The 129,944-nt window shown below is 37.2% G+C and overlaps 10 protein-coding genes across 18 annotated transcripts in view; 2 read left to right on the forward strand and 8 right to left on the reverse strand.

The window, feature by feature from the left end:
- egln3 (egl-9 family hypoxia inducible factor 3) overlaps positions 1 to 5,254 on the reverse strand; it is a 12,750-nt gene extending 7,496 nt beyond the window's left edge. The window contains exon 1 of one of the 2 annotated variants that reach the window (XM_039674060.2): positions 4,742 to 5,254. In XM_039674060.2, the coding sequence (XP_039529994.2) occupies positions 4,742 to 5,239 (498 nt within the window). In that variant the 5' untranslated portion in view covers positions 5,240 to 5,254. Of the gene's footprint in view, positions 1 to 2,089; positions 2,683 to 4,741 lie in introns of those variants that run through there. The other variant, XM_039674070.2, reaches the window with a different exon arrangement.
- Positions 5,255 to 10,229: 4,975 nt separating this feature from the next.
- sptssa (serine palmitoyltransferase, small subunit A) lies at positions 10,230 to 12,183 on the reverse strand. The gene is made up of 2 exons (XM_089120163.1): positions 12,052 to 12,183; positions 10,230 to 10,563 (listed from the first exon to the last, which is right to left on the reverse strand). Exons 1-2 carry the CDS (start codon positions 12,152 to 12,154, stop codon positions 10,460 to 10,462), a joined length of 207 nt encoding a protein of 68 aa, XP_088976289.1. The 5' UTR covers positions 12,155 to 12,183; the 3' UTR covers positions 10,230 to 10,459.
- A 208-nt stretch (positions 12,184 to 12,391) lies between these two features.
- On the reverse strand, positions 12,392 to 16,440 carry eapp (e2f associated phosphoprotein). 2 transcript variants are annotated; one of them, XM_039674048.2, is made up of 6 exons: positions 16,278 to 16,440; positions 15,900 to 16,084; positions 15,698 to 15,805; positions 13,249 to 13,363; positions 13,050 to 13,175; positions 12,392 to 12,961 (listed from the first exon to the last, which is right to left on the reverse strand). In XM_039674048.2, the coding sequence occupies exons 1-6, from the start codon at positions 16,346 to 16,348 to the stop codon at positions 12,643 to 12,645; spliced, it is 924 nt and encodes a 307-aa protein (XP_039529982.2). In that variant the 5' UTR covers positions 16,349 to 16,440; the 3' UTR covers positions 12,392 to 12,642. The 2 variants fall into 2 exon arrangements, with proteins under 2 accessions (XP_039529982.2, XP_088976288.1); XM_089120162.1 differs by having other exon boundaries at positions 15,698 to 15,811.
- A 652-nt stretch (positions 16,441 to 17,092) lies between these two features.
- snx6 (sorting nexin 6) lies at positions 17,093 to 30,079 on the reverse strand. The gene is made up of 14 exons (XM_039674026.2): positions 29,993 to 30,079; positions 29,809 to 29,859; positions 27,169 to 27,273; positions 26,940 to 27,050; positions 25,457 to 25,578; positions 25,112 to 25,235; positions 24,477 to 24,572; positions 23,852 to 23,957; positions 22,676 to 22,751; positions 22,549 to 22,588; positions 21,644 to 21,730; positions 20,984 to 21,143; positions 17,675 to 17,760; positions 17,093 to 17,589 (listed from the first exon to the last, which is right to left on the reverse strand). The coding sequence occupies exons 1-14, from the start codon at positions 29,996 to 29,998 to the stop codon at positions 17,536 to 17,538; spliced, it is 1,224 nt and encodes a 407-aa protein (XP_039529960.1). The 5' UTR covers positions 29,999 to 30,079; the 3' UTR covers positions 17,093 to 17,535.
- A 9,043-nt stretch (positions 30,080 to 39,122) lies between these two features.
- cfl2 (cofilin 2 (muscle)) lies at positions 39,123 to 45,768 on the reverse strand. The gene is made up of 4 exons (XM_039673944.2): positions 45,649 to 45,768; positions 43,566 to 43,873; positions 42,387 to 42,463; positions 39,123 to 39,572 (listed from the first exon to the last, which is right to left on the reverse strand). Exons 1-4 carry the CDS (start codon positions 45,649 to 45,651, stop codon positions 39,460 to 39,462), a joined length of 501 nt encoding a protein of 166 aa, XP_039529878.1. The 5' UTR covers positions 45,652 to 45,768; the 3' UTR covers positions 39,123 to 39,459.
- A 1,184-nt stretch (positions 45,769 to 46,952) lies between these two features.
- Positions 46,953 to 74,520, reverse strand: baz1a (bromodomain adjacent to zinc finger domain, 1A). Of its 5 annotated transcripts, none has more exons than XM_089120168.1 (28): positions 74,384 to 74,520; positions 73,943 to 74,079; positions 72,044 to 72,322; positions 69,240 to 69,389; positions 69,042 to 69,143; positions 68,830 to 68,917; positions 68,576 to 68,710; positions 68,339 to 68,399; positions 67,248 to 67,402; positions 66,967 to 67,062; positions 66,745 to 66,883; positions 66,404 to 66,550; positions 65,957 to 66,052; positions 65,624 to 65,848; positions 65,169 to 65,334; positions 64,963 to 65,067; positions 62,812 to 62,903; positions 62,075 to 62,620; positions 59,026 to 59,189; positions 58,769 to 58,911; positions 58,511 to 58,659; positions 58,223 to 58,303; positions 56,484 to 56,731; positions 54,451 to 54,638; positions 54,011 to 54,345; positions 50,508 to 50,680; positions 49,791 to 49,878; positions 46,953 to 47,300 (listed from the first exon to the last, which is right to left on the reverse strand). In XM_089120168.1, exons 2-28 carry the CDS (start codon positions 74,053 to 74,055, stop codon positions 47,128 to 47,130), a joined length of 4,437 nt encoding a protein of 1,478 aa, XP_088976294.1. In that variant the 5' UTR covers positions 74,056 to 74,079; positions 74,384 to 74,520; the 3' UTR covers positions 46,953 to 47,127. The 5 variants fall into 5 exon arrangements, with proteins under 5 accessions (XP_088976294.1, XP_088976293.1, XP_088976292.1 ...); XM_089120167.1 differs by having other exon boundaries at positions 50,508 to 50,683; positions 69,240 to 69,392; XM_089120166.1 differs by having other exon boundaries at positions 66,389 to 66,550; positions 69,240 to 69,392.
- A 1,615-nt stretch (positions 74,521 to 76,135) lies between these two features.
- On the reverse strand, positions 76,136 to 79,291 carry LOC120480610 (uncharacterized). 3 transcript variants are annotated; one of them, XM_089120170.1, is made up of 8 exons: positions 79,154 to 79,291; positions 78,097 to 78,218; positions 77,872 to 78,010; positions 77,666 to 77,787; positions 77,278 to 77,388; positions 77,086 to 77,192; positions 76,608 to 76,707; positions 76,136 to 76,475 (listed from the first exon to the last, which is right to left on the reverse strand). In XM_089120170.1, the coding sequence occupies exons 2-8, from the start codon at positions 78,127 to 78,129 to the stop codon at positions 76,353 to 76,355; spliced, it is 735 nt and encodes a 244-aa protein (XP_088976296.1). In that variant the 5' UTR covers positions 78,130 to 78,218; positions 79,154 to 79,291; the 3' UTR covers positions 76,136 to 76,352. The 3 variants fall into 3 exon arrangements, with proteins under 3 accessions (XP_088976296.1, XP_039529810.2, XP_088976297.1); XM_039673876.2 differs by lacking the exon at positions 79,154 to 79,291 and adding an exon at positions 78,800 to 78,989; XM_089120171.1 differs by lacking the exon at positions 79,154 to 79,291 and adding an exon at positions 78,302 to 78,753.
- Positions 79,292 to 79,379: 88 nt separating this feature from the next.
- On the forward strand, positions 79,380 to 85,069 carry srp54 (signal recognition particle 54). The gene is made up of 17 exons (XM_039673864.2): positions 79,380 to 79,497; positions 80,033 to 80,153; positions 80,276 to 80,374; positions 80,457 to 80,548; positions 80,632 to 80,716; positions 80,874 to 80,978; positions 81,093 to 81,159; positions 81,237 to 81,294; positions 81,389 to 81,539; positions 81,647 to 81,795; positions 81,881 to 81,981; positions 82,102 to 82,188; positions 82,299 to 82,372; positions 82,461 to 82,569; positions 83,810 to 83,980; positions 84,070 to 84,165; positions 84,403 to 85,069. Exons 3-17 carry the CDS (start codon positions 80,297 to 80,299, stop codon positions 84,492 to 84,494), a joined length of 1,515 nt encoding a protein of 504 aa, XP_039529798.1. The 5' UTR covers positions 79,380 to 79,497; positions 80,033 to 80,153; positions 80,276 to 80,296; the 3' UTR covers positions 84,495 to 85,069.
- A 680-nt stretch (positions 85,070 to 85,749) lies between these two features.
- On the forward strand, positions 85,750 to 118,263 carry sec23a (Sec23 homolog A, coat complex II component). The gene is made up of 20 exons (XM_039673846.2): positions 85,750 to 85,900; positions 87,958 to 88,193; positions 88,385 to 88,442; positions 88,757 to 88,843; positions 88,940 to 89,176; positions 89,280 to 89,359; positions 92,063 to 92,207; positions 93,224 to 93,382; positions 93,863 to 93,978; positions 94,223 to 94,346; positions 95,124 to 95,204; positions 95,325 to 95,414; positions 104,489 to 104,595; positions 105,527 to 105,680; positions 105,796 to 105,873; positions 105,960 to 106,121; positions 111,214 to 111,300; positions 111,824 to 111,979; positions 116,808 to 116,873; positions 117,029 to 118,263. The coding sequence occupies exons 2-20, from the start codon at positions 87,973 to 87,975 to the stop codon at positions 117,116 to 117,118; spliced, it is 2,298 nt and encodes a 765-aa protein (XP_039529780.2). The 5' UTR covers positions 85,750 to 85,900; positions 87,958 to 87,972; the 3' UTR covers positions 117,119 to 118,263.
- Positions 98,237 to 103,640, reverse strand: LOC120480596 (adenosine receptor A3). The gene is made up of 3 exons (XM_039673856.2): positions 102,179 to 103,640; positions 101,457 to 101,610; positions 98,237 to 98,584 (listed from the first exon to the last, which is right to left on the reverse strand). The coding sequence occupies exons 1-3, from the start codon at positions 102,870 to 102,872 to the stop codon at positions 98,389 to 98,391; spliced, it is 1,044 nt and encodes a 347-aa protein (XP_039529790.2). The 5' UTR covers positions 102,873 to 103,640; the 3' UTR covers positions 98,237 to 98,388.
- Positions 118,264 to 129,944: the final 11,681 nt, after the last annotated feature.

Consider the following 129,944-nt stretch of genomic DNA (forward strand, 5'->3'; position numbering starts at 1 on the left):
GAATATAATGTATAATAATACAATGTGGAAATATTTGTGGGTTCAGATAATGCCAAATGTCTTGTTACCACTCTAAAAAATGTTGGGTTGTTTCAACCCAAATTTGAGTCAAATATGGACAAACCCAAATGTTGGGTTAAAAATGTAATTTAAAGTTGAAGTTGGGTTCAAATTTTAAATTACATTTTTAACCCAACATTTGGGTTTGTCCACATTTGACCCAAATTTGGGTTAAAACAACCCAGCACCGTTTAGAGTGCAGTAAAAAAGTGGCCAGCATTATTTCAAATATATCTAGTCACTGACAGAGTGCAACCATGTTTGTCCCAAAATAATTCTGTATTTTCAGCATCAGAATCATGAATATTTTTATTTTGGTGTCTCTATTGTCCTGTCCATTGGAGTCCAACCCTATTCATTTCCAACCAGAATGAAATACCAAATTTACCATTTTAATCACCAGTACATTTTTTGTAAACCTTTATCATATGTTTTGGGGTATCACATTAATATCGTATTGTGAATTCAGTATCGCGATAGGGATCGAATCGTTACATGAGGATATCGTTACACCCCTATTATATTGTGATGTCTGTAAGGTTTTGGATTGTTAAATCAGCTGACACCCCAAAAAAGTGTTTAGGGCAGCAGCACTGAATATTTCTGCTTAATGTTTTCATTCAGCAGACTTACAAAAGAGAAAAAGCAACAAAATATAAATAGAAACTGCAACACTTTTGGGCAAGTAAAACTCTTGTGTCCACAGCTGAAAAGTGTCCCTCAAACATCCTGTTGCTACACTCGGGGCCTCCTGTAGCTCGATGAACACTAGTGAGAGGAGACACGTACGGTTCACAACAGCACAAACTGAAAGCCTATCCTTGCCATTCATCAGTGAAGACTGTGAGCCAAAAGCACTCTACTGTAACTGTTCGAAACAAAGAGCCAAACAAAGGCCGAAACTAATGAGTGAGAACCTGCCCAGATGAACAAACTGTTGAAATAATTAAACACTTAATTAATCAACAAGTTGTAATAATCACAATATGCTTGTGTAGACACTACCGTTCAAAAGTTTGGAGTCAGTTTTTTTTTTTTTTAAAGGAATTAATACTTTTATTAATTTTATTTCATTTATTCATAAGGTGAAAATAAATTATTTGTTATCTTTTTCAAATTAATGCAGTTATGTTTTTAAAAAGAACCCTTTAAATCTAACATGGTTTCCACACAAATATTTAGTACAAACTTTTTAAATGGTAGTGTATATAAAGATTCATTTTACCAGTGGCATTAAATAAGTAGGCCTACTTTATTATTTGAAAAATGAATGCAATCTCAAAGTCATAGCAAACATTCTACTGCTTCATGTAAATTCCTAAACAAGTCTCCAACTATTTGAATGTACATTATAATATGTATATTAATGACCAATTTAATTTTAAGGATTTTTATCTCACTAACAGACAGATGTCAAAGATTAATTAAGAACTCTTTATTTTATATTGCCAACATTGAAGACACCTGATGTTAACAAGCAGAATCACTGAAGGAGAAAACCGTAATTTTATAACAAACCTAAAATAAACACTGATCACCATAATGGTTACTTCAATTTATGTTTTTTTGGTTGTTGTTGTTGTTGTAAGTTTTACTGATTTTAAATGGTTAACTTTTAATGAATTAATTTGATTAATTATAGCTCAATTCTAATTTGTTAAATTTAATTAATAATATTGCTTGCAATCTGTTGCCACGATTTTGTTTTGATTAGATAAAGCATGTTCATTTTTACAGTGTACATGTCCAAACTATCTGACTATAAATAAACAATATATAATTCATATAGGCTAGTTATGCTCAAATGTTGTACAATTTTTACAAGTAAACTGACTTAAAATGTACATGCTAATAATAAAAGTAATGTTGTAGTCTAAATTTAAAAGGTGAATCAAAGTTTCATAACATTTTGAAGATACATTTATAATCTGTTAAGTATAAGAATTGTACAAAAAGATTATGAAAGTTACTGTGTAATCAATTAACGATGTTCTTAAAGCACTTTAAAGAGCAATAAGGCTTAGCCTACCTTTGACCTTGCACGAATACTTTTGCCGAGGTGACCCACACATAAAGAAATGAGTTTGTCTATGAGTGTTAATAAGAAGTTGACAGCCTCCGTGCCCCTCTCGGTCCCGTTAACCCATGTTGTTTTATCCCCTCTGATGTTTCTCCGGGAAACTCCATTGCTTCGGCCGGCCAGCTGCCCATCGTTGAGAAGCCCACAGCAATGCATGCGTTTGACCTGACCCAGAACCATGTGTCCCGCTATGTCCCCCAGAAAATGATCCACGTAAAAGAATCCTCTGTCCAACAGAGCCGGCACCACTTGCTCGGCTGCCAAAGTCTCCAACTGCGTGTCCAGTGCAAGCTGAAGAAACGGCATTTTATCCTGAGCTTGGTGCATTCAAATTAAAGGAAGTTATTTTTTTTAAGTGATCTCTAATGGCACATCCTCGTCCTTCAAAAGACGGATAAATAATGGCACATCATGCAGAAGATATGGTCTGTTTGGTGGGCTCTACACTGCTCTTATGATCGCTCTGTGTGAGGGACGAGCGCGAGATATGCGAGCGCACCTGAAGCGCATGTGGAACGTGCAGAATGTGTGTCGCGCGCTCGAGTGGGCGGATCGGATGTTCACATGAAACCCCATTCTGTGAGCTTCTGGTCAACAAATGGGGCCGGACAATACATGTTTCCTACGACACTAGAGTTATCATCCTTCAGGGGGCGCAAGAAGGCTCACAACCCCGAATTAGCCATTCAGCCGCGTACAAATCTCAGGATATTTTTGTCTTATTGGAAACTTTTGTATTCTTTAAAGTGTAATATTTTTAAAATATCAATTTCATAGATTGGAAACTGGCATACATTTAGAAATCTTTCACTGAAATCGTTATAAAATGAGTTTGATTGAGCCATCCTGAACAAGCTGAGTAATGGAACGAACACCACGTGATAAGAACGCCTACGTGCTACTTCAGAAGTAGCCTGCCCTACACTGAAACATAATTCACAGATGAACAATGACACAGAGAAATCCATTGATTTGAAAATACGTGATTCTGTGATGATCAATCAATAAGGAAGTAACAACCCACGTTATTAGGCTAATAAATAGAATAGACTAGGCTATATAAAGGTACAAAATTATTGCAGAAACGACTAAATTAGTCAATTTAACATTAAACCACACACATACACACAGTTTTTTTCTCTTCATTGCACTTCACCTGTAGTTTGTTTCATAATCTAGTCTTTCTTATAAATCTGGCACTCTAGGCTATATAGAGTAATATTGTTACTTGTTAGGCTCTGTGACAAATAGCTTGTTCATCGATTTAAAAAAATGTAAATGTAAATAAATGCTACTTGAAAAAATAAAATAGAAACAAATATCAGAATAAATAAATTTTAGAAAATAAATGAATGAATTAGTAAAAAAGATCATTTGAACAGATTTTTTTTTTTGTTAAAATACCCTACATATGATGTATTTGATCAGAAGCTGTAAAAAAATATTGTTGGTTTAACTTAAAAAATGAAGTAACCTGGTTGCTTAAAATTTTAAGTTCGTTGAAATGGAAATATTGAGTTAATACAATACAATTATTCAAGTTGATTTGACAACTGAAATGTTAAGTTTACAAATCATGAAAATACTTTTTTACAGTGTGATTAGTTTATAGGCTAAATGTATAATGGATATTTTTTTCTGACAAAAAAACGCATCACTTTGCTTCAGCCTTTATTAACCCTGGAGACGTATGGATTTGCCTACTTTTTTTTTTTTTTTTTTCCAAAATATTCACTCCCATTAGGCTATAAAGCTTGGAAGAGTCCGGGTATAATTCTGCACCTATGGCTTGAAGGTGAGTAAATTATCGGATCATTTTTATTCTTTGGTGAATGAACCCTTAATTGTGTTTTTGAATTGTTCGGCTGATGAAACACTGCAATATATCTTTCTGGTGCCATTGAAACATGGCAATGATCCCTCACAGGCACAGCCTCGCATTCACCTGTCATATCGTAGCCTACGTGACAAAGTCCAGGCACATTAAGCCCCGCCCAGTTAAGAACCCTGCCTCACACACACAGACTCTGAGTGCCATTCTACCGCAGTGTTGTATTTCAGTGAGTTGAACCCCACTGTGCTGAATGTTGATTCACTATGTGTCTGTAGGCTAACGCCCAGCAGGGTCAGGCCACACAGGGGACTCGAGACTGAAATAATGTAAATAAGTACCATTGCCTTATCTCAACGACCCGTCCTATGATTAGAGTAGGTATCAGTAGGCTACACATCGTAAGATGTTATGAGATCATTTTATGGTCATGACCTGGCTGACTGACCGCCATTGAGGAGCCGAACAGCGGCATGTAGGCTACGCGCACAAATCTGCTTTACTCTCACTCTTCAATGAGAACACATCTTATAATGTGTAGCTACAATCTAATATTTTATAAAGTTTACAAGATAGGCCTACCAGCATCCCATCTGGTCGACTTCCAAAATTTGCATTGCAACACTTTTATGATTGTTTTTATGTTGCAAATTAAAGCATGCGACTTTATGCGTATGTAGCAAAGTTTAGGTTTAGGCTTGCCAGGTTTGGTTGCTTAAGCAACTCGCGACTCAGGTGCGGTAAAGTTCACGAGTTACTCACTCACTCACCTTGTGTCTCCCTCTGATTTTGAACTTGTCCAGTCTGCCGTCCGCGCACGTAATGAGTTTGTCCATTCGGGTCAGCAGATAGCCAATGTTTAGGCACCTGCTTTCGGTGCCATCGACCCATGCAATCTCGTCCCCTCGAATATCTTTGCTTTTGCCCAGTTTTTGGCTCACTAACTGCCCGTCCTGCATTTGTCCACTCTGATGAATGCGCCTCACCTCCTGCAGAACGCGCTCTCCGATTCTCACCCCGAGAAAATGATCCACTATACACAAACCGTATGAGTTCATGCATGGGACTATGTATTGCAAGACCAATTTGTGTGTCTTTATGCGTTTGCGCTCATTAGATTTTGCCCGGTTACTGCGGGGGTTCCTGAGCTCTCTGGGCAGCTCCATGCGTCCACGAGTTTCACCTGGACAACTTTGCTGCTGCCCTTGACGTTGGCGATCTTTTCGCATCTGTTGTTCATCCGTAAGATTTCCTTGCTTTTCTGCCATTGCATTGAGTCCAGTGCGGCAGAAGCGCAGCGCGCGCACTTGATGTCAGATGAGAGGGGAGAGTCTACGTGAACACCATCACATGTCTGTCAAAGCCTAATTTAGATCTCACACAAGCCTGGGAGGGAAGAAAAGATGTTCACTGATGAAATACAATTACATCTTTATGTAACCTACCTATGTCCTCCTGCCTATGGAGTTCCAAAGCTGCCAAAATAATAAATTAATAAATAGGCTATATGGGCCTAAATAAATGTACGAATGGGGGGTGGGGTCATGATGCATTAATCATTGCTATAAAAGTTGATAAGTGTCATTCAGACATTAAAATGCTGTGAATTAACAAAGTATTTCATAATCATTTTAATTATTATTATTATTCAAGATTTTATTATTAATACATTCTAACCATCTGTAAAGTTCATCAGTGATAAAAATTTGCTTAGAAATGGGGCATTGGTTATGAAAATAAAGAAGAAACCTTTTAGTTATACTGCACTTTTATTTTAGTATCATTGAGATAATGTTATAGTTTTTATTAGTATTTTGAAAGTTTTTATTTTTATATTGTCCTTTTTTTATTGATTTTTTCATTTTTAACTGTTTTTTTTAATATATAAACATGTCTATATGTAGTTGTTGTTCATTTTAGTTTTAGGTATTTTAGTAGGCTACATCAAGTTATAGTAAAATCAAATGAGAAATGTTGCCTTATTCAGGTTTTATCTATTTCATTTCAGTTAAAAAGTAATTTTATTTCAAGTAATGAAAATAACCCAGTTGGTCAGTTAGTTATTTTATCATCAAATGTCAGCTGAGCTGTGTTTGTCTGTTAACTGAAAGTCTATTTTCACTTCCATTTACAGTAATGTTCCTTTTTTTGTCATAGTCTTCACTGTGCAAGGGGCTCTAAAATGCCATAGAACACTGTTGTTACACTGTTGATTTCCTAAAAATAGCCCGGAAATAATTATAGCCATATCACAGATGTGACGTATACTGACTCAAATGATATCTATCTGCTGGCTTTGGTTTCTGCTGCGAGAAAGGTCAGAGGGAACTGACATGTTGCACGATGGACTATGAAACTACTATTTCAAATGTTCAGTTCACCTCAGATTTTCTTGGGTAAAGTGGGTTACATGATTAAATCAATACTATTAGTGTATGACATATATTCAGTAAGATAAAGCATGCAATCAAGCCTGCACCTGATGGTCTGACTAACAATGTGTTTCCTGATTTGTTTATAATTTTTGGCATCAGTTCTTCCAACTGTAATTGATGGAGTGCACATGTGTAGCTTTTCATTTCTTAAATAACCATAGGAAGACATATCATGGCCATATTCCAGGATGACAATGTCAAGATTCATCAGTCTCAAACTGTGAAAGAATGAAGAATCATTTTCACGCATAAATTGGCACCTCTGAGTCCAGACCTTAAATTCATTGAAAGCCTTTGGGATGTGCTGGAGGAGACTTTACAGAGTGCTGGACTCTTGCATTCTATAATAAATGTTATTTCCATCAAGAGGTGCCTCAATTTTAGGTCAATATCTTGCAATCACAATGCTAATAATCACTGCAATTATGATCAAATCATAGACTGCCTATTTCGATCCAAACAAACATTACAACAATTTTTTGACCAGGTAATGTGTTGGGCTGGATAAGTATGTACGAATACTTTGCTAATCAGTAGAAGCGTTGCCTTGCCAAGTTGAGCTTCTTAGAAATGTAACTCTGACAGGACATTGGTGTAGTGCAAACTCCAGATGACCCATGGCAGCGTACGCGAGAACACCCTCATCCTGTAGTTTAAAGTGTAACCAGCTGCTATTTTCATTTGAGCTCATGCGAGTGATATGAATCTGGGAACTGGACATGATATCATTGGTTGCTGTGACTGTAAATTAAATGTATCCATCGATATCTTCCGTTCCACCTGCCTTGTGTGGCAAAAATCAATATTTAACTATCTAATATTTAACTTAGTGAGGAAAACAAACAAGTATTTGAGAAACACCTGTAATGTGTATTGAAGGTTACCCCAGATATCCATATCTACTCTAAACAATTGATACATTTTATCCCCCTATTGAAATATGGTTTGACGAGCTGAGACACGTACAGTGGGGCCAAAAAGTATTTAATCAGCCACTGATTGTGCAAGTTCTCCTACTTAGAATGATGAGAGAGGTCTGTAATTTTCATCGTAGGTACACTTTAACTATGAGAGACAAAATTAGAAGAAAAAAAAATCCAGGAAATCACATTATAGGATTTTTAAAGCTACACTGTGTGATTTTTACCCCATCTAGCGGTGAAAAGGTATATGACCATCCAGTGAATATTAGTTTCTGTTCTCCTCAATTCCGATTTTGTTTTAACTCCTATGGTGGCCAATGTAGTCCAAGATTAACATGGCTTCCAGTTCGACCTCGTCCATGAGTGTTAACTCAAACGTAAACGCGAAAGGCGAAGCTTGAATTAACGGGTATGTCCCTCTTTGGCTAATGTACTTTCAAGATGGAGGGGCAACATGGCGACCGACATTAGATCCCCTTACCCGTATGTATTTTCAATGGCATATTATACACTCACGAGAATACTTTATTACTTGAACGAACTAAATATACATTAATGAGCACATATATTTTTGAAAGAACTAAGTGTTTTTAGCTAAGAATAAACTAAAAGAGTTACACAGTGTAGCTTTAAAGAATTTATTTGTAAATTATGTTGGAAAATAAGTATTTGGTCAATAACAAAAGTTCAACTCAATACTTTGTAACATAACCTTTGTTGGCAATGACAGAGGTCAAACGTTTCCCGTAAGTCTTCAACAGGTTTGCACACACTGTAGCTGGTATTTTGGCCCATTCCTCCATGCAGATCTCCTCTAGAGCAGTGATGTTTCGGGGCACTAACACAGACTTTCAACTCCCTCCACAAATTTTCTATGGGGTTGAGGTCTGGATACTGGCTAGGCCGCTCCAGGACCTTGAAATGCTTTTTACAGAGCCACTCCTTCGTTGTCCGGGCGGTGTGTTTGGGATCATTGTCATGCTGGAAGATCCAGCCATGTTTCATCCCCAAGGCTCTCACTGATGGAAGGAGGTTTTGGCTTAAAATCTCTCGATACACGGCCCCGTTCATTCTTCCCTCAACACGGATCAGTTTTCCTGTCCCCTTTGCAGAAAAACAGCCCCAAAGCATGATGTTTCCTCCCCCATGCTTCACAATAGGTATGTTGTTCTTGGGATGCAACTCTGCATTCTTCTTCCTCCAAACACGACGAGTTGAGTTTTTACCAAAAAGTTATATTTTGGCTTCATCGGACCACATGATATTCTCCCAATCCTCTTCTGGATCATCCATACGCTCTCTGGCAAACTTCAGACGGGCCTGGACATGAACTGGCTTAAGCAGGGGGACACGCCTGGCACTGCAGGATTAGAGTCCCTCTCGGTGTAGTGTGTTACTGATGGTAGCCTTTGTTACTTTGGTCCCAGCTCTCTGCAGGTCATTCATCAGGTCCCTCCGTGTAGTTCTGGGATTTTTGATCACCGTTCTCATGATCATTTTGACCCCACGGGATGAGATCTTGCGTGGAGCCCCAGATCGAGGGAGATTATCAGTGGTCTTGCATGTCTTCCATTTTCTGACAGTTGCTCCCACAGTTGATTTTTTCACACCAAGCTGCTTGCCTGTTGTAGATTCACTCTTCCCAGCCTGGTGCAGGTCTACAATCTTCTTCCTGGTGTCCTTCGACAGCTCTTGGGTCTTGGCCATGGTTGATTTCGGAGTGTGAATGTTTGAGGCTGTGGACAGGTGTCTTTTATACAGATAACGGATTCAAACACTTGCCAATAATACAGGTAACGAGTGGAGGACAGAAGACCTTCTTGAAGAAGTTACAGGGCTGTGAGAGCCAGAAATCTTGCTGGTTTGTGGGTGACCAAATACTTATTTTCACCATAATTTATAAATAAATTGAAAAATCCTACAATGTGATTTCCTGGATTTTTTTTCTCATTTTGTCTCTCATAGTTGAAGTGTACCTATGATGAAAAATACAGACCTCTCTCATCATTCTAAGTAGGAGAACAAGCACAATCAGTGGCTGACTAAATACTTTTTGGCCCCACTGTATATGCACACACCGGATCATGCTGTTCCAGCTCAAATATCAATAAAATATATTTAAAATATTTATAGCTTACTTGTATCAAGTGGGTGATAATATCTTTAACACAGACATCTTTTGACATAAGAAATTTTTATATTTGCCAACAGCCCTTTAAAGATTTACATTGACACTTTTTTCTAGTTTTAATTCAGTAAACACTAAATATTTTAGTTTGGGACAGTGTTTACAGCACACCTGGAACGAAAAAATTGATATGGGTTAAATCTTTATTACAAAACTATGTTGATCAGCTGATGATAAGTAAAGAATGGTTCAAATAATGTTCATTTATAAATATCTTAAAAATAATTTTAATACAATTTCTATTTCATAACTACTGACATCACTGCCAGAGACAGCATTAGCATTTGTTATTCATGTTAATGTTTACCTACTGATCAAATACATACACATTTACAGTCAAAGGCATCATAACTTTGGCTAACAGAAGAAAAAAAATATCCAAATTGAAAAGAAAAAAATAGATAACAAATTTCCTCAACAAGTGAAACTTTTTCTCAATCTGAAACATGCTGAATAAATGTTCCATAAACCTATAGCGAATAAACCTAAGCGATGAGTCAACAATGACATCATACATGGCATCATAAATCAGTGCGGGTAATGATTTATCACATAACTCGCAAGAGACTGATAAGGTTTTAGGTCAGCCAAAATAAATGTCTCTAAACTTTATATGTATACAATTAAATAAACACATTTATATGAAAAAATAGTTACCCTCTGAAAAAACCACTGTGATGAAACAAAACTAAAGCATCATTTAAAAAAAACTAAAAATATAATCAGGGACAGGGCAGTGTGCTTTTGGAGTAGCAGACTGTGATCTTATATCCCACACACACACACATAATTACACATGCCTTTATCACACTCCTCAAAATTGGTCTCCTTCAACATACACACGTGTCCTTGTTTGTAGTAATCGCAGACCTAGTCACATGGTGGTGAACAGTTCAAGAGCAGATTGCTTTTCGGGCAACCCGATGAGTATGGGAGATGACGTCATTGGACCACTTCAAAATAGTGTAATATAGCCATTATGTGCTGGGGCATGAACACATAACCAGTGTAGACGGCCATCGCTGCCACTGTGATCAGGAGAGAATCTGGTATTCTTATTAAGGAAACTATTTTTGCAGAAGGAAAACATGACTGATGTTACATTTGTTAATAGATGTTTGGTATTTAGCACAATTTTTTCCCAATTACACACACTAGAGGTTATGGTAGAGTATTGCTTTAAAATGGAGCACTGAAAAAAATTGCTTTGAACGCTTACAAAATGATACCTAATTTTTCATATGACCCATTGGGCTTTATAAATACACAGGCACAATTGAATGAAATATAAATGCTTCTGGTATTAAATTGCATTTTAAAGGTTGATAAACAATTTCAGTCAAGTCTGTTCAATTTCTTGACAAGTAATAGACCATTTAATGGAATTATAATAAACTACTAATAAAAATGTATTTATTGTTATAAATACTGTCTGTGTTAAGCATTAATTATTTACTGGCTGTAAATTCAAATATAGGACATTTTTTTTAACATTCTTAGTTCTTACAATATACAATACCAGTCAAAAGTTTGGAAACGTTATTATTTTTAATGTTTTTGAAAAAAGACTCTTTGCTCATCAACATCAAAGCATTTACTTGATCATAAAATACAGAAGAAGAAAAAAACGTAATACTGTGAAATATTAATTTAATTTAAAAAAATGGTTTTCTATATTAAAATGTAATTGATCTCTGTGATGTCAAAGCTGAATTTTCAGCTTCATGAACTTACTCCAATCTTCAGTGTCACATGATCCTTTAGAAATAATTCTAATATGCTAATATGATACACGGCTATTATCAATGTTGGAAACAGTTGTGCTAATGATGGTGAAGTCTAACTATTTATTGCAAGAAATAAAATATTAGCGATGAGCAAACAACACTAACACGACGAATCCTCACGCGACCACGTGATGTTTTCATTTTTTAAAATGTTTTCATTTTCATTGCCGAAAATCTGTAACTTGGCAAGTAAAACTGGTTACAATCAGGTTTAAGTTCCTAGAATCGTCTTCCTGAAAATCAGGTCATGAATCATGATGTGTCGGTTATTTTCATTTTAAAACACGTCACACCCACGAGGACTACGTTACTTCACCAGTTCATAACTTGTAGGTTTGAGAGGTCAGATGAATTTAATTGAAACGTTAGTCAATGTTGGTTGGTAATGAATCAGTTGAAAATACATAAAATATTTTTATACTATATACAATATATATAAATATATATATATATATATATATATATATATATATATATATATATATATATATATATATGTGTGTGTGTGTGTCTTTGGTATTAATGAATCGTACGACACAGGTAAGTAAACGATATATTTGTATATAATATAAAAACATATCTTTACCTGAACTTATTAATGAATCGTAAGACAGGTAACGTTAAGTAAACGACACACTTGAATAGTAAGGAAACAACCTGATAAGTTACCTTGCGTGGAAGAAAGAACTCTCCTTAAATATTGTCCCATACACTCATAAAACTCTGTATTTTATGAAAAAAGGATACTGAAGATAGTTCTCTCCCAAGGCTCCAACATATACAGAGCTGTTACAAGCAAATATTGGTAATAAAACCACGATAATTGTTTCCAGGCATCTCCTAACGCCATGTTGCGTCCAGTGGTCCCACCGCTCCCTTCCGGTACAGATCGAAAAAAATAAAAGCCGTGTGCTGAAAAAAAATTAAGACTATCAAAATAAAAGTCCCACACGCACATAAAACTGAGCGTGATGACGCGCAGCCGTGATTTTTTATATATACATATCTGCATATATAAAAGATGCCGTCATATTTTTAAGAAGGCATAATTTAAAGTATCTGTTTAATTTGAATCCCACGCCCTCTACCGAGTATACAAATACAATTTAATAAAAGGGGGGAATAGAACAACTTTTATGGAAATGTGAAATGCAATTTACATAAAGTGTTAACATTTTACAGCATATAAATCAAATAAAAACCCTATAAATTAAAACCCCCTTCTAACCACATTCTTTACCCGCACAAAAACTTTTATATCTTTAGATGCGCCAGTTGATGCGCTACATCAAACCAAGCAAAGCCTGTGGTTTGGGATATCCAGTCCAGTAAATGTCCTTAGCAGTAACTTGCTAGGATGTTAAAGAAATGATACACCTCATCTTTATCATACACAGCCACTTCAGTGGAGCATTCTGTGCACTTGACCGGGTGATACATCTCTTCTTCATCCATTCCCGCCAGACGTGCGTCAGTCAGACCAGAGTCGCACTCCATTTCAGCCTCTGCTGGTGCGGACGTGGACTCCTGGCGAGCTTTCTTCCTGTGCCGCTTCTGCTTTCTATTATTGGTGGTTTTATAGCGCAGCACTTCCTCTTTGTCCACAGTGCAGTTCATCACAAACATTGCTCTGTACTGTGTCCGATATTTCTCATGTCTGCGGGTTGAAAAATGTTTTATTGATTCTTCAGTGATTAGTTATGAAATACCCTTCGCAGTGCAAAATGAAATCAGAGAGGCCGTACCTCTGACAGTCCAGACAGAGGGTGGTCATACAGGCGGGACAGTTGAGGACGGCGTCACTGCTTGGATGAGCCTGGGCTTTGTTTTTTCTGTTTGCTGACGGAGGTAACCGTCTCTGATGTCTGTATCTGTATCAAAAATGCAAATAAGCTCTGAACATCACAACCATTTGTCATAATTTTTTTAGCGAGTCAAACTTACGATTTTCTTTTTGCATCCACCCAAGCCTGGTCCCGATCATCCTCATCTGGGTCGTATAACAGCTCATCATTTGTTTGTACAGAGCGCTGCTTCCTCCTCCGACCCTGAGAGCTGCCTGATACAGGAGACCATATTCCATATTAACAACTGCTTATTTTCTTACCTTTATTTAAGAAATCCAAGCAGCATAAACAAAAAAAAATCAAGCAGCATAAATGGAATCCCTCGCCCCAATATAAAATGTAATGCTTTTGAGTTATAGGATTTTTTGTAATACAGCCGTCATAATTATTCAACCCCTATTAAACGCTGTTGTTTTTAAGTCACTTATTTGTATGGTATGGTTCAGTACAAGCATGGCCTTCATGTTAGACATCTTTGGCGTGTGCAATTTATGACCAAGAATAACATAACATAAAAGGGTGACTTGAATATGCTAAAACTAATTTGGGTAGACGTATGGAGTATGGAGTGATGTGACCAAACTGGAACTTTCTGGACCAATGAATAAGCGGTATGTCTGATGCAAAAAAAAAAAAAAAAAAGAAAAGAAAGCCAAAGCTTCTGAGCAGAAGAACGGTCACACACAAGGTTGTTATGGGGGTGCTTCACTGTTGCAGGAAGTGGAAATCTTGACTGTACGAAGGACATGCACACACAAAAGCTTGAGAATCAATGGACTTTTCTGCAGGACAGCCATCACAAAGTATACATCCAAATCTACTGAAGCTTAGATCAGTCATATGTTCTTGAGTGGCCTGTACAGTCTTCAGATTTTAATCGCACTGATAATATTTGGTGGAATTTGAAGAGAGCAGTGGTAACGTGAAAACCAAAGATTATTAGTGACCTGAAAGCTTTTAAGCGAGGAATGGGCCAAGATTAGAAGAGAGGTGACAGAAAGGCACTTACTTGTGTGTAAGTGTGTGTGTGTGTGTATATATATATATATATATAAACATAGTTTTGTACATGAATGTTCAAAAACAATAAGATTTTTTTTCCATTTTTAATCAACTTTATGTTCTCAAAATCCCCCAAATGTGTATTAATAAACTTTCTATTATAGTTTACTGATGCCTTTGTTGAACTGTTTTCATAAAATTTTGTTCTCAGCAGCAAAACTGCTTGCAGGTCAAGGGGGTTGAATAATTTTGATTGCAACTATATATATACACACACAAACACACACACACACACACAAAAAATCATTACTTAAAAAGTACTTGAAAAATACCCCCCAAAATAAAAGCATATGATAACAAATTAAACCTAAGTGGATTAAGCTATATGTAATTTAAAGAGTTTTAAGGCATTCGTCTTTTTCAACTGCTTTAAGGATTTAAATAAATTTTTATAAAACCTATAAATCAAAATCACAATTACACATACATTAAAAAAACTTTTGCTGATAATTTCAGTAGCACCTCAATGCAGAACATGAGATCCACGGGGAGGAGTCGGATCACGATCCAAGGGGTGGAGATGGGTAGGATTAGGGTTGGGTTTAGGGATTAGGGGTGGGTTTAGAGATCAGGGGGCGGAGTTGGTTAGGTTTAGGTGTATGTAAGGTGGGAGGAGTTGGATCTGGATCCGACTCCTCCCCATGGATTTCATGTTCCGCAGTGAGGACCATCTCGATAATTTACTCACCCCCATGTCATCCAAGATGTCCATGTCATTCTTTCTTCAGTCGAAAAGAAATTAAGGTTTTTGATGAAAACATACCAGGATTTTTTTCCATATAATGCACTTTACTGGTAACCGAACGGTTCAAGGTCCAAAAGACATTTTCACTGCAAACTGTTCAAAGGGCTTTAAACGATTCCAGACGATGAATAAGGGTCTTATCAAGCGAAACAATCGCTCATTAAAAAATAAAAAATAAAGTTAAAGTTTTATAAGCTCAAATGGTCGCCTTGCTCTGTTCTGTGATGCGCGTTCGTGACTATCCTGTTTGAACTCGTTTATCAAAATGAACAAATCTTTTTTCGTGTCATTTGGTTCATTCAACAAACAAAATGAACAAATTGACTAAGGAAAAGATTCCTTTATTTTAAAGCCCTTTGAACAGTTTGCAATTTGCACTGAAACTATCTTTTGGACCTTGAACCGTTTCTTGGTGCCCAGTGAAGTCCATTTTATGGAGGAAAATCCTGGAACGTTTTCATCAATAACCTTAATTTCTTTTCGACTGAAGAAAGAAAGACATTGACATCTTGGATGACATGGGGGTGAGGAAATGATCAGCAAAAGTTTTTTTAAGAGTGAGCTACTCCTTTAATATTAACTGTTTTGAAGTGAACGTCCTTTGTTTTATGCAACAAAAGAAATGAAACAAAAAAATAAACCATTAAAAATGTATTTTTAAGAGGAAGAGGAAAATATTATTTTGTAATTATTATTAGTGATCTGAAAACACTATTCTTTTTGCTTTTTGAATAATTACCAGCTTTGTCATCATCATCCGAGTCCGAGTCAAAGTAAATGCTGTCATACTCCTGGTTCGGTTGTTTGTTTGCTGTGGAAGAGTTGTCACTGGTCCCAGATGTTTGACCTGCAACTTAAATATTAAATCAAAATTTATTTGAGGTTATTTACAGTTGTAATTGTTATATTTAAAGAGCAACATGCATGCGTGTTTATGACACCTTGAGTTGCAGATGCTGTCCAGCTGCCCTCCAGGCTCTTCATGGTGCTGCTGAGCTCTGCCTCCATCTCCTTCTCAAACTCATCTCCACTGGAGGACTCGCTCTCCCCCGTCAGATACTCTCTGATCAGCTTCTTCTTCTGATCCGGAGTCCCGTTGAGGAGAATATCCAGCTCATCCTCTGAACTGAGAAAAACAAGCAGAAAACAATGATCTGCCTGTCTCTCAGTCTGATCGCCATCTTCTATCAAGAGCTCTTCATAGAGCAACGTTAACGTTATATATAATCTAACGTTAGTTGATGTCGTTCACATTTGTTTGTTTACATGTGAAACGTTACACACACGAGATATTCAAATTAATGTTTTCTGTTACGTACCTGCTTTGGGCTCCTTCCTCGTCACTTGGCTCTTCAATCTCATATGAATCATAATCATCTTTTCGATTCATTTTTCCGAGTAAAAAACAGCGCAAATAAAACGTGTTTTTGATTTTCTCATATGACTTTACAAACACAGGAAAGCGAGTTATAGACTATTTCCGGGTCACGCTTTTTACTTTCAAAATAAAGCTGTCAAAATAAAAGCCATTCAAATAAACAACTATTTCTTTATAATTATTTAAATATATCCGATTAGTATTATTATGGCCATAAATTGCTGTGAATGTACTTTAATCTTGCAATTTTATTAATTATAGGCTATTTAAAGTTCTCCCACACTAAGGTTTTTTTAAAGGGGCAATTAGATTGTATTAAAGAAATCAAAAAGCGAACACTGCCTTTAATTCCCCCCAGTTAATTTAGACCATCAGTTTTTCTTTTCAGATTGAAAAAAAAACTCTCTTTAAGTAAACAGCATCATTTATTTTTTGTTTGTTTTTTTCATGGTCATTTTATCATTTTTCACCAGCGTTTATGTCAGCATTCCTCCATCTGAATAAACGGAAGCTTTGGTCACATATTGTGAATAAGAAAACAACATTCATATACAGTGCACTTAAAAAAAAAAATCTGGAGAAAAAAAAATGCATTCATGTATTATAATTTTTTTAACAATATCATATTAATCTACATTTTAAGGCAAACATACTGAAGCATTATTTGTTAGGAATGGAAAAATGAGAAAATGCAGAAAATTAGTTTGATTACGAGGCTCCATAGCTATACGATGAAAACTTACACATGTACAAGGCTTTGAGTGACCATACACTTTAATTGTAATAACAATCAGCTCAACTTGAACAAGATATCTGAGCAGCATCCACACACAGATCACCAAAACTAATTTTAAAGATTACAACAGGAAAAACAAAAACAAGCGAAACGGAACAGAAAAACAAACTGGACAAAAATTACAGAAACGAGAGTGAAGTAGTGAAAAACAATTAACAATCAAAAGTTAAAAATGCGTGATTAAATGAAGTCGTATATCTTGTGCTGTGTGGACCGGTTGATCTTCCACAGTGGACTGCCTCACTTTTAGGGGGGATGTGGAGGGAGTATGGTGTCTCTGGTAGTGGTAAGTACAGACGTCTCTTTAGACAAACTGACCCCAGGTATGCTCTCTCCTCCATCTTCCGAATGAAGACGAGACCAAAGCAGGGAAAGTCCTATATGGAGAACCTGGTTCAAGGATCTAAGTGTCCCCTTTCAGGACCCCCAAACAGCTCTGCAGCAACTGTAGATTCCCCTGGGGAGAGATCAGGGCATATCATCAATAAATCATCGATGGATTTGAAATCATTGAAGCATTACAGTATAAAGCAAAAGGAAACCTTGGCATGTTTGAGTTCCAGCTCGGCCAGTTCCACCAAGTTCTTTCTGAATGCTGCTACTCGCCGTGTCTTGAAATCTATCAGTTCTAAAGGGAAATCAAGCATAGGACAACGGAGCATGAATATTTAATAAGCAAATAGCCGTTTTATCTTTATATTGAAAAATCATCTTAGGTTAATAGCAGTTTGAGAACATTTCCACCACAAAATGACAAAAAAAAAATTCTCTGTCGAAAATAAATACAAAACTTCTGTGTGAAGTAGTGCCGCGCAACTTGGGAGAATATATCTGCAAAACAATTTGGCCGCCATTTTGTCTTTGGTGGAAAACAGAAACCTATCTACAGTGGGGCCAAAAAGTATTCAGTCAGCCACTGATTGTGCTTGTTCTCCTACTTAGAATGATGAGAGAGGTCTGTAATATTCATCATAGGTACACTTCAACTATGAGAGACAAAATGAGAATTTAAAAAAATCCAGGAAATCACATTGTAGGATTTTTAAAGAATTTATTTGTAAATTATGGTGGAAAATAAGTATTTGGTCACTCACAAACCAGCAAGATTTCTGGCTCTCACAGACCTGTAACTTCTTCTTCAAGAAGCTCTTCTGTCCTCCACTCGTTACCTGTATTATTGGCAAGTGTTTGAATCCGTTATCTGTATAAAAGACACCTGTCCACAGCCTCAAACATTCACACTCCGAAATCAACCATGGCCAAGACCCAAGAGCTGTCGAAGGACACCAGGAAGAAGATTGTAGACCTGCACCAGGCTGGGAAGAGTGAATCTACAACAGGCAAGCAGCTTGGTGTGAAAAAATCAACTGTGGGAGCAACTGTCAGAAAATGGAAGACATGCAAGACCACTGATAATCTCCCTCGATCTGGGGCTCCACGCAAGATCTCATCCCGTGGGGTCAAAATGATCATGAGAACGGTGATCAAAAATCCCAGAACTAAATGGAGGGACCTGATGAATGACCTGCAGAGAGCTGGGACCAAAGTAACAAAGGCTACCATCAGTAACACACTACACCGAGAGGGACTCTAATCCTTCAGTGCCAGGCGTGTCCCCCTGCTTAAGCCAGTTCATGTCCAGGCCCGTCTGAAGTTTGCCAGAGAGCGTATGGATGATCCAGAAGAGGATTGGGAGAATATCATGTGGTCCGATGAAACCAAAATAGAACTTTTTGGTAAAAACTCAACTCGTCGTGTTTGGAGGAAGAAGAATGCAGAGTTGCATCCCAAGAACACCATACCTACTGTGAAGCATGGGGGAGGAAACATCATGATTTGGGGCTGTTTTTCTGCAAAGGGGACAGGAAAACTGATCCGAGTTGAGGGAAGAATGAACGGGGCCGTGTATCGAGAGATTTTAAGCCAAAACCTCCTTCCATCAGTGAGAGCCTTGGGGATGAAACGTGGCTGGATCTTCCAGCATGACAATGATCCCAAACACACTGCCCGGGCAACGAAGAAGTGGCTCCATAAAAAAGCATTTCAAGGTCCTGGAGTGGCTTAGCCAGTCTCCAGACCTCAAAACCATAGAAAATTTGTGGAGTCTGTGTTGCCCGGCGACAGCCCCGAAACATCACTGCTCTAGAGGAGATCTGCATGGAATGGGCCAAAATACCAGCTACAGTGTGTGCAAACCTGGTGAAGACTTACAGGAAACATTTAACCTCTGTCACTGTTATGTTACCAAGTTTTGAGTTGAACTTTTGTAATTGACCAAATACTTATTTTCCACCATAATTTACAAATAATTTCTTTACAAATCCTACAATGAGATTTCCTGGATTTTTTTTTTTTTTTTTTCATTTTGCCTCTCATAGTTGAAGTGTTCCTATGATGAAAAGGAGGACTCGGAGAACTTGCACAATCAGTGGCTGACTAAATACTTTTTGGCCCCACTGTAAATGCATAATATAGGTCTTATAGTGAACAAGTTATCCATGCTTTTATAATGTTTAATCAACACAGTTTAAGCCCCAATTCTGCAAGCTCACATTCATCAGCCTTCACTTTTGAGTGCAATGTCCACATTTCAAAATCCGATCAACAACCGATTCATGCAAGTTCCCACCCCGCCCTACATTCACTCCTTGTGGTAATCCGTTTCCCTCAGATGAACGCCAGAACACAAAAGAAAAACAAACTGTCGTTATTTCCAGTTTATCACAACTTTAAAGCTTCTCCTTTGTTGACTTTTAAAGTGCTCTGAGACTCTGAAAACACCAGATCATGATCCGCACGCGTGTAAATGTCGTGAAATTTGCATTGCAAATAGAGGGGCTGGACAATGAAACTGAAACACTGGCCAATATAGTGTTGGAGGCTTTGACGCAAGAGGAAGCTGTCTGAAAGGGATAACTCCACAATATTCATGGTTGGGCTGCTTTAGTTAAACCTTTGCTTACTCATGCTAATGCCAAATGTTGGTTTCAATGCAACAGAAATCTTGGGCTGTGGACAATGTGAAACGTATTGTTCTCTGATGAGTCCACTTTCACTGTCTTTCCCAGATCAGTGGGAGTTACAGTGTGGAGAAGCACAAAGAGGTTTAACACCCGGACTTTTGCTGCCCAGAGTGATCAGTGATGGTTTGGGCTGCAATATCATTCATGACATTCCCTACTGTGCTTGATGGACGCTACCGAACCATTCTGGAGGACCTTGTGCACCCAATGGTTCAAACATTGTACCCTGAAGGGGGTGGAGAGTATCAGTGTGATAATGCACCAAAACACACTGCAAGACTTGTGACAGAATGGTTTGTTTAAGTTGAACATCTCCCATGACCTGTTCAGTCATCAGATCTAAATACTTTTGAGCCACTTTGAGGTGTTTTGGAGGAGCGAGACAGAAAACGTTTTCCTCCACCAGCATCACAGAGACCTGACCGCTGTTCTGGAAGAGGAATGGCTTAAAATCCCTCTGGCCACTGTGAAGGACTTCTATCTGTCATTACCAAGACAAACTGATGCTGTCTGCCCGCAAAAGGAGGCCCTACACCATACTTATCAATTATTGTGGTTTTAAACCAGGTGTTTCACTCCAAATCTCGATTAGTGTGAATTGACACAATCAGAAGCGATCTTTAAAATGTGCAGATCTGTGTAGCCATGTTTTGGACCAATGAGATTTAATTAACAGTCCAATCAATTTCCTGTGCGGGTTTACAAGGAAGATTTACAGGGAAGAGATGCTTTTGTTATGCTGCAGCTGGTTAGGAAACTATGTAAAACCATCCATTGGTTTTGTAATGAAGTCACTGTTTGAAGGATATATATATATACATGAAGTACCTTGTTTTGCAGACTCAGAGATTTTCTCAAACTTCTGACAGCACACTTGCTGTGTGGTTTCTGCTTGGAGGACGTCCTTGTTTTTAGCTCGGGCTTTGTCCAGAGCTTTATTAGCATTCTCATAATCAACTAATGCCCTTCCTCGTCTGTACAGGAGGTCCTGTTGAGGAGATAATGCAGGTTAAAACTAAAGAAACTTGTATAATATAAAAGCATTTATAATGGTTTCAGAAAGCAATAACTAGGTAATTCAGGGTAACAAATAATCAATACTGTATAAAACTGAATCTTATGGTCCAAGAGGTCACTGTTCCCCTGTTTTGGCTTGGTGTAAAATGAGGTAATGCTTCCTTTTACAGTCCAGTTACCCATGTAAATACTATGTACTTATTTTAGTAACTACAATTACTGGGTAATAACTAGTACTAACCCTGTTCCATGTACTTAACTTATCTTAGCCAGTACTTTCTAGGTAAGTACACTGTAAGTACACTGTAAGTACTGTACTGTAAAAGGAAGCGGTACGAATAGTCAGAATCAATGTTGTAGCTCAATTACATTGTATCCCAGGGTTCAGCTAGATTAACAGATCACTGTCTAATGAAGGAATGACCTCTAATGAGCAGCTGTCAGTTCAACATGCTGACCACACGTCTCTACCTTAGCGGCTTGCGACTCTCGGAGGTAGTACTTCAACAAGTCGGCAAGTTTCAAATCCTCATCGGCCGCTACGCGTGCTTCAATTTTCTGCAAACAGAGTTTGAAAACAGGTGAGGGGAAGTAGTGTGTGACTTTACACTCACTAACTCTTTGATTCATCAAATTCTGCCTTCATTTTGAATAAAACTGCTGAGGGTAGAATAACACCAAATGACAAAATGAACTTTTCTTTACCTCAGAGAATAAGATGCTTACAAAATATATTTAAAAAGTAAAAAAATAAAATAAAAAAAAAGATCATTATAAATTATAAACAGTATTTATATCGTATACGCCTGCACCCTCAGATTACTTGGACGTGACTGTGGTTACAAGAGGTAAAACAATATAAATACTGTTCGTTTTCTCACACAAACCGCTCGTTTCGTGTCTTAGGCCATCAATGTGTACTTACATTTACGAGTCATTAAATCATGTTTAATTTGGACTTCTCTGTGCATGCTCTTTGAGGTGGTGACCATAGACCTCCATTATATGACTGACAGACAAGAACGGTTTGACCTAAAAATATCAAAATTGAAAATACTGCGGAAGCAAAGACACCTACATCTTGGATGCCCTTGAGCTAAGCTAAAACATATCAAAAATTCAATTTCAAAGTGAACTATGCCTTTAAAAAGTGATTTACTCTATTTTGATAATCAGAGTTTATACACGAACTATAAACTCTTATCCCAGTGATATGAATATTTCTAACACTAAAAAATGATAGTGTGGTTGAAAATACAATTCAACAGGCTAATCTATGACTAAGATCGCATGGATGTTTCAAGTGAGATCACGATCTTTGAATGATTAATCGTGCATTTATATAAAAATGATGTTATAATACTGGAAATGCTTACCCGTGTTTTCTCAAAAAGCTCTGATACTTTCAGGAAAAATCTGTAAAGAAGGGACCAAAAAAAGCAAGTTATAAAAAGAGGCTCTAACAGTCAATTGTGGAGCTACATGTGGAAATGGACGTCGTACTTGCACAGATCTGTGGAGTCTTGTGTCCCTAAGGTGTACAGCGTTGAGGCGATTCTGTTGATATCATCCGCCGCACCTGAAACACACGTCCTGTCAGATCTCTAGATGAGGAAATGCTGTCAGTCTTTCACACATTCAGTGACTTAACAGTTTCACAGCATTCTGCTTTTCCAGATCATGTTTCAGTGTTGTGCCAATAAGACTCACGGCACACAAGGAAAAGCAAAACATTTGGCTCGGAATTGGAAAGACGCGTGAAGCAAGAAAATGGTTGAATGACAAAAACACATTTCAGAATAAATCTGCATTAATAAAAAGTGTTGCGTTCAAATGTCTAAAACAACTTTTGACATCTAAGATGTCATCATATTATAAGAATATCCTGTAAGTTTCAGAACTGAAAACGTCCTTGTTAGTCCAAAAAAAGCTTTTATTGACACCAGCCTCAGCAAACGACTCAAAGTGGGGAACTATGACGACAAAGAGGATAAAACACCACCCCCGCAGAAGAAGATCAACACCTACTTCAACACGGCCGGTTTAGCCCCGCCCACCGACTCACGCATTACACGCATAGCTAAATAACATAGGCCTACCTTGTGATGACAAACATTGTGCAACACACAGACTCTCGGTCGAGCATGTATGGGCGAATGATTCCGGTTGCCATTTTACAACATTGGACGTTTTCAAAACAATTTCCCTCAAGAGCATCGACGAGTGAGTTGAAACTCATTATAATATGCAAAACTGTTATCCACTCACAGGAGTGGGCGTTTACTTCCAAGTCTTCAGTGCGAGACGCCCATAAAAACCGAGTGTTTTTCAGCTAGGCTCAAAACTAGGGTACAAAATAGCCTGTTACTTATTCATTTAGATATTTTTGAATGTAAAAACCAAGCGAACGTCATAAGTTGACCTCATACAGCAATATAATAAAATTTAAAAAGCCAGTTCATGACCCCTTTTAAAAAATGTTTTATCAAAAAATGAACATCCAAAGCACTTTTTTCAGGCATGCATGTGAAATGCTTTTGGCAAAGGCATTGTTATCATTTATCTCTATAACACACACTTTCCTGTGACTGGAGAACTTTGACCTTGCCTTATCCTTGACTCTGCACGGTCATGTGAGCCGCAAGCATCTATAAATGTGTGATGAAAAGAGAAACTTACTTTTGTGAGACCTGATCATTCGATCAGATTTGGCGGATGCGTCTTTGACACGGTTGTGGTACTCTAATAGGAATGTCTTCTCGTGTTCAAAGAAATCATCAACGTCCTGTGATGAAATAGAAATAAATCCATAAAACGCAAAACACAAATAAATAAATTGGACAATTCTACGAGGTGAATCGAACAAAGAAATTATATTATTTGATTACGTAAATTATTTGAACTTGCAAGAGATGCAATGATGCATTAAAGTGACAGTAAGGTATTTCTAATGTTACAAAACTACTTCAAATAAATGCTGTTCTTTTGAGCTTTCTGTTCATCAAAGAATCCTGAAAAAAAGTGCAACTTTCTTGAAAATTAGGAACCGTGACAATCCTATTTTTGACTATATGCGTTTCCAAGAAGACTTTGGTGAATGCGCATTCCACTACAAGTGAAGCATTCACCAGAGAGACATAAACTATCATTCAACACACAGCTAAACGCAAAGAAGCTCAAGCCTAAGTAAATCATTTCTCAGAAAGGTGGTTGTCATCGTGGCCTCCCTTTCCTCCCCCTTGTTTCTAAAGCAGAGTCACATAAAACAGTCACATGATATGAGAAGTCCACTGACTGAACTGACCTTCACTCCTGCCACAAGAACCCCATCTGCAGACTTCACCACGTTCTTGAAGAAATCCTCCAGCCTTTCCTTCTTGTTTTTCCCTCGTACACTCAGCTGTAATTTCAAGAGGCAAATTGAAGGTCAAATGAGCAATCAAAATGCTCGGAAATGTTATTTTTACCTACTGGCAAATGCAAGAAGGACACTTATATTATATTCTATATGGGGGTTGTTTTGCCTAAAAAACTGCTTTGCACAACCTCAACTGAAGCTTTTCTCACATTTGCTATGAATAAAAACCTTTTGGTTTGTGTGCATCAAGTTTCAAATGAAACGAGAAAAATAAATGAGTAACATTTAATCATTTTAATTCATTGGATTAAAAAACAAAACAATTAAATGGTTAATATATACAAATTTTTTGTTCACCCTCTAATTCCCACTAGCATTATAGAGGAATTATAGGGGAATATAGCTCGTTATTCCCAAAGCATTATATGGAGAAAAATCCTGGAATGTTTTCATCAAAAACCTTAATTTCTTTTCAACTGAAAAAAGAATGACATGGACATCTTGGATGACATGGGGGTGAGTAAATTATCAGCAAACGTTTTTTTAAAGTGAACTACTCCTTTAAGAAATGTCACACTTACATCTTGGTTGTACTCTAAAAACACATGAAAGTTCATGTCTTTGCGCAGGACGGGATGGGCAGCAACACGGCACAGAAAGACCTCGTGCATTGCCACGGTCTTCTTGAAGATGGCCAGATACTCACTGCAACACATTATAATATTGTTATTATTATTATTAAAGGGTCAGTTCAACAAAAAATGAAAATGATCCCATAATTGACTCACCCTCAGGTTTATATGACTTTCTTCATGTACACACGGGATGGCATACACACAGTCAATTATGGGATCATTTTCATTTTTGGGTGAACTAAGTGTAACGAACAACATGGTAACAATCGATTTGAAGACAAATCAACTCACGCCTCTAGTTCCTGTTTCATCTTAGTGAACTCCTCCTTGGTCATCGATCCTTCACCTTCACCCAGCTTCTGAAGTTTCTCCCGTGACGCGTCGAAATCCGGTCTCGGAGGAGCAGGCGGAATCTACAGGGAAAGTCTTTCCGTTAGCTTTTCAAGAGGCATTTCGATTCCCAAAACTGTTTCAGCATTGGTAATGAAATTCTGGGATTCGTAACATCATCAGTCAATGAATGAAAACCGCAATCACTCACACTGTTGTCCTAATGATACGTGCTATAAATAATTCAGGCCAGCTTTGATGATATTGTTAATGGCAGTCAGTGACATGACTCTTTCTTTGTTGAGTATTAATCGGAGTATCCCAGATTAAACTACATTAAATGCTACTACATGACAGACCTGTTTGGACTTAAAATAATGCAGAAAATAAGCCAATGAAAATACAGAATAGGGAACTGCAGGCCCTGTCCATTTCATTAGATAACATGAAAATAATAACAATAACCATTCAAAAGTCTGACGTCGGTAAGATTTTTTTCATGCTCAGCAAGGCAGCATTTACATTTAACAGTTATTTATATAAACGTTTTCTATTTTAATAAGTAGCCTAATTTCATCCTGCAGGGCTTAAAGCAAAAAAAAAAAATTTTATTCCTTGACCAAACCCCATTCCACACCCCGTCACACACCCATATTAAGAGCAGTTTTTTTTCTTCTTGTAATTAGGAGTAGTTACCTTCACAAATGAAATTAGCAGTTAAAGAAAGGCCATTTTGAACAGTGTTTCTATTATTTACACACTTTATGAAAGTTCAATGTTTTCAATCTAAAGACTCGGCTCTTTGTGATGTAGTCGTACAAATAATAAGCCATTTGCATAACTTTAACAAGTTTTTATTTCGAGCTTTTGCCAAAAAGTGAGCTAATATCATCACAAACTGTACATAATATAATATCAGTTTTTAACCTAGCCATTTTAACCTTATGGAGTCCTTGCTGAATAACAAATATATATATATATATATATATATATATATATATATATATATATATATATAACCTTAATGACCACAAACTTTTCAACAGTACACATAATACGACATGGAAAAATAGCAAAGCACATCAAATATCCCAGTAAATCACTCACTATCTTACTTTAACAATAGTTTCAACCAATATATCCAAATAGGAAACTGTGGCAAAGATCATTTCCCTTTTTTCTTGCACCTGAACTACAACAAAATGACATTCGACAACAGATTTTATGTACACCAGGGCTATAAAAGGACAGTCAAGCACTGATTTCAGTCTTGGCAAGAGCAGCTGGAGCGTTCGCTCTCATACACACACATAATGAAGACGTAGAGTTTAAAAGAAGAGAGCATGACGCAGACAGTTCAAACAAGCGTCCGGTGGAAAGCAAATGAAAGATTACAGGCCTAGTTCATAGTTCATAATTATGCAAAACACTTAAAGGGACTTACAATATAACCAGCGTATTCTTCGTTTTCCACAAACGAGTCGTGGAGCCAGATGAATTCTTCATGCTGTCTGACCACAGAAAATTCATTCTGCTTGAAATTAGGTAGAGTGCTCTGGGAAAAAAAAAACATAAATCATAATTTAATGAATGAATGCAGCAAGTAGATTTTGGAGGCAGGGCTGAAAACACAAACACAATCCTTCTTGATTTTATGCGTTGATGCCGTGTACCTTTGTGTGGACGGTGAACTTGACCTTGTCTCTCTCACTCAGAGCGTCTGAGATGTCCACCTGTAGTGTGGCGTCGGTTTGAAGATCCACATTCACTGCCCTGGGCTATTAAAACAAGTCACCAATAAACACACTGCAATTCTAACAGCATCCATATTTCATACTAATCAATGAGGACCACAGGAGATGGAATCGATTACAATCATTCTTTATCTGTTTTTGAATAGAACACAAGAACTATTAAGTTTAATCTCATTTCAAAACAGTTACAATACTTGAATTTAGATAGAAGAATGACATGTCAAGCAGTGACTGAAGTGCAATGCTATTCTAAAAACCTAGAATGTTTGCACTTTCAAAAATGTATTTGTTAGAGTTAACATTAACAACGATGAAAAACTTCAAAGGAATTGTTACCAGTTACATCACCTAAAATATATATTTCACTTATAAAAATAAATACATTTCATGTCCATAATCATCTACAAATATTTAACCTCAAACAAAATAGGGGTCGACCGAAATGTGATTTTCAGGGCCGATGTCGATACCGATTATTACAGATCAAATAGACCGATAACCGTATATATATATATATATATATATATATATATATGTTATAGTCTATGTCTGGTGTAAAACTGTAAATTAATGTCAAAATTAAGAATAACAAAGGGTTTTGACAAAAACTTTCTTTAAATGATTTTAAACCTATCTTTGAATCCGAGAACTGTTATTATTAATAATAATAATAATAACTTGTAAAAAAGTGCAGGGAGCACCCAGCAGCATTCTGTAAACATTTTGTAAAACTTAAAGGCTCTATTTTAATGTTTAAATAAAATGTTAGTAATCAAAAAGCATTTCTAATTAATTAAAATCATCAAACTTATTAAATTATTTTTACAGTTTAACAAAAATTACATTTTTAGGGCTTTGTGAAAAACCAAACTTTTATTTTGACGGGTTTCCGTGGAGATCTTTGAGTTTCCGTGTGTCTATGATTTGAAAATTATTTTATCGGCAAATCAGTTTTGAAAATGGCCGATACCGATAAATCATAAAAATGCTTAATATCGGCGCCGATAATCGGTCGACCCCTAAAACAAAACAGCATAGCACTGAAATGTTAGGTTTGACAGTACAACTATAACATTATATTTAATAGTTAGATCTCTATTGCAGAAACAATATGTGTATTAAAAAGTATTTTGGCAGAAACTATGGTTAGTTACTCACACATTATTTAATTTCTAATTATAAAGCAACCTACAGGTTTTCTACAAAGCCATATTTTCTACAAAACTGACAATATAGCATGATTTTCATAACATGTACTATGATAGTACCAGGGTATTTATAGAAACACCTTTAATACACAGTAGCATGGTATCAAAGTACCATGGTACTGCATATAACCCAGATAGCAAACTGACATTGAATCAACATGGAAATATGACATCGAAACAACGTTGATCTGACATTGTTTTGCTCATCGAATTAACGTTGAACCAACGTCAGATGCGTCATTCTTTCAAAACTAACGGAAAATCAACTTGAAATCAACGCGTTGTTTCAACGTTATGAAAGCAAACCAATTTTCGATTTCATTTAGCTTTGAAGAATGCCGCGTCTGACGTTGGTTCAACGTTAATTCGATGAGCAAATCAACGTTGTTTCAATGTCATGAGAGACGTCGTTTCCACGTTGATTCAATGTCAGTTTGCTGTCTGGGAAGGCATATCTTAATAAAATAAATTCATCCAAACCATTAAATTTTGCAGAATAACATTGTATCACTTGATGTTACATTATAGAGCAACATTTAATGTTATAAAAAGCAATGCACTATATATCGGCCACCATATCGGTATCGGCCGATATATTAAAACCGATAAATAAGGGATTATTTTGAATGGCTTGAAATATCACTTGAAAAAAGGAAAATATAGCGTTAAGTGCAACATGTGCTGTCATATAGGCTACATAACATTACAATGAGAACATTTTAATGGTGAGCTTGTGCCATGGGATGATTTTAATGGTGAGACTTTTGTTTTAAAAAATTGGATTTAGATTTATAGGTCAATATATCGGTTATAGGCTTTCAAATATAAAAAAAATTATCGGTATCAGCCAAAATGTTCATAAGTAACAATTTTCATACCTAATTATGAATTAATAATGTTTCAGTTTTATACAAATAGGAATGTCACATAATTTGACTACTAAAGGAACAGTAATATTCACCAGAGAATTTGCACAAGAGCAAACCTATAAACGATGACAGAGACCGAGACTAACTGCTGTTCAACAAACACATTTACCAATTATTCTTTAACTTTAGCAGGCTTATTTAACCAGCTATATGAGTGTATGGTTAATGGCATGATGTGGTGTTGTGGCTTCTTGCCCTAGTTTCTGCTATTACCATCAGACTAGAGAGTCATTGTGCATACATGGGTTTGTGTGTGAGGTTTGTCAGGAGGAAGTGAACGGACGGACTCATATAGGACACACACATTCTGGGCCACAGTGACACCAGCAGTAACACACACGTCCTTTACACGACTACAAACACGACAACAAACAGCAGAAGAACAGAGAGAGAATAGAAATGAGAAAAGAAAAAAAACTTACTCCTCTGTCTTCTTCCGAGAGGAAATCGGGACCATCGTCCAGCCCTTCTTGCTGTGGAGAGACACACAAATATCAGAACGAACGATCGGAATACAAAGACGACAGATGCTCGTTATTACTCGATGCATCGGAGGATTGTAGGTGTAAATGATGAAGGTGTAGGGAGTGAGAGAAAAGCACACACCATCATGGCTGCTGCGGGTGGAGTATGAATGTGGCGGTGGCGGAGTGTGTGTGACGTCAGTGAGGCAGGAGATCTGAGAGGTGGAGCTTCAAGTGTTCAAGTGCAAACCGACACACTGATCAATCGAAACATTATTGTTTTCTTTCTTTCTTTCTTTCTTTCTTTCTTTCTTTCTTTCTTTCTTTCTTTCTTTCTTTCTTTCTTTCTTTCTTTCTTTCTTTCTTTCTTTCTTTCTTTCTTTCTTTCTTTCTTTTAATAATAATAATAATAATAAAAGACATTATATTAATTATATTAGGCCTATGTAAATGTATGTCATTTACTCTTTTAATTTTCCTATTAGATATGTTTATTAGTAACTACGTTTACATGTACGGCACGCTAAATATGTTTCTCGTAAACAACTTTTTTAACCTTTTTAATATAATATTATGTTATTATTGAAATGTATATTATATGCATTACATTATTATAATATAATGCAATCCAATACATTGCATTACTATTTTATATTAGATTATGTTTGGCTTTAGTCCTTCTTTTTTGTCTTATTAATATGTTATGTTTATTTGTATCTACATATGTAGACTAAATATATTTCTTGTAAATCACATTGCGAACACTGTTTTTACTATATGAATACAATGAATAGCTTTTATTGTTATTATTATTATCGAAATGTGCATTTTATATTATATTTTTGGCTTCACTCTTATTCTTCGTGTAATCTTAAATTAAATATGTTATGTTTATTTGTATCTACATATAGATTATGGCTGTATGCTAAATGTATTTCTTGTGAATCACTTTGTAAACAGTTTTTATTATGAATAAATAGCATTAATAATAATACTATTCTTATTTATTGCAATTGTTATGTTATAGGCTATCATATTGACTTTGCTCTTTTAATGTTTTTTTTATTTTTATTTTTTATTCAGATATATCACAATTATTATTTTATAAAGAGATTATATAACTTCATTACAGGCGTACGAATGAAATATTCACTCCCAAAATCTTATGTTTTATGTGACAACTCGCCAATAGAGGGCGACAAACTGACTTTAACCATGGAAAGGACAACTGTTTATCTTCATCAGCTGGCGGAGTTTGTGTGATGCTGTGATTATTACTGAAAACACACCACTAATAGATCAGTGCGAGTCAGTGAGTTTTTATTATGAGTTTAATAGACTGCATAGGGTGACCAACAGTCCTGTTTTCCCAAGACATATGGTGAATGAAAATGTCCTCCAAACACTGCTGGGAAAGATCAGCTTTACAGTAAAATATAGATGGGCAAAGGATAAAGATAAAAAACAGGATAAAGAGGAAGAAAACTAAAGATATAAATATATTTTGTAAGTTTGTGAGAGCTATTTTTGTTCAATTTGGAGGCATTTCTTTTAGTTATTTATTATTTATTTTTCTAATACAGAAGAGAGATTATTTCTATCATTATTTCATTCATTATTTTTGAAACCTGTCATAATAAAACATGTTGAGTAACCTCTGAGAAGCCTATCTGAATTTGTGTCTTGTAATATGACCATTTTATCCATACAGAGGAAGCATATCCTACTTTAAATGTATTGAAATGAATAAGGCATCTTTGAACTTCAAGTATCATTTGAGTGTCTGTTTGCCGAGTGTCCTGGTTTTTGGTAATCAAAATATGGTCACCTGAAGACTGCAGCCAAACTGAATCTTCACAGAATTATTATTTGTCACACAATTACATAATACAATAATTATCTGACTTTTGCTCACTGCTTTGGCCCGTGTTAGTAGTTTGCAGTTTCTGAAAGAACTACAGTATAGAGACCTAAAAATCAACCAATGGTTAAGTGTATTGAAATCTTGGAAGTTGGACCTCCAGAAAACTAACCATCATAAAACAGTAAATAATGATTTCTGTACACCAAATATGTATAACATCAGATCAACCTTGGTGCATTCAAGTTAATGGCATGGGATGGGAACAAATTTGTAATTTATGCGTATTTATTGAATTGTATCTGACCACGTACAAAATAGTTTTTATTTTTGAGCTGTTTTGCTGCTGCACAATATATTAATGTCAAAACAACATGGACAGGTGTTAATAATACAGTGTTCAACATTGGAAGTGGACCAAAAACAGGCATTGTTCAAAATTAAAGTATAAGTTTGATGAAAGGTTTTGATCCACTTCAAATGTTGACTACACTCTTAGAAGAAAAGGTTCTATATAGAACCTTAAAAGGTTCTATCAGCACTCCGTATTTGGAACCCCTAAAAGGTTCTATACAGAACACTTTTTAAGGGTTCAATAATAAGAACCCTCTTTGTAACCAGAAAAAAGTTCTATACGGAACCTTTTGGGTTCATTCATTATCATTTGCTTTGTCCTTTCAAACATCAAGACCCTACACTGTATTTATGAATGCATGTGAATGATCACAAAATTCAAGATATGGAGGTTAGAAAATGTTTATATTTATATCATTTTATGTAGTTAATCAACATCACAGAAGAGTGCCATTTCAGTTTTTCTCCTAAAATGTAATATTAACAGTTTAATAAACAATAATTTAATTACAACAACAAAATGTTGAAGAATAATGTAATATATGAATAAACGATAGCCTAAAGAACCTTTGTATCGAACCATTTTTAGCATAAAAACGTTATTTGGAATTGAGTAAAGAACCCTATGCTTCATATAGAAGCCCAATGAACCCTTTTTTCTATACTGTAGTATATGAAGTGTAGGCTCTGTATTTCTCTTTTTTGTTAATGGGACGTTGAAACAACTAAACAAAAAGTTCAGGATGAAGTCAAAACATATTGAGAAATGATGCATGCATCAACATCATAATAACATATTGAGTAACTTCGTCCTGAAGTGCAATCGTGTGACCCTGCAACTCAATAACATTGATATCCCCTTTACAGGTCGTGTTGCACTGCATTAGACAACAAATGTATTGCAAAACAACTGATCACACAGTTCAGTCAACTAAAATGCCCATAAAATGTTTATCGATGAATTTCAGCCACTGTTAGAGTAAACCGTGACACATGCATAACCATCCAAAAGCCTCGGAAACACTGCAAACCAGAAGTTCAATGTCTTTTTCCTCTTTTTTTTGAGAAACAACATTCAGAAACTCAAGATTGCACCTCATCTCTGCTCAAATTCCTCCATCCCTGTTTCAACCAGAAGGAACACCCAATCCAGTTGACATTATTTGTGAAATGTTTTTAACAGCATGATGCACATTCTCACATGCTTTGCAGCAGCAAGCTATCAATACTCAGTAGTACAGAATCTACTGGAGTGCAAGGAGAGGTCATTTGTTTATTTTCAGCTCACTTGTCCAGACACAGAGATTCAGGGCTTACATGAAAGGCACTTTGTTTCGTACAGCGGTGGACATAAAAGCTCTGACAACCTTTTTAAGAACCAACCAGCTTATACGTGGGCCCAAAATAGATGCATCTTTTGCTGTCTTAATTGAGGGTAGAGATCTACAAATGCATCCTTGTCAAGTTTTGTTTTATTTCTAATTTTATTATGGATATTTTTTGTTCAAATTAACTGGTGAACGTAATAGAGTGCCGAAGTTACAACGTCACTTTGTATGCCAAGACGCGGAAGTGATTTAGCATTTTAGCACTCCCGGTACCCTCGCTCTAAAGTCTATGGGATTTTTGAATGGGTTTTTGCTAAATCGCCTGAAATAAGGTCTGTGGTGAACAAAGCCTCTAAATATTTTCACGTTTTGATCTATGACATAAAACAAACCAGTTATAACCTGCTTGTGGTTTTTTAAACTTTATTGTAGGCCTATCTGCTTGTGTTTTTTAAAAGCTTTATGTAGGCTTCAAAATGTATACATTTTGGATTAACTTGTAAAGATTATCTTGATAAACAAAACGTGTAGGGGTCACAACTCTTTGTTGAACACAGATCTTATTTTATGCGATTTTCCAAAAGTCTATGGGGAAAATGCATAGCTTTTCCATCGAGGGAACCCATGCGCCGCTAGCCACAACATGTTCCTGGATCAACATCTTGAACAATATTCCAATAAACCAATCAGATTTGAGGGACAAGTTTACAGTTTATGTCAAGTTTAGGCTAAAAACCAGGGTTTGGTGCATTACACCTATCAATTCCCTCTAATTTAATTGATAAATTATGGGTGGGGTTAGGTTTAGGGGTAGGGATAGGACAACATTTTATTAATCACCTTGTGAAATATCGAAATAATACACCTGTAACATTCAGTTTTGGTTTCTGTTTAGTTTTTCTGGACTTTTAGGGACACGACAGCGATGTACTAAAAACGGAAAAGTTTTTCCTTTGCGTTTTTTGCATACAGGCAAAAGCTTTATCAAAGCGACCTCCATTTACAGTAAAAGATTCACGCGGATCTGCGAAAAAAAGAAGAAAAAACGCTGTATTCTGGTGCCAGGCCAGTAGTTGGCGATGTCACTTTGTAAAGAAACACTAGGCGCCTTGACTGAACATGTTACACGCATGCACATGACATCACCGTTTTCACCAATTCACGTTTTTGTAGTTTACATGGAAAGATAACTGTATCGTTTTCAGGTCCCCAAAACATGGTTGTCCGGTAAACCAATAAAAACCTTCACATTTTTAATTGAATACGGTGTCACGTAAATAGTGCTTTCTAGGCCAAAACGCGGAAGTGAGTTAGCATTTTAGCACTACCGGATCCCTCGCTCTAAAGTCAATGGGATTTTTGAGTGGGTTTTTGCTAAATCGCCTGAAATAAGGTCTGTGGTGAGCGAAGCCTCTAAATATTTCCATGTTTTGATCTACGACATAAAACACACCAGTTATAACCTGCTTGTGGATTTTTAAACTTTATTGTGTCTGCTTGTGTTTTTTTAAAAACTTTATATTGGCTTCAAAAATGTATACATTTTGGATTAACTTGTAAAGATTATCTTGATAGACAAAACACAGATCTCATTTTATGCGGTTTTCCAAAAGTCTATGGGGAAAATGCATAGCTTTTCGATCGAGGGAATCCATGCACCGCTAGCTTCCGTGTTGTCCTGCAAAGTGACGTCATCACTTCGGCACTCTATTGCTTCTAGGCTTGTTCGTTTGTTTTGTTTGTTGCTATGGTTACCTATAGTTTCATTGATTTGATCCACCTGCTCCTTGTTTAGCTCTTTAGTTACTGTGTATTTGAGGCATTGTTTGTCTGTTCATGTTTACTTTTAGTTGGTAGTGACTCTACTGTGTTCCTGTATTCTCCTGTGCTCAGTGGTGTAAAGTATTTGAATAAATTTAATTAGTTACTGTATGTAAGTATCTTTTCGGCTACTTTGTAGTTTTACGGAACATCAAAGATATTTTACAACTTTTACTCTCTGTTTGACTGTATTTTTGAATAAGCATACTCTGTACTCATTATATTTCTGACAAGTGATTATTGCATCACTTGTCAGAAATATACATTTCACTCGTTACATTTTGCATGGTATCTAGCAGTTTATTTCTGCTACAAAAATGATATTGCCATCTACGGGGCATTGGAGGTACTATATCTTGTTTGTTTTGCCCTTACCCAAGCCTGTCAACAAGGCTATGAATTAGCTGGTAGCTAACTGCGTTAGCTGGTAGCTAATGCAATGGTTAACTGGTAGTTGCTGAATCACAGGTTATGAGGTGAGTACATGACTGCAGTGGAAACCAGTGTCCAGTGCAAGCAGGCTTGGAATATTTAATATTGTTTAACGTTTTACTTAGATTTTAGAAAATAAACCTGTGAAAATGACCTTTTCCTTGTTTTTCACTGGCATGTCTCTTAGGTGTTGAGCACCAGTGCATTTTTGAGCCAACATTCAGTGCGAGTAAAATACTTTAGTACTGTTCAAATCAGATAATCTAAGACTTTTACTCAAGTCCTATTGGAATTAATGACTTGTTGTAATGGAGTTGTGAGATATACTGTTTTCAGGTACTCTTTTTACCTCTGGCTTGGGCCAGTAAGAGATATTTGTTTAATATTAATCAATACTTTTCTGCTACAAGGATGCATTCAATTGATCAAAAGTAGTAAAAAGTAAATGCATTTTATAATGTTTCAAAAGATTTTTATTGCAAATAAACATTCTATTCATTTAACTGAACTCGAATGTTTCTTGAGCAATATTCACAATATTACTGTTTTTTTTTACTTTTACTATTATTTTGATCAAATAAAAATGCACCCTTAGTGAGCATGAGACTTCTTTCAAATATACTGTATATATATTTAATTTTACCAAACACTATCTTTTCAACGATAGTGTAGCTTAAGAGATGTTTGTGCTAGAGTTTATTAATCGAAATTTGTTTTCTGAAATGTTTTGATTAATAGCCTATGTTTTTTTGTTTTTTTTAATCAAAATTTCAGCCAGGCCAATTAACTGGCTGATATTTGGACATGGTTGCATTGACAACCTGTGTGTCAGTTCCTAAACCATAAACATACAATAAAGACTATAATATATGGTCAAATTTAATACATTTTTTGTAAATTAGTGTTTATTTTGTGTATATCACATTTGCTATCATTGAAATGTAATATATTGGCATATCAGCTGTCAGGCTTTCTTCTCTAGATATTGTCATTGGCTATTGAAAAACCAGTATGAGTTTAACTCTCCGACCAGATCAGTCATCTGCAATATGAGCCCACATGCACTGAGAACTAGTTTCATAACCATTACTAGAAAGTTCCCAGAGAAGACATCAATGTGGACATGTGTGCATAACTGAACTATAATCAACAGCACAGATGAAGGCCAGCACTTTCCGAAAGCTTTTATACAGTGGGGGTTTCATGGATTAGATTTGTGACAATCTAACATTGTTTTTTTACTCGTGTGATATTTGAGAGCAGTTTTTCCACTGAAACAGAGACCTTCCTTTCATTTGTGCTACTTCATTCAACAGTCAGAAACACTCTTTATAACCGCTGGCCAGCCTGTCCACCAGGGTCCCTTTTGTAGCTCTTTGGAAGCATGTTCAGTTTTGCCATTTGTGGACAACGATGACAAGACACAAAAGCACGCTGGCCATAAATAGCGCTGAGCAGCAGAGGATTGCTCCCTGCCTGCGGATCAAATTCTCCAAAGGGAAAAGCAGCCACTGGACTCAAGCCCAGATCTACTGCAAGACCACGCTCAGAGAAACCGCTTGGCCTGTGAGAAGTAGTTAAAGGTGCCTGAGCTGTTCATTTAAACTTCATTAAATGCTTTAAGTCATGCAGGCTTGGGGCTACCCCACATATAAGTATATGATTTTCTCCATAGTGCTTTCAATGCTTTACTAGCTTAGTATACAAGAATCAGAATGCCTCAAAATAATGCAAACTTAAACAAATACTTACAAAAACAATCAATAACTAGAAAAGGAAAGATTGCTTAAAGTATTTTTTAGTTTGTATTTGGCCTAATGTACTTTCAATACTTCTGTATCTTTACAGCATAAATCTGTATCTTTACGGGATGGATGGAACATTCAATTGATAGATGGATAGAATGATCGAATGATGGATGAATAGATAGAACGATAGAATAGTTAGAATGATCGAATAAATGGAGATAGAAAGAAAAAACGACTGATAGATAGACAGACAGAACAATAGATGTGTAGAATGTTAGAATAGATAGATGGAGATAGAACAGATGGATGGATGGATGGATGGATGGATGGAATGATAGCATAATACAGAAAAATAGTTATATAGATGGAAAGAGATAGATAGATAGATATATAGATAGATAGACAAAGAGACAGACAGATAGATAGATAGATAGATAGATAGATAGATAGATAGATAGATAGATAGATAGATAGATAGATAGATAGATAGATAGATAGATAGATAGATAGAATGTTAGAATAGATGGATGGATGGATGGATGGAATGATAGAATAATACAGAACAATAGTTATATAGATAGATAGATAGATAGATAGATAGATAGATAGATAGATAGATAGATAGATAGATAGATAGATAGAATGTTAGAATAGATGGATGGATGGATGGATGGATGGATGGAATGATAGAATAATACAGAACAATAGTTATATAGATAGATAGATAGATAGATAGATAGATAGATAGATAGATAGATAGATAGATAGATGGATGGAATGATAGAATAATACAGAACAATAGTTATATAGATAGATAGATAGATAGATAGATAGATAGATAGATAGATAGATAGATAGATAGATAGATAGATAGATAGATAGATAGATAGATAGAATGGATGGGTGAAATAGATGGATAGAGATTAAACAAACACTGGATGGATGTATGAATGGACAGATCGATCAATAGATGATGGATGGATGGATAGATAGAATGACTGATAGAGGATGGATGGATGGAATGATGAACAGACCAATAGATATAACAATACTCAGATACAGTGATAGAATAATTTAGATGGAGATGTACAAACAAATGATAGATGGATGGATGGATGAATAGACAGAACGATGGTCTTTGCTTAAAAATCATTACAGGTTATCTTTAACTTTGATAATTAAAAAAATAGTTAATAAATATGAATTAATAAAATAAAAATTTACAGGCCAAACATATATCACAGGTCATTGAGGTGACCCTCTAAAGAAATCAGACCGTTTAATTGAGCCAAGAAATCCATCCAAGAATTCCGCCACAATATTTTATTTCAAAGTGGCACCTTCCCCGATCTCAAAAACAATGTTTCACTTCAGGCTGCATCATACATTACAGATAGTTTTGTATTTTTCATGTAGTGTTAAAAAAAAAAACATTCCAAGCATCTCAGCCTTCGTGTTCTGTGGTGCATTTGAATCAACAGTTCAAACCCCATCTGTTTATGTCCATTTGCGTAACAGGAACGAAAACTGCGGTAACTTCAACTCCGGGTTGACAGACAGAAATTCCAGACGGAAAGTCCTCCTTCAACTGGTAGTGTAAAACGAAAAGTGCTTTGTTTATCTGCATAAACTTGACCAGATTAGGTAGATAAATAGCTTCAGGCTTGTAAAGTGCTCGTCATTGCTGTGAGGCATTAACGTACAGCATTCTCATATAGTTCTCTGACAGCATAATAGAATATCTCTGAAGATACATGATAAAGATATCAACTGAGTTTAATATATGTGAACATCCGAGCTTTCTACTGTCGTTTGGCAAAACACGCAGAGGGAGACAGAACGCTCTTTGGGGACATACAAAAACTAATATGAACTGCAAAATTAAGCTGGCATTCAGCTGGTAGAGTTTTTTTTTTTTGCATATGTTAATGAGATCTCCTTAATGTGAAAAAAAGAAAAGAAAAGGGAATAAAGACAAACTAGGACTATTCCTTCAGGATCAAATGATAGAGACAGCTGCGAAGATGAAAGCGTGTGGAATCCAGATGGCACATGGCGGATGCGTTTACAACGGTCTCCCCTCCAGCGATACGACCACACTTCCTCCCAACTTCTCCGCCAGGGTGGAGCGGTCCTGAATGTCGTCTAAACCGTTAACCTGCCATTCGTGTTTGATACCTGAAAAAAAGATGCACGATTGCATAAGATTTCAAAATAAGTATGTATTGGAGTAGTTCTCTTAAAAAAAAAAAAAAACTTTTGCTGATAATTTCCTCACCCCCATGTCATCCAAGATGTCCATGTCTTTCTTTCTTCAGTTAAAAAGAAATGAAGGTTTTTGATGAAAACATTCCAGCATTTTTCTCCATATAATGGACTTCAATGGGAACCAAACGGTTCAAGGTCCAAAAGACAGTTTCAGTGCAAACTGCACACTGTTGAAAGGGCTTTAAACGATTTCAGACGATGAATAAGGGTATTATCAAGCGAAACGATCGCTCGTTTAAAATAAAATAACAAAGTTTAAGTTTTATAAGCTCAAATGCTCGCCTTGCTCTGTTCTGTGAAGCGCATTCGTGATTCTCCTGTTCGACCTCGTTTATCAAAATGAACGAATCTTTTTTCCGTATCATTTGGTTCATTCAACGAACGAAATAAGCTAATTGACTCTGGAAAAGATTCATTCATTTTGATGAACAAGTTCGAACAGGAGAGTCACGAACACGCATCGCACCCTAACAGAGCAAGGTGAGCATTTGAGCTTATAAAACTTAAACTTTGTTGTTGTTTTTTTTAAATGAGCGATCATTTCACTTGATAAGACCCTTATTCATCGTCTGAAATTGTTTAAAGTCCTTTGAAGCTGCACTGAAACTCTCATTTGGACCTTGAATTGTTTGGTTCCCATTGAAATCAATTATATGGAAAAAATCCTGGAATGTTTTCATCAAAAACCTTAATTTCTTTTTGACTGAAGAAAGAAAGACATGGATATCTTGGATGACATGGGGGTGAGTAAATTATCAGCAAAAGTTTTTTTTAAAAGTGAACTACTCCTTTAATAAAAACATTTTCGATTTAGAAATGACTCTCAGTTATTTTCCCACTGTGGTGTTTTTATTTTAATATTAACTTCTGTGAACTCTGTGATTCTTCAGTGCAAAAAAAGTTTGTCTTCATAATTTTTCATCAAAATGCAATTACTTGCATAACATGTTTGAGCCAGTGTTGTTATGTCAAGCTGGTCGGGATTTTCCAGCGCTGTTGCTCAGTGTTTGTAGTTTTCAAAATCAAGCTACAAATGACTTACTTCTTAGTCTATGTGCAGTAAACTGGGAAAGAAAGGCATGGCTAAAGGATGTGATTTAGGCATTAGTTTAGTTAAAGTTTATATATATATATATATATATAGATATAATTTGTTTAATAGTGCAGAGTGCAGTGAATTCTTTTGTCACATACTGTTTCTCGTCTACTAAATAGTAGGGAAGTATGCGGATGCAGTCAATGGTTGCTTGCAGAAGCCAAGTATGTGATTTCAGATGCAGTCATTTTACAGTGTACAGTAATTACTATAAATTGTGCATAATTACATGCAACTAACTCTAAACCACACCCCAACCGTAATCTTAACCTTGAGCCTATAGAAATTACAAGTAGTTAATTATTATTACTACTCAGTACTTAAATGTATAATTACACTGTAACACTTAAAATAAAGTGCAACCAAATAATCTGCTAATGCCTATTGCAGATATAGATATTCAAACATCTGAATAACTAGGTTGCTGATGCACAGTCAACTTGTTCCTGAGCAGTGTTGGGAGTAACGCATTACAAAAGTAATACATTACAGTAACATATTACTTTTTGCTGTAACGCAGTAGTGTAAGGCATTACTAATCAATTTTCAGTAATATTTTACTCGTTACATTTCAGTGAGGCTTGTCTTACAGTTGTATTACAGTGTATTGTCTGCTTTTACTTCTTAAAGGCAACAGACTATGTGAAAGTTTTAAAGCAGTCTTTTAGTGCCAGTTCAGAGCGGTCACATCTGTAACATTGTTTTTTCCTCATAAATGCGAACACGAACACGAAAACTAAAATAAAATGAATATTTTAAGTTCTATGGAGACTGGAGAGCCAACCCTTCCTCATCCGATTTGCGCAGTGTAATTAACAGAATTACAAAAAATATATTTTGCCTCCTATTTTTTTGTCACGCATGAATGTGTGTCTTTTCCCTAATATTAAAAATAAAACATAGACTGATATTTGTCTAATGTCTGGAGTCCTTTAAGGAAGTAGCCTATTTTCAATACATGTATTTTCTGAGAATTTTAATTTCAAGTTTTGACTGCAAATGTCATGTCCATAATGCTGGACTTCCCCAATTTTAAATAATTTATCCTCAACTAGTTTTGTGGTGTAGGTCCACGTATTTTATAATGTTAACTTCAAATAATACTAATAGCCTAATTTAAAGATAAGGCAGCATTGGATCTGGACGGTAAGGAGAATAACGCTGGAGTTGGAAGAGGTGTGTCGCGATTCTGTAGGTTCGTGGAGTCGTGTGGCGAATCGCGATTTCGGTTTCATATTGCATATCGTTACAGTCCAAAAGTTAAGTTCTACTTAGTTATTTTGGTGAAAGTAACTCAAAAGTAATACATGAGTAATGTAACACATTACAATTCTGGGACAGTAATATTGTAAGGTAATGAATTACTTTTAAATAACAGTAACAAGTAATACCTAATGTATTACAGTTTGGAAGTAACTTGCACAACACTGTTCCTGAGTGATCACAGACTGGATTTGACTGTATTGCAGCCCATAGAAACAGACATTAATGATGCATCTATGTGTGTGTGTGTATATATATATATATATATATATATATATGGCTGTTACTATATTGCGCATTAACTGGAAGACTGTATTGCCAATAAGCATGCAGAACTCAGGATCTGTGAATATGACCGTACTCACCTGTAAACTTCTTCTTAATGGCATCTTTTGAGCTAGCATATATCATCTTGCTTTTTAACGGCGCACCTTCAGGGGCCCTAAAGTCAAAATAACAATGTTCAATATGAATGCAAACAAAAAACAGAAATTGATTTAATTAGTGTAAGAACGTTTAACAAACTATTGCAGAGTTCATTAGAAACAAACAGCAAGTTTCAAGATATTTTTAACAGAAGTAAATTACAAACTGACTAAAATACAATTAATAAATTAGAAATATAAAATGACTGTCAATCAATGTTGGATGGTCTGTTTTGCTTCAGTGTATTCTATCAATTTTTAAAAAATAAGATTCACATATAAAAATGCCATAAACTAGGGCTGTCAAATGATTAATCGTGATTAATCGTATCCAAAATAAAAGTTTGTGTTTACATAATATATGTGGGTGCACTGTGTATAATTATTTTATATATATAAATACACACACATGCATGTATATACTGTATTTAAGAAATATTTTAATGTATGTACTGTATATAGATTAAAATATAATTTATATTATATATAAATATCAATATTTTATATATAAATAATATTTTTTTCTTAAATATACATGCATGTGTGTATTTATATATATACAAAATAATGATACACAGTGTACCTACATATATTATGTAAACACAAACTTTTATTTTGGATGCGATTAATCGCGATTAATTGTTTGACAGCCCTAGAATAAATAGATAAATTCATAAATATATACAAAATAAATAAATAAATAAATCGCAGTTCGCTTGTTAATCAAGCATGGAATAAGAGACACAAACAAAAAAACAAAAAACAGTGCTTTTTCAAAGATATAAATTTAATAAAAACTAAATAATAAATAATAATAACAATAAACTAAAACTTTCAAAAAAATTAAAAATGAACTTAATTAAAAAATGAGTGAATAAATTAAGGCTGTCAAAAAATTAATCGTGATTAATCACATCTAAAATAAAAAGATATATACAAAATAATTATACAAAGTGCACCCACATATATTATGTAAACACAAACTTTTATTTTGGATGCGATTAATCGCGATTAATCGTTTGGCAGCCCTAGAATAAATAGATAAATTCATAAATATATACAAAATAAATCGTAATCATTTTTCTAAACGATAACAACCTTTCCAGACAGACTACGTACCAAAATATAAATACCAAGTCTTCTTTCTTAGATTCTTTGGTTTCGTAAGTGGCATCATATAAGCCGTATCTGCAGTCATTAAGAGGCAGGAGCTTGACGAAGCAGGCGTAGGGGTCGTCGACAGATTCTCCAATGTCTCCCACTAAGATCTGCTTGCCCTCCTCTACGATGATCTTCTTCTTGTCGTCGCTGAGGCAGAACAGCACTGCCTTTTTGCGCTTTTTCACCTCGTCTGAGCCCGAGGACTTCCGCACTTTCATGTCATTGAAGACTTTGAGCACTTCATCATTGACTGTGACACCGGAGGCCTGTGATGAGGATGAGACTGGGGTGAATACAGTTGATTGAGATGAAAACAGCAATTATACAAGTCTGTAGATCCATACTAGCAGTAATCACCAGCATCATAATACATTTTCACAGTAAAAAATAACTACCGGGCAATATTAGAAGTAACAAGGCCTCGGATTTGGCATGCACTGACTGATCCAGTACCGCTCACAAACCCTGACTCACGAGTCAAGTACGTGCTGCGCATAGCCAGCTGGTCTGTCACCACAGTTCAAATCTCTCACTCCCGTTCCAAAATGGACTGGAAGGCCAAGTCATAGTGGGGTGCCTGGGCCACGATACAACTATGAGAGCTCCTCCTGGGACTTTTTAAAGACATTTGGATTCATGATCAATGATACTTCACCCTCAAAACAAACGGGGCCCTCGGAAGGTTGAAACTTTTCTCTACACTACTACCCACACCATGCCATTTAAAGATTTATTCCTTAAAACATACTGGTAACTAACTTATTACCATGTATTTTTATCTGATAGCAACTATTCTTATACTGACTTGATCTAATTTTACTGGTAATTATTGAATATAGTACTTATTATATATTATTAGAGGACTATTAAAGATTTTAAAACAAGATATTCATAAGCAATGCAGATTAATAGATTCAAATAATTATGAGAACTTAAGATACTTGTACTTATTCTCCGGTTACTGTTAACTATTCTAATCGCACTGCAATGAAAAAAAAAAAATACAATGAAAAAAACTGCAAAAATTTATGCAATGCAAAATTACATAAGATGTTAAGTCTTGTTTTCTGAAACAATTACCAAAATTAAGTGAGTTTTTATTTTTTTAAATAAATAAAATTAAAATGAGGTTAAAAAAATCTGGTAGTGGAGTCACATGGGAAACAAGATTGATTCTCAAGCACATGTATCTTGATTTAAGAATGTTTAGATATTTTACTGTAAAACAGCATAATTTGCTAGTTATGGCAATTTTTTAAGTGCTATGGAGTTGTGTCAATGAGTCAATCAGATATCAAGTAGCTCCTTACTAGTTCCTATTCCACATTTACCAGTAATTATTTTTTTATGTATGTATTTCATATTTAATACTATATTTAAACACTACCAAATATTGTAAAATACAAGTTTCTAAAGTACTAGTTCCGCATGCGCAGAGACGCGCTCTGACTGAGCAGCTGGTGTAGACGTCCGACTCTCTCTCTCTCTCTCTCTCTCTCTCACACACACACACACACACACACACACACACACACACACTATGGCCACTAAATCCCATTGAATCATAAGTAGCCTAATTCAATTGTAAGGAAATATAATAGTCGTCTCAAGCATTGAAACAGCTCATTCGGATCTGATTATACGCGCCCATCACAGTATAGTCCCGGTCATTTATTTCTCTAGCGTCCGTGAGTAAAAGTTGGAGAGGCATGCGCCGAGTGATTAAAGCACCGGCTAAAATTAGCTTAAAATGGCTGCCTCTGGCTATAGGCCTGACGTATAGATTTATAGCTAATTAAAATTTATTTCATAAACCACAAAATAAACTTGGAGCCGAATAAAGCATTATATTTTTCAGCCGGAGCGCATGCAATCACGGATCCGCTAGAGCGCCACAGCGCCGCAATACAGATCCTGCCAGAGATGAAAACGTGCCAGACGCTGGTCAAAAGTTTGACAGAAAGAGTTTCAAAATAACATTATAACGTCTGTTATGAATTAAGACTTGACTACGTGTGAGGAAATACAATCGTGTCCTTACCATGCTGTCCGACGCGATGAATCAATGAACGATTATTTTCTTGGTACTTCTATCTGTGAATGTGAACAGCCGAGACAGTGTCAGTGTGTGTGTGTGTGTGTGTGAGAGAGTGAGAGAGAGAGAGAGAGAGAGAGAGAGAGAGAGAGAGAGAGAGAGAGAGAGAGAGAGAGAGAGAGAGAGAGAGAGAGAGAGAGAGAGAGAGAGAGAGAGAGAGAGAGAGACATCACTGCACAGCCGCAGTGAAGGACTGCTCGAGCACATGCACTGTCATTCACTATCTTTGGGACAGTTGGCAAGAGATTTCATAAATGTGAATTACAGCAGTCACTTAAATATAGCCTGATCAAAACATAATGCAACTTGTTTTAACTTTTAAATCATGAACTTTACAAAATATAAGTTTTGCATCAAATGATGAATAATTAGAATTCACTAGAGATCTTTTCACAACTAAATACCTCTAATACTGGCAGGTTTTCAGTGACTGCAATCTAGTTGGAGGCACATTAACTGATGGTCTGTTGTAAAAAAAAATAAAAAAAAAATAAATAAATAAATAAAGCAAATTAAAAGTTATAGTTATACTGGACAATCTTAATTGAAAGTGCACCTAACTGAGGCCTCTGCTGAACAGAAACATGGGTGATGAAAACAAGTGGTCAAGCCAAATATTAACAAAATTTATTTTACATACAGAAAAAAAGAATTACACTGCAGGTAATATGAATCTTAAAAACCGCGAGGGGAAAACTGATTCATCAAGCTTTCTGACAGAGGAAAAAAAAATATACGACAAAAACAAACTATGACAATCTTATAAATAAAGCAAGCAAATTATACCCAAATCTAAATAAATAACCAAAAACTGAAAAGGAAAACAACAAAAAAAGGGATGGTCTGGTTCCTACGTAGTGTTTATGAAAGCTACAGGGACCACACCGAAATATCTGAGTTTATCTTTGCAACTATTGAACTACAAAACAGAAATTCTATTTTTTACTTTGACTTAATTTATAGTCACAACAGAGACTCAGTCTGTAAAAAGCTATACAAAATAGTAGTCTACAAATGCAGTTGATGTACAAAAAAACAAAATGCAGCATTTTGAAATTACAGACAAAAATACACAAAGCATTTTGTCCTGAGTTAATGTGAACGCAAAAAACTTTTCAGAAAACAGTGCAAATATTTCTTTTCTTCACAGCAGTTTCTCCATAGGATTAAAGGCCGATTTACACTCCCGTCACTAGCTGTGAAGATAAATGCCGCTTGAGATCCTTCAGCATGCCTTTTTGTGTGCACACTGCACTTTAGCAAATACATTTTCTTGTGTACAAGGGTTGGCTAGAATTTTTATTGAGTCAAACCATCCTGGAATGTTTATGGACATTCCACAGAACTACATAATTAGACAGCGAATTATGAACGGACTTTCAGTCTTTGCTAGTTGGTGTGTTTGTGTGGAAGACGGGGTTATGTTTACATCCGTGGCCGTTTCTCTGGGGGGGTCATGCGGTCAGCCAGGCCGAGTCTCCGAAGCTCAGAATGGAAGAAGGCGTGGAGCCGCTGACCGGCTTTTGCTTCATTGGTGGTACGTGGGTTGTACTCCAGACAGTTGGAAAACATGAGCTCCACATCCTCTATATATTCAGCTGTAAGATTGAAAACACAATTAGAAATTACTATCAGCAATGACTTATGTTGTGCTTGGATATGATTATTACATTTTAATATAGAGTCTGGGGCTCATGTTGACATGCTATTTACTCAAGTATATATATATACACTCACTGGCCACTTTATTAGGTACACCTGTCCAACTGCTCGTTAACACTTAATTTCTAAGCAGCCAATCACATGGCGGCAACTCAGTGCATTTAGGCATGTAGACATGGTCAAGACAATCTCCTGCAGTTCAAACCGAGCATCAGTATGGGGAAGAAAGGTGATTTGAGTGACTTTGAACGTGGCATGATTGTTGGTGCCAGAAGGGCTGGTCTGAGTATTTCAGAAACTGCTAATCTACTGGGATTTTCACGCACAACCATCTCTAGGGTTTACAGAGAATGGTCCGGAAAAGAAAAAACATCCAGTGAGCGGCAGTTCTGTGGGCGGAAATGCCTTGTTGATGCCAGAGGTCAGAGGAGAATGGCCAGACTGGTTCGAGCTGATAGAAGGGCAACAGTGACTCAAATAACCACTCGTTGCAACCAAGGTGGGCAGAAGAGCATCTCTGAACGCACAGTACGTCGAACTTTGAGGCAGATGGGCTACAGCAGCAGAAGACCACACCGGGTGCCACTCCTTTCAGCTAAGAACAGGAAACTGAGGCTACAATTTGCACAAGCTCATCGAAATTGGACAATAGAAGATTGGAAAAACGTTGCCTGGTCTGATGAGTCTCGATTTCTGCTGCGACATTCGGATGGTAGGGTCAGAATTTGGCGTCTACAACATGAAAGCATGGATCCATCCTGCCTTGTATCAACGGTTCAGGCTGGTGGTGGTGGTGTCATGGTGTGGGGAATATTTTCTTGGCACTCTTTGGGCCCCTTGGTACCAATTGAGCATCGTTGCAACGCCACAGCCTACCTGAGTATTGTTGCTGACCATGTCCATCCCTTTATGACCACAATGTACCCAACTTCTGATGGCTACTTTCAGCAGGATAATGCGTCATGTCATAAAGCTGGAATCATCTCAGACTGGTTTCTTGAACATGACAATGAGTTCGCTGTACTCAAATGGCCTCCACAGTCACCAGATCTCAATCCAATAGAGCATCTTTGGGATGTGGTGGAACGGGAGATTCGCATCATGGATGTGCAGCCGACAAATCTGCGGCAACTGTGTGATGCCATCATGTCAATATGGACCAAACTCCCTGAGGAATGCTTCCAGCACCTTGTTGAATCTATGCCACAAAGAATTGAGGCAGTTCTGAAGGCAAAAGGGGGTCCAACCCGTTACTAGCATGGGGTACCTAATAAAGTGGCCGGTGAGTGTATATATATATCTATAGGGAATGCATTGTTGTCACTTTCCCGCCGGAACAACCCCCCTCAGCCTGACGGAGTGGCAAAAGATCTGCTGCGTGACTGGATTTAATAGGGGAAACTGCGAAAATGCGACTAAAATTAACAATTTTAGCAATTTAAACTAAATGATGGACTCAATATAGTGTTCTAACAACTTACTAAAGATCCAGTGATACATGGATATTGACATGCAGCCAGGAATCGTGTTGCCTAGCATTTATTTTTGCCTGATTTCGACACCGGAGAAATGAAAGCAATGTAGACCTAAACATAAAGCAAATTTGGCTGTGAACGCTTTATATAAATATAATATAGGTAGGTCTAAATCCAGGTGATCACTTATATCAGTGTTATATATAGCCTATATACATCATCCAGCCCTAAAACTTTATAGTTTTTTGTTTATTAAAAAACATCCAATAATGCAGAATATGCAATGATAAATATTTAATCGATGAGTTGTTAATATAATATATAACAAAATAAAATATACGAGTATGGTTTTACAGCCAAATTCAGCATATTGACAAAATGATAACTGCAAATCCACCTTTCGCTGACTGGAGTCCAGTTGTTTCTGTGAATCGCAGCGATCCATTTGCTCCTCTTTCTATAGCAGTGTGTGAAAATATACCTCAGATTTGTTGTCAAATCTAGTTATACAGTCAATCGCAAAGCTCTTTCCCACTTTATATGTGTTGTGTTTGTTTTTGCTGGCATTCACACTGAAAACAAATACAGCCGCTCAGTCTTTTTGCCACTCACTGTGAGTAACTGCAGGCACTCCGGCCGACAGTGACGTCACGCGCATTCCCTCTATTTCTGTTGTCAATACTTGTACATGCCCCAACACAAGAACATGGAACCAACCATGAAACAGGCAATTACGCTTTAATTTGGTTTCGAGTTTAGAGTATCTTAAACAGGATTCATACAATTCGCATATAAAATATAAACAATTATTTTCAAATTTTAAGTGGGTTTTGAACTAGGTGAATTTGACTCAATAGTTAAAAATTGCCCTTTAGACAACTAGCCTGACTCTACCAAAATATATATAGAGATAAACCTTCCTTCCACAAAAAAAATATTAAGTTTACTTACCAACAGTTTTGTATTCACAGTTGTTGACCTTTTCCCTGATTGTGCTCAAGGCGATGGGTTTTTTGATTATGTCATAGTAATCGGGCACCTAAAATATATGACCAATAAAAGTAGTCATTAAATATATGAAAATAATGTCTCAGCGTCAATCTGTGATAGCGAGATGTCATGCGTAACAATTGCAGAGATTATTTAAGGCCCCGTCCACACTACTGCGTTTTCGTTTAAAAACGGAGACCTTTTGCTACATTTGCACCTCCCGTCCACTCTAAAACGGGAAAAACGAAGACCTAAAACGGAGAAGTTTAGAAACGCTGCAGCTCCTTTTTGCGTTTTGAATCTCCGGAGGGTGTTTTAGTGTGGACGAGACAAAACGGAGAACTTCAGAAACGCTGACGCAGAGGCTGACGCTTGGCTCTATAATTGGGTGTTATCAGTCATGACGTGTCCTTCCCTGATTCGCCATTCACTGTTTACACCGGCACGCACATGCCCAGTGTTGGTGAATGGTCACGTGATCCGCGTTTTCAGTCGTTTTAATGTGGACGGAGATCATTTCCAATACGCAGATAAAACGCTGGTGTGGACGGAGATCGTATTCGTTTTAATTCTCCGTTTTTACACGAAAACGCAGTAGTGTGGACGGGGCCTAAGAGTCCCGCTGGTCATAAATCAACCAAGAGTGTTACAGAGGGATAAGTGTGATTGGCTCACTACCTGAGTCCTGGTCACCAGTTTCTTGAAGGGCCAGCTGTCCTCATGTCTGACCAGGTCCACAGTGAGTAGCTCACAGGCTGACAACTCATGGACGCCTAGGTTTCTTCCTGAGCTTCGACGGTTGGAAGAAGTGGTGGTAGGAGCCAAGATGATCTTGGTTTTTGGGGAGACCTCTGCTGGACAAACACCATCAAACCACAAAACATGAGCTGTGAACAAGTTTTCAATGAAACAACTCTTAAAGGGGTCATATAATGTTTTTTTGTTGTTTTTTTTACATGTCTAACTTTCTTTAGCGCAGTAGTTCTAAAACTTGGGGGCATGGCAAGGATAAGGCAGTGTATAGTAAGCAGATTATGCTAAAGTATTATTAAGATTATGCAAGACCCCACTGTGAAATGATCCCACTTATTATGCATCTACTTGCCACACAAGTAAATAATTGAACACCAAACATTTATTTGACATTTTATTACCTCAAGATGACTCATTGTACCCACTTGAGCAGTCTGTCATAAGTTGTAGCGATTGTTGTCATGTAATAACAGCCAACTAGATGACGCGATCAAAGATTCGTAATTGTATGACAGTGTACTCTAGTGTTGTCAAAAATATTGACATTTCGATAAATATCGATACTTAAATATCTGAACGATACCAATCCTAATTTCCTGAAGTATCGATACACCAATACTATAGCCAAGTGGTCACTTTCACTTCTCTCCAAAGGCACGTTGAGAAAAACCACACGTGACACACTTGTCTCATTCGCTCTGGTTAAATAACAAAAGTGAATACAAAGATGGTTTGATTGATTGATAAGACCGGCTTGATAAATGCGAGCGGGCATGTGGGAGAATAGCGCGGACATGCTTAAAAAAAAAAAAAAAAAAAAAAACACACTGCGAGCAGGCATGTCGGAGTCAGAGAATAGCGTGGACATTTATAATAGCAAACATTTAGGCATCATAAATTTAATAATTTTGTTTGGCAAATATGAAACAGAAATAAGCATACTCTGATGCTGAAAAGACTGTTTGTGAAACTGCTTTCTCTGTCTCCGTGGCAGATACCTGAAATTCGGTGCGGTTACCCAATGGTACCTTTTTTTCTGTCATTTGGGCATGTTTACCTCAATAACTGTAAAAAAACAATTTTCAGTGTGTGTGGTAAATGAAACCACGCTTCTGCTCCACTCATTCACACAGAAACACACAGGATTTGTATTTAAATAGTCTTACTCTCACGCCTACTCACATTTCCAAAACATGCTCAAAGCAGTTGACTAATAACAACATGCTGGTCCAGCCGACCAATAATGTCACATTGCACCTTTCGGCTTCATAAGGCCTAAAAAAAAAAAAAGTTTGGTTCCGGTTGGTTGTCAGTTGAGGTCATGGGTCGGTAGGGAATTTTTTTTTTTTTTTTTTCCAGTGGCAGCAAGGGATGGGTAGGAAATTCAAGGGATAGTTCACAAAATTATTTTTGATATGTTTTAGCTTACCTCAAGGGATAGATGTAGGTGTTTTTGTTTCTGCAGTATTTTCAATTTTGATATTTTTTGGACAAAACTAAAAATATCAAAGTGAACTATCCCCTCAAGCCTTTTCACGTGCTTGTCCTCCAGACAAGTAAGTAAATCTGTCAATCACTTGTCTGAGTAAAAAGTTGCTTGTCCGGATTTTTTAAATTTATTTGTTTTCTATTCTGAAGCAATATTCTCATCAGTGTTCAATCAGCTTTGATATTTAAAAAGGCATATTGTAATATCTGCACCTTTAAGAGCATCTCCTCCACCAATATTATTAAATGCCCTATAGTGTCTTATTATTCTAAATAATTGAATTTATTGATCAAATTTAGGAATTTAAAATGAAAGATGAAGCATACTGTTACCCTAGGTAGGGCTGATCAAATTAAATAATTTACAATGAAAAATTACAATTTCATAAAACAATGTTATGAAATTGATTTAAATGTGCAAATAATAAATATTGGAAAGAATTATACTAGGCTACTTATAAACATAACACTAAACTGCCAATAGGTGGCGGCAGGCGGCCGTATTAATGAGTGAGTTATTGATTCATTAATTCAAACGATTCGTTCAAACGGTTGATTCATTCAAGAATGAGAAAGATGTTGATGTTTATGAATGGGTCATTGAATCTTTGACTCAACCGATTCGTTCAAAATGCTGAATCATTCAGTAATGAAAACAGGATGAGTTCCTGTGAGATGCGTCGTTGTTCTGCTGTGACTTTTCTTTGGAACTATTTTCGCTGCTGAAATGCAACAAAAACACCCAATATTGCTTATAAACAGTAAGTGACATAATCTTAACTGTTTATTGAACTGTTGTAGGAAATCAATGTCACTTTTTCAATCGTGATGGTATTCAGGAAAAATAATTGAGGCTGCTTAGTGCTTAACATATGTTAAAATATAAAAACTCCACATTTAGATTTTTTATAGGCAGAGTATGTTGTTAACTGTGTGTGTGTGTGTGCTCCGCTCATGTGTGTAGATTTCTCTGCGCGAGCGTCAACAGCGCAAATTTACCATCAGTAATACAGTAGCTGCTGCCTGCTACATTTATTATCCACAATCGATCGCAACTTGCAATAAATGTAATAAAATCAGAATCATTCTCTCGGTTTAGTGATTCCCTAGTTATTTTTTTGTTTGTTATTTATCAGGCTACTTGTCAGTTGGGGCGAGTAAAATTCTCTTTTACTTGTCCTTCAAAAATCCATTTGTCCCGGAAAAGCGGACAAGTTAGACGGGCTCTAGAGATACGAACCGCGGCAGGTTAGAGTGTTTTGGATTGCATAAAATAATGAAAGAAACGAACAAATACATGGCGAAAGAAGTGATAGACAGCAGAAGATGGGATTGGGATCATGATTGGAATTTTTTGGATGATTTTTAATAAAACTAGGCGGATGGAGGTATTAGTATGTGGTGTGTACATGCCTATGAATGCATGTATTTGTATGTGTGCGAATATGAATAAAAATATCCTAAATTACAAAAAAAAAGACTTGTATAGTATGTATTATAGTTCAGTTTGACGAACGATATCTGCCTCGTTTGTTGATTGCTGGAGGACAAGATGCATCTTGCATCGCGTGCTATAAAAAGACGGAGCTGTACAAAAACGTAAATTTATAGTTCGCCTCAAATTTTTTTATTTGTGTATTTATTTAATTTTTATTATTTCTTCCCCAAGCTCATAAAATAATTTTGGGTCGCACATAAATTGACAGGGTCGGTCGGAAACCGGAAACAAACAATTTTTTTTTTACGCCTAATGAACTAAACAGAGTTTCTGACAATAAGGGAAGAGCCACAGCAATGTAAACGAGTAGGTGTCTACATTAATTCAAAGGTAAAGTATGTAATTGTTTCAAAGCTATTTTCTCTAAAAGGCTCAGATTATAGAACAAAATACCATCTTTTTTGTATATATTTTCATCCCTTTCTTTCATTTCACTCCTTACCAGTTACGGGTCTCTTCCTGGAGTCTGTATTCTCAGCAGCAGGACTGGACTGGTTGCTGGATTTGGCTGTTGTGCCATTAGCGGCGAGCACCTCTAGACTAAGACGAGCACTGGAGCGGCTTCCTGCCCGGGGTGGGGGTTTGCCATTGGACACCGGGATGGATTTCTTCCCTGAGTTTTTGGAGCCTCCTTTATTAGCAGACTGGCTCTGTTTGGGTGTGCTCTGCTGCGAGCGAGGCGTGGAATGACCCGATTCAGCTTGTTTTGATTTGGTGTTCACACGACCTCCTTTATTGCTCTGGAGAGGAAGTTTGATGGCATCCTTTTTGGACACTCTGTTAAATAAATGGGAAAAAAAAAGAAAACAACTATCATGACACTTCTGGTTTCTTTCTGCATAAATTTACTATATCAAGAAGACGGAAAAAAAGCCCACTAACTCTTCCTCCTCTGACTCTTCCTCTGACTCTTCTTCTTCCTCTTCTGATTCTTCCTCCTCTTGTTCAGATGACTCCTCGTCCTCCATTTCTTCTTCTGAGTCAATGGAAGAGCGCTGACGGGAATTTATTCTATGAGAGCGCTGTTTGGGGTGGCACTCAGGGCAGAACCAGTCTTCAGAAGGAACAGCCTGTAAAACAAAGGAATATCAAAACTATTCAGAACTCACAAGTTTAAAAGATGCACAAAATATAAAAATATTTATAAATAAATTTTTGATATGTATCTGTATTTTGTCCTTGGCTGCATGTGTTTATGTATACACACACACCTTGTAACTATATGGCAAGTTAGGGTTTATGACAAAGAACTGTAAAAATGGTGTCACCTAAATCAGGGTTCCTGCACACTTTTTAAAGTAAAATTTAAGGCTTTTTAAGACGTTTTTAAGACCTGAAGAAATCAAAATGAATACCATACATTAGGAGTGTGCGATATTGACAAAAATATATCTCGATATTTTCACGTTTTGTTGATAAACACAAAACAAAAACAAAATCAGTAAAATATCAACTAATTATTATCAACAATAATTAGTTGATATTTTACTGATTGTGTTTTTGTGCTGGTGCCATGGCTGGTTTAGGCCTGTTGTTGACAGCAGACTCGCGGAGATATTTATATTTTTCATATTCTATGCAGTGGTCAGTTCACAGCAGTGACAGAAATTATTAATTAATGTGCAATATTTGCCACCTTAAATTGATTTCCAGGGGCATTTTCACCTATTTATGGAGATTTTTTTTCTAAACTTATTTAGAGTTATGCATCACGTGCATCACATATATACAGTAATTATACTTATTTATACAATAATATTTCATTACACAATAATTATACAGTACCACTGTTAGCAGTCAAATTAAATCATTCAATCAAAAATCCATCTTTGCAGTGCAGAGTAGACGCAGAAGCAGCCTTAGAAGTGGCATTAATACACTCCATTTACAATTGCATAAATCATGCTATAAGTTTTAAAAAAAAAAATCAATATTCAATATTTAAATGTGAAATGATTTCTAATTTTTTACTTTTAATATGAAACTAAAACCGCCAGTAGGTGGCGGCAAATCGCTGTCTTAAAAAGCGAGTTGAGGGAGTCATTCATTCAACCGATTTGTTCAAACGGGAAAGAAGCAAGTGTTTGAATCGTTAAAATGACTCGTTCAAAACGCGGATTTCCTTCAAGAAATCATCGCTGTCTGTTGCATTGAGACTCTGCTATGGTTTCATTTTGAAATTCTAGTCGGCGAAATAAAGGGAAAACAAACAATATCGATAATGTTATGGCTAAAAACTAACTCACAATGTCACTTTATTTTTAATTTAACTATTGTATAACATAAATATCACACTTATGCACGGGAAAACGGCACTCTTACTGATGTGATATTCTAATATAACAACATGATATAAATATAAGGCAAAAACTAATTTGGGGACATACCTATAACCATAATAAATACATGCCTATGCCTATAACTGCACACATCACGCCGTGAAAACACGAGAGACAAATGCGATGTCAGCTCACACTCACAGTGCCTCGTCCATCGTTAAAAGAATAGAGTATCATAATAGACAATACACATCGCACACCTCTACGCACATAAAGAATTAACTTACGACTTAACTGACATTTGCCAACTTTCTTCTCTCCTCCTCTCCTGTCTCGCGTGCAGGAGACAGACGTTATTCTGCCGCGAATGTGACGCGAATTGTCACGGGAACAAGTAAATCCACAAAGATAAAAATTAATACGTACGCAAATTAGATGGTTTTAATTTGGAAAACATTAAGATATGACTGAGTCGAAGTGTCATCTAAAATTTAAGACCTTTCATACCTAAAAATAAGACTTTATAAGACTTTTAATGGCCTTAAATTTTAAATATCTAATTTAAGACATTTTAAGACTTTTTAAGGACCCGCGGGAACCCTGTAAATCAAGCCTTCCAAAAACTATTTTTCTCACCTTCAGTTTTGGCCGAACACAGAAGATGTGATAGCCTCTCTCACAGCCGTCACATAGAAGCATATTCTCAGCGTCTCCTTTCCTACGGCACACCTTACAGCGGGCATTGAGGATGGATTTGGCCCAGACAACACTGCGTTCAAGTGTAGAGAGATGCAGGAAAACCTGTGACAGGCTGGAGCAGGCCAACAGAGACTCACGCCAGCGTTCTTGCACAGTCTTTATCTGCCGCCCACTTTCACTGCCATCTGTTGAGAGCACACAGATGAAAATGGGTTTAGTACGGATCATTTAAACCAATATGTGCTAAATAAAAATCGCTTTTAGTTTGATAAACACATTAAGCAAACAGCTGATGAGTCTCTCAAATTGGTAAACAAGAAATTAGAGGTTGACCAATTGATCGGTTTTGCTGATTAGTTAACACAAATGACAAATTGTTAAAATCTCTGACAGTTTTTAAGTGTTTAAGTGCGTTGATTGCTGGAGTGGCTAATAAGGGTCCGCAAGTCATTATACAGTACGAGAGCAGCCTCAGTCTAGAGGCGAAATCACTAACGCCTCGTGGAGTTTGTTATGACACTGGCATAGAGCGGGACACTTCAGATAATGATTTAAAACATAGACAATGAAACTTTGTGTATACAGTACCAGGGCTCTACAATGCATTTCAGTCGCATTTGCAACTAAATATTTCTGTGTGTGACCATAAACAAGATATTTTAGGCACACTTGTATGACTGACCCAATCAAAGCTAATAGACTACAACTCCCAAATGCCCTTACACGTACATTACATATCAACAGTGATGTTTCGCACTGCAATTGGTTGCTTTTAATGCCAGTCAACCAAGCGGTGCGAAAAAGTTGAGACGACTGTGGCGTTGAAATTTTCTTGTGTTGGGATGAAGAGCATCACATTTTACTTTAAAAGTTCTATCCCAAATGAGAGTCAACATTTACTAAAAACTTGTAATAATTATTGCTGCCAGTTAAACTCATTATTAACGGTGTTAATGCAAACCCATTTTAATGGTGTACATTTTTTTTAATCACAAGATTAACATTCCTTTAGGCCTAGCAAACTTTGTAGTTTTTTTTTGTTAGAAAAACTACAACACCAGATCTAGCTAGACTGGAAACAAAACAACAGGCACGACACACACTTGTTTGGGCTTGCAAGCTGGCCAAAAAAGTAGTAGGCTAACGTTACGTTTTAAGTGGATGGTGAGCGCGAGACACCAAAATGGATGCCAATAAGATTCTGAATGGAAAGTTTACTTTTATAAAGTTCTGATTGTGGTTCCATTGACAAGACCAAAGTGATCTGTGTGTTTTGTAGTTGTGAACTGAGCTATCATCGCAGCACGTCCAGTCTGAAATACCACTTGATGGACAAGCACACAGCTGATGCGAATTCTCCGCCCCCTCGTCAAAGCCAGGAGACAATTGCTGTTACATGAGCACTTTGTAGTTGTATTTTGTATCACCCTGAAAGTATTTTTTGTCACCGTTTTATTAATGGACAGTCTTACATTGTGTGAGAGATTATTTGCTCAAAGTGTGAATGTTAGTATGAAATTGAACACTACAGTATATATGTCAATGTTGTTCTCAATAAAAAGAACAAAAAAAAAAAACAATAATAATTCGATCCACTTTTCCATGTTGATAAGTAGGGTTGGGCATCGAGAACCGGTTCAAATTCACTATCGGTCAACATCTACAATAAATCTTACCATCTTTCTCGCTGGACTGGTCATCATCTTTCTTTTTGTCCTTTTTCTTGACCTTTTGGTCTTTCTTAGCGTCCTCATCACCTGATTAAAAATAAAACATTCAGAAATAAGAGCCTGTGGATTAATGAATTCAAATATATAACAAAAACATGATCCCAAAAACAAAGCAATCATCCATACAGGAACACACCCTTCAGAAAGCAATCATCTTTAGGAACACACCCTTAATCAAATAAATATGCCAAACCCTCAAAGTTTCAATGGATGCCAAAGCTAAATTGATCTTACCTAGTGGAGCTTTCAGGAACTTGCGCTCTATGCCCTGCTCTATCTGTGCCAGGGCCTGTGCCAAGTAGTGGACAATGTTACTGACAGGCTGTGGTGTGCTCACACTAGTGGACGTGACACTCTGACCCTCTGCCTTCAATTCATGCAGCCTAAACATAAGACACCATCAGTTGTCCCATTCGCAAACAGACTCTGCAGCAGCAGCATCTGAACATGGAGGTAAAAATGCACAGATAACAGATATTACTGTGAAATAACCTGTCTTTGACTCTGACGTGATTCTCATCCAACTCCATCGGCTCCTCTCCTCCATTGATGAACGCATTTTCTTTGGACTCCGGGTTTAGCAGTTCATAGTTCCCATTTTCCAGTGCAGCTTTCCATGAGTTTCTGTCCATCACCTTTCCAGGAATGAGAGGTGAAAAAGGAGGAAAAAGACATGTAACCATTAACAAAGATCCAGGTTAAACCACAACAGGCTGTAAGAACGAAAATATATTGTGGAATCAACATACTTTAATTGCTCCCAGAGTTCCCTGATAGATGCGGTCCTCAATATCCAGTAGTAGATCTCTGAGACGGTTCTCCATGAAGCGCTCAGCAGGTACAGTGCTTTGGGAGTAAGACGGGCCAACTTTTGGCTTTACAGCAGTGACTTTGGTCTCTGACAGGGTTTCATCTGCACAATAAATTACATAAACTATTATACAAATCACATCGTACAGTATGTTAATGCTATCTGCAACAAACATCACTATTAAAAAGTCACAGAGCACCAAACTTTATTTAAAAGTAAATAAATTAGGGTTCCACGATAATGCTTTAGATGTGTAAAATCTATTTAAATTACATTTAAAATCGGAAAAAGATATAGGCCTAACCAATAATCGTAAACGCCTGTGATTGGCCATTGTACTCACGCACTCATCAAATACGTCTTTTGGCTCGTTTCCACTGAGTGGTACGGTATGGTACAATTCGGTACGCAATTATTTGCGTTTCCACTGTCAAAAGTTGTGCCAATCAGGATGCTCTCTTTATTACATGTGCTTTATGCCCATTTCACACATACTCCGTGTGCAGTGCGTATGCGGTGCATGTTGCAGTGTGTATGGTACAGGAGCAGCACGCACTAAAGTGCTTTCACAATCACATACTGTGTTTGCAGTGCGCGGCTGTACCACAAACACATACTCCCTATTTTTATTTCAAATTCAGAAGATATGCAGCAAATTTTATTAAGAAATGTTTTGTTAGCATTGTCAAAGTATGAATTCTCTTTGTACACTTATACAAACTTGAATGGACGTATGCATTTAAACAAAATATAAAAAACGTAGGCCTATAATTACATACATTACTTCTATATATATAAAGTTTCTCAAGCACGGAAACGATCTCTGCACTGCTGTATACGCACCGCAACTGGAACGGATCGACGGACTGAATCCGCGTGCAGTGTGAAAGCTACATGGGTACGGAAACAAATACGCACCGCATGTACGCATTGCAAACAGAGTGTGAAACGGCGTTATAAGGCACACATGCAAGCCAAGGTCTCACTCTCTATCGTGCGCGCAATACGGTTTGGAGCACAGTTTTTTCTGTCTCAGCATGCACGTTCGCTCTTGTTCGCTCACTCTAGACGTAAGGAGATTTTAAATAATTTGCGTGCATCAGGGAGCCGCTATCAATATGCAGGAGACTCCCGGCCCTTCGGCGAGACTTGGGATGTCTGCAAACCGGGGCTTTTTTGAAGCGCGAATGTTGTCAACATACCTCACTGGAAATCCAAAAAACTTCCACACCTGCAACTTCAACGAAAGAGGAGGGGGCTCATGTTCTGCCGACGGTCTCCTGCATCTGCGGTTTCCATGCTATCTTTTGAATGACTTAAGAGGAGGTTGACCAAAGACTCGCAGTACTTTAACATGCGTGTTTTTTCTGCTTGACAAGCCGAACGGACGTTACATGGGGGGCGTTGGCAGTATCGACGATTTTGAATTAATTTCGATCGATTTCGATTTTAATTAATTTCGACACCCCTATTTTATAATGGCTATTATTGATAAAACTGAAATTCAACAAAAAGAGATAGTTTTGTCATTTTTTTTATTTTATTACAAGATCATCTATAATGCAATAGTAGTCGCAATATTTGTACCAATGCAATACATTACATATTGCCTGGAATTTGTTTAATATTTTTACATTTAAACGAAAAGAGGCAGGGTTGAGAAATGAGGTTTCAGGCTTCAGTGCACAGGTTTTGCCGCTTTGCTTGATGTTATAATATTACTTTTCCAGTGCACGGTCTTGGCTGCCGGAATTTTCCTTACAAATGCTCCACGAAGGCATTATTTTTATTTTTTGGAATGCAGTTGGCTTATATGTTATAAATGTAAATATGTAAAAAAATGTGAAAATCACTGAGAAAGCTACTTTCATTTTAAAATACTTAGGTGCGCTTTGTGAAGAGCGCTCGTGCATGCGGCTGTGAGCGAATCGTTGGTTAAACGTACTTGCATCTCCAAATGCTTTTATGATGCAAAAAAAAAAAAAAAGGTCAGTTATATCTTAAACCAAAAGCACAAACCACATTTACAATTTCAAAAGAGAAATGTGCAGTAGTGTGAATGCAGCTTATCAAATCTAAACTGAGGCGGAAAAACCACTCCGGCTCTTGAATGAACAACATTCAGACAGTGTACTTTTAAATACAGAAAGGGCTCTTTGTTTATTGCTTGTAATGCTTTTTTTGTTCCTCTGTTTACTAGCTTTTATATTTTGAAGCTATATTAGTTTATATAGCCCATTTAAAATTCTTAACATGTAATTGGTTTAATTTGTTTTATATATGTATTTTTACACATGTAATTAAATACATATTTAATTTAAGTTATTTAATATATCATGATACATATTATATCATGTTATTAAGATTAATTGATAAGAAAAAAAGTAGATCGGATCATGAGGTGCCAAAAGATTCTCATCCCTACTGTAAAATGATTTATTGCTTGCCTTTGTCGACTAATACAAAAATGTAAAGAACTTAAAAAGTAATCGCATATGCAATCGCAATATTGGTAACAAAAAATAAATAAATTCGCAATGAGATTATTTTCCATAATCATTCAGCCCCAATTTTTTAGCACACAAATGTATCAAGTACATTTTTCAAGGTTGAGCCACTGTAGTCACCTAGACTATTTTAACAATGTCTTTACTGATTTTCCTGGGTCGGCAGATGCAATTACCTTGCAGCCTATGAATATGAAGAAGTGAGCCAGATCTCAGATTTCATCATAATTTTTTGTATTCTGAAGACAAACGAAAGTCTTACAGGGTTGGAACAACATGAGCCTGAGTGGATGAACTAACCCTTTAAGGCCAGCAATTAAATTATTAATTGGTTGTTAATTTAAAAGACTTTGGGGGGAAAAAAAAATCACAAATCAGGGGAATGCGTGTAAATGGACATGCCTAATTCTGATACATCATGCAGTCCTAAAACAATTAAATAAAACATTTAGCAACCTGGTTCACAAAATCCCACAGTACCTGAGTGATGGTAATGCTGAGCAGCGTTGCAATCCATCAGTTGAGTGATGCGCTGCTTCTCCTGCAGCAGAGTCTCTTTGAGGGCGCTCTCTCTGTGTCCACGAGGGTTCAGAGCCTCTATGAGCTGCTCCACCTCCTCAGGCATGCTGTAGAAGTACCACTGATTGACCCGGTTTACTGGGGGTGAGGTGTTCTGCACCAGCACCAGCTCCTCGGTGGTGGCATCCGTCTTAACTGCGCTCTCAGCTGAGAAAAGCTCTTCCATTTTTGCTTCGGGAGTAGGGCGGGGCTCTAGCATGTCCTCTGTTAGGCCAAAGAAGTCATCTTCAACAAACAGTGCCCCGGCAGAAGGGAAAATCCAGTAGCGGCGATAGAGGCGGTCTCGGCCGAGAGGTAGGATGTAGGTGCAGGCCATAGCCCTCTGAATGCGCTCCAGGAGTTCTTTCTCTTTGAGCTGCTGTTGCTTTAACTCCTCTGGGCTCAGACTGTCTTTCGTTTCAACCTCACCAACTTGTTTCTGATTTGAGCTGCCATTTGTTTCCTTTACTGGAAATTTTTAAAGAATATTGGAACACTATTAATATATATGCAACAGAATTAGCACGTGAACAGCCATTATTCTTTAGCTCATTTGATCTTAAAACCTAATATTTTCTCTTTCAAGCAATTGATCGCAACAAGACCAAGAATGCGCCTTATGAAAGTAAGCCGCTGCTGATAATTTTAAGAGAAGATACCTTTTTTAGATTTTGCTGGTTGCTCCTCCTCATCCTCTGTGTGCTGTTCAGCGTGACCTTCCTGACTCTCTGTGCTGGTGTCCAGCTCTTCTCTACAACCAACAAACAGAAAGCTTAATCAAGCATTTGGACTGGAATATAAACTTGTATAGGTTGCATAGTATTAACAGTCATTACATTCCTGTGTATATTGCGTGAATGATGGGTGGTTGGGCAGATATTGTGTTTCTGTTATTGTGGTAGGTGGTGTGCCAAACGGAACCGTTGCTACTAGGGATGGCTCGATACCACAATTTTGGCTTCGATACGATACCAGAACCTAATACCTCGGTATCGATACTAAATCGATACCACAGTCGGAAAAAAAAGTCTAAATTTAAGTGAATTGAAACAATTTTATTAAACACTGCTTGAAACTCTCAACTACCATTTGTGCAAAGAAAAGTATCCAAATAAAAAACATATCAAAATTTAAAAAATAAACAAATTATGTGTAGGTAAAATTTTGATTTTGAAAATTTTGAAAAAAAAAACAAAACACTGATATTCTACAATTAAAATAGGTTAATATCTATAATAATAGATTAACATAATAGAATAATGAAATGACGAAAACCATTAGCTGTCATGCATCAACAAAGAATTATCAACATTTATTGCATTTATTCATCTTGGTTTGGTTACTGTTTGTGTTTGGGTTCATATTATGCATATAATGCATTGCAAAAAGTAATGTTATGATGCTAAACATTTATTAGGATATTACATTTTTAGGTCATTTTATTACTGATTGATCTAGATTAATCAATGCTATATTGTTAGGCCAGGTTCCTTAGTGAATGTTGACAAATGTAGCTTAATTGTAGGCTATTATTAATATTTATATTACTACCATCTCTCTCTCTCTCTATGGGTCGCCACAGCGGCAGTAATGCCATTCATTTTACTATTACTTTTATGCTTTATTAATTCAAATCAAATGAATATATTTGTTTAAAACAGCAAAAATTATGAGATCATGAGACGGTAACTGAATTGGTTCTAGCGTGTCATGCAAGAAGATTTGAGCTTTCGTGTTTACCGTATCATATTTAATTGATAAGCTCTTATGTATGTGCGCTGTTCAGTGTTCAATAAAAGTCTAAATTAAATCAGTTGAATGATGAACTCACCAGTTGATCTCTTAAACAAGTCAGGATGAGCAACTGACGAGCGCTTTGACAGATTTGATGTGTTGCATTCCATGGCAACACATTATTGAAGGCAAAGTTTGCAAAGTGGTGCATTGAGGTCTGTTTCTATACTATTCTCATTAATTTAGTAGGCAAAGTAATGCCTTCTTTCACTCATACTGCTCTCTCTATTTATTAATTTCGGGCGTGTAGAAATCCGAAAGAGCTTCATTTCCACCGTGTTCCTTCGTTTGCCGGTTTGGCGTGACTCGCGTCAGTTTCGGTAGCGCACTGCCACCTAGTGGAGAACTTCGGAACAGCAGCTCATCAAATACCGAATTTAACAAAATGATGATATTGTACCGTTTGAAATGTATTATATACCGGTATTTTTGCAATACCGGTATACCGCGCATCCCTAGTTGCTACTGAAACTGCGTTAATGCACCAGTGGGACTTGACAGCCTTTGTCAAACAGGTTGGCGCGTATGGTTGGGTTGCGGAGAGATTGTGAGATTGTGGTTAGGCCTCAGCAGCAGGAGGGATGTAGAGGTCAGTAAGCTGGGCTGGGCTGAGTTGAGTGGGGGGTGACTCTACTCTCGTGTAATGGAAATCATAATGAACAGCAGCTATGCTAATTATTTCCCTTTTGCTTTTCTGCTGTTATCTCGGGACGCTAGTCCAGAGGAAAATGGCGTTCGTCAGCTCCAGTTTGTATCCAGCCTCTCACGGAGACTTCAGATGCCCCAACAGCTGCGATGAGACGACTCAACGCCAGCGATATGTTACGCCCTATATTATTACATGATTAACAAAATGTATTTTTCCATGTACATTTCTGAAATGCACTTTCTGTAAAGCTGCTTGGAAACAATATATATTGTGAAAAGCGCTATACAAATACATTTGAATTGAATTAAATAGAATAAACTGTGTCTCGACATCTAGGGATTGAGAATGGATTATTGATTAAGCTTACCCTGCCACATGGCCTCCATTTTTGGCCTCCTCTTTAAGTTTTTCATGTTTTTCTTTCAATTTCTGCTCCTGTTCCCTCAGCTTCTCCTCCTTTCTTTTTCGAACCCTGGAATATGGAGACTATTAACAACTACTAACGACTATTCATTTCTAAGCAAAAGCAACTTTAGTGCTGATAGGTAGGTGCAAGTCTATGTAACGCTGTACCTCTCAGCAGCTTCTTCTCGCTCTCTGCGATGCTGTTCAGCTTTAAGTTCTCGCAGTTCCTGTTTGGCAGATCTCTGCTCGTCTGCATTGTCTTCTATAAAGTCTCGTGTGGAAACCAAAGTCAACAGCTTCCCACACAGAGAATGGAGGATCTTCAGTTTCTCTCCTGAGCACACATTTGTAACAAGTTATACACGAGCAAATTTGGAAAAGTGACTTTTTTACTCATTTTGTTTTATGCATTCATTCATTTATTTTAGTACAGGTAAATTTAGATTTAAAATTCTAGATCATTTGTTCTGAAAAAAATCGGAAACATCAAATTTTATTTTTCCCCCCAAACACCTACTGAGTGGAAAAAATATTGTTTATCGAATAATATTGATTAAAAAAAAAAAAAGATTAAAAGAAATAAGGTTTTTTTTTTTTTTTAATTAAAAGAAATAAACACTTACCAGGCAGCAGGTCATAGACAGCAGTGCAGGATAGCTTTTTGAGCAGGGACTGGTTTGACAGACGCAGCTCCACACAGGGGTCATCTGTGGAGCCAAACCCACCCTGTTTCTGGTAGCGGAACTTTGCACTGGTTGAGCTGCAGTCTGCCCCCGAGGACAGGATGTGCAGCCTCAGAATCTCAGAGAGCGTACAGCTGTCCAGATCCAACTGCTTCAGACTACAGCCTGTGCACACAAATGGAAGAAACATGAAGGTTCACTAGATGTTTCAATTTACAGCAATTCTAAATTATAACGGTCAGTACAAACACATTTCAGGGCACATTGTCTGACCTTGGTGCAGTTGTGGCCAGGCAGCAGCAAGAGATGCCACAGCGCTGATGGCAGACTGTGTGGGGTCAGCATCATCCTCCAAAGCTTCACTCAGATCTGAGAATGAGAAAACAGTCAAAAACACCTGGCTCACTATAATACTGAAGGTAACTAACATAACACCAGAACTTTTCAATAGTCGTAAATCAATATCAGTGAACTAATTAGCTGCAATTTGGCACTTAAAGTACTGACACTGGACTAACCAAATGCTATAACTAGTCTAATTTGAGTGCACATTTCCCCCCCAAATATTGAGTATTCAGTAGGATTTAATTTCGACCTTGAAATCAATGAGGTATACCTGTCTGTTAGACTTCATATGATAATATACATTTTTCACAATTCTAAACAAGATTGCTTGTGTGGTTTCCATAATAAATAATTTATTACCTCTGCCACTCTGACCTTTTGTGTCCGTTTCCGCCACTTGGTCTTTAGCCACTTCCTCCTGTTCCTCTGCCAGAGCTTGGAATATGGCCGAAAGAAAGAAGAAGAGCAATTCACAGAGAGGACCCTCAGGATCACAGCCCACTACGGCCTCCTCCAGAACCTCTGTAAACAACAACAACAACAACAACAACCCTCATGAGAAACTTTTAAAAAACACTTAGCTCTGACTTTAAAAAAAAAAAACACACATTGTAAATGAAAAGCAAATGTGTAAGCTAGAATACTATTAGGCCACTTAAATTTAAACAATATCTCATGGTGTATTGTGTTAATGAGCAGCCAGTAGTATATCTTACCAATAGTTACACCATCAGGAAACTCATCATTTAGATCAAACAGATCTCCAAATGCATGCAGAAACTCTAGAATCATCAGAGCATCTCCAAAGAGCTCTGGAGGGAGACGTGTCTTTACTGGAAGTGGTTTTGGCAGCTCCTGAAGACAGGCAAATATAAAAACAGTGTTTAGTCTGCTGTTTATGTATGTGCCAACACCGAGTTCTCAGAAAGAGTCCTTACCTTTAGGTCTTCACATTCCATGTCCTCTCGAGGTTTGTTCCATAACTTCAGTCGTTCTGCATATTTTTTCTTTTCCTCCTTTAGCTTCTCTCGTTCCTGAAGCACATCGCAAAGAGATGATTATGAAATCAGATTTAGTAAACAACTTCCCATGTATAACAGATGCAATAATTAATAGCATATAACAAAAGATAAGCATTTAAAAGAATAATATTTAGACAATGTATGTAGGACCAAAAAGCAGGATTGGAGATGAGATCTGAACGTTTTTTCCAACTCACCCTCTCTTTCTCGATCTTCATTTGTTCCTTCACCTCTTTCCGCCTCTGTTTCTCCTCTTCTAGTATCCTCTTCATCTCCTCTCTCTTTTTTTCCTTGTCCTCTTTTTCTTTCTTTTTGGCCTCAATTAGATCTTCTCTTTCTTTCTTGAATTTTTCTTGATAATGCAAGCCATGTAAAAAAAAAAGAAGACAATTTTAAGGTAATATTTTGGATTTAAACCCATAGAGTAAATAGCTAATAGAGTAAAGCCTGTGTTTAGGCTATTAAGAAAAATTAATTTTGCCAAAGAAACTTTACTTTAAATAAATGTTGATTTTAAAGACAGAATTAGAATAATTGTAATGTAAGGTCAGTTGCAGATATCTAAATCTGCAACCGACCTTACATCATAGGGTTTGGGTGGATAATTTAGAGGTGACGAAATAGCTGATCCATGCATCTCTAGAGTAGCAAATTCAGTACCAAACGCAGTGTTACCTGCAACCTTAGTCTCACAGGCTTTACAGTCAGGGCAGTGCATTGAGCCACTTTCATAGCAGAGCCACTCAAAATTTCAGCTACTCTCTCCAAAAACTGTAAGCCTTCTTTTCCACTGGTGGATCCACAATCACCACCCTCAGGAGTCACATTAATATTAACTTTAGGTGGCGTACAAAATAAATCTGTGATCTTTTCATCTTCTCTCTTCAGTTCTTTACAATTTGCGCAATGGTTAGCCCTGTCACTTGACAACGGAGAGCTGTGAAAGCGATTTACGGCTAATATTAACCAACCTAAAATTTCCATTACAGAACGTAAAGATGAATTGGAACAGATTATGTAATAGAACGGTGGACAGGCCACTGTTATCAGCTCACAGCAGGTACATACTGTGCAATAGTAATTAGCAAACATTTTGTAGAGAAATGAAAACAATTATTTGCACTCGCACAAATACTCCCAAAAATAATTTGAGGTCGCACACATTCAATTTCAGTAACATTATGAGAAAAGAATTGTTGCAACTTCGAGCCTAGGAAATTAAGTCATTTACCTCTTGGCTACTAGATACATTTTCATGTGTAACATGTATTTTGCATTTTAAACTTACCCATGGCCATCATTTGTTCTTTCTGCTGCATCAATTTTAACTTCTCTTCGACAAAATTCATCTACAATTGGAAAACAATTACTCTTCAGAGAAACACCATTTAACACTGCATATGTCCAGAACTAGAACTTTACACCAGACAGTTTTTTATTTTATTTTAATGACATATCATGCATGTAATAGCTTGAATGAAGATGGGCTAGGCAAACAAACATTTAAGCAGACAATAAGACAAACCTCAGTTGGAGAGGCATCATTTGGACGGCGACCTCTCCCTTTCCCTGGTGGACTGAAGGCAAACACTGGGGGCTCGTCCGGGAAGAAGTCGGAGAATTCGTGTTCAGCTAACTTATATTTTACAACAGTAGATGGCTGGAAAGAATAACAGCAACCAGACAGAAAGAAAAAAAAAAAAACATTAAAATGAAATAATTAAATCAGGCAAATGGGACAACTGCGGTCCAAAAAAAATGACTACATTTTGATTTTACCTTCAGTCTGACGGTACCATTCATTAGTTCGCAGTGCTGTTTAAGAAGAAGCTTCAATCTGTCTCGACTAAAAATGTTCTTCTTACGACTATAGGATGGGAAAAAATTTGCAAGTCATTTTTTGAATGCCTTTACAAACCGAGTAACAAGCAAGAGAAACAAAGAGTTTATTCATTAATCTATCTCTAGTATTTATCTCTAGTGTAACTCACTTAATCTGAGCGGCTTTTGTAACTAATGGTTCACAACCCTCTGGGCTGACAGGTTGAACTCTGTATTTAAATGAAGATGGACTGGTGGGTTTCTTCTTCTTGCTTTAGAAAAAAGGCATAAAAAAGAATTTATTTAAAAAAAGAATTCAAGGATACACATATAAAGCATTTAATAGAAAGGCAGTTCTGAACACTGACCCACTAGATGGTGTTTTGGGAGAAGTGACTGCGGGCTCTTCATCACTGTCGCTGATCACAATTGAGTCACCCTCTATGCGATGTTTGACATGGCCGTTGACTGTGCCATTGGAATGGGGAGGAGTAACTTCTAATATTTTGCAGGCTTGCCTGCTGAACACGGAAACATTAAAATCAATTAAACAAATCTGAATGCAAATGTTAAGTCCAAATGAACTGTGAAATTAAGTGTGAACCAAGTGATCTGAAAAAGAACTAGAATGGAAATGGGACACAATGTTAGCCTCAGCATGAGAACCAGAATTCTAACTCATAATTAAAGAAAGTTAATAACCTTTAAAGACTGGTTCATAAAAAAAAAAATATTGTGAAAAATCCTCCATCTCTCCTAAAATAGACATTTATATATTTCCTTCTTTTTTACTATGTGAAAACAGCTGTAAATTATAATTATCCTAAATGTAGAGAACACATCACCACATGCAAAGCAATACAGCATTTTTTTTCAAGATCAGCCACTTTCAATCTAGAATAGATAAAACTCCACCAACCACCAATATAGGATTGGGTGTGATCTATTTGTCTGACTGGATGAGACAGCAAGACTCAGCCAGACAGACAGCAGTCTTCCTACTTATCTTCCAAAAAAAAAAAAAAAAATCCCCCTCCACCCCCTGTTCTCAATTCTGCCACACGTCTGGTTGTCTCTGCAAGCTCTGATGATGTCTGGGGCAACTCCTTGCACCAGTTCATCCAATCGGAAGGATTCTCTTAGCTCCACCCATTCACTTTATTTCATCTCCAAATAGCAAGGTCAGCTCGACATGGCAGACTTCGATCCTTTCCTAAAGGACAGAGCTCCGATATACTTTCCTTTAACAAGCAAGTTTCCATTCAGGATCGGGCTTATAGCGCAGTCTATGTTATTATCTCTGGACTGTTAATTGTGCAGGGTTGGCATGGCATATTTATTTCCCAAGACTTGATAATGTACCTCATACAGAGCTGGCTTTGTACAGAGGAGGCAGGCGAGGGTGGAGACATACTGACATCTGGGTGTTTCTCTTCTGTTAAGCCATGGTCTGTTCTAAACAGTACTTTATACAGGGCTATTGTTCATCACCATTCACATACTTTCTTTTCAGCACAATTGTGGCTCATCTGCATAATGGTTGTTTTCTTCCAGTAAAAACAAAACTTTAAAGTCAACTGTTGTCATTCAATTATTTTGCGATTAAAAAGACAGATTTAACCTTTATCAAAATGAGTAAATGGACAAGAGATGGGGATCTATGCCCCTCAGGGTTCTATTCGATTAGGATTCAGAATGCTCCGATGAGATTAAACCATTATTTGATGCATCTTTTTTTTCTCACTATGTGGATTGGAATCTTTAAGACCATGGGAGTCACGATTCAATTCCAAAACGATTCTTCATCTACAATATTATCAATAATGAAAATAATCGACAACGAATTTGATTATCAATTAGTCGTGTCTGAGTGCTATGAATCGTTGAAGAGAGATTTATGATTCGAAGTATCTATTTTTTTTTTTAGAACAGTTCATACTCTAAAATCAGATTGAGTGACTGAATCTTTAGTACCACAAAAAAAAAAAAAAAAAAAAACACAGCACGGTCTTGGCCTGGGCGATATGGCAAAAAAAAAATCTTGATTTTTTTCAGAAGGACTGAAAAAAAAAAATCATTTTTTTAATTTGTAATGTTTAACTAGTCAACTTAAGTAATATTCTCTTTATTAACCATCTGGTTCTATTCCAAGTGCACCACACCTGTAGTGATCAACACGGCGCAAATGCAAAACAAATGACCTGCTATTTGTAAAATATCTTTGCATACGTGACCCTTTTGGGTCACAAATGAAATAATTGTTGTATTTATTTTAATTTCTCTACAAAACGTTTGCTAATTACTGCCCAGTATGTGCTTGCTGTGAACAGACGCATATCTTTGCAGAAAAAAAATGCATGAATTATGAAGGCAAAAACTGTACAAACTTATTTTAAACATCTTCTCATAAATAATAATATATGAATTTATAACACCAGTAATAGGCTATTTTTAACAGTAGATGCTTTTTAAAATCAGAAAATAACCATCGTGCAAACATGAAATATTAAACTTAAGCCCCTTTCACACAGAGATTCCGGAAAATACACGGATGATGTGATCCGGCATTTGTCCGGGGATTGTTTGATTTCAGTTCATTCACACTGCCAGTGATTTGCCGGGATCTGTGAGTGAGTTCACACACAACCCGTAAATATCCCAGGAAAGACACATGACGTCAGGATGAGACATGTAACGTACCGCTCAAAACATGTACAAGCGCATACCGTTCCACAAAGCTGGTGAACGATCTCTGCTATAGCGCGGATAGTGAGGTACTCCTGGTTTTGTCCAGGATTTGTTCGTCCTTTCTTTGTTGATGACGAACACAAACTTTCTTCAAAGAGCAACAGTGTCGCGCAATGGCACGAGCGTCATCACTATGACACACCCCTTACGGCGTTTGTCCTGGCTTTCGTTCACACAGCACGCGTTCCAGGACTGATTCCAGCAATGTTACTAGGTCCCCAACCCGGCATCGATGCCGGTATCAATCCTGGGCAATCCTCTAGCAATTTCCCGGGATCAATGCGCTGTGTGAAAGGGGCTATACAATAATTCTTCACAGGTTTTGCATTCCATTGCTCTATTTTTCCAATTGTTTTTATGTTTGGCAGCTCCTATTGTTTTATGTTTTTATGTTGAGGAGTTATGAGTAATAACAATATCTCACCTGGTACCAGAGCGATTGACAACATCCACTATCTCTCCGGGAAAGAAGCGGTCTTTGACATAGGCGTACACATCATCACATATCTCATGCAGGCGTGAGCGGTGCGTAAGTGCTGTCAGGTGCAGGAGGGGGATGACCAGGGCATCGGGGAAGTTCTGAAGATTGAGTCTGGCTTTCCTCTCGCTGTCCAGAGCCTCTTGATAGGTCAGGCCAGTCTTCCCCGTCACCGCACAGCTCCACACCAGGCTGTTACACAGAATGGTCCTCTCAAAGAATTCACTGTTAAAACAAAATCACAATGTGTAATGTTGTTATTAACTAACCAAACACCTTTACTGATCACAAAGATGAACATATTGCTCACAACTGACTAATCAACTTGACAAAATGTTCATGTTTTGTGGACAACAAAAACACAGAGTGGAGAAATTTACCCAAATACATCTACTTGTTGACCATTACATCATCAAAAAAACTGTCTTAAGTAATAACAGCAAATAGACTGTTCTGTTATCATCAAAATGAGGCAATAATTTCAGCGTAGTTAACACACTGAACAAATTAAACAACTTCCCATATCATTGTTATGACGTAGAATGTCAATGGCAAAAAATAAAAAAATAAAGCTTTCTGAACATTGTAAAGGTGCAAAACTATCTCTCCTGATTCTCAGTGTATCTAAAACACACTGTATAAATTGTATTCACTTGTACGTTTTATTAGGCTACTTACAATGGGCACAATGCAAATCTTTTGATTTATTTCTAAACAGTTAGAAGTCAAAACTTATTGATGGTTATTTATAGTCATACAAGCTCTAACACACTATTTTATACCATTCAAACTCAGGTGAGAAATGTGTATCTTAACAATTAGACAGAAACTCATGAATATACCATTTTAATAAATATTTTGTATTTCAAAATAACTGCACAAATAACAATAATTAACAAAACATTTTTTTTTTTAAATCAGCATCAGTTATTAGACAGTTGGTCTTATAAAAACCTAAATATGCCAATCTTGCCTTGGGATTTATGTCCAAGTAACAGTTATTTAACTAATAGACACGATTATAGACATAACTCAGTAAACAGACCTAATGATAGTTAATTCTAAATGATAATCCGCATCCTAACTTAACTCCTCAATCAACCCCACATGAAAACTGATCAAGACGAATGACAACCTTCCAAGAGCTGTTGACAGATGACATTTTTGTCTGCTTCAAGACCAAAACTAAAGACCAGTCCAAATAGTTGGTCATCCTAATATCTCCCATTCCAGCCTCATAAAAGGTCAGACAACAAATGACACCAACAATAATAATGGGAAAGCAGTAAAACTACTGCCTCCAATGGCTAAATACACCAACAATAGCAGCGACCACGTTTCAAGCAACAACATCCTGTGTGTGGATGAGAACTGTCCCATCCCCGCGAACAACCCCAAAAACACCCGACAAGGGGGTTCCCGGGGACATCCCACCCGCGATATTACACTATGTTAGCCTTTAAAACAAATCGAGAAATAGGCTTAAGAAATATTTCCCTCAATCTACTCTACATATCGTGGTTTAGTTGGCTAAACTAAGCTAACTAACTAGCAACCAACTCTGTTAGCGAAGGCCTCCAACTGACACCTGCCGGGTGTATCAAGGGGGAAAACTGAACTCTTTATAAATACAAGGTCATTTCACACCAGGGGTGGTGGGTTATAGGTAAAGCTGGTTTAAAGTAACATAATATGATGGAATCTAGTTTGGTAGTTATTTTATTTATGAAAAATAAAACTTTAAAGCGGGCTGTCACTTCTGTTGTTTGTTTCTGGAGCTTCTGTTGTTGGCTGGCATTAAGGGAAGTTGAAATGTTAAACAGGAAAACAATAAAAATATCTTACTCATAAGTCCTGAAGATTTCGTGTGTGACTTTACAGAGGAAGACTTCTTCATCGGGTCTGAGATCAGCGGGCGGTTTCTGCCTCACGAAAGGCTTTTTGTGGAGAAGAGGCATCTTTTTCTTTCTCTTTCTCGGAGACTTTCAAAAACAACAAACACAAAAAGACAATCAGAAAGTGAGATGATGTCAAATTAATGAGAATCCATTAAAGATCGGACTGTGAAATTTGTCGAAATTGGTTGAAATAAAACCGTTCGGATTTCAAATGTTAAAAAAAAACCGATATCTTCTTCAGTCTTTGTTAATGACACGCGCTTCCCGGGTGACGTTCAAAATCCAGCCCACATGTTTTACCGTTTTATTCAACCCGAATATAGAGCACACGCTTGGTTACTATATATCAAACGAGTCTGATACATAGACGACTAAAGATGATATTTACCAAATCTATGATGTAAAAAGGATAATCGGCTCCGGAAGGGAAAGAAAAACACAAGAGTATGAGAGTATGTCCCACTTCTCCGAGCGGGGATATTAAGCGTGTTGACGACAAGTTTTGATCCGCTCTAGTTCACTTACCCACCGGTTAGTGCTGTGGGCGGGACTTCCACGACAATTCTGTCATTGCATTGGGCGTTTTGAGTGCCAATCACGCCTCCACATCCAATAGTAGGAGGCGAATGTGGAAATTGTAGGGGTTTTTCTTTCTACCACTGAAGCTTCATGAATCTTGAAAGAAATTTTAGGTTCATATATAAAATATATATTAGAAATAAACACATATAATTGTAGCTCTATATTTGTAACAAATCCCCCCCCCCCCCCCAAAAAAAAGCTTGAGAGATGATTATAATATTTTCTGTGAACAAATGTACTTCATATGTACAAAGTACAATCTAAAGGTTGCTAAGTTTTTAATTTCTTCATCATACCCCCATGAAATAAATGCATGTCATTGTTTATTCGTGTCTATTAGACTTTATTTAAGCCTATTGACACTTAAAATATCTCTTCTGTGAATATATACATACATTATATATAAGATGCTCTATTTGGGTTGAGACTGTGGGGGCCATTTTAGTACAGTAAACTCATTGTCATGTTCAAGTAACCAATTTGAAATGATTCAAGCTTTGTGACATGGTGCATTATCTTGCTGGAAGTAGCCATCAGAGGATGTGTACATGGTGGCAATAAAGGGATGGACATGGTCAGAAACAATGCTCAGGTAGATCGTGGCCTTTAAACGATGCCCAATTGACACTAAGGGGCCTAAAGTGTGCCAAGAAAACATCCCCTCACCATTACACCACCACCACCAGCCTGCACAGTGGTAACAAGGCATGATGGATCCATGTTCTCATTCTGTTTACACCAAATTCTGACTCTACCATCCGAATGTCTCAACAGAAATCGAGACTCATCAGACCAGGCAACATTTTTCCAGTCTTTAACTGTCCAATTTTGGTGAGCTCTTGCAAATTGTAGCCTCTTTTTCCTATTTGTAGTGGAGATGAGTGGTACCCGGTGGGGTCTTCTGCTGTTGCAGCCCATCCGCCTCAAGGTTGTGCGTGTTGTGGATTCACAAATACTTTGCTGCATACCTCGGTTGTAACGAGTGGTTATTTCAGTCAAAGTTTGTCTTCTATCAGCTTGAATCAGTCGGGCCATTCTCCTCTGACCTCTAGCATCAACAAGGCATTTTCGCCCACAGGACTGCCGCATACTGGATGTTTTTCCATTTTCACACAATTCTTTGTAAACCCTAGAAATGGTTGTTTGTGAAAATCCCAGTAACTGACCGGCCCGTCTGACACCAACAACCATGCCACGCTCAAAATTGCTTAAATCACCTTTCTCTCCATTCTGACATTGAGTTTGGAGTTCAGAAGATTGTCTTGACCAGCACCACACCCCTAAATGCATTGAAACAACTGCCATGTGATTGGTTGATTAGATAATTGCATTAATGAGAAATTGAACAGGTGTTCCTAATAATCCTTTAGGTGAGTATATATATATATATATATATATATATACGTACACACACGCACCACACACACAATTCTGCTAGCGAAAGAAAAAAAAAAACACCCCCTACTTCCTGCTTCATCAGAAAGAGTGTTACACAGAAATGCAACCAAACCAAGGAAGAGGGCACATACAGGAATAGATATTTATTATTTTATCCTTTAAAATGCAGCAGTGCCACTGCCAACATAACATTACATAAATAGATTATTTGAGCTAGTTACATAAACAGACAGTTTGAAGTATAACTTAAAAAAGTTGACAAATTAAAGTTAACCTAAAACGGCATGTTGTTTGTTAAATTAAATCTATCCTGTTAAAGACCTCACTGAGGATAATCATATTCATTGTTCCACTGCATCTGCTTTCTCTTCTAAGTGTCAACGTACTATATAAAGATGGATTTGCTTGAGAGAATCTGGATCTGTGTCATCTTTTAGATAAACAGTGTAATCAAGTTGTACTTCCTCTATCCATTGGCTGAGTGCTAATGTCTCTAGGAACTGGGAAAGAAAAAAAAAGAACTTAGAATTGTTACATCAAATCTTGATAAAAGGCTGGTGTATTGAATTATACTACCAATCACAATTAGAAGACAAATACAGTAATATTAGAGACAGAGCAAAGCTTCTTACAACAGCATCCTGAAGTAAATCAAGTGCTTCTTGAATGCTGGGTACAGTTACTAACAGTGCACCTTTCTTTCGGAAATTTTTATTAATAAACAGCCAAGCTCTGAAAAAGAAAATGGATAATTTTAGTGTAAACCTTAAGACACAATTACTATACTATACTATACATAATTATTCAATACTATACATAGGTCGATATTCTGATTATATTCTTGTCCAAGTACATTTTACCAATTCCAAACCACATCAATCTTAATAACTAGACTATTAATTATAAGTGATTTATAATTGTTAAGAGGCATATCTAGTCCAAAGCACATGCAATTTCTATAGTATTGCATTATATATATTTCTATTGACTTGCATAATAATTATGCATGCACAATATATCATTTGTTTATTATAAAAAAAATTGTATGCATTATTTCAATAAGATCTCTGCATGTTCTTACTGCAAGTACAATCATGATTTGGCACCTACTGGATTTGATCACTTGGTTCCATGAAGAATTCAAAAACGTTGTTCATGATCAAAACGTCTGTATTTTGCACTAAGGCAGCCTGAGAGCGGATATCTGCATGAATCACCTATGTAGGGCACATTGAACATCTCTATTAACATACTATCCAGATAAAACAATGGTCATCAAAAAAAAAAGGTATGATCAATTACCTGAATTCTGTCACTGAAGCCATATTTCTGTACAGCCATAGTTTGAAGCTTGACAAACTCTGAACTTATTTCAACCCCAATAAGCTGAGATGCTGCACTGTAAAGGTAGCCCTGAGAAGAGAAAAAAATCAGAGGCAATAATATAGATGTGTCATCAGAGTCAGACCATGTTTTAGAAAGAAAGATAAAAGCTGGTGTAGCCTTGTGGATACAGACAGATCTGGGCGGGCACGTAAAATGTTGCCGATTTAAACCCAGAAGGGAAAGACACTTAACCCCTGGTTGCCCCAGGGCGACAATTACTGTTTCAAGTATACTATAAGCATCAGTTAATTCACAATTGATAATGAGTTTAAGTGTGCTTAAACAAACATCATCAGCAATTTACCCCAAATAGCACAGCTCCTAATCTAGATCCCACATCCACCACCAGTTTTCCTGTGAGGTCTGGAAGAACGTTGCGGAATAGGAACTGGAGCTCCGGGATCGAGAATGAATGTGAGATGAACTCTTTGAAAAATTATTAATTGCATATTATGATGTTACTTTTTATTGCATGAGTTTATGTACACAAGTATCCATGCAAACACTTACCCAACGGTGCTGTTCTGTGCGATCCACAGTTGAGGCAGTAGTTCCGACTCATTTTTCCCTCTTCACACAATGAATCTACAGTTTCCTCATCATATAAGAATGCATCTACATGCATAGTGGGATGAGGTTTCTGTTGAGTCTAAAAGTTAAAGTGTGCTTTAGGATCTAACAATGAAATGTAGTTGTGAATCCCAGAGCACAATGCTAAAAATCTAAAACACGAACCTTCTGAATAGCCATGGTCTCAGAGGGAGCCATAGCCTCTAGTGGAAGGCAAGTCCTTAGGTCCTCTGCAATACTTTGAAGAATAACACTTTGGTTATCCACCAGGAAATCATCCAGATCACCTAAAAATGTAGATTAAAAACTGTTATAGACAGAATAATATTATGGTAAACATTTTAACTAATAGATAACACTATATTCTTACCATACTATATGCTTAGTATACTTAGGTTGCATTAACCATTGCAAAATTGTTAATGTAAGTAAGAAATAGTATGTGGAAATAAGCAAATTTGCACAAATTTACAGAAAAGAAGCCGGGATCAAAACTTGGGAACATCATTAGGAATATAATGTTATTTAAAAAAGCCCATAAAAGATATTGTTATTGAAAGATAGGCCTATGCATTGTAATTAATAAAGCATGAATAAAACAAACAATTAAAAAAGCATGGTAAAATAAACACTTATGTGTATGTTGGACGTTTTCTTTCCGCCTAACGTTAAATGATTACAAGTTATAGATGCAAAATAGCCCAAAATCTCAAAATTGACTAGTCCATGAAAAAAACACTTATTTTCCTAAAGTTGTTGTTTTTTTTTGTTTTTTGCATTAAGTCTAATAAGAACATGCTTACATCGTGCACATGTTCTAACGTTAATCTGTAGCGAACAAGACAATAACAAAAGTTCCTGATTTTACCAGATGTTTTTAACCATTCTAAAAGTTTTGGAAGATGTTGCCTCTCCGTCTTTGAAAACACCTGCAGAATTTCATTCTTTGCATCGTTATATTGCATTTATTCAAGCTCGTGATACTTATTTTACGCCTATCACAATCTAGGTTGCCAGCATGGGCTGATACTACTGAGCAGCAACACGTATGAGCCTGCGGTAGTAGAATCAGTGAGAAGAGTCTTGTTTAAGGTAACGTTAGAACTTCACATTTTTGTGAACATCAACCTGATATTATAAAATATTCCTGGCGATAATTCCATTTGTAATTTAAAATGGCATTAATTAGATTTGAATGACTTTTAAATGTAAACATTTTTACCATTTTGTTTTACGTTGGAATCAATTTTATCTAGCTACTGCTGTGCCACCTTAAGAAAAGCTTCCATAATTTTGCCTCATGACCAACATCTCTATTTTAAAAAGAAACAATAATAGTATAAACGTATATTCTAACTTATATAAAAAGAGATATAATAATATTACACGCAAGTTAAGTGAAGGAAACCGAATCTAAACTATAAATAATAATTTTTTTGTTTTCAAATAAAAAAGGCAAACTTTTGTTTTACAAACGGAAGTAAAGTCACGTCACGGGAAGTTGGGGGTTAGATGACGTTTGTAGTCGCTTTTCCACTCGCCGAAAAACAGCTGCTGCGAGTTTATGTAAGTAATGTTTAATCGAAATATATCTCTATATCTTAATATTTCGGGCGTCGAACTTTTTAAACTGACACGGGGTTGAGTTAAACATGAATTCAATCCTGTATTTAAGTAAATCGACAACGGCTGTGCGGGTTACAGCGGCTGTCTGGCCTCTTTTCAGCATAGAGCTTTTAGTCAGTCTTAACAGACATTCAAGTATATAATATAAAACTATGATGATTTCATAACAGTTTAAATACTAATGTGTGTGCCAACATTTGTGTTTTGATGTAGTTTCGATACATGGCTTAAATATGCCAGATTCATCCATATCGTACAGTCCATGGCTCGTAATAATGAATATTCAAATATATAATATAAAACTATGTTGATTTCATACATACTCATGTGTGTGTGTCAACATTAGTGTTTTGATGCAGTCCAGATACATGGCTTAAAATGTACATGGCCAAATCGTACAGTGCATAGCTGGTAATAACATAACAGCTCGTCCATTTTTATTTGACGTTTTCATTTGTGTTTGCCTAATGCCTAGAGAGGTTGAAAACATCATTGCGCTGGTTCCACTGAAGTCTTGAGGTTCAGAGTGAGCGGTGACAGGAGGGTTGTTTTGGGGGAAACCCCCACAACATTGGAAAGTCTCATTCTCATAACAAGTAAGGAAGTATACATTAGATCCATCACAATTATAATGTCTTTACTCAAGTCCTACTCAATGGCTTTGTGACTGAAAGCTGGTCATCTGTTAAATCTCTTTCTTTATTTTAATCTGTTGCAGGTTGGTTGTTTAACCGCAAAAATGGTTTTAGCTGATCTCGGGAGGAAAATAACCTCAGCTTTGAGGTCTTTGAGCAATGCCACCATTATCAATGAGGAGGTACAGTGAACATAATGCAATTTGGGCTTGTTAGGCATTGTCGTCCATCACTAAATGCTAACTATTTTACAATTTTCCTTAGGTATTAAATGCTATGCTCAAGGAAGTCTGTGCTGCCCTGCTGGAGGCTGATGTGAATATCAAGTTGGTAAAGCAGCTTCGAGAAAATGTCAAGTATGTAACAAGAGTTTTGATCTTTTTATGGTAAATTCCCTTTTGTAGAATGTGTCTGTTCTCTAACCACTCTATAATTTCAGGGCAGCCATTGATCTGGAGGAGATGGCCTCTGGGCTGAACAAGAGAAGAATGATCCAGCATGCTGTTTTCAAGGAACTTGTCAAGGTAAGTAATTGTTTCCTGTTCGAGGAGACTCTGATCTCCTGATCAGGAGATCTCTATTTTGTCATGGAGGAGAGAAATAATATTAAACCAAATTGAATTGACTGATAGGTGATAGGAGTGTATTGTAGAAGATGAATACTGAGTGCTTTTATTGCAGCTGGTGGATCCTGGAGTCAAAGCCTGGACTCCCACAAAGGGAAAGAACAACGTTATCATGTTTGTGGGTCTGCAGGGCAGTGGGAAAACCACAACATGTTCAAAGGTGAGCAGTTCTTGGGTGTTTGCCCAGATTTTTAAAGCTTTTAGACATTTTAGATTATACACCTCTTTTTATACAGCTAATCACAGAAGCAAGAATCTTTTTTCTTTTTATTAGTTGGCATACTACTTCCAAAGAAAAGGATGGAAAACATGTTTGATTTGCGCCGACACATTCAGAGCAGGTAAAATCGACTCTCTTTACATGTTTGCACATTAATACGTTCTGTAAAAAGTTTAATTTTCTTGTTTGTTTTTAAAGGTGCTTTCGACCAACTCAAGCAAAATGCAACGAAAGCCAGAATACCCTTTTATGGGAGGTAATAAAAGCATTACTCCCCATTTCATTTCCTGTCACATTTGCATTTGTTCACCAAAACCTAATTATTGATTCTTGTTGGTGTGACTTAATAGTTACACAGAAATGGATCCAGTGGTCATAGCTGCAGAGGGTGTGGAAAAATTCAAGACAGAAAACTTTGAAATAATCATTGTGGACACTAGTGGTAGACATAAACAGGAGGACTCACTTTTTGAGGAAATGCTTCAGGTGTCGAATGCTGTGGTAAGTGAACATTTGATCAAATAAAGCTATAAAGATGGCAAAATACTGTATAAATGATACAATAATAAGGCTTGATGCTTTGTGGTGGTTATTCTCTGTTCCCACAGCAACCTGACAACATAGTGTATGTGATGGATGCCTCCATTGGTCAGGCTTGTGAGGCTCAGGCTAAGGCCTTCAAAGACAAAGTCGATGTGGCTTCTGTTATTGTCACCAAACTGGACGGCCATGCCAAGGGTGGTGGTGCACTCAGTGCGTAAGTACACACTTTATGATTTATATTTTCAGCACTTAAGTAAATTAAATACATTAAAGAGTTTACAGACAATTTATGTTTACAGTGTGGCGGCCACAAAGAGTCCCATCATTTTTATCGGCACAGGCGAGCACATTGACGACTTCGAACCTTTCAAGACTCAGCCCTTCATAAGCAAACTGCTCGGTAAGGTTTGGAAATACTGTTGAGCTTCTGTTAAAACATTTAGATAAAAGCTTTAAATGCACAAACATCTGATTGTCATTTGAACTGCTATTTATGTTGCAATTCTTATTTTTCCTCTAGGTATGGGAGATATTGAGGGACTGATTGACAAAGTGAACGAACTAAAGCTTGATGACAACGAGGAGCTAATTGACAAACTGAAACATGGTAACTATAACGTTGTTTCTATAAGAATGCTTTTTTTGGGTCGATAATTTAGACACTAGATATTTTCCAGTGTGTTTTTCACTAACAGATGTGACATTTCTCTCTCTTAGGTCAGTTTACACTCAGGGACATGTATGAACAGTTTCAGAACATCATGAAGATGGGACCTTTTGGTCAGATCATGGTAACGCCAACCTCAACTGAAAGGATGTCTTATTATGATTGTCCACAGAGTAGTTCTTTTCTCACAATTTCTGATTTTCTTTGTTTAGGGCATGATCCCAGGCTTTGGAACAGATTTCATGAGCAAAGGAAATGAGCAGGAGTCAATGGCCAGACTAAAGAAACTCATGACAATAATGGATAGCATGAATGACCAGGGTATGTGCTTTTTAATACTGTCTTATAACTTGTATATAAAAAGAGCATTGACTAGCCTAAATAGAGCGCTTCAGGCGTGACGTCAAACCCCTGAAGATTAATTCGTCAGGGGTTACCTCAAGATTTTCCATGGGGTTTTATAATGGGTTTTTATTATTATTATTATTATTTTCAGTTTAAGTAAAATAAGGTCTGTGTTAAACATCTAGATGATTCTTAAGCCCAAAGTATACTCTTCTTTGTACTCGCAGGTTGCACATACGCTTGAATTTGCATTAATCAGTTGTTCCACAAGGTGGCAACACTGGCCCAGGATGTTGTTTCACAGTTGAAAACTAAAGAGACAGAACAACAACAAAATACCTGAGACTGCAACAACAACAACAAACGACCGCATTGATAAGCGCTTGTGTAAAGGGGGTTATGAGAGAGCAGCAACTTCAAGTTTTTTATCAGTCATATTATATTCTGGAGAAAAATAGTGCAGTCACTGGATCAAGATGAATTTTCTAGAGGCTCATTAGTCGACTTGTCGACTGCCATCGCTCACACAAGCGCATTAAATGGAGTATACTTTGAAAGGCTATGCGTTTAATGACAAAAACGAAGCATACTTTGGGCTTTATAATTTTGGTTCCACAACGTAAACTGGACACACTCACACCCCAAATGTTCTTATCTAGCTACTTATCAGAAACATGTGTTTTAAATAAACATTACAGCTTTAAAATTCATGTTTTCAATATGTGTGCACGTAATTTACATTGTAGAAAAAAACATCAGAGTATTAAGTTGTTTACCACAGACCTTGTTTTGCTTCATATATTGAAAAAAACATAAAAAAAAACCAGGAAAATCTTGCAGAAAGCGCAGGCTAATTGACCCTTCGCTAGGCCATGCCCGAAAACTGCCACTGGCCAATCATGTCTTAGCAACCGTAACCAGGCACGGGAGGTCTGGCAAGTTTTCGTGCGAGGGAAACATGCCAAAGTATTGTGTGTGGAATTTGAAATCTGATACGCGGCGGCAGTATCCTCAAAGTTTGGATGGAAGAGTGAATTCCCTCCCAAAAATGAGTAATTTTCTCCTTGGGAATGTCTGACACACTAAAATAGACGTGCCAGGCATGCAAGCTTGACAGGCGTAGCAACAGTAACTAGAGAGGGCGGGGCTTAGCTAAGGGTCAATTAGTCTTTTGACTTGACCGGTTCAGTTAACATGTTGTGGTTTTTCAACTCAGAACTCGACAACAAGGATGGTGCCAAGCTATTCAGTAAACAGCCCAACCGCATCCAGCGAGTGGCCCGGGGTTCAGGAGTGGCTACCAGGGATGTACAAGAGTTGCTCACCCAGTACACAAAGTTTGCGCAGATGGTCAAGAAGATGGGAGGCATCAAAGGCTTGTTTAAAGGTTGAGTGATTTGCATCCAATATTTGTGAACCAACCAAACGTGATGCATTCAACAAAAATCAGTGACTCACTGTATCATTGTTTTGAAGGAGGGGACATGAGCAAGAACGTCAACCCGTCACAGATGGCGAAACTGAACCAGCAGATGGCTAAAATGATGGATCCCAGAGTGCTTCATCACATGGGTATGAGCTCCCTTAAAACCATAACATGCTTTAGTTTTTGCTTGACCATTGATTTACCTTTTCTACAGATGGGAAAGTTGTTGCATGCAAGAGCCTTCTTAAAATGAGCTAAGCAGTGAATTGCTATCGCACTTTTTTTTTAATGACACGTCATCATGAGATATGTAAGGTTTTTTGAATATTGGTTATGGTTGTAAAAGCTTTACTTCAAGACGGCTGTCTTTGTTTATTTGCAAGGTGGCATGGCTGGACTGCAGTCCATGATGAGGCAGTTTCAGCAGGGAGCTGCTGGCAACATGAAAGGCATGATGGGATTTAACAACATGTGAACCTCTGATCCGGCAAACAGAAGATGCATATGACGGTTTTAGCAAATAAAACCTGGGCAGATGAAGATGGTTTGATTTGTCTTGCCACATATAATTTAATTCTTTAAAAGGTGTAAAACATTTAACAAAGACTCATTTAAATGTAAAGCCGAGTGTTTCTGGAGCAGAAAAATGGGGACTGTTAGAAGAAAATTTGCTTCCTGAGATCATGTCCAGGGATTGTTTAAAATGTCTTGTGATGTCAGAGAGTGTTCATCTTGGCAAATATACACACAGGCATCTGAGTGCTTCACAAAATTGTCAACAAAATTGACATCTGACCTTAAATATCAGAGCTGGATTACAGGTAAAGCCGTAAAGGTTATATGATTATACAGTAATTGCTATGACCATATTCATAGCATAATATATTCGCGAGTAGAAATCATGGTTTATTGTATAATTGACTATTTCTGATTTCTTGGTTTGCCATAGAAAAGCTTTGGCTTTGTATCAGAGATGAATACAATAGTTGCAAAAAAGTGTGGCAATATTTTTGTCAATGTTATAATAAAATTTATATGGCAACATTTTAACAGCAGTTGTCTTATTATCCTCTTTGATTCTGTTGAAATGTCATCAAATATTTAACTTGTGTTTTTTTTTTTAACAGACTGACCATAGTACTTGCACTGTTTATGTACATTTGAAATCCAGACAAAGCAACAGCTTGATCAATTTGCACAGAGATTAGTTGGTAATATTTGTGGTGTATCTGTGGTTACATGATTGTAATTGCCTAAAAGTAAATGACAAAAATGCTTTCAAATTGTACGTTTTTGAAGTGAATGGAAATTGGGCACATATTAAGTTTTGTATTGTTTTTAATGAAAAAATCAAGGAAACTGCAATTAATGATAATGATGCATCATGAACATTATTACAATTTAATACATTTATTGATCCAAGTAATTCCATGTGGGAAACTGATTTGCTTCTAATATAATGTCTATACAATATTTTCATATCGAAGACTTTACAAAATCAAGAATACAATGTCATTGCATGAAAATAAGGGTCATCATAAAACATGGATAAATGAGTGTTTAAACATAAAAAATGTATAAAATACATCACTACTTTACTATAAACACACATTTAATAGTTTAATTTAAGTTAAAAAAAAATCTAAAAATAAAAAAAAAATTGAGAAACTGAAAATGACACAGTTTCTCAAAAATAAAATGTTTAATATAACTGTTGAAATGTATCATTTGCCCAAGTCTCGGGCTCTTGACGTGGCACCGACTCCATGTTGAGTTGCTACGTCATCATCAGCTCGAGAGCTCGCTTGCGCCCGTGAGCGCGCCGCTATCTGTCACTGACTGACTGAGAGTCTCCGAAGAGACACAAAATCAAGGCTTCAGGTATGTTATAACACACCTTTCCCTTTACAACTAGATGGTCATTTAAATTACGTTAATGATTCGATCAATGTTTACGATTGTAGAGCGTTAGGTTGACAGTAGCTCAAGAAATCTAAGGTTTAAAGGGCATTTAGCTTGAAGTCAGTGTTGAATGGAAGCATCGTATCTGTTAGCTAACGTTACATCAACAAGGAGGCAGGCATTCACAGGGGATTCTTACCTGAAATGTTTGATCAGGTCGTTATGAAGTAGTGGTAGCACTCAAGTTGTTTTCTTGTTGGTGTAAGATGAGTATTATTTCCTAAAGCTATCGAACTAGCTTTCTCTGTGGCTAATTTTGGAGGGGTGGGCTGATGCCCCCAGTGGATCCATGTAACGTTAGTTCAAGTAAACTAAAGTAAACTAAACTTATTCAACAAAATAGGATGTGTCTGTGTAGCTGACTATATAGTCATAGTTTTATGTCTTTCCTTGCGAGAAATAAATAATCCTACATTTGCTATTAGCCTTGTAATGTTAGCATGGTCTCTGATTTGAAAACTGCAGCTTGTTGCATTGTTTATTTATCCTGTACCCTATTATTTCCCCAAAAGTGTTTTAATTTGCACACTTGGCTGTCTCGAATGTTCTCTCTCATTGGTCTGTTCTTCTCAGCTGCACATGTGGCTTTTTTCTTTTCCTTTTTTTTTTTTTTGGGTGCTCGGTAGTCAGGGGTTGGTCTGTGAAGGCAGGGGTTTCAAACTAGGGTCTGGGGTCAGTGTTAAGAAAATTTTACATTAACACACACACACAGAGTACCTTTCAGTTTCAAAAGTTTGGAAACATTACTATTTTTAATGTTTTTGAAAAAAGTCTCTAATGCTCACCAAGGCTGCATATTTGATTAAAAATACTGAAAAAAATGTAATACTCTGCAAAATTTTTATAATTTATAATAACTTTTTTGTTTGAATATATTTTCGAATGTAATTTATTCATGTGCTAAGTTTTCAGCATCATTACTCTAGTCTTCAGTGTCACACAGGATCCTTCAGAAATCATTCTACTTATTTATTATCAATGTTGGAAACTTTTTTTTTTTAGGATTCTTTGATGAATAAAAAGTTTAATGAGGACAGCATTTATTTAAAATAGAAACATTTTTGCAATTTTTTCCCCTTTACCATTCTAATGGTTGTGGGCAGCAATTTTTTTTAATTGTTAAATTGATAAAAGGTTATAGTAAAGATTTATATTGATAGATAATAATTCTGTTTCGAATAAATGCTGTTCTTTTTAACTTTTTATCATGGGTTCCAAACCTGTAATAATAGCTGCAATTTAATAATAACGGAGTATCAAATCATCAGAATGATTTCTGAAGGATCATATGAAAATTCAGCTTTGCATCACAGAATTTTTTTTTTAAAGTACGGTTATAGAAAATCATTATTTTAAATTGTAATATTATTTCACAATATTACTATTTTTTTAATCAAATAAATGCAGGCTTGATGAGAATACGAGACAAAAAATTATAATGTTTCAAACTTTTGCCCAGTGTATATACTGAAATTCTATCTTAGCTACCTTTATATTTTAAGACAAGGGTTTCTCACAAAGGGTATCATATGTTGATGACCTTGGCTTCAAAAAGTTTGAAAACCACCTAGTAGACAGGATTTTTGTGCATCAAAGTCACAGTCAGACATAAAGATATAAGCTGTTACCCAAACCCTAGTGAGATGCCTACCTAGATGGCATTTGTCATCATATGTTTCTGAGCAGAACTTCTATCTCTTATCTCATTCCAGATTTTAATGATGTATGATGAGACATTATAGTTTGCCCTATGTCCAAAGAGTAATGATGAATCAGACTGGGCTGGCCTGTCTCTGTAATATACGCACACAGATCAGATTGGATGTCTTATTTGAATACATAACATCACTGGGTAAATGTCTATGTCTGTAGTGACTGTTTCACTGCTTGATCTTTTAGTTGTTCCTCAACTAAGATACATGGAAATCACTTCAGTAGTGCTCCATCTTCTGTAAAGTGTGTATAACTTCTTGTAGATTCCAGAGGGTGCTATGGCGACCTTCCAGGAGTTCATCCAGCAGAACGAGGACCGCGACGGCGTCCGTTTCAGTTGGAACGTTTGGCCGTCCAGTCGTCTGGAAGCCACGCGTATGGTGGTTCCAGTGGCCTCCCTGTTCACCCCGTTGAAAGAGCGTCCGGATCTTCCCCCGATTCAGTACGAGCCGGTTCTGTGCAGCCGGGCCACGTGCCGGGCTGTGCTCAATCCTCTGTGGTAAGTCTTGTTAAGTCTGAGCAGACAGCATAATGAGTTCACAGATGGAGGATCTTCTACTTATCCATTGCCGTAATTTCCAAATAAACACATTTATTATGAAAGCTGGATACATTATATGCGACGCTCTAATATTATTATGCTTCTGTTTTGTTTTTGTTTTTTTCTTTTTTCATTGTTTACACAATCAGTCAAGTGGATTACAGAGCAAAACTCTGGGCATGCAACTTCTGTTATCAGAGAAATCAGGTAAAGTCTTTGCAGTTTTAAAATGAGTAGGGCTGAAGCTCACAAATTAACTCTAAAATGATTAATTATTTATAATAATAATGATAAATGCATCCATTATTTACAAAATTATTATTCCACATCCTGCCCAATGTTGTCTTCAAAATGTGCAATTTAAACGTAATGTAAGCAAATTTAGTGAATGTAATTACATGACTAATCAATAATCAAATTGTTTCTTGATTATTTTCATTATTGTTTTTTTTATTAGTTGTTGAAGCCCTGGAAAAGTGCATTGCCATTTAATTATTGGCTTAAACAATTTTCTGTCATAGTTCCCTCCAACTTACGCTGGGATATCAGAGGTCAACCAACCTGCTGAGCTTCTCCCACAGTTCTCCACTATTGAATATGTTGTCCAGGTATCACCTTTAATTAATTCCCTTTCATTGCCATAGAAATACTGTACACTAGAAGTGGATCCGTGAATAACTGCTGATTCTGTTTCTTTTCTGTAGCGTGGTGTGCAGATGCCTCTGAACTTCCTGTATGTGGTGGACACATGTATGGAAGATGATGATCTGCAGGCGCTGAAGGAGTCTCTTCAGATGTCCCTCAGTCTGCTGCCTCCCTCTGCTCTGGTGGGCCTCATCACGTTTGGACGCATGGTCCAAGTTCACGAGCTGGGCTGTGAAGGCATCTCTAAAAGCTACGTCTTCAGGGGAACCAAAGACCTCAGTGCTAAACAGCTCCAGGTGAAGATCACATGCATGAGAAACTAATTTAAGATACAAGTGTTTGACTGAACTAGTCGGCATAAGTGTCTCTTAATATGCAATATTTTAATTTCATGTTCAGGAGATGCTTGGCTTGACTAAACCAGCTGCGGCGCAGGCAGGCCGAGGTCCACAACAGCCTCAGGTTCCTCCTTCAAACAGGTGTGCTGAATTCAACATCCTCTTCAAGCTGTATAGATGAATAATTACTTTCAATAATCAAATTGAAGCTTGCAAGAACCTTGTTGACTATTCACAGGGCAGCTTCTGTTTTCTTCTATATATTTAAAGGGGTCATGACATGAAAAATCAAATTTTGCCTTGATCTAGAGGTCTTTGTACCATTAAAGCATCCTACAAGTTTCATAGCTTAAAACGTCCTCCTCATAAACAAAGCATTTATTTAATCAAGCTCCAAAAACGTGTCGTTTTGATATTGTGGGATCTGTGATGTCACACGGGCATATAGATTTGCATATGACTGCCTCCAGAGCAAGGCGTTGACGAATAGTTTTACATCATCACACTATAGGTCCTGCCCACTGGCATTCATGTGAGAGTCTCATCGTGTCAAAAGCAAATATAACCCATTATAATCAGTCTATGTCTACACTGGATACAGCATACAGGTGCGGGTTCAGTTTCTGACACACTCCATGTGCTTGAGTCTGTCGACAACTGGACAAATGGAAGAGTGAAAGAACGTCCCCTTTGATACGTCCATCACTGAAATAACATAGCAAATGAATATGGGTCATTTTAGACCCATGTATGTAAAATTGATGTAGAAATACAAAAACTGTGTTTGTTTATAAAGTAAGAAAGGAAACATAAACATAATGATTTGTGGAAATCAAAAACAAGATATTTAATGAATACCTGGAATAAGAAATGATAAAAAAAAAAACATATATTTTAAAGATTCAGCTAAGAAATACTCAGCCATCACTGAAATAACATAGGAAATGAATATGGGTCTTTTTAGACCCATGTTGCACATTAGAAGGGTTTTTATACAAAAACTATTTTTTTTTTCAAAAAGTAAGAAAGGAAAAATAAAAATAAGGATTTGTGATGTGCAAAAACAAGTTAATTTAGGAATACTTGGAATACTGAATGATGAAATTAATTTCTTGGAAAGATATAGAAAATGAAAACTCAGTCGGGTCTATTTAGACCCATGTTGTGCATCAAAGGGTTAAACAGCTCATTCACGTCTCTGTACAGACTTTAGAAGAATCCCAGCATCAGAAACAAATGAATAGTTTATTTTAATGGCTTCCTGGTTCACATCGGAGAGTTATATGCAGGGGTGCACATAACTGGTGCTCAGGTGCGCAGGCATGCTAAAATTGAACGAACCAGAAAACGTTGAGGGAAGCGCTTTTGAGTACCAACATTTTTGGGGACAAGGACACGTTTACTAGCCTAGAAATCTAGACGCACCATAGCGGCAGCAAAAATTATTTTGCCACCAGTGTGGTCTAGCAACTCTCCGTTGAAAACCAAACTCTGGCCAGGCCAATCACATCGTGTATAGAGTTGGTGGGCGGGCAGAGTTGTGACGGTTCTGCGCCATAGGTGATTTCCCTGCTAATTGAAAACAAACAAGATGCTGCTGGCGCACAGCGGTCTTTCGAATTGGCTTTGGCCACGACTCTGGACGACGTGGAGTGTATAACTATATTGTATGGCGGAATACCACAGCAAGTGCTTGGGAGCACTTTGACTCATCATCACTATCACTAATATACTCATCACTCGTGAAAAGTCCTCTCCCTCTCCGCATCGATGATATTACTGCGCTGAGTCCATAGATATATATGCGTCGAGTCGAAGTGCTCCCAAGCACTTGCATTGGTATTTCACTAAACAATATAGTTATCCACTTTACACGCTTAGAAAAGCACCACTTTTTATTTTGTGTCACCATCCTAGGTTGAGTTACACTGCTCGTGTAACTGTATTTAAATAGGGGAAACGTGTAGGTGTTTGGTCGCTTCTCTGCTTGGCCCATATTGAATGAACTGGGCTAGTTAAGTGCGATCAAAATGTCTCGCGCGCCAGAGCGATTGAGTGCGCGCACTGAGACGACAGAGGTATGCATCAACTCGTCTTAGTTAAGGGAATAAAATGGAGTATCCCTTTAAAATGATAGCAGCCTAATATACCAACAGCTGTTCGGTACCACCAATGTTAATCAAACAACAAAAGAGAAAATCATTAGCTTTAACACAGATAAATTGTATTAATTACATGAATTATATTTAATTTATACAGTAAAGATTATAGTCTTATTTTACTTTTGATTATTCAATGTCTGTAACTGTCCATGTGCTCCCTTGAGAACCAGGCCAAAAAAGTGATTTGCACCCCTGGTTATATGTTTGTTCGTAGCATTTTATTTTGTAATCGAGGTAAAGTTTAATGTAAAGATTTTTTTCTTGAAAAATTAAGCAGCCCAACTGTATTGGATCTGACAGCAGCTGCATCACAAACCGCAAGTAAATGATTTCATAATGTTTTGTCTTTAAATGACTGTTTAATATGGGTAGTGTTTTCAAAACACTTACGTGCAACAGAGAGGGGGTACTGTTGATACTGTTTTCTATGCATTGACGTAAGCCAATCATAACAGTGGCCGTTTACTGACAAGCCGTAAAGGAGCCGTGCATTGATAAAGGATCATTTCAGACGAAGGAGCAGAATGAAGGTTGAAAATAATAGTTTTTCCCGCATACATGTTTTTTTTGTGTGCAAACCATAAGTGAATATATATATAAAAAAATCCATGTCATGGTCCCTTTTAATATATCTTTGGGGTTGTGTTGGAATATGGTGGTCACTGATTTTATATGTGCTCAGGTTTCTTCAGCCAGTACAGAAGATAGATATGAATCTGACAGATTTGCTGGGAGAGCTGCAGAGAGACCCCTGGCCCGTCACTCAAGGCAAACGACCACTGAGATCACTCGGAGTGGCCCTTTCCATTGCTGTCGGTCTGTTAGAGGTGACTGTCAGGATTTCTGTTATTATCTTTAATGGTTTGCTGTGCTGGCAGCTTTGCTACCAGCTGCAGTTACCAAATTATAAGTTTACACTTCCGGTTTGGACACACCTTCTCATTCTTTATTATTACTATTTTTCCACACTTGTGACTACAGCTCTATGATAAATCGGTAAAAGATAGCAGTATCGATTCAAATGCCCACACTATTTATATTCCTAAACAAAAATGATTCAACTATGTCTATTAAACCTTTGACCAATATGATCACAGTGGAGCATTCAAATCTGCGTTGGTGTTTCAGCTGAGTATTTGTCATGTATAAGTATAAAACCATTTCATAACCACACAGGTCTTTTCAACCACACAGGATCATTCTTCAAATTATCACAAAAGTAAAGGCATAGATTTTATAATTCAGATATAAACACTAATGTCTATGGTAGTGATCAAAATGGAGTAAATCAACTTTTGAAAGTAACTTGACACTTCAAATAAATATTGTATCAGTTACAGCATTACACAGTAGGTGGTGACAATTGATTGTTAAAAAAAGTATTTGTTATTCAATCATTCAAAAAAAAAAATTTCTCAATTTTTCCCTAATTGTGCAGCTCTACTTAGGACTAATAAAAAAAAAATCAAAATAATGAAATAACACAAACAGAATTATGGAAATTTTATCATAGCTTCTTCAAGCTCAACATCATGAAGGGCATCCTGGGATGCTTGTTAAACAGTATTTAAGAAATTATTATATGTGCTGAGTAGTTGATGACTTCTTTTTTTTATTCACTATTCTGCTCATAAATGCATATTCTGTAATGAAAATATAATTTTCTAAAAACTTCATGTACGTACAACTTATATTTGTAATATATTTATATTTTCATTAAGCCTTTATCTCAAAAGGTGATCATGAAAGGCATAAATTCATTCGTTTTCGAACACTGAATTGGTTGTCTTACTCTGGATTTGTGCTTGTTTATTGTTTCCCTCCATTTACTTCCCTCTTGTAGTGCACTTACCCTAACACTGGCGCTCGCATCATGGCTTTCATTGGTGGACCCGCCACTCAGGGTCCAGGCATGGTGGTAGGAGATGAACTGAAAACACCTATTAGATCCTGGCACGACATCGAGAAAGACAATGCCAAGTTCATGAAGAAAGGCACTAAAGTGAGTTTTCCCGTATTTGTTGTTTGTTTTATTGGCTTGGTAGAAGTACCCACATACTGGTGGTACCATGAAGGTGAAGTATCTTTAAGTGGCTGTACTGTTGTCTGATGGGTTTTAAAAGGTGCATTGGAAGGTTTACAATCAAACTGGTGCCTGTATTCTTAACTATTTGACATTTCAGAGCAGAAGACAGTAATATTAGAGTTATTTTCTGGAAAAACCTGCATATTTTTTCTTGCATATGAAATGTGTGAAAACTGGCAATTAGCTGTTTTTTCTTGATTTGAGTTTTACAGTTATGCTTTTGGTACACACTTACTGTACATTGTACGGTAGACATTTTGACCCAAGTTCTTGGTTTTCATGACCTTGGCGTATATAATGCCATTCTCCACTAATTTGGGAAAGCCTTCTTGTTGCCCAAACGGTTTGAAATTTGAAATTTTTGCACGCATTTAAAATGTTATTTTTCCCTTGTAGCACTATGAAGCCTTGGCCAACCGTGCCGCTGCCAATGGACACATCGTTGATATTTATGCGTGCGCTCTGGATCAGACAGGATTACTGGAAATGAAGTGCTGCACCAACTATACAGGGTAAGTAACTCAGAAAAGGTTTTCAATTTTCTTTTGAAATGGTTTCAGCATACTGATTTGAGTTGACATTGGTGCATTTTAAAACATGTTTTGAGTCAAGAAAACAAATCTAGACATATTCCCATCCCCAAGATTTTAAGTGTGAGCGAATTTGTGAAATTCTCATTGTACTTACTCTATACGTATATTCTTGAAGACAATCCAAATACATACAATGCACCTTTCTGCTTTTCTGTTAATGCAGAGGTTATATGGTCATGGCGGACTCTTTCAACACATCTCTGTTCAAGCAAACTTTCCAGAGAGTTTTCACGAAAGATGTCCAGGGTTCCTTTAAGATGGCACTTGCAGGGACTCTGGAGATTAAGGTGGTTTTCTTTTTTGTTCTTTTTCTTTTTACAATTTAAATATAAATTTGTTAACACTTTACTTGAAGGGGTGTGCATAAGACTAACATGACACCTTCATAATCATGACATGACACGTTATGAATATGAAGGAAGTTTTATGCATGTTCATGACAACTGTCATTAAGTGTCATTCACTCAATTGTGACCATTTTTATGCAAATATGACATTGTTTGAGATGTCTTGTTTATGAAAACTTGACATTAACCAATACGTCATAACCTGTCATAAACATGACATAGCAGATTAATTATCAAACTTAAGAAACCACCTAGATTTATTGGTTAACATTACATCAAACTATCAGATGGTTGGTTTTGACATTGGCTGTCATGAAGCCATTATAACTTTAGTACCACTGCACTGTAGTTGAGGTCACAAAAAATATTCATGACACAGTTATAATGGCCTCATGACAGCCAATGTCAAAGCCAACCACAAGTTGTCATGACAAAGACACTGACAGGTTATGATTTATGGCAAGATGTTATAACAAAGACATATTTGCATTCAAAATGTCATTATTGAACGAATGACACTTAATGACAGTTGTCATAAACATGCATAAATCCTATTTCATATTCATGACGTGTCATGCCAGTCTAATGCACACCCCTTCAAGTGAAGTGTTACCAAAAATTTGATCTAATTGGCTTGTCTTGGCTATTTTAATTACTTTATTATTTAATTATGCTACATGTGGCTTTCCTTTTAATATTATTACACTATTATTTCAGACTTCGAGAGAGATAAAGATTTCTGGGGCAATCGGCCCGTGTGTCTCCCTGAACGCCAAAGGTCCCTGTGTGTCAGAAAACGTAAGTAGCTCATCTATTTTAAATTAAATAGACTCGCTATACAGTGTTTTCTCTTAGGTTCAGCTTTATCTCCGGCAATGCAGAGAGCATACTGACATTCATTCTGACCTTTGCTTGTAGGAAATAGGAACTGGCGGCACAAGTCAGTGGAAAATATGTGGACTGGACCCAAATACCACTCTTGCATTCTACTTTGAGGTTGTGAATCAGGTACATGCCAGTAAACTTTGTTTGATCTGCTTACATTACCCTTGCCACATTTGCCACACCATTGCCACAGATGGTTTTGGAAAACCATCACAGAAAAATAATTGTCTCTCAGTTTGCAAAAAACAAGCAAAAAATCACGTACTGCCATGAGTTGAAGTCAGGTAAAATATGTTCCTGGATCAACATATCTTGAAAATTTAGTCCTAACTAGGGCTGTTAGTTAAACGCGTTATTAACAGTGATAACGCAAACCTATTTTAACGGCGTCACTTTTTTTATCGCGCGATTAGAGGTCTTTTTGGCCTAGCAAACTTTGTAGATTTCTTTCACATTTTTTTCGTCGACCAAAGCGCAAGTGGATCTAGCTAGACCGTAAACAAAACAGGCACGCCACACACACTCGTTTGTGCTTGCGAGCTGGCCAAATAGTTGGTTATCGTTACGTTTTGAGTGAATGACGAGCGCGAGACGCCGAAATTGATGCCAATAAGATTCTGAATGGAAAGTTAACTTTTAAAAAGTTGCCAAATGTTTTACGAGACCAAAGTGATCTGTGTGTTTTGTCTTTGTGAATTGAGCTATCATCATTAAAGCACGTCCAGTCTGAAATACCACACACAGCTGATGCGAATTCTCCGGCCCCTCGTCAATATCAGGACCTCGTCAGTATTTCTTTCACCCTTTTATTGATGGACGGTGTTACATTGTGTGAGAGATTATTTGCTCAAAGTGAGAATTCTAGTGTGAAATTGAACACAGAATGCCAATTTTGTTTTCAATAAAAAACATTTGCACAAAGCAAGCGATCCACTTTTCCATGTTAATAAGAGCATTAAAATGAGAAAAAATAAGGGGACAAAAAGAAATCAAGAGACATTTAGAATAGATAAAAATGTGCGATTAATTGCGATTAATCGCGAGTTAACTATGACATTAATGCGATTAATCGCGATTAAATATTTTAATCGCTTGACAGCACTAGTCCTAACCCTACCTAACTTATCTCTAAAATAAAAGGGAAATGGTTGGTGAATAACACTGATGTAGAAGCACCTAACCCTGGTTTTAAGCTTAAACTTGATTTGGAATGTTGATCCTGGATAAAACAAAGATGTTGTTCCAGGAACATGTTGTACTTAGTGAAATCACCGGTCACAGATTGTGTTGTTGCTGCAGTCTGATACGTTTCAGGTTTATGTAAATTTCCACCTTATATATGCAGGTGGTCCACTAGAGGGCAAACTTTCATCACACATGTTTTTTTTTTTTTTTTTTGCTGCATTTTAATTTAATGCATTACTTCACTGCAGTAGTTTTGAACCTTTTTATAGCATTTAGTGATTTACATAAATGATTCCAAATGTAACATTTTTACAGAGAATCATTTTGCACAAGTTAGTCTCATCTTCAGTTATTTTTATATTGTAAATATACAGATAATGCATGGTCTTAATGCTTGCCGTCATACATTTCACAGTAACTGTAATGTGATTATTCAGTTTTGAATTTGCTGTGAGCTTATATATTGAGAACTGTATTTACATAGCCAATGATATACATAAGATCCAAGGGCGTAACTTTGGGTCTACCATTGGGGGGTTAAACTTGCGCCATATTTATTAATTAATTTATTTATTGAATAATTTTCTTTTGTAAATGGTAACATGCTAATTTGCCATTCAAGTCAAGTCACATTTATTTATATAGCGCTTTTCACAATACAGATTGTATCAAAGCAGCTTCACACTGATTCCTGTATTAGAAATACATTGTGATACTTTTGTTCTCCACTTCTGAGGTAGGAAAGGGTTCCGAGCCCCACCTGTCCCCAATCAACCCAACAAAATGTTAAGAAACTAGGCTTTAAGTTTAACTTTTAAAATGTATTTTATTAACATCACATTGTAAAAACTTAAAATCCAATAACAGCATTAAAAACTTTCAAATAGAGAAAAAAGAAAGTGCAATTATATTATCACTTTGCATTTATATAGCCTCTACTAACATAAAATTCAGAAACTGAGAAAATCCATGTGTGGACTAACGTTAGTTGTACTATGATTCATTTTGTCACTTTGCAAACTCCATGCAAAAAAAAACAAAAAATAAAATCATAATCATATCAAATTGAGCTGAAGGTGGCAAATTACTAATAATGTATAAAATACCTAAAATACGTTGTGCATAGCCTACAGCAAAGGTGTTTTAACAACAAAACACATCCACTTGCGCATATTTGACAATCGGAATTGCCCACGCGCCACGCTTTGAGAAACAGCTAACTCAATGGGGTACCTCCGTTTGGTCAGGATTTTTCTTTTTTTTTGGAGCCGACCAACAATTAAAAAATCGTTGTCTGGCTGCCTTTCAATGTCCTTTCCATCTTTCTATCCGTTAGCATGCACCGTCAGCTATTTCCTCAAACCATTCATCACAGCGACTGCGCAACATAGTAAACAAACTTGGTAGAGAAAGGGGGTTGGGTAATACCAAGTCGTTGCAGTGGGCAGAGGGTACATTACAGATTATTTAAAATATGATACCATCTTTCTTGCTGGCAAATGTATTTAATATTAATTCGGAATATTTCATATTTATTCTAATCTGAATGATGTGATCATATTGGGGGGATTATATTAGCTGGGTCTGATTTTTGAGGGGGTCATAACCCCCCGCAGTTTTCAAGTTTCTGAAAGCTATTGAACTTTGATTGGCAGTTTCAGATGTCTACCGAACATTTTAGAGAGAGCTTTTTTCACAATCACATTGCATTGTCCTTTGAGAATTCCTTTAGAAAAAAAGTGAATCACTACGCACAAGGTTCCTTTTGTCTGCTTGCATCATAAATCGCTTCTGGTGAGCTCCGCCAACCCAGTGTCCTCTTCTGCTGTGGTGAAACGATGCTGTAGATGCTTCCTTAAGTCATAATTATTTCTACACTATTCCATTCAGCAAAGGTCAGGAAGGGTCGTGCTCAAACCAGTGTGAGGTCCTGTTGGGGTTGGTTGTTTGTTTGTAGTGCCGGAGGATCACCGGGAGCTGGCAAAGAGAAGCTGTTGCTTTTGCGGCGGGGCTGTATGGTTGTGCACTGGGAGAGAGAGTTTTTACGAGGATAGTCAAACATCTGTCGGATTTTATTCAGGCTTTTGCGCAACGCAACTCTGTATCTCCTGAAAGATACAAACAAGGTCACGGTAAACCTCCCACATACTCTCATGCCCTTAGAATCTAAATAACATCCACAAATCAGTCCTATGAATCATAGCTCTATACAAGTTCTCTTTCTAAATGTTGCCCGAATCTGCCATCGAGTTTTTCATCAGCAGGTTTTTACCGTACCTCCACCTTCTTTTTACAATCCTGCACCACATTCAGTTCCTGCCACATTTTATTTACAAAACATTATTGAATGTGGCAGGTATTAATATGAGCTGCCACATCTGATAGTTAAAAGGCCAGAAAGTCTTAATCAACAATAAAAAGGTAATGTCTATCCATGATTACATTTCCCAAAATAGAGAGCTTATTTTCTGGGAGAATTTGTTTTATGGATCTTCCTGTCTGTCTTATATCTATCATGACATTTACGGGTGGGCTGAATGTACAAAATCGTATACTTGCAGTATTAGTAATGATTTAGTGAATAGCACAATATATATGTTTCCCTTTGAAACATTAAATTAAATGTTTTACAAATGAAAGCTAGATTGTGTTCAAATGTTTGGGGTCTGTGAGACGTTTTTTTAAATTTTATTAAGTATTTGGTCAAAAAATACAATACAACAGTTTTTAAATATGTTGTTAACTATATTCTTAAATGTAACTTATTCCTGTGATGCAAAGCTGAATTTTCAGCATCATTACTCCAGTCTTCAGTGTCACATGATCCTTCATAAATCATTCTGATATGATGATTTGCTGCTCAAGAAACATTTCTTATTATTATCAATGCTGAAAATAGTTGTGCTGCTTATTATTTTTGTGGAAATCGTGATACATTTTTTTATTTAAAAATTGAAAGTTCAAAAGAACAGCATTTATTTGATATTTAATTTTGGTAACAATGTGAAAATTTGCTTCAAGTCAATTTAGTGCATCCTTGTTGACTTAAAATATTAATTTCTTTTTTTTTTTTAAATGTCCTGACCCTAAACCTTTGAACAATATTGTATTTTATTTCATTTCCTCCTGATTGCTCTCCTTGCTCTTCTTTTCTCTCGAACATGGTAGACGATAATTATGATGTTTTTTTTATTTTATTAACATCATTGACAACAACAGGAATATTAGGCTGCGGTCACTTTAAAACCGAATGCATGGACCGAATACACATCAGGTTTCTTTCTCAACTGTTCACTAATCACATAACCATGAAAATACTTGTCAAGGCGGGTATTTTAAAGATGTATTTTTTTGGGATGGGTCAGTAACTACACAGAAGTGAGGTGGGAGAGAGAGAGAGAGAGAGAGAGAGAGAGAGAGAGAGTGGGGAGGGGACTCGAACTCGGGTCGTCGCACAACGGTGCTACATGTCGCCGCACTTGCCCACAAGGCTATACGACAATTCACCATGACGTCACAACAATAATAGACGTTCTTCCGGGTGGCAAAAGCCGAAGCGTCCCTATGGCAACACTAGTAAATTGCTTGGAGGGAGACACACCGTCGGCAGTTGCCTAATCTACATTTCAACAGTTGATCCAAAAACAGACGTGGTGGAAATTCAGACATAGTTAACATGATCATTAGAGCTTAGATTCTTTGATCTAGAGACGTGCACTCCCAACGCACAAGACCGTGGCGCGGGACTAGATCTGATGGCCGAGTGCGAGCGGTAATGCGTTCACTCTGTGTGTGCGGATTGCGGGAGAATAAAACGATTCGTGGGACTCCAGCAAACTAGAAATATCTATGAATAAAACAAATAAAACTAATACATCTGTATTCATCTGTTTCAGAAAAGCAACAAGAACAACTAAAACAAAATAGAAATGATTTAAATGGGAGAGTTTCTTTTTATAACATGACTGCAGCGATGAGCGGTGTAACGTTAGCCAATCACAGACATATGTGTTGATTTATTGAACGCAATGGCCAATCAGAAGCATTTACGATGAAGAAACATTTACTCCTCACCGCTCAAAAGAAAGTAGCATAGAAAGTAATAGAAATTAACTAAGTTAGTTGAGAACGTCAGTTATATAACGACCCACGTATTAAAAATGGTTGGGTTTAAATCCGGCTCAGGCTCATAATTAGAAGACGACTTCTGCACTTTTGACGACGTCCACTCGCTTTAACCTCCTCACCCACAGGTTCCGCTGGATGGATTTACTTTTTTCTGAAGGAAATCGATAAAAGACCTACAGCTTTTGCTGTATATCTGGTGCCACAACCCCAAACACAACATGTTTTCAACTTTGATCAACAACAATGATTTTAACTGTGTAACTGTTCAGTTGCCGGCTGGATCTCTTCAGTTAGTCAATAAATGCCGCTCGCGTTCTGCCCCCCGGAAGTATCACGGTGCCTATTGTTTACGAACATTCTGAAATGTGTCAAAAGGATAAACTTTCCAATGTAATGGTTAAACTTAGTGAATTATCCACGTATTCACATGCGTGAGGAACCGTGGAGCCTGATCCGTAGAGATCATGGATCAACTGTGATATGTTGCAACCCTAATAACTAATGATAATAACACATCATGATTTCATGATTGCTATTTTACCCGAGATGGGGGAAAGTCCTACTCTAGTAAGTAAACGTGTCGCCATCCCCAAAAATGTTGGTACTCAAAAGCGTTTCTCTGCTTGTTTTCTGCTGCGCATCATTTTTTTTTCCACGCATGCGCACCAGTTATGTGCACCACTGAATACAGCAGTGAATTAAAGTATAAATGGCATTGCAAAATCTGTTGTCGTCGGACTGAATATATTGTCATACTGCCCAGCCCTATATGCATTGTTAGAAACATACCTGCCACTGGACCATAATTCCACATAATATACAGTCATCAAAATGATGCACTTAGTTGCTTACATTTGAGACATGGAGTAGATCCATGGGTTGAGAGCTGAAGTGAAAAGGACAAGCCATGTGGCAACAGTCGAGGCAGGCTGTGGGCTCTCTCTTCCTGTCAGTGTCTCATAGAAGCAGATAACAATGTATGGAAGCCAGCAAACAAGAAGGCACACTGTCAACAACACACACACACAAATCACATCATGTGGTTAAAGATTTTTTGGACAAGCTCATTTCATTAGCTCGAGAAGAATATCGAATTGCTCTCTCTTTCTCGAGGTTGTGCTGCATTGCGTGATGTATTTTGCTAATTAATTTCTCCAAAATCTAACTGGACCCTTGCTGGGGGTTTTTCTCAGTAACCAAAGACATAGGAACAAACATTATACATTTTAAATAATTAGGTTGTCAATTGATTGAGTCAATTTATTTTGCACTCAAGCACTTGCTTTTCCTTCCTCTCAAGTCCAACTCTTCCATTAAATAATTAAAATTTTAGTATTGAATAGAAATTTACACGTAGACAATTTGTTTGTCTGCAAAACCAATTTAAAGCATTTAAACAGAAGCCTTTCTGTATTTGCACAAAGCAGCAAACAAATCTCTATATTGTTAAGGAAAATTAATGTGCTTAACAGAATGATGTCAGAAAGATAAGCACTTAATGAACTTCCAAAACACGGTGACAAAATCAAATACAATAAAACTGCTTTATGTCCCCTTTTTTTAATTATGCTTACCGATGGTTGCCGCCATTACTATGGAGCTTTTGAAGTAGTTATTGGCTGGCACATAGAAACAGTGGTCTTCGTTGCAAACAAACGTCCCTCTTCGCGCCTGGTTCCTAGCTATGTGCACTATATATCCATACATGGAGCACATCAGTACAATGGGAATGATTATTCCCAACACCATGAAGAGCATGTTGAAGGCGATGCTGGACGGTTTCAAGCTGGGAACGCAGAGGAACTTCGTCTCGCTGTAGACGTAACTGCCGAAACCGAAAAGAGGCAGAGCTGCGTTGAGGATGCTGTAGACCCACACTATCGCGAGGATGATTTTGGCCCTGTGCGATGTAAAGATCACCGGGTAGCTGAGGGCGAAGCAGATCTCTGTGAACTTGTCGACAGTGGCCCAGGTGAGGGAATGGATGGAGGCGAGCTGGAGCAGCAAAAACAGAAAGGCGCTGCCCTTGCAGGTGGCACTCTTGCTGGGGTAGCTCTTCACTTGGAAAAGACTGTTGTGGATACCAAAAGGGATGGTGGAGACGCCCAACGCCAGATCGCATAGACTGAAGCTCAGTGTGAAAACCCAGGTGTCCGTTTGCAAGTTCTGGTTGAGTGACACCACCAAAAGTAGTAGCAAGTTCCCCAAAATGGAGCAGAAGCTGGAACCAATCATCAACACTCCATAAACCACCGAAGTCCACTGCATGTTTACATGGGTGTTCGAATGCAGGCATGTACAGTCAAAACATAAACACTCATTCGACGACAGAGACCACAATGGAAGCTTTGGAAAGAGGAAGTCACGCTATCAGTGTCAAACCACCAGGGAAGGTGTTGCTGTATGGGAGGAGTGTACCTCATGCTGATCTTTAGCAGTAGACGATCACTTCACTAAGCGCTGAGCTCTTTGGGGAGTTTAGTCGAGCCCTCCTCCGTCTTTACTATCAGCACCTACCTCAGTCTGTTTGAAAATGGCAAACACGTTGCCTTGAGAGGCAAAACTATGTGAACAGCTACAATCACATGTAGCGAGGTAAATAAAGCATCTAACATTTAAAGAGGCATGTTTCTGTGGACACAGGGTGCATTGGGAGGCTGGTGCTGCACTGCTCGGCAAACATGACGCTTGAGATTCAATATCCTCTGTTGCCGACTTTATGAGCCATTTCATACTCGAGTGTTTTTTTTTTTTTTTTGTGTGTAATTGGCGAGAAGCATGACCCTAATTCGATTTAAGCCGTTATCATTAATTAAGGCTTCAGTGCCTTTACCCAGAGCTTAAGCCTGCCAAGTTATATCTAAGTGTAGCATAGTACCTTACCTGGATGTAATTGTTTAGTCAAATAGATATATTAAAACGTTATAATTATTTCACGATTGCAGTCAGTTTATAGACATGATGAGCATGCGATTGAGATGCATACTAAAGCTTTTAATGGGGCGTTTATATTTTAGAATATATATATATATATATATATATATTTTTTTTTTAAGTCTCATTCTTACAGAAATACAGCAAAAACAGTAATATTGTGAAATATTATTACACTTATATAATTTATTCCTATGATGGTAATGCTAAATTTTCAGCATCATTACTCCAGTCTTCAGTGTCACATGATACTTCAGAAATCAATTTGCTGATTTGCTGCTCAAGAATCATTGCTTATTATTATGATTATTATCAATGTTTAATGTTTTTGTGGAAACTGTATTACAAAACAAGTTTATGGGTAAGATTAAAAAAGTGAAGATTAAAATATGGTGAATTGGTGCATTTAATTGATTTAAATATTATAATGTTACGAAGATTTATATTCAATGTTCAAATGTTTTTATTTTAACTTTCTATAAATCAAGGGGAAAAAAAAGTATCACGATTTCCACAAAAATTTTAAGCATCAGAAACCATTTTTAACATTGATAATAAGAAGAATCATTATTAACAATTGAGTTCCAATAATAATTGAGCAGCAAATCAGCATATTCGAATGATTTCCGAAGGATCATGTGACTGAAGAAAATTCTGCTTCAGAAATAAAATTTACTATATTACTATATTACTATATATATAACTATATTACTCTTTTTACTGTCATTTTCATCAAATATCCAACATGCACAATTCTTGCTCAACTAATTGTTACTGGGTAAGACGACCTATAACAAGTTTGTCTAAACAATAGTATATTGGTGCCAGGATGGTGGAAAGGTTTGGGAAACCTTTTTAAAAGCAATCTTTATTTTTGCCAAACTATTTGATGGGTTATATTTTAAGCAAAATATTAGTCTGTCTTCATTCTTTTTACTTCCCCTCCTCAGCACAACGCTCCGATCCCACAGGGTGGACGTGGAGCCATACAGTTCGTAACACAGTATCAGCATTCTAGCGGACAGAGGCGGATCAGAGTGACCACAATTGCAAGGAAGTAAGTCGTTTGTCCTTATATTAACCATCGATGATTGCTATATATTACCATTTCAAAGTTAGGGGTTAGTAAGATTTTTTTTTTTTTAAGAAATGAATTATTTTTTTTCATCAAATATGCATTAAACTGTGCAAGTGACAGTAAAGACATTAATAATATTACAGATTATTTCTATTTCAAATAAATGCTGTTCTTTTGAAATTTCTATTCATCAAAGATGGAACTAAATAAAAATCTAAAAACTTCTAAGCAGCACAACTGATTTCAACATTGATAATAATAATTGTTTTACATATCAGGAATACATTCGATTTTAAAAAATAATAAAATAAAAACGTTTTTTAAATTTTTTTTTTTTTTTTTGGAATTAATTAATTTGAAATCTTACAGATCCCAACTTCTTAAAAGATAATGTGAGGCTTTTTTAACCATAAATCTCACTGATTTTCCTTTGTGGGACACAAGAACTGATACAGTCCCCAAAGTGACTATTTTGTTTTTTATCCATTTGCCTAATAGTTTATAAAACACAAGGAACTTGGGGCGGAAATCCTTGGACACGACTTCATAATTGTAGATTGTACATAGATTGACCCTCCTTTCAGTTTGGACATCATCTCTGCACGTCATCCATGTGTTATCCTCAATGACCATGTCCAGTTTCCATGACAATGTGAAAAAGAAATCAAAATATTCCACTTTTAGACCGTTGCATCAGAATCGATGCTCCGCGAAAGAGTACACTCAGTCTTCGACAAAGACTACTGCGCTTTCAAACGTACTATAAGGGCTTAGAGTGCCTCTTTGACTAGTCTGCGGCTTTTTGAATATACTTGTTAAATATCAGACATTGAAGATGAATCAGTGTGAGTCAGACTGATGTACAAGCTTGTGTTAGAAGGTCACTGCTATAACGTGTTCTCCTCTTCAGCTGGGCTGATGCTCAGACTCAGATCCAGAGCATCGCTGCATCTTTTGACCAGGAGGCGGCCGCCATCCTCATGGCCCGCCTGGCCGTCTACAGAGCCGAGACAGAGGAGGGTCCAGATGTTCTGCGCTGGCTGGACCGACAACTCATCCGCTTGGTGAGTCTTTCAGCCGTTCTTCTTTCAGATGGGACTAGCAACCTATTTCTTGGTATAATCAGTCTTTTAGTATTTGGGATGCACAATAATTGTAATTATTTTCTTCAATTTGCAGTGCCAGAAATTTGGAGATTATCATAAAGACGATCCCAACTCATTCCGTTTCTCCGAGACTTTTTCATTGTATCCTCAGGTACTTACTGCCTATATAGCACTCTATGACAGCACTGAATGTAATAGCAAAGCAAAAATGAGATGACTTGACTTTGTCTTTGGCAGTTTATGTTCCATCTGAGGAGGTCTCCATTTCTGCAAGTGTTCAACAACAGTCCTGATGAAAGCACCTATTATAGACACCAGTTTATGAGGCAGGATCTGACCCAATCTCTGATAATGATACAGCCCATACTGTATGCATACTCGTTCAACGGGCCACCAGAGGTAAAATTATATCATTTCTTTTAAATTCATCATTTCTCATGATTCAGGTGACCAACGAGGGACTTCATAAATAGTAGACGCTATGTTCCCTTGGAGAAATTTATGCACTTGCACGCTTTAAAATTTCCCCAAATTGGTAGAAATCAATGTATATAAACAATATTTTTTCTTTAGCCATGTCTATATTTAAAGTGCCCCTATTATGCTATTGCAATTTTGTTTAGGAGGTCACCTACAACAGGTTGAGATGCATCCAAGGTCAAAAAACACTTTAATTTTCTCATAATATGCATTTAAATTCACCTCATTTCTCAGAGATTTTCAAATGATTCATTCGAAGCAGTTTGAAGATTCAGTCTCTCTAAACCCCACCTTTCCGTTAGCCTACTGTGCTGTGATTGGTCAGTGGCCCAGTATATTGTGATTGGTCAATATATAGATGATAATAGATTGTAAAGGCAATTTATATCAATTCAAAATCAAAATTAAAGTAAATAAAAACATTTTATAAAACATTAAACATAGCCGAGCACAAAATATGCATGACTGATGAAACATTATGAACGGTTAGTTCCAATCCTTGATTCTGATTGGTCAGTAGGTGTGCTTTATTCATGATAAAACACGGCTATGATTGCTTCACCCAGCGGTTCTATTTATCAATGCGCAACACCCTTAGCAATCACCCGTATCAACATAAATGGAGATGTTCAAATGCATTTTAATAAACAAAAAAGACATTTTTTTTTATCTCTTGTTAGGCAGCATTCTTGCAACTAAATTAATGATATTAATAAAATAGATAAAATAGGCTACCAATCAAAATATTTGCCCTTGTGTGTTTATTTATGTAAATATTTAGTAAGGTTTATTTATAAGTGCAGAGATAAATTAACAGAATAAATTGAAAATTAACGTTAATTGTCTCATGCTGAGAGATCAGCTATATTTGTGTGAGGAAATATTATATTCTGTGTTGTAAAAAAAATGAAACAAAGTTTGAGAATGGTTCCTATGTTGTTTTTATTGAGGTTTCATGCATATTACACATTGAAACTATGTTGCTGTTCATGGTCAGGGACTATTTTTTTCTAGCGGAAGGAAGGCTTTAAGGCAGGGCTATTCAATTGGCGGCCCGCGGGCCAAGTGCGGCCCGCCAATCATCTCCATGCGGCCCGAGAGCACTCCAACCTCCCCCTCCTATTTTCTGGTGGTGTGGCTAAATTTGGTTTGATATGCGCGTGGCTGCAGTGGCGCGTGCAGCTGGATGACTATACGCACTGTGTGTATGAGCGCTCCAACTGACCTGAGAGAAACGTTTTCAGTCCGAATATTTCAGCAGTTATTATGTGTGTCCCGTATTTCTCTCGACTGAACCAACGATATTAATCATTCGTTGGTTCGATTCCTATTTCCTTTTCATGAATTGGCCAAACGCGCGTGTATAACAGTCAGAAACGATTCGGATTCGTTCGGAACGTTTTGTCACTGAATCATCTGAAGCGGTTTCTCGGTCAGTAAGAACACATAGAGAACAAAATAGCGCTGGTTTCAGTTGTTTCACTTGTTTACTTTGAACTAAGCAGCACGGGCCAGTGGATAACGGAACGCAAGCTTAAAGGAGTTGCGTTTACTCCCGCTCCCGGACACTATTATTAAACAGCGTTGCGACATCCATTGAGAAGCGTTTCAATCGGACACTCCTCTCTGTTACAAACCACAAATCACTCAATGATTTTAACTAGTTTTAAATCGGATGAAACAGCCTTAACATTCCCAACACTACTGATGAGGTAAATAGCAGAATCATGAACAAAGTTATACTATAAATGCCCTAATCACCACCCTTACAAACATTTACCATGAATGTAATAATTTACCATGGTTTGGGCAGAAATGTGTAATATTTATATTAAATACTATGTTATAGTCATTTATTTTGCATTAGATTTATTAGGGGGGTAGAGGAATATATAATTCATTGTGTGTATAATTGTTTACCTGTTTAGGCATTTTTTATACAGTGGTTGTGAGCCACAAGTCTCACTGTCAGGATATTTTAATTTATAATAATTATTAATAATATAATTCTTACCAATAGCTATGATATTGTATAATTCAATATATTTGTATATAGCTGTAAAAAAGTTAGGCTATTTATTATGGTCTGCATACTGTTGGGTACCACATTCCAAATAAATGCAAAACCTTTTTTTTTTTAGCTTACTTATTGATACTGTTATGTGTCAATAAATGAGCTAAACCCATCGGCCCAGCTCAACTTTTCGATTTAATAATGCGGCCCTCGAATGAAGCTAATTGAATAGCCCTGCTTTAAGGGATTTTACTTCATGAAAGTTGGACTAATACAATTTTTTTTTTTTACTTTAATATTTTTATTGTGTGGTAAAAGTTTATAAAAGCATGCGTCGTGCCTAACTACGCCCTTTAGCCGTGACTTATTCACGATACAGGCAGCACATCCTCTCGAACCCTATTGCTTAATTACAGTTTATAAACCAAAATCTTGATCCATCCTTTAGCATTACTTCCAAGTTATAGGAACGACAGACAATCTGCATTAATCAACACAAATTGTAGGTAATAGTGGCCCACAGCTAATAAACAGAACTATTTCAGTAAGAGATTAACACTGCTGCACAGGGTTTACACAGCATAACACACAAAACTACATATTACACTCAATATAAAATATAAAAATTGATTTGTTGATGTTTTTGAAAGAAGTCTCTTATACTCACCAAGGCTTCATTTATTTGATCAAAAGTACAGTAGAAACATTAATGTGAAATATTATTACAATTTAAAATAATTATTTTCTATTTTCAAATGTAGTTTATTCCTGTGATGCAAAGCTGAATTGTCAGCATCATTACTTCAGTCTTCAGTGTCACATGATCCTTCATAAATTATTCTGATATGATGATTTGCTGCTCAAGAAACATTTCTTATTAGTATTATTACCAATGTTGAAAACGGTTTTGCTGCTTAATTATTTTGTGGAAACTGTGATACATTTTTTTCAGGACTCTTTGATGAATAGATGGTTCAAGAGAATAAGAGTTACTTTTGTAACATTATAAATGTTCAATTTATTAATAACTGTCTTTCAAGCATTCATTTCTTTTCAGATAAAAAAAAATCTTACTGACACCAAAATTAGAAAGTTTGGAAGAAAGTGAAATTTGCTTAAATTTAGTAAAACAAAGCATTCTTCAAATATCAGTATTAATTCAATGAGTTAAATAGGTAAATCACATGAGTCTTGACTCACGTTGATTCTGAAGTGCAGTGTCATGATGATTGTTCTGCACTTGATGTCCCCTGACACAAAAGATTAAAATGTGTTCTGTTTAATTAGTGGACTGAGATCTTTTCTTCTTATTTTTGTTTAAGCTCATATTATTGTTGTCTTCAAATCTTTTTGTAAAGGCACGGTACCATTTGTACCCAGGACAAATGGTACCATGCACGGGTCCCTGTTTGTTAAACCCACACCCGCAGTACCTAACAGAACACCCGACCTGTTATTCAACAGCAGCACTAATTTAATTCAGTACCTGACCCGACCTGAACCGTTTTGCTTTCATCATGAGAGCAGCCCGCCCATGCAGGGTATTTTGAACAAATGTGCTATATCGCACCATATATACAGATGCTTAGAAGTCTCCATAAATGAAAAGAACATAAAGACAAATATAAGCCTTTACTGTCATGTAAAATCAAGGATATTTTAATGGATTCACTCTGCAGTATATATGTGGACATTGGTCATTTTAGCACCATGACTGTATATATATATATATATATATATATATATATAAAATTGTGAATCGATTATGTACCTAAAGCGAGCAAAGAGCTTTCCCTTTATAATCGCTGTACCTGTTAATCACTTCAGTAGCAGAGCGATTGGCTACAATGCTCAACGCTGCAAACCATGATGTAATTAGAAACATTTGGCAGTCTTTAGACTACAGAGCTTGAGAATAAATTAGCACGGGACTGTTTGAAAGCAGCTGCCTCTCAGTGGGTACCGAACTGAGTCCAAAAAGTCTTGTCTATTGGACCCGCAGTCCGCCCTTGCCAATTGATTCCCGACCCGTAACGCAACTGGCAATGTAAATATTATTCCACCTGTTACATCAAATATTAGCAGTTCACCCGTCTGACCCAGGAGCCTGAAGGTTGCATGGATTTTAAAGGGATACTCCACTTTTTTGGGAAATACGCTCATTTTACAACTCCCCCAGGGTTAAACTGTTGAGTTTTACCTTTTTTGAATCCATTCAGCTGATCTCCAGTTTTGGCGGTACCACTTTTAGCATAGCTTAGCATACATCATTAGGATTTCTTCCAAAAAAATTACCAAAGTGTTTTGATATTTTTCCTATTTAAAACTTGACTAGATGATAAGATAGTGAAGTTTCCTGATTATTACGCAGGAATGAGAGTATAGTTCCTAGTCATATCAGCCTAGAAAATCGCAACTTTACATTTTCTGTCTGTCTTAGTGCACAATGTAACTACAGAAGAGTCCAGTTTTAAATAGGAAAAATATCAAAACACTTTGGTAAATTTTGGGAGAAATGCTAATGGTCTTGTGCACTTGAATGATGTATGCTAAGCTATGCTAAAAGTGGTACCGCCAGAACCGGAGATCAGCTGAATGGATTCAAAAAAGGTAAAACTCACAGTTTAACTCTGGGGGAGTTGTAAAATGAGCGTATTTCCAAAATAAGTGGAGTATCCCTTTAACACAATTATTGTGAGGTAGAAAGCAAGCAGGCAAGTGTTGAATAAATGGGTTGTTTAAACTCTACATCATGATCTAATGGTCTGTAGTGCTTGTTCTTCAGCAGTACTGAGTGAGTTAAACAACATCAGGGTGATGATACAACGGGGCAACTCAAACTGACACGTGTTTTCTAATCTGCTTTTAATGGAGGGCTTTATGTCACTTACTGTTTTTCCCCTGACACAGCAAACAGAAGTTTCAGGAAAGATGTTTATCAAACCATCTAATTGACAATGACAGTCCAATAACAGGCTTTGTTTCCTGTTGTCGTAGCCCGTGTTGCTGGACAGCAGCAGTATCTTGCCTGACCGCATCCTCCTCATGGACACCTTCTTCCAGATTCTGATTTACCACGGAGAGGTACGGCGTAAAAAGGGTTCACTTTGGACATTCTACTATCTTTAAGTAACTTGCAACTACATGTTAACTAATCTTCATTAGAGTATTTATAGACCGTTAGGTTAGTTTGTAGAATATCCAAATAAGATGTTGCTGTAAATCACAGCGCATATATTTTGCCATCCAATTGCACTGTGGTGTATTTTCCCCTGTGACTGGGTAGACGTTGGTTAAACGCCAAGTCTTTTTCATGTGTTCAATAATTAAGAATGCAGTCTGTTTTCTTGGTCTCGGTCTGAGCTGTCCAATAATCTGAGCACATGAAATCAGAGCCAGTTTTGCACTAAAACAATTTTAAACTTGGCTGTCTTTCAGCAGACAGATGTTTTCTGATGAAAACTTGTAGGTGTCTCGCTGAAGAACTTGCTAATGAAGTGAAGAAATACACAAATGAATTGAGATGTTCCCATAGAGTCACAGCTAAAACAAATCCGGATTTATCATATTATAGTACGACTTCTGACAGATGTTTTCCCTCATGTAGACGGTGTCTCAGTGGCGTAAAGCCGGGTACCAGGACATGCCCGAGTACGAGAACTTCCGCCACCTGCTGCAAGCTCCCGTGGATGATGCCCAAGAGCTTCTACACAATCGTTTCCCCATGCCACGCTACATCGACACGGAGCACGGCGGCAGTCAGGTACAGGCCATGTCATTACATAGTTTCTTTCTGAATTCTTATTTATGAGGCACTCATACTGCACTGAACAAGTTACTCTGATTTAGTCTAAAATTATAGGAAAGTTTAGTTGAAAAGTAATATTAAAGGTTATTAATATTCATAATTTAAAAATGAAAGGTCATTAAAGGGCAGAGCCTGTGAGTGAAGTGGAGTGGTGTGACAATATTCTGCTCATTCTGCTCATGACAGTCGAAGGCTCCACTCGTGTACCAATCACTCTCATCGGTAAACCGATGTTTGCTTAAATCCTGCTCCGACTTTAAATTAAAATCATCATGAACTTCTGGCGATGCGCGTATCATTTACATTTATTTTAGCTGACGCTTTTATCCAAAGCGACTTACAATTGCTCTATATGTCAGAGGTCGCACACCTCTGGAGCAACTAGGGGTTAAGTGTGTTGCTCAGGGACACATTGGTGTCTCACGGTGGATTCGAACCCGGGTCTCTCACACCAAAGGCATGTGTCTTATTCACTGCGCCATCACCACCTGCCGTATCGATACTGTTGTGCTTTTGAATGTAGCCAATTCAGGTCTCAAATTTCGGCGCGGGTATTACGCATAATTTGAATCATTTCCACAGCTCTCCCACTTATGATACAGCCACCTTGTCAGTCAGCTCCTCACTGAAATTATGTGATGAATCAAACCTGACTCCTGTTGCTGATCTGTGCGGCGACTCTCGTTCGGCTCACGATTTATTAAGCAGTCAAGTTCAGTTAAAATTGTGTCTGTTCTCTATCTGAACTTAATGATAAAAAAAAAAATCAAATTGAAAATGGGGGGCGGTGCCGTGGTGGGCAAGAGATGTAACCGGTGTTGCTTCTGAACACCAGTAACACCGACTATCGTAGCAAGCCTAGTGCTTAGTAACCTTTTGGTCATTTCAGTTACAAACAATACTTAACAAATGTATGTAGACATTAGGGGCTCTGGCCAATAAAGTTCCATTACAACAAGGTAGTGACTGCAACATTCGCAGTTCATGGAGTACCTCAACCAGCTGAATTCGTGCAGCCAGTCTGCCTGAAAATGGTGGGTTTGGGCCTTTTTCTCCACATTGGCCACTCTGATTCTGAGTCATCATTCGACTGTCATACTGTAGACTCACAGGTCAGAAGAACGAGTTGATAGATCGCTTGCTCATTGCTCAGACATCTGTGGGTGGCTATGGTTGTGATATTTGTCTCCGTCTCCTTCCCACAGACGTTTAATTGCGCGCACTTGATTACCTCTAGGACCCGCCCCCTCCACACATTAGCCACTTACAGTGTCCATTCTCTATTCTTGTCACACTCATTGGCCTGCCTCTCATTTCGGTTTCATTGATGCACCCCTTCCGCGTTTAATGTGTAAAAGAAAGGGCAAATTTACTGGGTAAAATTGTAAAATTCAGTCGCATACTCTCAAATTTTGGTTGCAAAATGCACTAAATTAATCTTTTGCTAAATCAGTTTCTCCACAATCCCTTTTGATTTCTTCCTCTTCATTCTTAACTTAGACATTTTAGATGCATAAGGTTCATGGTTCAAACTTCATTAAAACAAAAAACTCCATAATCTTAGACCTATTGCTTATTTCACATGTTCTCGAACCAGCATATCACAAAGAGCATTCTAGGTTGCGTTAGCGTCCCTGAGCGAGCGAAACAGAATCTTCAGAAAGGCGCTCTCCGCTCTGCTCATGTGTTCTGTTAAAATAGTTATTCACACACAGTTGAAGATTCTGTCATCAGTTACTCGCCCTTAACAAATAACACTTTTATTCAACTTCAGAAGAACGCCAAGAAATTTTTTCATAGCTTTCTGTTCCTCCTTTGAAAGTCTGTTGATCCAAACCTTTTATGCTTTAAAAGGATCGTAAAATCAATCCATATGAATTGAGGGGTTTCAACCCAAATCTTTAATCGCATTATATGATCAAAATATTTAATTTAGGCTTTTGTTTACATATAAAAAGGTTTGTTCTCGCTAATTAAGCAAGTACAGTTGAGCTTCTGTTTATGTTCACTGATCAATGTTTATATGTGAATAAAAGCCTGAATGCAATCTTGTCTCTTCCGAAGAGTTGTTTTGAAGTGTCAGAGGTTTGTGTGAACCGACTTTCAATGAAGAGACAGAAATCTCTCCGAATTCAATAATAATATCTTCATTTGTGCTCTTTAAGTGTTTGGAGCAACATGAGGGTGAGTAAATGACAGAATTATCATTTTGGGTGAACTAACCCTTTAATATTCACAGACCTGTATGATCTTAATTAAATAAAGCAATAAAGCTGTTGTGTAATATGATATTTGTTCTTAAAACCTACATGGACGGCTGCCTTGTAAGGTGCCCTCTTACAGAAATTAAGCTTAAAAAGTGACTGATTACAAATACTACTTGTACTTGGCAGCAACTCTGCACTACTCCTATGAAACACATGAGAGCCTCGACTAAGTTGATAAGTTGAGCTGACATTAGCAGGTTGCCAAGCCATGCACAGTTTTTGGTAAAATAGATAAAAGATAGTTTTATTAGATTGGATTAGATTGTCAATACTTTTAGGCATTTAATCAAATATATTTATAATAGAGCTGTTAATAGATGAAATAGCCCGAACCCAAACCCTAACCTATCAGTCTACTAATACTCTAGTGAGTTTGTTGACATGAATTTGCAAAGTTACTTATAGTTACTAGAATGTCTAAAGTGGGCTATAATAAAGTGTAACCAACATTGTTGCTAATCTTTCCCCAATGCATTTTTGGTTTTCCCTCACGCCTTAGATTTTAGTCAGCATAATGTTTCTGCTTACTTTTTTAACATAGCCTTCATATTTGGAGTGCTCAAAGGATGCCTTAAATTGCTGTCAAAAAGTTTTGGAACAGAACCCTCTTAAAGGGATACTTCACCTCTGGGAAGATGAATGTGTACTTAAAATGGATCTTTTATGTAGAAGAAATATGAAATTATGTTAAATTTGAAGCTTTCTAGATTTTAAGCATTTTTGGCTTATGTGGATAAAAGACAACAACTCCCAGAATGCACTTGCTTCGCTGCCCTAGGAGGCCACGCCTAACGGTAACAGAGCGCAGTAGTCTCTAGAAGGTACGCAGAAGTCTAGGCTAGTGAGTCTCTGTGATGAGTCTCCCTGAAAATGTGTTTCGAGATCACCCAAAATGTCCAGGATTCCGCTTTTGCGTTCTACGTCGGCATTCATTATGTTTACTGTGGCGAGCAGGACGAGTGAGGGCCGCGAGGGAACGGCGCAGGCCGGTGGAGTGATTACAGATGAGCGACAACTGTGAAACGCACCGGTCTTGTATCGCTCACAGAGGAGTGGCCGGACATTCATAAAGACAACATAAAATAAATCCATATGAATCAAGCAATTTAATTCCCGGCCGGAAGTGTCCGGGAAAAAGAGGATGAATGGTAACCCCTACCTACAACTTTCTCCACAGAACAAAAGCCTGCTAGCTTAGCTTCCAAAAAAAAAAAGATAGTTGACACTATGTGTACATTCTGTAAATGAGATCCCATCCACTATGGGCGGGTTGAAAACATGCGGGACGGCTCCTACTAGTGGCTGTAGTCTTTAGCCTCTGACAAAAAAATCCTTTGATGATGCAAAATGACGATTTTTCCATCATTCTGAGGATTTTTTTCAGACAAAAAATACATAAATCTCTCGTCTCAGGGGGATATGAGGGTGGAAATCATGGTAATTTGAAAATACTACAGGTTTCCTACTAATACAAAGCTTAGTGCTAAATCCTGAAGTATCCTTTTAATTGTGCTAAAAATCACACTACCATGGTGGATTAATGCTTTTTCTTAAATGGAATGGTAGGAACAGTTACAATATAAAAGATGCCCATTTACAATAAACAGTTAAATTGATTAATTATAATAAGAAAACCCAAACAAACAAGCAGTTCTTCTGCCAAGTAATCTAGTTCATTAGCCTGATGGAGGTTTATGGTTGCCAAGCAGCATAAAAAACGCAAAGATGTTTTGGCTGTGTTGCAGCCAACATTTAAGTGCACTTGGCTCTTAAATATGGAATTCAGCTGATGTTTGGGCACACATGAGAACCCGAAGCGTGTGTGTGTGTGTGTGTGCGCGCTGTACTTATACAACTATCTTTGTGAGGACCAGTTTGAGTTTTAGACCATTTTTGCCGGTCCTCAATTTCCGAGACCCCTTTAAAGGCCTGTTTGAGGGTCAACACTTGGTTTTAGGCGTAAGATTATAATTAAGTTCATGGTAAAGGTTCGGGTTAGGCACTTAATTGTGATAGGTAAGGTTAGGGTAAGCGGCTAGAGATTGCATTGTGTCAATTAATGTCCGCACAAAGATAGATGTTCAAGATGTTGTGTGTGTGTAGGCCTACCGGCAATTTTACAACCGATTTTTACAGCAAGATCTATCAATTCTTTTAAATAATGGATTTGGTTTGAAAGAGCCATGTTGTTAAATGGCAAATGACAGTTTGAATCAGTAATTTTTAGATCAGATAGTCAGTGCTAATATTTATAAATTGCTTTTACAAAACCACCTCCATTTTCTGAAGCCTTGATAAATGACAGCTCAAATGGAAGGTGCTACTTTGAAAACAGTTTTTTTGACAGCTCTTCAGTCAATTTCTACGCTTGAGAAACTCGCCCTGGAGGATTTTTAAATGCTGCTTGTGAATAAATGACTTTAATGGGTCATTGAGACTTGGCAACTGTTCTGCATATTAATACACTGGTTTTATGGTCTGAAATTTTACCACGATTTATGTTTCTTTCCCTCCAGGCTCGTTTCCTCCTCTCCAAAGTGAATCCTTCTCAGACTCACAACAACATGTATGCATGGGGTCAGGTGAGTGCTGTATATCTTACCGACACAAGAACATTTCCTTTGTGAGGAATATTGATTAGTCTACTGTAACGAGCTGTTGTTAGACAACTATGTAAACGTCTTTTTTTCTAATATTCACCGCCGCTGCTTGAATCCCACTTCCTGTGTTTGTGTAGGAGTCTGGCGCACCCATTCTGACAGACGACGTGAGTCTTCAGGTGTTTATGGATCATCTGAAAAAGCTGGCAGTTTCCAGCGCTGCCTAAGAGCCTTCAATCGTCAATCTTTTTGTCAGTAACACACAGCCAGCAGGATTACATTGGCACTGCTCTCAGTTTATTTCCCATCTTCCAAATATGGAGCCCAGACCTTTAAAAAGTCATTCGTGAATGGAAGTTTCATTCTTTAATATTTAATTGTGACAAAAAATGGCAAACACCGCATCCTCATAACACTACATGTTGAGTATGAAACAGAAACAAATATCTTGTCCTGATGTAATCAGAATGAATTTATCTACTTAAGTGAGTGAAGTGGCTACACAGTTTTAATTCACTCATTCTTTACTCAATCTCATGCCATTCCAAAACCCATATGCTGCCTTTTTTTTTTGTCATGGGACTTTTTTTGAAGCCATATGATAACTTTCTAGTTGTCTAGTCAGCAGCATTTCCCTTAAATTCACAGTCTAGTATTTTCCTCCAAAATTAAAAAAAAAACAAAAAAACATGATATGTTGCTTACTACACAAACAAAAAACAATGCCGTTTTTGGTTGATGGCTTTTTTGCACCATTTTTGCAAGCTAGACATGAAATATCTGTTTGGTCTGTTCCTTTTACAAAGCTATCGTACGGCTTCAGAAAACCTGTAATGAGTCATATCGATTATTTGATTGTTTTTCTTGTGGCAGAAACGACAGCGATACTTTAAATGGAGAGAAAAAATAACAACAGCATACGGGTTTGGAACAACATGAGGGTGAGTAAATAATGATGGGACGTACATTTTTTGACTGAACTCTGATGTTTACATGTGTGAAGCTCTGTGATGAGACCTTTTGTTGAACGGAGGGAGTGAATCTAGCTCTTTTTAGCACACCTGCTTCAGATACTTTTGTTTTCCTAGTCATGGAAGGTAAAAGCGGTGCCAATGTAGCCAATTAAACATGAGAGCTTGAACGCCGCCTCTAGCCAGCAGCGCAGAACAATGGCTTATTTTTAGAACCTGTGCGCGTCTCTCGTCTCGTTGCTATTGATGGTTTGTGTTTCACCACAAGGTTGAGTGGCCCGTTCCAAACACAGACTTGCGGAATTTATAAGCTGCCTTTCTGTCTGTCGCTCTGATATTTATGAGCCAATTCTAGCAGTATTGTATGTTTTGTTTCTAATAAAACCAGCTTCATGATCCCAGCTGGTCTGCATTGTTCAAATTTTGAATTTTGGAAACTGAAAACTATTCTTTCTTTGTCACGCTTGCCTTTCAATCAGCATCTTGTGAGTCTCAAAAGACATGGAAGCCTATGTGTGTGTGTGTCTCTATTTTCAATGAAAGAATAGTTGAAAACACTGTCATCATTTTCTCAGCCTCATGTCAATCCAAGCTGCATGACTTGCATCTGTGGAACGCTGAGGTTTTGTCATCTCCGAGTTAGTTTTTTCCATATAGGCTTTGATTGACATGAGGGTGAAATATTCCTTTAACAGAGCGCAACTATTGCATGTTCCCCAAGAGTTTGGCTTAGTGTGCACAATTATTAATTGCATTACACCATCATGAAATACGATAGCACGGTCTACATCCAACACAAAGACTCAGATATTTGCTTTAAAGAAAAATGACTAGCCCATTGACAGCATTTGTGTGGTTGTTTTCACTGATGACCACATGGGAGCAGCAATTAACTAAGAGAGCATTGGTTCAACTGCAATTATTGTTCTTTTAAATGCTTTATGTAAATGATTAATCTCTCACAGCAGTCCATCCAGATTTTTATGGAGAGACAATTACCGATTCATGCCTTCTGTGTTCATTATTTCAGAACTCATCGTGTTATTCCCAGTTAAGGTTTCTCATCAGTCTTCCTATGCATACTTTATTTTCATGCTTATTAAATTAGTAAATTCAACTGCATTAGACCGGTATGGAAAGGATATTAGTTTCACCCCCCTGAGCACAATGTAATGTCATCTATATTTTGATCCTATAATGCTTTCTGAAACTCTTTTCACGCTGATTTCAGCTCAATGGCTGTGAAAGTCTCTTAACTACAATTGTAAATTGTACTCTCCTCCTGTAGACTACTATATTATTTTCTTAAATTTAGTAATATTTACCTCTCTGCCAATTAATTCCAAAGTTGCATAACAAATGCTAAAGGAATGTGTCCGAAGAACATGCTTTACATGATGATTCGGAGACGAGAGTAGTTGGATATCGTGACTTTGTGGTCTCTTATTGCAATTGTACATAGAAATCAATGTGTATTTGAGAGCTCTCTGTCTCTCCATGAAAAATAGAGATTTTGTAGCAATAAAAACCCAAATCATGGCTGGTGTCCTGATGCATTTTACAAGCACTGTGGTGCAGAATGCAAGCAGGTTAGCACACAAAGCATATTGCCACAGACAATATTCCCAAACTATTGCTGTTATTCCATGACCGTCTCATTGATTTGACCGACTTGATCTTAGAAAACAATCTTTTACTTATAAAATATGAAATCTCACGCTTGTTAACACAAATGAAGACACATCTCTACCAAAACCACATCTGGAGTGTTGTTAAACCTGCCGTCTTGTAACATCCTCCAGAGAGGTTGAGAATTATCTTAACTCCTGCCAGAAATGCTCCATTAATTATTGACAAGGATCTGCTGCATTTTGGTACAAAATATGCACTTTAATTATTCAATAAATTTGATAAAATCTCAATTGCTCACTGGAAGAAATTCAGTGCTACAGATTTTGGGTCAATGTGTTTCACTTTTCCATTTCATTAGGCATGATAGATCCAGCTAATTAACCCACACATACTGGCCTCTCACAGATGGGTGAACATTTACTCATTACACAAAAATGAAGGCATTGCTTGCTGATTGAAACGATCTAAATATCTGTAGACTGAGAATGTTTGATAAATTAACAAACTTAAGGCAGCCTCATATTTGAATGAACATATAATGTCATATTAACCACAAGCAGGTTTGAGATGCCTGCCTGCCTACATAAATGATCGCAGATTGTGATTATTATTATTATTATTATTTTTTGCAGATATTATCTGTCTAGGTAATATTATCAGGTCTTTCAAATAACCTTTGAAGAAGCTAATATTTTGTCCTTGTATTCAGGACAACTGTCTTTTAAGCTGGTTGCTTTAGAGTCTAGATTGAATAGGCTGTACACGAGGATGAGCATATAGTTTATCTGTGATTCTATTAGTACAGCAATTTCACAAAATAGTGTGACAGATAGTATCTGACTGCATCAGAAGTGCTGAAACACTACTGCCATGGATAAAGGGCTTTTATGGGGTTATTTGAAAAATTTACAAATGTTGCTTTTTTAAAGGGAAAAGGGAAATAATTTTGGTAGATGTGATTGCCAGAACATTGCTGTAAAAATATGGTAGATTAAACTTGTTACAGTCCAACAAAAACAACAACAACCTGTATTTCATTAACTAAAGTAGTGTTTATATTGAAACAACCTTAAAAAGTGTTAAAAAGAAAGCTACATATTAATTCAAAGTTCATCTACACCCATACATCTACAGTATTTATCCATCCATTCACCCACTCATCCATCCATCCATAGACCCACTTATCCATTCACCCACTCATCCATCCATCCATAGACCCACTTATCCATTCATCCACTCATCCATCCATCCAGCAACTCATCAAGCCATTGACCCACTCATCCATCCATCCATCCATCCACTTATCCACCCTTAGACCCACTCATCCACCCACTCATCCATCCATCCATCCATAGGCCTACCCACCCATTCATTCATCCGCTCATCGTCCATCCATAGACCCACTCATCCATCCATCAATTGACTCATCCATCCATAGACCCACTCATCCATCAATAGACCCACTCATCCATCCACCCATCCATCCATAGACTCACTCATCCATCCATGGACCCACTCATCCATCCATCCACTCACCCATCCACTCATTCATCCATAGACCAACTCATCCATCCACTCACCAATCCATCAATAGACCCACTAATCCACTCATCCATCCATCCACTCATCCATAGACCCACTCGATCAATCCATCCACTCACCCGTCCATCGATAGACCCACTAATCCACTCATCCATCCATCCACTCATCCATAGACCCACTCGATCAATCCATCCACTCACCCGTCCATCGATAGACCCACTAATCCACTCATCCATCCATCCACTCATCCATAGACCCACTCGATCAATCCATCCACTCACCCGTCCATCGATAGACCCACTAATCCACTCATCCATCCATCCACTCATCCATAGACCCACTCGATCAATCCATCCACTCACCCGTCCATCGATAGACCCACTAATCCACTCATCCATCCATCCACTCATCCATAGACCCACTCGATCAATCCATCCACTCACCCGTCCATCGATAGACCCACTAATCCACTCATCCATCCATCCACTCATCCATAGACACACTCAACAATCCATCCACTCATCCATCTATCCATAGACTCACTCATCCATCCATCTACTCATCCATCCATAGAGCCACTAATCCACTCAGTTTGGAGTTTGTTCATATCACTAAACCTAAGCACTACTATTAAATTTACCACAAATGCCTCAGAGGTTACTTTTCTCTAAAAACTCAAACAAATTCAGCTCCTTGCATTTTAGAGCAGCAATCAAATCTGCTAATTGTGCTTTCAAAGAAAACAAGCCTGCAGCATGTTAACTTTGAACTCTCCCTTGTGTTATTCAAAGGTTTTAAATTATAGCTATTTCATGTAATAAAAAAGACCATATTGTATGGCAATAAATTGCGGTCAATGTTTCCATGGCAACCATGCATCTCCGGTTACTTTTTCGCCATATAATTATTTGAGGGAATTTAATCCAGAATTGACTTCCAAGACTTTACTTTTACGCTGCTTTAATATTCGTCTGTGATAACTGGCTGACACTAAAGCCTGGTTCACACGGCAGGACAATTAGGCGATTTTAGCCCAGATTCACCCCTTCCGACATGAATCTTAAGGATGCTCCGATTATCGTAAAATAATCTGAACAAATATTCCTGCCGTGTGTGGTGTGTTAAGACTGCTGTCGTCTGCTCGGAAGGACTTCGGGACCGCTCCGATCTCAAATCGGGGTTATCCAACATGTTGGATTTTTTTTGGCCCTATTTCTCCTCGTGTGTGGCGTCCCCTGGGGACAAAGAAGCACGAAGCCGGTGGACTGTAGCGTGTAGCCAATCAGAATGTGAGGTGACGAGGCGAAATCAAAATAGTCCATGGTCGTGTTGTCTCCACTTCTTTGACCATCGCCTTTTCTTTTGATAACATTTTTTTTTCTGCTTAAAAACAAACTACAATGATTGTTAACTCTGGAATTACGTTTGACCTTGAGAGTTTTCGCGGGATTTTCTGTCTGACCTGGGAATGCTCAGGAGTCAAATCGGTTCGTGTATGATGTGTTGATTTTAACTAGTGGCAGCGCACCACACACTACGACCAAAACTGTTAGACCTGTGATTTTTTTTTTTTTTTTTTTTATCGCCGTGTGTGGGGTCTCTCAGGTTTGAAAAAATCGGCCGACAATTTTAAAATCGTCCTGTTTGAATCAGGCTTAAGGGTCTGTTCACAAAACACCATTTTCAACTAAAACGGAAACCATTTTTCTGCGTTTTGGCAGCTCATTTACATGACGACAGCGTTTTGGGGGCCTGAAAATGCAAACTTTTGAAAACTAGTTTTCAAAGTGAAAGTTTTTGAAAATGATACCTCTATCGTCTAAAAATAATGATGTCATGTCTTTTTTCATTTTAAATAGTGTGTAATGTTGCTGTTGGTGCATGAACAATATCTGCAAAGTTGCAGCACTGAAAATTCAATGTAACCTGAGATTTCGTCTTTTAAAAATCAGGAAGTTTAAAGGGTTAGTTCACCCAAAAATGAAAATTCTGTCAGTATTTACTCACCCTCATGTTGTTCCAACCCCGTAAGACCTTCGTTCATCTTCGGAACACAAATTAAGATATTTAAGATATTAAGATCGCTCCTGAATACAGTCCATAGGCTTCTTGAGGGACTGGCTCTTGCTGTCCCCGAAAAGTCATTAAAGACATCGTTAAAATAGTCCAAGTGACTACAGGGGCTCAATCTTAAGTTTATCAAACGACGAGAACACTTGTGTGCGCAAAAACAAACAAAAATAACGACTTTATTTCAACTATTCACTTCCTTCTCTATGCGCCTCTAGTCAGTCAACGTGATAGCGTAGAGCTACGTCACACGTAGGCTCACTATTGGCCGACGCTGGTCATGTGTGTGTGATGCGTGTGACGTACAATAACAGAAGCTTACGCTATTAAACTAGTAACCTGACTCACGCAGAGGGAGAAATAAACGAATAGTTGAAATAAAGTCGTTATTTTTGTTGTTTTTTTGCGCACAAAAGTGTTCTCGTCGTTTGATAAACTTAAGATTGAGCCCCTGTGGTCACTTGGACTATTTTAACGATGTCTTTAATGACTTTTCGTGGACAGCAAGAGCCAGTCCCTCAAGAAGCCTATGGACTGTATGCAGGAGCGATCTTAATATCTTAAATATCTTAATTTGTGTTCCGAAGATGAAAGAAGGTCTTACGGGGTTGTAACAACATGGGGGTGAGTAAATACTGACAGAATTTTCATTTTTGGGTGAACTAACCCTTTAATGCCTACAAAAATGACTCGAATGGGACTACAACGGCTTTTAGACGTCACTAACCCACACATTTACATCGTCCCTCCCTCCGGAATATGCAAAAAAGGGCATGGCCATATTTCTGCGACTCGTCGAAAGTGTGTTATGTTCAGCCAGCTGTCCGGTCTTCTGTGTTCAGGCTTCCCTTGAACTTTGTAGTTCGTCAACAATGGATACAATTTATGTTTGATTATGTTCCTGAAAATGACATAGCTCTCTGTGCTGCACATTTTACGAAAAACAGCTTCCAGAATCTCCACGAATTCAATGCCGGATTTAACAAGAAACTTTTTCAACATGAAGCATTCCAACTTTAAAACCAGAGGCATCAGTTGTTGGGCCACAACCTGTAAGTAGGCTAAGACTTCATCATTTTAAATGTATTTGCATGTATAATTTCAGACGTAGCCTTGTGTTTTTGTTTTATCAAATGCCAGCGCTGGCTTTATAGCCACTAGTTATGCTATTTCGTGTCTACGACAAACGCGTACAAACATTATAGACCTGAATTTTGTTATTTTGCTAATGTTGCAAATGTATTCTTCATGTATATATACTTTATGATGTTATTTCTCGATATGATAAAGAACATAAACCAATGTCAACGCTGTTTGTGTATATAGTAGCCAGTCAGTTTGATGCTATTGTGTAAAACAAACATGTATAAAATGTAAAAAAAATATAGGCAAATTACCATTCAGAAACGTTTAGTAAGAGCCGTGTGTGGTGTGGTTCTGCTTGACTCTCTTCATCGCCGCTTTCTGGGTCTGATTCTGGCTCACACTGATACTGCAGTATCAACACCATTATTTACATTTGACATGAACAACACATGCAACTTCGCTCATAAAGGTAATGGGCGTAAATTTTCCGGACAATGTGCACTACTCAGTTTAGCTAATCACAACACACCGGCCCAAACTAACCAATTGGAGCCCACTGCCTGTTTCTGATGGAGTGGTTTCATAGACTCAGGAAGTCAACCGGTCATTCAAATGACAGAGGACAAAGCGGCTTACAATAAAGCTGAAATTTATGAAAAATAAGACTTTTTAAAAAAGAAAAACCACGAATACATGTTATATTGCACCCCATAAACACAATCATGCAAAGAAAAAAAAGCAGTAAACCACCCCTTTAATAATTTTCGTGGATCCGGATGAACGAGGATCGTTTTAAAAATGCTTTTGTGTAAATGAATCCTGTTTCAGCTTTATGTGACCATGACTTCACATTATTACATGACAGGCACAGCTTCATGATAAGAGTATTATAATACAACCTTATTTAATAGAAAAAAATAAATGGAAATATATTATAAAATGATTTCCCCAGTGTATGATATATGAGAATGTAACCTGAAAGTTGTGGCATACCATTTTGCCATGTCTATATTTAGCATTTGCCTCCCTTTTTTGTTATTTGAATTTCTTTTGTGAACCTCAATGGTGCCTAATACAAAGTTACCAGCTTTGATGTTTAGTGCAAACTATGGTTACATGGTCATTTTTAAACCACCTTGTAACGGACAGAATCTGTTACTGTTAATTTACTGTTGTTGGAGCACTAGTGTGATGTTTTGGGTCATGTGTAGTTTCATCAAGAGCCACTTGAGGGTGCTATTGCCAGATGGTAACCTATATAAACACACCTACCATAGAGGAAGAGAGTTCGTTTGGTAGAGGGAAATCCATTGTTTGGTTAACCTCATGCTACCTACTGAATTTTGTTGATGGTCCTTTGTTGAGAACCTTGAGTTTCTGCTCAACTGTAAGTATGGATGATGTGATGTACGGATGATGTTGTAATTATTTCATTGATGTTAAGATGTGCTTTCTTTTTAGAAAGGACCTTTTGTTCACATGTTCTGTTATGAACATTGAGCAGAGGAATGGACAGTAAAGCCAAGTGGAAACTCCATTGGCAGTGAGACTACACCACATGGACAGTATCGGGGTACAGGGAACAAACATTGCACTGGCTACTGTGATGTAGGATGTGACTTTTTCTCACATTGGTGGATAGTTGGATCACAATCATTGCATCGCACTCAAAATTGACCTTGTGGAGTATATGTTCATCGTCATCGTCATCATCAGCATCATCAATGTAACCTCTCAAAGGACTGAACATATCAGAGTTAAGTTTACTTCATTGAATGGCTTCATTGTTAAAGAGATGGAGATCTTGAGAGTGCTTTGTAATCTGTTTATTGAGAGTTTGGCACATGGATTTAGCACAGTGGTGTAAATAAAAGAGGTTTAATGTTATTTTGTTTGTGAGGATATTTCTTAATCAGTACAGGTTCAAAGATTTCTGTTGAACCCCTCAGAGTAACAGCTTTAAAATAAATGAGGTGTTACACAGTGGCGCCCGAACAGGGACTCTACATTAAACTTTATGGAGTCTTTTGTTAAAAAAAAAATATATATTTTTGACTGTACTGATTGATCCTCACAAGCAGGTAATATAAACTAGCATCCACTATGACAGAGGGTACAACGATCACAGATTTCTCAGGTGAAGCTTTTGCTCAGCACAGAGATTCTGTAGTTAATCTCATTGAATCCTTAAGTGAGTTATACATAGACTCTGAGGAAGAGAAAGAATTCCATGATGTAGCCACTGATCAGTGTGCTCCTGATGACGTGCCATTACCTCCTCCTCCACTTGAGTTTCATGAGGAACGATTGCAATTTGACAATGAAGAAACTTCCCAGCGCATGAGTAGCATTGAGGAGCACCTTGCTGATCTTGAACATCGTGTTAGTGGACTGGTTACCATGGAAGCTATGGATGCAAAGTTTCAAGCATGTGAAGACAGACTTAACTATTGTGTGCAGAGAGAGGTGGATCGCGTTAAGCAGTTGTTCCTTTCACAAATCGACGATTTGGGTCAAAGTATGGTGGATTGCTTAAAGAGACGAGACCGGCAATTAGAGCAACAATTTAAGACCATCAGACCTCTTATTTCTACTCCCATGCACTCCAGTGCTTCTACTACTCCTAAAGAGTCCCAATCCCTATCCAAGTCTGACCCGGTTACACAAAACCGTTCAAAGCAAGTAACATATTTTTCCTCATCTACTATTCCTCCAGTTAAAATTGAACTGCCTACCTTCAGTAATCTTGATGCAGAAGATCCAATTGAGTTCATTGATCGCTTTGAAGAATATAAGGAGCTGAGACCATTGTATGCGGAAGAGCTATTAGCATCATTATCTGTGAGTCTGAAAGGTACTGCTAAGAGCTGGTGGAGAGCGGAGAAACACAAAATAAAAAATTGGTCTTCTTTCAAAGAAAAGTTCCTTTTTTCCTTTTTAAATGAAGATCATAAAGAAGTTGCTGCCCAAAAGTTAGCAAACTATCGTCAAGGGGTAAATGAGAATATTAGAGATTTTGTTTTCAATTACAGAGCACTGTGCCTGAAGAATAATTCTGAGATGTCTGAAAGTGAGATAGTTCAAGCGACTTTAAGAAATTGCAACCCTCGATTGGCTTCGTTGTTAAGGGGAACAGTGAAGACCGTTGACGATCTTGTCCGACTCGGTACTCAGATAGAAAAGGATTGGATTGAGAGTAAAAAGAGATGGCATCAAGGAAAAGAAGAGGAACAGAGGAAGAAATCATCTGGTGAAAGAGGGCAACAAAGTCACCTCATGCTCGTTGATCCTACTCTCAACTCGCAATGTAATAATGTTCTGCAAAGTCCAATCATTTTAAATCACTCATACTTTAATGCTGTAATTGACACTGGAAGCACCTTCTCTTTGATACAGAAGAAAGTTTGGCAGAGGTTGAGAAGAGATGATGAGTATCTGACCAAAAGTACTCAAACTTTCATGCTTGCTAATGGTCAGAGTCAGAGAACTCAAGGAAAGGTTCTCTGGGATTGCGAGATATATGGAGTGAAGCTTGCTGTAACATTCTACGTTATGGATGATGTAGACTTGGCAGTTCCTGTCATCCTGGGACTGGATTTCCTAAGGGAAGCCAAAGTAACCATTGATTTTAATTCATCGCGTGTTTACCTGCCTGTTTCCAACACCAGTCACCCTATTCGTTTTAATGAACTTCAGGAGAACGCTGCCATCCAGTTTTATGCTGCACAAAATAATGTGGAATTGATCTCAAAAGAGGAAGGCCTTAAGCTCATTGATCAAGCAGTGGAAAATTCTCATGCCTCCATCAAGGTAAAGAATCAGTTGAAATCTCTGATGTATGATTGGTCATCTGTTTGCACTCATAAGTTAGGACGTACTAACTGCATCAAACATGAAATAAAAACGACGGATGAACTTCCCTTAAGAAAGAGACCTTATCGAGTCTCAAAAGTCAAGAGTGATTTTATTGAAGAACAAATCAAGGAACTGCTGCAACAGAATATTATTAGACCTTCCACGTCTCCATGGGCCTCACCTGTTGTGGTAGTGGATAAGAAGGATGGGGGATCGCGTTTATGCATTGACTATCGTGGTCTTAATTCTAAAACTCACCTCGACGCATATCCAATGCCCCAAATTACAGATATACTAGATTCTTTGCAAGGAGCCAAGGTATTTAGCACTTTGGACTTGAAGAGTGGCTACTGGCAGGTGGAGATGGATGCTGCAAGTGTGGAGAAGACTGCATTTGTAACCGCTTCAGGGTTATATGAATTTTTGTGTCTTCCCTTTGGACTTAAAAATGCAGCTGCCTCTTTCCAGCGTTTAATGGAACAAGTTCTCAGAGACCACAAAAACAGGTGTTGTATGGTATACATAGATGACATCATTGTCTACTCACCAGACGTTCAAACACATTTGCAAGATCTTAAACAAGTTTTCAACAGTCTGCACACTGCTGGTCTCACTCTTAATCTCAAGAAGTGCAAGTTCATCTGTTCATCCTTGGATTACTTGGGTCACACCATCACTGCTGATGGAGTCAAAGTGAATTCTGACAAGGTTGATGCGATCAAATCATTCCCTACACCAACTTCCCTGAAAGAATTACAACGATTCCTAGGTCTTGCGGCTTGGTATCACCGTTTCATCTCAGATTTCTCTACGAAAGCAGCACCCTTACATGCACTTAAGAAAAAAGGAGCTAAATGGATGTGGACAGATGAGTGCCAGAGTTCGTTTGAACTTCTCAAAGATGATCTGACTAAAGCCCCTGTGTTAAACACACCTGATTTTGATTCTTCTTTTAAAGTGCAAACAGACGCAAGCAACATTGGTTTGGGAGCAGTGTTGACACAAGAATGTGATGGACAAGAGAAAGTGATTGCGTATGCATCTAGATTGCTTAGGGGAGCTGAGAGATCATATTCTACATCAGAGAAAGAATGCCTAGCGGTAGTTTGGGCTGTAGAGAAGTGGCATCATTATCTTGAGGGCAGAGCATTTGAAGTAATCACGGACCATGCTTCCTTGGTTTGGCTTTTCCAACACCCAAAACCTTCATCTAGGTTGGAAAGATGGACTATCAGACTTCAAGGCTATCACTTTAAAGTACGATATAGAAAAGGACAATGTAATGTGGTACCCGATGTTTTGTCAAGGAGATATACCATTGAATCAACGGCCATTCTGATGCACACACCAGCAAAACTTGTTCTTAATCCTATCACTTGTGAGCTGCCAATGGACTTGTCCCAGATTACTGATGCACAGAACAAAGATTCAGAGTGTCAAGAAATTATGGTAAGAGTCAGAAACCAAAATACCACTGATCTTATGAGGACTCACTATGTTTTGAGAAATGATGTTCTATTCAGGAGTGTCCCGATCTCTAAAGGAGGTCAAAGATTCCAGATTGTGGTACCTGCGGATTTGAAGGAATCATTTTTAACTTATGCCCATGACAGCCCCCTCAGTGGACATTTAGGCACATTTAAAACTCTGATGAGGCTTTTAGATTTTGCTTATTGGCCTTCCATACGTAATGACGTGTGGCAACACTGTAAGCAGTGTGGAAAATGTCAACAGCATAAGTCTACAAATTTGAAGCCAGCAGGAGGTCTTCAAAGTGTACCTATTGTTGAGCCCGGATACATGCTCGGAATGGACATTATGGGACCATTCCCACGGAGTACCCGTCAGAATGAATATCTTCTAGTAGTGGTAGACTACTTCTCTAAGTGGGTAGAGG

The sequence above is a fragment of the Pimephales promelas genome, chromosome 15 (assembly GCF_988280905.1).
Source record: "Pimephales promelas chromosome 15, fPimPro1.hap1.1, whole genome shotgun sequence".
In the NCBI taxonomy this organism is placed as follows: Eukaryota; Metazoa; Chordata; class Actinopteri; order Cypriniformes; family Leuciscidae; genus Pimephales; species Pimephales promelas.

What these genes read in the sequence shown, in the direction of transcription:
- sptssa (XM_089120163.1), bottom strand. Translation starts at nt 12,154, where the DNA reads ATGGCGTTAGGAGATGCCTGGAAACAATTATCGTGGTTTTATTACCAA. An exon ending in TTGGGAGAGAACTATCTTCA is followed by an intron (nt 10,564 to 12,051) that starts GTATCCTTTTTT and finishes TAAGAATACCAG; the next exon opens with ATTCTCTCCTGATCACAGTG.
- eapp (XM_089120162.1), bottom strand. Translation starts at nt 16,348, where the DNA reads ATGAATCGAAAAGATGATTATGATTCATATGAGATTGAAGAGCCAAGT. An exon ending in GACAGCATCTGCAACTCAAG is followed by an intron (nt 15,812 to 15,899) that starts GTGTCATAAACA and finishes TTAATATTTAAG; the next exon opens with TTGCAGGTCAAACATCTGGG. An exon ending in CTCTGTCTGGACTGTCAGAG is followed by an intron (nt 12,962 to 13,049) that starts GTACGGCCTCTC and finishes TTCAACCCGCAG; the next exon opens with ACATGAGAAATATCGGACAC.
- snx6 (XM_039674026.2), bottom strand. An exon ending in AAGAATACGCTGGTTATATT is followed by an intron (nt 25,579 to 26,939) that starts GTAAGTCCCTTT and finishes CTTTCCCTGTAG; the next exon opens with ATTCCGCCTGCTCCTCCGAG. An exon ending in CTCTGAGTCTGCAAAACAAG is followed by an intron (nt 17,761 to 20,983) that starts GTACTTCATGTA and finishes ATTTCCCTTTAG; the next exon opens with AACTGATAGATTTCAAGACA.
- cfl2 (XM_039673944.2), bottom strand. An exon ending in GACTTGGTATTTATATTTTG is followed by an intron (nt 42,464 to 43,565) that starts GTACGTAGTCTG and finishes TTTTGACTTTAG; the next exon opens with GGCCCCTGAAGGTGCGCCGT. An exon ending in CATTAAGAAGAAGTTTACAG is followed by an intron (nt 39,573 to 42,386) that starts GTGAGTACGGTC and finishes TCTTTTTTTCAG; the next exon opens with GTATCAAACACGAATGGCAG.
- baz1a (XM_089120165.1), bottom strand. Translation starts at nt 74,055, where the DNA reads ATGCCTCTTCTCCACAAAAAGCCTTTCGTGAGGCAGAAACCGCCCGCT. An exon ending in GTGTTCGGCCAAAACTGAAG is followed by an intron (nt 54,639 to 56,483) that starts GTGAGAAAAATA and finishes TTTGTTTTACAG; the next exon opens with GCTGTTCCTTCTGAAGACTG. An exon ending in GAAGAGTCAGAGGAGGAAGA is followed by an intron (nt 54,346 to 54,450) that starts GTTAGTGGGCTT and finishes TTTATTTAACAG; the next exon opens with AGTGTCCAAAAAGGATGCCA.
- LOC120480610 (XM_039673876.2), bottom strand. Translation starts at nt 78,896, where the DNA reads ATGCAATATAACGATGCAAAGAATGAAATTCTGCAGGTGTTTTCAAAG. An exon ending in AGAATGGTTAAAAACATCTG is followed by an intron (nt 78,219 to 78,799) that starts GTAAAATCAGGA and finishes CTACATTTTTAG; the next exon opens with GTGATCTGGATGATTTCCTG. An exon ending in AGACCATGGCTATTCAGAAG is followed by an intron (nt 78,011 to 78,096) that starts GTTCGTGTTTTA and finishes TTTAACTTTTAG; the next exon opens with ACTCAACAGAAACCTCATCC.
- srp54 (XM_039673864.2), top strand. Translation starts at nt 80,297, where the DNA reads ATGGTTTTAGCTGATCTCGGGAGGAAAATAACCTCAGCTTTGAGGTCT. An exon ending in AAACCACAACATGTTCAAAG is followed by an intron (nt 80,979 to 81,092) that starts GTGAGCAGTTCT and finishes TCTTTTTATTAG; the next exon opens with TTGGCATACTACTTCCAAAG. An exon ending in GACCTTTTGGTCAGATCATG is followed by an intron (nt 82,373 to 82,460) that starts GTAACGCCAACC and finishes TTCTTTGTTTAG; the next exon opens with GGCATGATCCCAGGCTTTGG.
- sec23a (XM_039673846.2), top strand. Translation starts at nt 87,973, where the DNA reads ATGGCGACCTTCCAGGAGTTCATCCAGCAGAACGAGGACCGCGACGGC. An exon ending in TGCTGCACCAACTATACAGG is followed by an intron (nt 93,979 to 94,222) that starts GTAAGTAACTCA and finishes CTGTTAATGCAG; the next exon opens with AGGTTATATGGTCATGGCGG. An exon ending in CTTTTTCATTGTATCCTCAG is followed by an intron (nt 105,874 to 105,959) that starts GTACTTACTGCC and finishes TGTCTTTGGCAG; the next exon opens with TTTATGTTCCATCTGAGGAG.
- LOC120480596 (XM_039673856.2), bottom strand. Translation starts at nt 102,872, where the DNA reads ATGCAGTGGACTTCGGTGGTTTATGGAGTGTTGATGATTGGTTCCAGC. An exon ending in AGTAATGGCGGCAACCATCG is followed by an intron (nt 101,611 to 102,178) that starts GTAAGCATAATT and finishes TGTTGTTGACAG; the next exon opens with TGTGCCTTCTTGTTTGCTGG. An exon ending in ATCTACTCCATGTCTCAAAT is followed by an intron (nt 98,585 to 101,456) that starts GTAAGCAACTAA and finishes TGTATCTTTCAG; the next exon opens with GAGATACAGAGTTGCGTTGC.